This window comes from Palaemon carinicauda, chromosome 19 (assembly GCF_036898095.1).
Source record: "Palaemon carinicauda isolate YSFRI2023 chromosome 19, ASM3689809v2, whole genome shotgun sequence".
Taxonomy (NCBI): domain Eukaryota; kingdom Metazoa; phylum Arthropoda; class Malacostraca; order Decapoda; family Palaemonidae; genus Palaemon; species Palaemon carinicauda.
This window is the reverse complement of record NC_090743.1, coordinates 45,066,129-45,210,307: the sequence shown is the minus strand read 5'-3', so window position 1 is coordinate 45,210,307 and position 144,179 is coordinate 45,066,129. Positions and strand designations below refer to the sequence as shown.

Here is a 144,179-nt window from a genome sequence, read left to right as displayed (position 1 = left end):
AACTCTATGAGAAAAATTTCCCTCATTATATGTGTGTATATATTATGTACATATATATTTATTTATTTTTTTTTTCTTTTCTCCTATGGCTTGGATGTTTTCACATCCATTGTAGCCCCGGCGGGGATGTTCATACATCCTTTATTGCTGCCTGCTTTGATGAGTGGGAGGAGGTGTCACGGTTGGGAGGTGTTTGCATTCAAAGCTATATATGAGAGTATTGGATGATTTCAGCCATCCCGAAGATGGTTTGGACCTTTTTGGCGGAACTATTCTCAAGTGTTGGGTCTTCGGAATCCAGGGGGATCCAATGCTTGGGGTAGGACTCTCGGCTTTTGGCCGGAAGCCCGTCATTATAGATATGGGGAGGATGATTCCATAATTTCTTGGTCTCAGTCCTAACAGGCGGGTTCAGCTTACACCTGTGCCTCTATATCTGTTTTGATGCTATCCTTCGGTTAGGGTATGGAGTGGACCATCTGGGAAGTATACTCTCATTGTGCCGATAGTAGAGAGTGCAAATTTCCTTTCCGACGCGTGATGGCCTAACATTCTCGAGCAGGTACATCAAACTAACTCTTTTCCCTCTCTTTACTATAATGGATTCTTTAAGGAACGAACCCCCATCCCCTGGATACGCTGACTCTCCCCCGGCACTGTTGACGACCTCTGCTAATGTGATAAGGGATAGCTCTGTTGATGACCTCGGAACGGGAAAGGACCATTCTACTGATATTTCTAAATCGAGTAATTTGGGTAACACGAGGAAACTTCGAATCCTCCATGTTACACAAATTTCAATAGAAACAAATTATGATGATCTATGTAAAGCATTTGAATGCTATGGATGCATAAAAGAAATAAGGATGAAACTTGAAGCTGAAACTTGGGATTCATGGATATCTTATAGTAGTTATGACGAAGCATTTAGTGCAATAAGTAATTTGAATAATATTAAAATTAATAACTTGAATGTCGCGGCTGCTCTCTGCGATAAGGTACCAAAAGATTTAGATGTGTACAGGCCTGCTGATTGGTTGGAAAAAGGCGCAGATGTAGTCATGCCCTCCCAGAGAAATCCAAAACCACCGATGTGGCTTATAGCTGAATCAAAGGGGGTTACAGGGAATTATTTTAAAATATGCAAATTGATTCAGAAAAAAGTAGGAACTATTGCACCAGGCGATATATCTCGTTTCGGAAAAAATAGTTTCCTTATCCATGCCAAATCCAGTACACAGTCGGTAATATTGTCCAATATGAAAATAAATAATGATGACATTAAGTTAGATGTCAAACCCCACCTAAATTTTAGCTACGGAAGGGGCGTAGTTTTTAACAGAGACCTATATGATTTTACAGAGGAGGAGATACTGGCCATGTGTCCATTAAATGTTTGGAAAGTTCATAAAGTCCCAGGTACATCAATGATAATCCTTACGTTCCAGGATGCTGATGTACCTTTTCATATTATTATCGAGAACGAAAGGATTAAAGTAAGACCCTTCAAGCAGAAGCCATTGCAATGCTTTAATTGTTTTAAATTTGGGCACCCGTCCAAAGTTTGCAAAAATGAGAAGATGTGTGGTATTTGCTCCAAATCTTACCATGGAGAGTGTGCGCTTGGAGCCAGGTGTTTAAATTGCAGCTCGAATCACAAATCCACAGACAAGATTTGCGAGCTATATAAGTTGGAGGAAGCTGCCCTCAACAAATCAAACTTAGAACACATAAGTGTGACCCATGCCAAAAGACTATTAAATAAATCAAATACATATGCTAAGGCATTAAAATCAAACCAACCTAGCACTGCCAATAGCTCAAAAAAAAGTATACTATCTGACAAAATGTCAAATAACGAGGTAACCTTATCACCTCCTGAGGCTTTACCACGGTGTATTAACACTAGGTCATTGCCCATTGCTGTACAGCCTTCAGCCGCCATTACAAAAAGTAATACAAACCTCTCTCAGGCCATGTCCTTGCCTGATCTGATGGAGGTTCCACTTAAGACTAACTTACCTGATGCACCTGTTGTGGGAAAGGTGCAAAAACCTCGAATCCCACCATCTATTAATCGCAAAAGAGAGAGACCTCCATCTCTCTCTCCACCTTCCATTAGAAACGTTAAGGTTATGACATCAAATAAATTTGATGTTTTGTCTGTTGATGTTTCTAATGAACCAGAAGATGGACTGAATAAATCAGAAATTCAAGTTGAGGTCCACCATCCACCTCAACAAATAGATAAAAAGAATACAAAGAAAATCACCAACGTTAAACCCAACATAACAAGACCACCTCTGAAGAAACCTACTGGTAATAATGTTACATTAAAAACTGCTAATGGGAAGACCTCATCCAAGATGTCTTCCAGAAATAATCCATAGTTTTCTCCTCCATTTTGCAATGGAACTGTCAGGGTTTGAGGGCGAAATATGAAGAACTTAAGCTCCTAATTCATGAGCATTCCCCCATAATTGTATGTCTACAGGAAAGTATGCTTGATTCTAACACTCCTAGTCCTCGAGAGTATGTTAGCTATAGAACACCATATAATCAACAAGCAGGGAGCCATGGCGGAAGTCTCATGTACATTCGTCGAGATGTTCCCCAAATACCCATGTCTATACGTACAACCCTGCAGGCAGTTGTTGTACAAATTGATATAGGGAGAAAATATACAATATGCTCTCTGTACTTACCTCCAAATGATAATATTTTATATGATGATTTAGCAGAGGTCATTCAACAACTCCCTCAACCTTTTCTCTTACTGGGAGATATGAATGGTAGACATCCTTTATGGGGTGATGTTTTGGCCAACACAAGGGGCAATATTATCTCATCAATTGTGGAGAATGAGGATGTGGGACTCCTTAATACAGGAGAGCCCACACACTTCCATGTTCAGACAGGTACTTTGTCATGCATTGACCTTTCAATTGCAAGCTCTAACTGCCTTCTTGATTTTGATTGGAGGACATTAGATGATTGGCATACTAGTGATCATGCACCAATCATTATAAACACCAACAAGGGTCCGCCTTTGCAAAGATCGCCACGTTGGAATCTAGACAAGGCAGACTGGGTTAAATTTTCTGACCTAAGTGAAATCGAAGGGAGAGCAGAACAGTTTGAAAGTGTTGATGATGCCATAGACCTACTGAATGGAACTCTTCATACAGCAGGAGTCAATTCAATTCCCAAAACAACAGGGTTATTCAAACGACGACCAGTCCCGTGGTGGTCTTCAGAACTAACTGCACTCCACAGAGCCACAAGAAGATCTCTAACACGATTGCGTAGACGCAGAACTGATGAGAATTTAATAATGTACAAGAAATGTAGAGCACAGTTCCGTCGTGCCATGAAAGAAGCAAGGCGCCAGTCATGGATGTCTTTTGTTTCCTCTATTAACTGTAGAACACCACCATCTTCTGTGTGGAGGAAAGTAAAAAAGATAGCTGGCAAATTCACCCCCAACCCACCACCAGTGTTGAAGGTGAATGGCCAGTATGTAACTGAAGCAAATGAAGTTAGCAATGCCCTGGCTAATCATTTTTCGAATGTATTCAGCAAGTGTGAAGGAGCCCCTGGTCACCAGTATAGGAGCACTGAAGAAAAGAAAATTTTAAATTTTGCAACAAGAAGGGAAGAGTCGTATAATTCTCCTTTCACTGAAAGAGAATTTGATTCCGCACTTGCTCATTGCAACGATACAGCCCCTGGACCCGATGGAATTCCATATGCAATGATTAAACATGTACATTCTAATACAAAGCTATTTATTTTAAGCATTATTAATAGAATATGGCATGATCATAGTTACCCAAGTGTTTGGGAACTAGCCATTATTTTAGCCTTTTTAAAACCCGGTAAAGACAAGTTTTTAGCAGCAAACTATCGTCCTATTGCATTGACATCTTGTTTATGTAAAATCATGGAGAAGATGGTCAATGCAAGGCTGATATGGTACCTTGAAAAGAAAGGTATTTTATCACCGATTCAATGTGGATTCCGAAAAATGCACTCAACGACTGATGTGTTGATACGACTTGAGTCTTCTATTTGTGAAGCCTTTGCTTCCAAACAGCACCATGTTACAGTATTTTTTGACCTTGAAAAGGCATATGATACCACATGGAGATATGGTATTCTTAAAACCATTCATGAATTGGGATTGAGAGGAGAGCTGCCACTATTTATTCAGGCATTTCTTTCACGTAGAGTTTTTCAAGTGAGAGTGGGGGAAACTCTATCAGAGAGTAAGTGCCAGGAAGAAGGAGTTCCTCAGGGTAGTGTGCTGAGTGTAACCCTTTTTGCACTAGCAATTAATGGGATATCCTCAGCCATTCCCCAGGATGTTCTCTCAACACTATTTGTGGATGATCTCTCAATATCATTTGCTGGCACTAGAATGGCAATGGTTGAGAGAAAAATCCAACTCTCTATTGATAAAATTATCCAGTGGGCTGACATGAATGGATTTAAGTTCTCGACAAGTAAAACTACCATTGTCCATTTTTGTCGTATCCGGGGAGTACATCCAGACCCGGATATATACATTAAAGGTCAACGGATACCATGTGTATCGGAAACCAAATTTTTAGGTTTGATATTTGACTGTAGACTTACATGGGTTTCTCACCTAAAAGCGCTAAAAGCTAAATGTGTTGAAGCTCTGAATATCTTAAAAGTATTGTCCCATACATCATGGGGGGCAGACCGCAATACTATTTTAAAATTATACAAGGCCTTGATTTTTTCCAAAATTAGTTATGGTTGTGAGGTATATTCTTCAGCCACCCTAAGCCGGTTAAAAATATTAGACTCGATACATCATGCAGGTATTAGATTATCTACTGGAGCTTTTAAAACCTCGCCTATCCCAAGTCTCCTTGTTGATGCTGGAGAGTTACCTCTAGACCTTTACCGAGTGTCTTCCATTCTTCGGTATTGGTTTAGATTGCAAAGACTCCCTAGCTCTCTAGCCTTCCAGACTGCAAGCCTTGTAAGACACGCATCATACTTTGAGTTGCACCCAAAATCTCCTCAACCTTATGGCTTTCGGGTGAAACGATTTTTAAATAGTCTGGATATAATTAGAAATAAGGTACTTCCATTCAAGGTATCATCAACGCCTCCATGGAAATTACCTGACATATCTTTTTGTAAATACTTTATTGGAGTTAAGAAGAATATGACTGACTTAGAATCCAGGTCTCTTTTTATGGAACATGTCGAAGAACATAGGGGATCGACTTTTATATATACTGATGGCTCCAAATCTGATGCTGGCGTTGGATTTGGAGTACATAGTAATGATTTTAATTGTAGAGGTGCACTTCCTCTAACAGCTTCCATATTTACTGCCGAACTGTATGGCATATTAACCGCTATTGAGAAAATAGCTTTGGAAAAGGAGGGTAATTTTACAATTTTTAGTGATGCAAGGAGTGTTCTTCAAGCTTTAGAAGTTTTTAATTCTAGTAACCCTCTAGTTTTAAAGATTTTAGAATAGCTTTTTATTATTGGACGGAAAGGTATAACTGTTCGATTTTGTTGGGTTCCAGCACATGTAGGTGTGTCTGGGAATGAGAAGGCAGATTTACTGGCGAAGAATGCGGCATCCGAGTTGCTACCAAGGAGGTATCCCATTCCATGTAACGATCTCCTACCTTACATCAAGAAATTGGTTTGTGATAAATGGCAACAGCACTGGGACAGTCAAGACGGCAATAAAATGAGGGAAGTAACAAATATCATATCACCTTGGAGGTATAACATGATTCCCCGAAAATGGGAGACGACTCTTTGTCGTCTCCGTATTGGTCACACACGGTTGACACACGAGTTTCTGCTGAAGGGCCAACACCAACCGTATTGCGAGGACTGCTTAGTACCTTTAACAGTGAGGCATTTGTTGACCGAATGCCCTAATTTTACTAACTTAAGAAATAGATATCTGTTTGAGGCTCGAGGTGAGGATGGCAGGTTTATCCTTGCCAAGATTCTTGGACATGATGTGTCTTACTATGCGAGCGGAATTTTTAGATTTATTTCAGAAGCAGGTCTTCTGAAAACTATTTAACTATTTTAATGACTTCTTAATTTTTATGGTTTTAATCGAATTCTCTTTTAATTTTCATATACAGTAAATGGTATCGGCGTCAATGACCTTAGATGTCAGGATGCCAGAAAACTTTCAATCAATCAATCAATCAATCACGCATGCGCTTTGCAGAGTTTTCACAAAATTGTATTTACAGTGAATAATGACTTGAATATAGATGTTTTACCTCAAATCTAGGCCAGTGGTCATCAAAATTACTTCGTGTGGCCAATTTGTCTAATTCTGGAATGGGATTTTGCCGCCATTTTAAAAAAATTTGGCGGCCATCTTGAAAAGTGGAAAAATTGAGTGGCTCACAGTTTTATTTCTTTAAGAACATCACGAGGAAGCTTTGTGCAAAGTTTTATACTTGTATCGTAAAATGAACTATTTTGTCAGGTATCCGTTCCACTACTAATCTTTTTCTAAAGTTGGTTTTGAGGGCAAGCAGTGTAGAAAATGTTGACTCACTCATATGTGGTTTGAGATAGAATCAGGACTTATACAAACACAACACACTAATATATAACATCTCAGAGTTATACACTATTTTTAAAAGAATATATTTTCATTTTTTTCCAAGTTACATTTTTCCCAATGTAGAAAATTGTAAAGACAAACACATCAATTTTCTGCACTGAAAAAGAAATATTTTGAGATCATGAAAATGTGATTTCTCCTCTGCTGACTGCAAATGCGAACGTTTCCTAAATGGTAATTGAACGCTAAGAGCAGCGGTTTCCTGCTCTCCATTTCGTGAAGCGATGTCTTCATGAACGTTGCAATACGATACCTTTGGCCCTTTAGGAATTCCAAACCCATTACAACAAATTATTCTGGGTTTATGGTATCGTATGCTCTCTCTCTCTCTCTCTCTCTCTCTCTCTCTCTCTCTCTCTCTCTCTCTCTCTCTCTCTCTCTCTCTCAACATCATTGTATTTTGATCATATTTTCGATCTTACTTCTCATAAAACCTTCAGATTTATTGGGCAAATATTACCTCTCTCTCTCTCCCCCCCCCCTCTCTCTCTCTCTCTCTCTCTCTCTCTCTCTCTCTCTCTCTCTCTCTCTCTCTCTCTCATCATATTTTCGATCTTATTTCATAAAACCTTCAGACCTCTCTCTCTCTCTCTCTCTCTCTCTCTCTCCTCTCTCTCTCTCTCTCTCTCTCTCTCTCTTAACATCGTCTTATTTTGATCACTTTTTCAATCGTAAATTCTTATAAAACCTTTAGATTCATCAGCCAAATAGCACTGTGCCTCCAAAATCTTTTCCTACACATAAACCTACACCTTTCTTAGGCCACAGAAAGACACAAACATGAATCTTCTTCTTCTTCTTCTTCTTCTTCTTCTTCTTCTTCTTCTTCTTCTTCTTCTTCTTCTTCTTCTTCTATTAACGAGTTTTTTCCTATTTTGTGTGAGCTAAGCACAGGTGCCTTCTTTTTGAATGACTTTGTTTCAGCTTTGGGGTAGACCGTAGTCTCGATTGGCTGCCCTGCCTAACAACGCTTAAGACCCCGGTAGCGTATATTCATGTGTTGTTCTAGTCACCAGCGTCTTTCCTCTAAACAGCGAGGAGTCTTGGCGCGGTTAGGTAGACAGTTCGAGACTTGTAAGGTGTCCGTTAGGTTTTTAGAAGGTGTTGGAGTGGATTTGTTTGTGTTTATTAGTCTGTAACACAAATATTAAACTAAATTTGATACTGAATATTTCCAGGTTATGTCTACGGATGTCTCAACAACGTTTCTTGTCCAGGAAAAAAACAACCACTTTACGTAGAAAAAGACTAAAAATACACCTCAGAAAAAGCCAGAATAAATGAAAATCGCAACTTCTTCTTCTGGGCACTCGTGCAGGAGGTCAGTGCTTGGAGTTGCCCTTTTGTTTTAGTGATTAAACATTATTACCTTCACCAACTTCGTTGCGAAGGTTATATTTTGATAACGTGTATTTATTTGTACGTCAATCTGTGTGTTTGTGATTCGCATGACTCAAAAAATATTTGACCGAATCCTATGCAATTTGATGGGATGATTGGCTATGACCCAAGGACATTTTGATTAGATTTTGGGAGTGATTGGGTCAAAAGTCAAGGTCACGGAAAGGTAAAAAAACATCATATATATCATGGCCAATTTTTATCGGATTTGCATGGAACTATTGCCAAAATATGCATAATTTAATTGCCAATCTCATGGTACACAACACGATATATCAGAGGTGTATATTTGTTTGTATGTAAGTCTGTGTTTGTGATTCGCATAACTTATAAACTATTTGGTCGAATCTCTTGTAATTTGGTGGGATGATTGGGCATGATCCTAAGACAATTTCAGTAGATTTTGTGAATGATTGGGTCAAAAGTCAAGGTCAAGGTCACGAAAAATGTCAAAAACATCTTTTTGCCATATCGTGCCCAGTTTCTATCTGATTTCCATGAAACCAGTACCAAAATGTGCATGATTCGATTGCCTATCTTGTGATATACAACATGATATAGGTGAAGGTATGCGCTCAGTCTAGTAAGTGCCCGTTCTAACAAGAGGAGTTCATATCTACTTAAATAAAATCACCTGGAATTGAATTATTAACTGCATTTTCTATTATTTAGTTTTAAAGTATTCTCTGATGTATAGCACTCATTTTCTTTTATCATAGCTCTTTTAAAATGCAGTAATTTCCTTCACCATCATCATCTCCTCCTACGCCTATTGACGCAAAGGGCCTCGGTTAGATTTGGCCAGTCGTCTCAATGACTAACTAAATCCATAGAGGATTCATTGGCTAGATGCATCAAAAGATAGCCAGTTCCTTTTGATGAGCAGGGCCTATCTAACTAAGGCAAGAGACCAACAAAGATTGCTAAGATATACCGCCTAGCACGGTATTTTTCTTCATAAAATAGTAAAAAAAATCCTTGATATATATTGCCAGTAAAAATAATCGGTGTTAGTTCTACTATAAGACATCCTTTAGATACTTTTTTAAATTTGATTTTTTTTTAAATTACCTTTAAACTATGATATGAAACCACTATAACAATGCCTAGAGAGAAATCCTTGGAACAAAGATTCACCATTAAATAGTGTCCTTGATAGAAGCATAATTCATATCTCATTTTACCTCATTTTCATTTCTGAAATCTATTTTTAAAAATGAATTATTGACCTCAAAGTTAGAATCGTAATTGCGAAAACTCTATCGTTCTACGAATAATGGTTCTCACATTTAGTAATGCTTCTCATATCCGGATTCGGTAATGCATTTGGCGTTGGGAAATGTCAAAGGAAATGATAGCGGGAGCATTTTGGTAAAAGACAAAAAAATAAATAAAAAGAAAAAAAAAAAGATTTCGTACCAAGCTCATATGGGTAAGTGCATTAAGCTCTAACCTTTCTTTTAATCATACCTAGGTTTTTAATGTAATTGGTAGAATATTGTAGCCTCATAAGCAAAAGTGAGAGGCAGTGGTATACACTATTATTATTATTATTATTATTATTATTATTATTATTATTATTATTATTATTATTATTATTATTATTATTATTATTAGCTAAGCTACCACCCTTATTTAAAAAGCAGGATGCTATAAGACCAAAGGTTCTAGTAGCGAAAAGTAGCCCAGTATGGACAGGAAATAAGGAAATAAATAAACCATATATGAGAGCTAATGAATAATTAATATAAAATATTATAAGACCGGTAATAGTAGTAATAGAGTAATATTAGTATGAAATAATGTTAACGATAATCTAATGAATAGTTCACACCCGAGTGAAATCATTTTGAGATATTTCTAAATATTTATCAAAACAGATGAAACAACTGGGACACTCAGTAGAGCACAGACCTCCGCCACGGCAGCTTATTTCTCGACCTTTTGCTTGGCGTTGACCTTGACCTTTGACCTTAACATGTATTAATTGGCGTAGATTCTCATACTCTCAAGTATAAACCAAGTTTGAAGTCTCTGTAACAACGTTGTCCAAACTTGTGGTTGATTATGTCAATTGGACATTTTGCTTGACCGGGACCTTGGTCTTTGACCTTGACCTTCCAAAATTAGAAAAATTCCAGCATTTTACATAACAGCTAATCCCTGCAAGTTTTATTACTCTACGATTAAAATTGTGGCCAGGAAGCTATTCATAAACAAACACACACACACAAACAAACATACAAACTGGGGGTAAAATATAACCTACCAAATTCGTTGTTGGAGGTAAATAGAGGCAGGAACAACTTTTGACATTCTTAGTTGTAGATTTCCATATATATTTTCTCATGAGCATATTTTCTGTTGACTAATCCAGAAAAATATTTCTATTTATGCACTAGTCATAAAAATGTTCTTTCGGTCCTTTTTAAGCATGAAAATCAAAATGTTTTATATAGATTTTTTTTTTTCAAAAGAAATTGGGAAAAAAGTTTAAGATAGATTTTTTCAATAGAAATTCTATTTCATACCATTCTAGTAGTAAAATTTTGTGGATAACGAATATAAGAAGAATAAAAACTCTATGCATAACTAGTCTAATTTACCTCCACCAACGAAGTTGGAAGGAGGTTATGTTTTCACCCCTGTTTGTGTGTGTGTCTGTTTGTTTGTTTATTTGTTTGTTTGTTTGTGAACAGCTTCCTGGCCACGCTTTCAATCGTAGATTAAAGAAACTTGCAGGTACTAAATGTTATTTAATAAGCTGAAATTGATTAAATATTGGAAGGTCAAGGTCAAAGGTTAAGTTCACAGTCAAGAAAATTTCCAATTCACGTAATCGGCCATAAGTTTGGACATCGTTGTCACAGACTTCAAATTTGGTTCATATATGAGTGTAGGAAAATCCACGCCAATTAATACATGTCAAAGGTTAAGGTCAAAGTCGAGCAAAAGGTCGAGAAATAAGCTGACGTGGTGGAGGTCTGCGCTCTACTGACTGTCGCTCTACTGACAGTCGCTCTAGTTAAAATTGAAATGGGTAAATAGTAGTATGTTGTCATTTAAGATATATGAAGGTATGGTGAATATATGATTGAATAATTCTCAGTTTATAACAACGTCAAATATGCTTGTGTGTTTCTACTAGAAACGTACCTGTCTGGCGATGTGCCGTACTTGGATTCGAGTCCCGCTTAAGCTCGATAGCTTTTTGTAGTGTGTGCAATCTCACCATCATTGTAAGCTAAGGATGGGGTGTTTGGGGGGGAACCTGTAGGTCTACCTGCTGAGACATCAGCAGCCATTGTTTGGCCCTCCCCAGTCTTACCTTGTGTAGAGGTGTTTTGGCGCTGATCATATGTATATATATAATTTATATGGTTATTTTGCGGGTGTGAACGTGTGTTTTAATGCTCTGTATCGAAACTGGCTTTAAACGGAATCATTGTGTATCTCGTTGTTTATACTATGAAAAATCTCTTTGTGGGTGTTTGCTAATATTGATATTAGTGAAATATAGTGTTAAAAATCAGTGGTTTCCTTGTATGTGAGGTCTGTAGCGAAAGGCCTGACCCAGCATTTTTGTGTTGGGGCAGGGCTACTTGAAAAGTCATTGAAAAATGACTCAATATGCCCTTCTCTAGAAAACGAAAAGAAAAACTTAATCCCGTGAATGATTTCGATCTATTTGTGACTGAAATCGACACGGTACTCCAAGGAAAAGAGGAAAATATAATGGCAGCAGCTAATGAAGAATGTGATGACGGAGGCAATCATGGCATGTGTGGGCACTGTGAGTCCTACGTCGCTGATGGGATACAATGCGATGAATGCCGAAGATGGTACCATGATGAAGAAGCTTGCTCTAATTTAAGGGATGGCACAAGTATTCTTTAACAAAGCAGGAACATCATTTATAAATGTCCAAGATGTGTCGAGACTGCAAATCCCATTGGTTCAGGGGTCAGGCAATCATGGGAAAACATGATGAGACTAAGCATCAACATAGAAGAGATGAAAGTAAATGTACAACAACAGATGTCTGGTTTTATGGATATGATAACTGCTCAATACATTAATATGCGTCAAGAAATTGTTGAGCTGGAAGAGAAACTTATGGAATACGAACAAGAGAATGTGACCAAGACCACATATGCAAGTAAGTTGAAATCAAGAAACACTTTGGTTATAAAATCTACGGAGGAAAATACGAAGGCTTCAGAGATCAAGAATACTATCATGAAGAAGATAACCACGAATGTCGAACAGGTCAAAACCTCTAGACACGGCCACTTGGTAGTTAATTTTGCGGATAAAGCCGGGTTAGAAAAGGCTAAAAATGACTTTGAAGAGGTCAAGAATGACATTAAGGTAGAAGTAGATAAAAAGGATCTACTTAAACCGAAGATCAAGGTCTGCAATATTGATGAAAATGAAGATGATATAATTGCCAGTATAATGGAGAAGAATGAATGGTTGAATGATATATGTGAAAATGAAAAGGACTTTAAATTGATCAGGAAGTTTAAATCAAGACAAAGCGGTAAATTACATGTCATTGTAAAGTGTAGTCCAACTATCAGGAAAGTCTTCTGTAAAAGGGATGACAGAGTATATACCACGCATGGAGGATGCTGCAAAATTTATGATTCCTACAATGTAGTTCAGTGTTATAAATGCCTGGAATTTGGTCATACTGCCGAAAATTGTAGCAAGACTCAGGTATGTGCCAAGTGAAGCCAGGATCATCGAACCACGGATTGTACTGTAAATACGTTAAAGTGTCATAACTGCACAGTGAGGAATTACGACGATACGAATCATAAGATATATGATGATAACTGTAAAGTATACAAGGAGGAGCTTACCAGGATAAAAAATAGAACCGATCATGGAGTCTAGCCCATTGGTTAAGTGTGGTCTGATAAATATTCAATCGGTGGGGAATAAAACCATAAAGATTAGAAATCTTATTAACGAAATGGAATTAGATTTATGCTTATTAACGAAAACTTGGTTGCAGGGAAATATTAGTGATAACTCAAAGATTCAGGAGATGACGCCGTGTACTCACGATTTCTACCACGTACCAAGAAAGGACAAAACTGGAGGAGGAGTGGGTGTCTTTGTGTCGAAAACCTTCGCTAGGGTTTCTATCATGAATGAAATAGTATTTGAAACGTTTGAATATATCTATTTAAAACTGACAAGAAACAATAAGGTATTGAATATAATATCATTATAAAGGCCAACAGGGAGTAATATGAGAAAATTCATTGAAGAATTTAGTATTCTTGTGGGTGTGGTGGACGATATTAAAAATACATTAATTGGTGGTGACTTTAATTGTTGGGTAGATGATGAAAACGATTATAAGACTAAAGAACTCAAGGAAGTATTTGAGATGTTTAATTTAATAAACAGTGTTTCGGTATCAACGTCAGTAGGTGGTCATACACTCGACTTGGTCATATGTGGAAAAGACTCAGACCTAATAAAAAACCTTGAAGTGGAACCAGACTTTGAGATCTCAAAAACACATAAACTCATCACTGTTGATGTTAATATAAATTGCACCAGAGTATTGAAAAAATGGATCAGATATAGGGAATGGGAAAATTTTGATGCTGAGAATTTTATTGAAGCTAGTGTAGCGCAAATGTCTTGTGAGAACATACAATGTGAACATATGGTAGACAGAGAATGTGTTGGGTGTTATACCAAGAAATACAACGACAATTTTGGAAAAATGTACGATACCATGTGTCCCATAAAGAACAAACAAATAGTTGTATGCGAAAATATTAGATGGCATAATAGTGAGCTATTAAAGGCAAAAAGACACAGACGTAAGATGGAAGGTAGATGGAAAAGAGCCAAATCTTCACAAGCCAGAAATCTATATAATAAGGCCAGAAATGACTATAACATCCTGTTAGAAAAAACAAAAAGAAAATTCTACAACGGCGAATGTAAAAAAACCAATAACATGAAGGACTTTCACAAAAACCTTGATGATTTGATGGGATTAAAGAAAAAATATGTCTTGCCTGACAATGTTTGTGCAGAGAGATTTGCTATATTCTTCAATGAAAAAATTGATAAAATCTATAGAGGTTTCCCCCAAAATCACTTGGAAGGACAGTCAGCTATGCCAGTGAAGGAGGGAAAGAAGTTAATAAAATTTAAGGAAATAAATATGTGCTACTTGTTAAAGGTTATGAGAGAGATGAAGAATACATATTGTGGAAACGACCCTTTCCCAAACAGTTCAATAAGTGAAGCTCCAACCAAGCAAGTTGTATATAATATTTACCTGAACATAATTAACCTAAGTGTATCACAATCCTGTTTTCCTAGCTGTGAAAAAACTGCGTTGATCAAACCAATTTACAAAGGAAAAGGTGATGTAAACGAGCTAAATTCATATAGGCCCATTTCAAATTTATCCTACATGTCAAAGCTTATTGAAAAAGTCACAAGTGAGCAATTCTGGGCGCATATTGATGAGTTAGAGGTATTCCCGGAAAATCAATTGGCCTACAGAGCTAATCATTCTCCAGAAACTACCTTATGCTCAATAATGAATGATATGATAGGTCTTCTTGATGAGGGAAAGTGTGGAATTTTGATTATGTTAGATCTTAGTGCTGCTTTTGTCACTGTTGTGCACGAGTACTTACTTGACGACTTAAAGTCTATTGGAGTGACTGAGGAAGCACTGAAATTTTTGCGAAGTTACTTAGAGAATAGGAAGACTATCGTAGAAGTTTCTGGAAACCGATCCAATGAGAGAATTCTTATGAAGGGTGTACCACAGGGTAGTATTCTGGGCCTTATCTTGTTTAACATATATACTATCGAGCTATCACACATCTTGAAAAAACAAAAAGTGGGCTTTAAACTATATGCAGATGATACTCAGTTTTACCTCTCAATTTCAACAACACAAGATACCGAGAAGAAAATTGATGAGATAATGACTGAAATAAAAACATGGATGCAGAGGAAAAAGCTCAAATTAAATGATGATAACACAGAATGTATGTTTTTTGGCACAAAGGTGGCTTTGAAGAATTACCAGTTAATTCAAAGTATAAAAATTGGTGATGCTGATGTTGGGATTGTGCCTGTTGTGAAAAATTTGGGTGTACTGATAGATTGTAATTTGTCAATGAGGGACCAAATTGTGAACACAGTGAAAGTGTGTAACTATCACCTGAGAAACAGCATTTATTAGAAAATATTTAACAGAGGGGAGTACAAAAATTTTAGTGATGAGTCATGTAATATCAAGGCTTGATTATTGCAATTTTCTGTACTACAAATTGCCCAATACACTACTAAGAATGCTCCAAAATGTGCAAAACCGGGCGGCTAGACTGATAAAAGGCATTAAACTAAGGGAGAGAATAACTCCTGCATTGATCGATCTACATTGGTCACCTGTTAAGGCTAGAATTGAATTTAAAATTTGCTTGTTGACTCACAAAGCACTTACAAGTGATAAGCCTAAATATCTTCGTGATTGCTTGGTCCCCTACCCTGAAGCTACCAGCGCCACTGTAAGAGTTAGACATGCTGATGACCCGCATAGACTATTCGAAATTAGTGTGAATCATGCAATAGAAGGAAGAACGTTCAGTTATGCTGCACCGAGACTCTTTAACGACCTTCCACTTGATGTCAAGAAAAGCAATAATGTGGCAGCTTTCAAGAAAAACCTGAAGACTTATCTTTTTAGAAAGTGTTATAATAGTGACCTGAAAACTATTAAGCCTGAATACAAATGCTAGCAAAATAACTGATAACGATACAGAGCAAAATATTAACTGGAAAGAAATTATTTTTTCACACACCAAGGCCCGCCTGAACAGACCTTTAGTGTCTGATGGAGGGCGAGAAATAAACCCGTAAAATTAAAGTAAAGTATAATCAGTGTGTAGGGCATTTTCACTGTCCCTTGCCCCTGCCCCTCATAAGAGACCTTCATACCTTTAATCTAAGATATGATTATTTCAATGCTTGAATCACGCTGAGTTTTTCTATGAGAGAGAGAGAGAGAGAGAGAGAGAGAGAGAGAGAGAGAGAGAGAGAGAGAGAGAGAGAGATCGGTTTTCACTAACAAATACGGGTTGAAATAAACTCATATCGGATTGTTTAGATCCTGTTAGCAGCATATGTAATAGACAGTTATTAAGATAGTTTGTCAAAAATCTGTTGTTCGTTACTTCTGTAAACAAGTAAATGTTTTATATTCGTTATTCGCCACTTTCTCATATAGTTTATTTGTATCCTTATTTCTTTTTCTCACTAGACTGTTTTTTCCCTATTGGATCCTCTGGGCTTAAAGAATCCTGCTTTTCCAACTGGCGTTGTAGCTTAGCTAATAATAATAATAATAATAATAATAATAATAATAATAATAATCCATCTATCTATTTATCTATCTACCAAGGAACTTTTATTTTTGAGGGGTAGTTGGCGTTTAAAATAAAAAAAGAACAAAAGGGGACTTCTATTCTCTTCGCTCCTCCCAGCCTGACGAGGAGTTCAGCCGAGTTTGGTTGGTACTGCTAGGGTGCCACAGACCAGCCTCTCCCGTTCTCCACCACAGATGAAACTTTACAATAATAATAATAATGATAATAATAATAGTATTATTATTATTATTATTATTATTATTATTATTATTATTATTATTATTATTATTATTATCAATATCAATAATAATAATAATAATAATAATAATAATAATAATAATAATAATAATAATAATAACGATTAAAAAAAAAATTGTATGAAAACACCCTCTCCATTACTTAACCTTCCCACCTGTTGCCATGCGTGAACTAATTATGCTTGAGAACGAAAACAAAAAGAATACCTATATTAGATTATTTTACCTAATAACCCTACAATATGTTTTAGCAAATTGAACCTTAAGGCGATAATTATTCTGCTTAGCTAATCTATTACGTTCAATTTACTAGAGAAAGTGTTCCTAAATATCCGAAATCTGTTTTCATAGTCTTGCAAAGCTTATGATTTGAAACTCTTAAGGAAATGGGATTATTCAAGACCCCTCATTTTGTTGTTTTCATGTAAGCGTGTTAATCATATCGTTGTTAGATAAGAAAGTTAAGAATTTCTCGTAAAAAAAACGGTAAAAATCCTAGAATGTTCCCTGGCATTTACCGTTTTAAAAAAACGGACATATAGACGTAAAGGAGTGATATTTTGGTCACCAGCCCGTAAAAGTTAATAACGAAGAATGGTAAAATTACGGTCGCATGTATTTTACCGAAATACGGCTGAGAACAGAATATATTTACGCTTGAAATTATGTTTTTTTTTTTTTTTTTTTTTTTTTTTTTTTTTTTTTTTTTTTAAACCATGTAGTTCATACTACATGTGCATAATTAACAAAGTTAATTTTCATATTTCCCCCTGTTGTATTTTAAGCGCTTAGCCTCTGTAAATACAGTGATTTTGTAACGAGGATACAAGGAAGTGTGAGGGAGCGAGTAAGCTTCCGTGGGAGTAATTTGAGGATTATCATATATTTTCTCTCACGTTTCTATCTTGGTAGAAATACATGTTAATCATAAATGTTGTGATGTTTTGGAATCTTAATAATAGCCTGTATAATTACACCATAAGAGTTTTTTTTTTATATAGAACAAAGAGTTTATTCAATAAATTGTTTCTGCAAAATGTTACAAATCGGAATATATATATATATATATATATATATATATATATATATATATATATATATATAATATATATATATATATATATATATATCTTATTAAGTGGGATAATTTCAAATTTCAATTTGTTTAACATTAGCTCAGCTATTGACGTTGCTACTTTTTTTAATATCTGATAAAAATGCACATAAAATATCATAGGATTATTCAGAGCCGTGGGATTACTAAACTAAAGGGTAATCATGAAATTTAATGTTGTTAATGATCTTAAGATATAATATATTCATTATTACTGACTTCTCAGATAGTTTATCTATTTCCTTATTTCCTTTTCTCACTGGGCTATTTATCCCTGTTGGAGCCCTTGGGCTTGTAGCATCCTGCTTTTCCAACTAGGGTAGTAACTTAGCTATGATAATAATAATAATAATAATAATAATAATAATAATAATAATAATAATAATAATATTAATAATAATAATAATAATAACCTTGTCTCCTATCCTCACTGGGCAATTTTCCCTGTTGGAGCCCTTCGGATTGTCATATTCTGCTTTTCCAAATAGGGTGGTAACTTAGCTAATAATAATAATAATAATAATAATAATAATAATAATAATAATAATAATAATAATACTGTTTATCGGTATGTAATACCGGCATGAGATTTGCTACCAACTCCAACGAAGTTGTAAGGAGGTTATGTTTTCGCCCCTGTTTGTGTGTTTGTTTGTGTGTGTGTGTTTGTTTATGAACAGCTTCCTGGCCCCAATTTTAATCGTAGAGTAATGAAACTTGCAGAGATTAACTGTTATGAAAAAGGCTTGAAATGATTAAAATTTGGAAGGTCAAGGTCATGGTCAAGTAAAATGTCCAGTTCACGTAATCAGCCATAAGTTTGGACATCGTTGTCATAAAGACTTCAAACTTGGTTCATATTTGAGTGTATGAAAATCCGCACCAATTAATACATGTTAAGTTCAAAGGTAAAGTCAAGGTCGAGCAAAAGGTCAAGAAATAAACTTTCGAGGCGGAGGTCTGCACTGTACTGTGTGCCCCTCTAGTTGAATATATTCACTTGTACCTTGATAGGGAGAACAAAATTTAAATGCAATGACCATTTCTTCAAGCCTTACTTATCTGTGTAAAATGTATTTTCCCCTTAAAGGTCGCTCATGAATGGCTGAGGAAAGGGACAGTGATATTGCCTATCAAGCAGGGCAATGCCCTAGAGACTGGCCTTGTATACATATGATGAGCCCCCAAGCCCCCTCTCCATCTAAGCTAGGACCAAGGAGGGCCAGGCAATGGTTGCGAATAACTTAGCAGATAAACCTGTATGCTCCCACAAACTCCGAAATCTTAGCTCACAAGGATGGTGAGATTTCAGCGACCAAAGGAACTAACGAATTTGAGCGGGGATCGAACCGCAGTCTGGCGTTCACCAGTCAAGGACGTTACTGCATTGGCCACAACAACCCTAAATGTTCTTTTAATTAAGGGGTCATTAGCTAATTATCTTCGTCATGATCCATCTAAGAGAAGCCATTGGCTGCCAATTATGGTAAAATTGCCCTCTATTATTTCTGTCATTTCTTCTCTTTTCAAATTACACTTAATTGCAATTCTTGATTATATCTTAGGGCACATTTCATGTTTTTTATCTTCTTATTTTTCGTTCAGTTATCAAGAATCTAAACGGGTGGTTTAAGATGTGGAAATTAAATCTATAAGATGAATATAAATAAATGTAGTTAAAAAGTTTCCAACAACCTTGATCAATGTTCTAAAAGTTTTTATTATTATTATTATTATTATTATTATTATTATTATTGTTATTATTATTATTGTTATTATTATTATTATTATTATTATTATTATTATTATTATTATTATTATTAACTAAGTTACAACCTTAGCTAGAAAGCAGGAAGCTACAACCCAAAGGTCTCCAACAGGGAAGAATAGCCTAGTGAGCAAAGAAATCAATGAGTTATTATTATTATTATTATTATTATTATTATTATTATTATTATTATTATTATTATTATTATTATTATTACGAGCTAAGCTACAACCCGAGTTGGAAAAGCAGGATGCCTCAATCCCAGGTCTCCAACTGAGAAAAAATAGCTCTGTGAGGAAAAGGAAACAAGGTTATTATTATTATTATTATTATTATTATTATTATTATTATTATTATCATTATTATTATTTATTATTATTATTATTATTGTTGTTGTTGTTACGAGCTAAGCCACAACCTTAGTTACAAAGCAGGATGCTACAATCCAGAGGTCTCCAACAGCGAAAAATATCCCAATGAAATGAATAAACTACACGAGAAGTAACGAACAACGATCATAAGATATTTTAAGATCTGTAACAACGTTTAAATAAGTCTAATCACATTTACGCTATGAGAGAGAGAGAGAGAGAGAGAGGAGAGAGAGAGAGAGGGGGGGGTATACCTACAGAAATAAGAGAGAGAGAGAGAGAGAGAGAGAGAGAGAGAGAGAGTTAAGTGTATACAAACAAAAATAATAATGAGAGAGAGGGACACAGAGAGAGAATCAAGTGTATACAAACAGAAACAATAAGGAGAGAGAGAGAGAGAGAGAGAGAGAGAGAGAGAGAGAGAGGGGGGTATACCTACAGAAATAGAAGGGAAGGATAGTGAGAGAGAGAGAGAGAGAGAGAGAGAGTGTGTCAAGGGTATACAAACAGAGAGAGATAGAGAGAGGGAGAGAGAGAGAGAATCAAGGGTATACAAACAAGTAGAAGGGAAGGGAGAGAGAGAGAGAGAGAGAGAGAGAGAGAGAGAATCAAGGGGTATACAAACAAATAGAAGAGAGAGAGAGAGAGAGAGAGAGAGAATCAAGGGTATACAAACAGAAATAGGAGAGAGAGAGAGAGAGAGAGAGAGAGAGAGAGAGAGCCTTACCTTACCTTACCTTATTGCCTTATTTTTTTGTTTGGGTTCCCCCAGGTCCCTCAGTGTGAGGCACCTCGTATATCCACCAGAGAGTTGCTAATACATCTTCCGGTGTATTTTGCATCTTCCAGTCTTGGAAGAGAGAGAAAGAGAGAGAGTGAGATAATCAGCCTGTTCTACGTATGAAAACATTTGCTACGAGTATACCAAGAGAAGGATGGCATTGAGTGTAGGAGCGTGCCTCTTCCAGGACAGATTCAGAAATCTGAGACAAGTCACTTAGGCACGGAGGAGGAGTCCTTTAGGAGGAATAAGATGATGAGGGAATCATTATGGGATAAGAAGGTGAGAGGGCTTTCTGCTAATGGGCTGTCGGAAGGGGGGAGGGGTGGGGATTAGTGGATGGGAGAGGGGGAGAATTTAGTGGATAGAAGCGTGAAAAAAATCACAGGATACAAGAGTGAAAGCAAATAGATAAGAGTGTGAGTAATCTATTGGATAGAAGGAAAGGTAAGAAAGACTCTCTCTCTCTCTCTCTCTCTCTCTCTCTCTCTTTCCTGCTTCTGTTTGTATACTCTCTCTCTCTCTCTTTCTCTCTCTCTCTCCCTTCCCTTCTATTTCTGTTGTATACCCTTGATTCTCTCTCTCTCTATTTCTGTTTGTATACCCTTGACTCTCTCTCTCTCTCTCTCTCTCTCTCTCTCTCTCACTATCCTTCCCTTCTATTTCTGTAGGTATAACCTCTCTCTCTCCCTCTCTCTCTCTCTCTCTCTCTCTCTCTCTATCCCATCCTAACCTTCTATTTTTGTCTGTATTCTCTCTCTCTCTCTCTCTCTCTCTCTCTCTATATATATATATATATATATCCTTCCCTTGTATCCTCTTGATTCACCATTGATTCTCTCTCTCTCTCTCTCTCTCTCTCTCCCTTTTATTCTCTTGGTACACCATTGATTCTCTCTCTCTCTCTCTCTCTCTCTCTCTCACTATCCTTCCCTTCTATTTCTGTAGGTATACCTCTCTCTCTCCCCTCTCTCTCTCTCTCACTCTCTCTCTCTATCCCATCCTAACCTTCTATTTTTGTCTGTATTCTCTCTCTCTCTCTCTCTCTCTCTCTCTCTCTTTATATATATATATATATATATATCCTTCCCTTGTATCCTCTTGATTCACCATTGATTCCCTCTCTCTCTCTCTCTCTCTCTCTCTCCCTTTTATTCTCTTGATTCACCATTGATTCTCTCTCTCTCTCTCTCTCTCTCTCTCCCTTTTATTCTCTTGGTACACCATTGATTCTCTCTCTCTCTCTCTCTCTCTCTCTCTCTCCTTCCGTTCTATAATTTGTTGGTATACCATTGACACTCTTTCTCTCTCTCTCACTCTCTCTCTCTCTCTCTCTCTCTCTCTCTCTCTCTCCTTCCGTTCTATTTCTGTTGGATTCCTTTGATTCTCTCTCTCTCTCTCTCTCTCTCTCTCTCTCTCTCCTTCCGTTCTATTTCTGTTGGATCCTTTGATTCTCTCTCTCTCTCTCTCTTTTAATACCCTTCCATTCCATTGATGTTTGTATACACTTGATTCTCTCTCTCTCTCTCCTCTCTCTCTCTCTCTATCCTTCCCTTCTATTCTCTTGGTACACCATTGATTCTCTCTCTCTCTCTCTCTCTCTCTCTCTCTCTCCTTCCGTTCTATTTTCTGTTGGGATTCCATTGATGCTCTCTCTCTCTCTCTCTCTCTCTCTCTCTCTTCCGTTCTATTTATGTTGGTATACCATTGACTCTCTCTCCCCTCTCTCTCTCTCTCTCTCTCTCTCTCTCTGGCATCATAGCTCAAACAGTAGTGTTCCCAACTCCCTCCTGAAGAAATTGCGTTCGATCCCAGATTTAAAAGAAGAAGGAGTAAAAAGTCACTTGTGCAAGAAACGTGGGATATAATACGGCAAATGAAAGAAGATATCCTTCAAACCTTGATAATAAAAGTCCTTTTCTTCCTTACTCATTACGACGCCGAAGGACTTCTTCTGGAAGCAATTAGCAGCAGAAATAATCTGTAGAGAGAGAGAGAGAGAGAGAGGAGAGAGAGAGAGAGAGAGAATAGCTGAAAGAAAAGACATTATCCAAATTGGACGAAGAGTTAGTGTCTGGATAAAAATTTAATTATATTTATTTATATATATATATATATATATATGTATATATATATATATATATATGTATATATATATGTATATATATATATATATATATATGTATATATATATATAGGTGTGTATATATATATATATATATATTCTCTACATATGAAATATGTGTGTATGTGTAGTGCATACACACTCTCACACACACACACACACACATATATATATATATATATATATAGTATACATTTCTATATCTATAATATATACATATATATATATATATATATATTGTGACGCTGAACAGCAACCACTCTGAAAACAACAATCTCCCAGAAATTGCCCATACTGCCATGTTATAGTTAGGCAAGGGGGAAGGGGTGGGAAGGGTGAATGTGCCTGGGTATGTATGTGTGTGCATATCTGTATAAATAGTTAGACATCATTTTTTGACTGGTCGCATATGCTAGATATATAGATTTAGTGATGTATACGAAATATTTTGAATATGCCTTGATGAAAATGTTGCAAGAAATTAAAGAAAAAGGTGAGAATTTATGTATATATGTAGATATGAAAACGTTTAAATGTTTATAGAGGCAATGCTTTTTCCTTTTCTTGAAAGGTCAAAGTTTACGTCGGTCAAATGTATATACTTAGTAACCAACGAATCGTGTCGACACGAGAATAGTTACCTCCGCCAACGAAGTTGGAAGGAAATTCTAATCGTAGAGTAATGAAGCTTGCAAGGCTTATCTGTTATATAAAAAGCTGGAAATGATAATATTTTTGAAGGTTAGAGTCAAAGGTCAAGGTCACGGTCAAGCAAAATGTCCAGTTCACGTAATCAGCCATAGGTTTGGACATCATCGTCACAGAGACTTCAAACTAGGTTAATTTTTGAGTGTATGAAAATCCATGACAATTAATACATGTTAAGGTCAAAAGTCAAGGTCAAGGTTGAGCAAAAGGTCGAGAAATAAGCTGTGTCGGCGGAGGTCTACGCTCCACAGAGTGCCCCTCTAGTTACAGACTGTTTCAGGTTACTGAAGACAAAATGTAACTCTACTGTATGCTCTAGAGTTTTCAAATATAACGGTTCCAAAGTCTACTGTATATAACAAGCTCCAACTAGATGTCCGAAAGACTGAAGATATTAAGACTTTCAAGAAAAAACTGAAAACTTTTGGATTTGATAATTACCGTGAAATCCGCTGTTTTATACTCTAAATACCTAAGATTGTATACGAAAAATAGATCTTGTAGGTCCTGTGTGTAGAGAATCCATGTGTAATAGAACTAGGAAAACGGCCCTTAAAGTTATGAAGCTCTTTTTAACAATTTCTCGTTTGGCACTATTTCACATCCTGTCTTCTCCCAAATGACAATATCCTACAGACTTGATATAAAACAACAGCTTTGATGTAGTACCTCTCTCTCTCTCTCTCTCTCTCTCTCTCTCTCTCTCTCTCTCGTCTACAGAAACCAACAACTACTGTGTTTAGAATTTTGTAGTGGTTGAAATTCGAAACTTTTCCTAGTACTTTGGTTAAGGATTTAAAAAAAGGCATAAATTAAAACGTTTTATCTCTCCATCTCGTAAAATTTATTAGATAAAATTTCTATCAACCCTTTGACTATCCTACAGACAAGTTCGTGCGTGCTACTCTACTTACGCAACAACAAACCACCCTACTTCATATAAAGTAATATTTCCCTACCCTACGGCATAGGTTTTTCCTTCCCCTCACCACAAGTCTTGGGACACGTCTACATAAAATTGCAGTAGGAAGCAATTAAGGAAATTTATCATTTTTCGCTTTCCATGATTTATGACGTCGGAAAGAGGTCAGGAAAACTCGACGCTCTCTAAGATATCGTGAAGGGTTTTCGATGTCAGCAAGTCATTGGCGAGGCAATATTGGAGACATTTGTCATTTCAGATTTATAACTTTCTCTCTGTTTTAGGGTATTTTTTCTTGTGATATTTGTTTCACAAGACACAATCTTATGATATATCGGCGGATACATATACAGTATATACATGTAAATATCCGCATATACAACAACAACAACAACAACAGTAACAAAAACAAACGCAAACGTTTCTAGTCCAAAGCAGGACAAAGACCACCGACATGTCCTTATTCATGTCTGGCGTTTGGCCAGTTTTTATCGCCCCACTGGCCAGCTGCGGATTGGTATTGGTGGAAGTCTTTTTTCATGATCGATCAGTGCAAACCAACCAGTATGGTTGGCCCTGACTAGTACAGCTTTGTTGATCATGGTGATACGTAAACACTCTCACCACATTAAGGTACCCTCACTCAGAAAGGTATATATATATATATATATATACATATATATATGTATATATATATATATATATATATATTTATATATATATATATATATATATTTATATATACATATATAACTATATATATATATATATATATATATGTATATATACTCAGAAAGTGTTGTATATAAATATATGTATATGTACATATATATATATATATATATACTGTATATATACATACATATATATATATATATATATATTGTATATATATATGTATATACATATATATACATATATATATATGTATATATATATATATATATATATTGTATATATATGAATATACATATATATATATATATACAATATATATATATATATATATATATCTATGTATATATACATATATATATATAAATATACATATATATATATATATATATGTATGTGTGTGTGTGTGTGTGTGTATATATATATATATATATATATTGTATATATATGTATATATATAAATATATATATACAGTATATATATACATATATATATATATATATATATTCGAATTATTTCCCCCAGTTTGATAAGTTTCCTTCCGCCACGGAATCCCATCACACTCCCATTAGCCTTTCCTCGTGGACATTGCAACAATACGTAAATACCTTTGCAACCAGTAGCTGGTAACTCATTTAATATGCATGAAATTCAACCACTGGAAAATGTTGAAAGTTATTTGGATGGTGAGTATTTCCGTTTTCATTCGATGTTAAATTATCTTACGGGGAAATATATCTGCAGAATTGAGGGTAGAATTTAAGGCGGTTCTTATGGGAGAGGGAAAAGAGAATAAGTTTTTGCTGAAATTAGAATATCAGGAAAATATGATGAAAAGAGATGCAGATGATATGTATTTAATTTCATTTTTTACTTCCATCATGATCTATTCCTTCGTTCCTTCTTGGGTGAATAATAATAATAATAATAATAATAATAATAATAATAATAATAATAATAATATAATAATAATAATAATAATAATAACGATGATTATTATTATTATTATTATTATTATTATTATTATTATTATTATTATTATTATTATTATTATTATTATTATTACTAGCTATGCTACGACCCCGTATGGAAAATCAGTACACTATAAACCCAATCATTATTATTATTATTATTATTATTATTATTATTATTATTATTATTATTATTATTATTATTATTATCATTATTATTATTATTATTATTATTACTATTACAAGCTAGTTGGATTATATAACCCCAAGGACTCTAACAGGGAAAAATAGCCCATTGAAGACATGAAACAAGAAAATAAATAAAATGCAAGAAAAATATTAAATGTAGTTACAATATATAAAAAAAACATAACCTAATGGAAGGAGAATTAGTAATAACTGGAGGATCACTCAGCAGAGCGCAGACCTCCGCCGCGGCAGCTTATTTCTCGACCTTTTGCTCGAAATTTACCTTGACCTTTGAGCTTAACGTGTATCAATTGGCATGGATTTTCATACAGTCAAATGTGAACGAAGTTTGAAGTCTCGGTGAGAACGATGTCCAAAATTGTGGCCGATTGCGTGAATTGGACATTTTGCTGGACCTTGACATTGCCCTTTGACCTTGACCTTCGAAATTTTAATAATTTCCAGTTTTTTTTTTTTTTTTTACAAAACAGTTAATCATTGCAAGTTTCATTACTGTACGATTAAAATTGCGGCCAGGAAGCTGTTCACAAACAAACACACAAACACAAGCAGGGAGTAAAACATAACCTCCTTCGAACTTCGTTGGCCGACGTAATTAGATAGGACCCATTAAAGATAAAAAAAAGTAGATTTTTTTATGGTAACATCTTAAGTCATAGACGAGTTAAGCATCCGTCTCTTTCAAGACTTTTAACGTTAAGAAAAACTCGTAAAAAAAAAATTTAGATTCAGATTTTTTTTTTTTTTTTTGAGAAGTTGATCATCAAGAAAGACATCGGAAAGGAAAAGTTTTATAAAGATCTCTTTTTACGTCCTTTTTTTTACTCAAATGTTCTACTTTAGTAGAAAAGTTTTAGTATTTCGGTACTTTTATTTTTTTCTGAAATGACCATACCACACACACTCTCTCTCTCTCTCTCTCTCTCTCTCTCTCTCTCTCTCTCTCTCTCTCTCTCATAATTCAACTATGAATCCAGTGGATTAATTTACTTCAAATTTCCTAGATTAGACTCCTTCCAACATTACGTACAGTAAAATCTTTTTTAAATTATACAGTCTAGATTCCTTAATAAATTACCTAGAGTAAAGTCCTTCCTACATTACCTAGATTAGAGTCCTTCCTACATTACCGACAGTAGATTCCTTAATAAATTACCTAGAGTAGAGTCCTTCCTATATTACTTACAGAAGAGTCCTATATATATGGTCAGTCTCTAGTACATTGTCCAAAATAAGATCAGTGTTGTTATAATTTTAGGTCTTGCCATAGCCTCTGTACCAGGGTCTTCCACTATCATGGGTTAGAGCCCTTAAACGGCTTGTAACATCATTTTTTCCAGCTAGGGTTGTAACTTAGCTAATAATAATAATAATAATAATAATAATAATAATAATAATAATAATATAATAATAATAATAATAATAATAATAATAATAATAATAATTAGAGAGACACTCAATAGAGCACAGACCTCAGCTACGGTAGCTTATTTCTCGACCTTTTGCTTGACCTTGACATTGACCTTTGACCTTAACATGTATTAATTGGCGTGGATTTTCATACACTCAGATATGAACCAAGTTTGAAGTCTCTGTGACAACGATGTCCAAACTTAGGGCTGATTACATGAATTGGGCATTTTTCTTGACTGTGACCTTGACCTTCAAAAATTGAATCATTTCCAACTTTTTACATACCAGTTAATCCTTGCAAATTTCATTACTCTAGGATTAAAATTATGGCCTGGAAGCTGTTCACAAACAAACACACAAACAAAGGGTAAAACATAACCTCCATCCCACATCGTTGGCAGAGGTAGTGAAAGTAGGGCATTGCCCTTGTCCCTTGCCTCAGCCATTCATGCCTGACCTTTAAAACGAGAAAAGAAATATTTTGCTTTAAGTGACAGCTATATTTCTCGTTACGAAAATCAAGAGCCAAACACTCAAAACCTTCGATAGGTGAATAATTCATGTATTATTATTATTATTATTATTATTATTATTATTATTATTATTATTATTATTATTATTAGTACAAGCTAAGCCACAACCCTAGATGGAAAAGGAAGATGCTATAATCTCAAGGACCCCCAAACAGGGAAAAATAGCTCACTGAGGAAAGGGAACAAGTAAATAAATAAACTACAATAGAAGTAATAAACGGATATTTCAAGAACAGTAACAACATTAAATTAGATCTTTTATACATAAACTATGAAAACTTAAAAAAAAAAAAAAAAACAAGAGGAAGGGAAATAAGATAAAACAGGATTGTGTGCTTGAGTACACCTTGAAGAAAGAGAACTCTAATCCAAGACAGTGGACGACCATGGAACAAAGGCTATGGCACCACCCAAGACTAAAGAACAGTGTTTTGATTTTGCAATGTTCAACTTCTTGTCCTTGCTGAAGGCAATACTTTTATTATTGAGGGAAGAACTGAAGTTCACGAAAATAACGCTAATCAGTGTTCCAGATGTGTTAAGGAGAAGAAGAAAATTGCCTCCAGAGATAGAAAAAGAAATAAAAATAAAATGCTCTTTCTTCTTTCCTCATTAAGGCGATGAAGGAGTTCTACTGGATGAAATGAACACCGGGATGGAATGTGTTATTGTCTGAGAGAGAGAGAGAGAGAGAGAGAGAGAGAGAGAGAGAGAGAGAGCTTATTTGAAATAGACATTCTCGAGCTGATATTGCAACATAAATTATATTTTCTTATTAATCACAAGGAGTTTCAAGATAATCTTTGATTGTTTACATGAAAGAAACTACGAAGCCTTTCATAACTTTTGCTTAATTTCATAATTCTTCGCTCTTCTGTTTATATTATACTTGTGTACGCAATCCGTCAAAAATGACGGTGAAACATTTAGATAGATATGCACACACACGGATTCAACCCTTCCTAACCCCTCCCCCTTCCTCTACTGCAACACTGTAGTTCTGCCAATTTGTGGGAGATTGTGTTTTCGGAGTTTTGCTGTTCAGCGTGACTGGAAAGAACGAAATATATATATAATATATATTTATACTGTATATATATGTGTGCATATATACATATACATATATATATATATATATATACAATATATGTGTATATGTATATATATATATATATATATTTATATATATACAATATATATATATATATATATATATATTTATATATATACAATATTTATATATATATATATATATATATTTATATTTATATATATACAATATATATATATATATTATATATTTATATATATACAATATATATATATATATATATATACATATATTTATATATATACAATATATATATATATATATATATTTATATATATACAATATATATATATATATATATATACAATATATATATATATATATATATATGAATGATTTATTTTAATGTTACTATTCTTAAAATATTTAATTTTAATTTTTAATTACTTCTTATATCATTCCCTCACTGGGCTATTTTCCCCGTTTAAGCCCAGAGGCTTATAGCATCCTGCTTTTCCAACTAGGGTTGTAGCTTGGTTGTTAATAATAATGATAATAATAATAATAATAATATAACTTCATGTATCAGACATAATCTTAACCCAATATAAGTAAGCATCTTTCCATCTTTTGCCAACAACAGAGGGGAATATCTTAATGTGGTGAAAGGGTTTGCGTATCACCACGATCAGCAAAGTTGTACTAGTCACGGCCACCCATAATAGGATGGTTTCGCTGTGAGCGATCAGATGAAAATCTCCCACTATCACCAATCCGCACTGCCCAGCCACCGTCCTGATGGAATGGCCAAACCACAGTCATGAATAAGGACTAGCCTGAGGCCTCTTTTAGGTAGCAGGTTGGCCAGGGCACCATCCAACCGTTGAGATACTACCACTAGAGAGTTTTAGGGTCCTTTGACTGGCCAGACCTTACTATATTGGACTTTTCTCTCTGGTTACAGTTCACTTTCCCTTTGCATACACATACACCGAATACTCTGGCCTATTCTTTACATATTCTCCTCTGTCCTCATACATTTGACAACACTGAGATTACCAAACAATTCTTCTTCATCTAAGGGGTTAACTGCTGCATTGTAATTGTTCAGTGGCTACTTTCCTCTTGGTAAGGGTATAAGAGTGTTACGATCTTAAAATCGTTACAGGTTCTTTTAATAATCAAAATAAATGTTTTCAACAACAACTGATTAAAATATGGGAAATTAATAGAAAAAGAAACTCAGGAAAAAACACAAAACGTTTATTCACAAACTTATATAAAGAAAACCAACGTTACTAATTCGTTTACTTTAACTGACAAATCAAATCAATCAAACATCAATAGAAAAGGGGAACAGTCAATAAGGTAAAAATACCTAAGGAATAGTTTGCTGCAGCAGCTGAGACGATACTGGTACGGAGACTTCGGGCTTGAGAACGTTGCAGAAGGGTGGCTGAAGTTCGGATGAAACTGGCACGATGACCGGATTCGAAGACGTCACAGAAAGGGTGGCATTAAGATGGGACATCAGAAGTCTTCTCCAAGAATTCGATGTTAGTGCTGAACTAAGGAAGGCTGCAGGCAGTGTTGGCTACTTCTCGTCACTAGCAGAGAGGGCTGGCTGCTTCAATTTTTCTCTTCCTCTCAGCCATAACAGGATTTTAGAGATAGGCTTTTGTTGTCTGAATGGAAGGTTAGAATCTGGCTCTATCAGACTTCTGGTCTTCTCTGTTTCTTATCTCGTTAGGACTTGGATCTCATCTGCTTCGGACATAGTTCCTCTCTTGTCTTATGTCCTGTCCTATCTCCCTTGAACAATCTCTTCTTGAAGCTTATATACCCATTTATAGGCGGAGTTAATTACAGTGGCCAGTGGTCATCTCCATAGAAGGTGTTCTTTTTAACAATTCTGCACCTCGATTGGCTTCCTCAAAAACGCCCACTTCAACCACGCCATGGAAGCTTCTAGAAGAAATTTCTGATGCAATCTGGATCAGGTGTTAAGTCGTAACAGCAGGGCAGCACGTGTCCTTCCATGATGATATATTTCATAAACACGGGTTTCCTTCAGGCTCGGTTTTTCAAAATATGCTGACTCCACTAATTAAGGCGATGACATCTTGGTCAAAACAGGACAGGACCCTTAACAGGGCAGGCGCTCTCGTCGAGGCTCGGTTTACTTTCAAAATGCTGACGACGTTGAAGTGATGACAGGTTTGACCAAACAATACGGTAGTCAGATCTCGTCTCGCCTCGCTGCTCACACTTTGGGAATAGATATTTTTGTCTTTTATTATATCATTTTAAAGGTATTGTATCTGCCCATGACAAAGAGACTCTTTAGCTATGGCAAGCAGCTCCTCTAGGAGAAGGACCCTCAAATTAAACCATTGTTCTTTAGCCTTGGGTAGTGCCATAGCCTCTGTACCATGGTCTTTCAGTTTCGTAGGTTAGACTTTTACTTGCTTGAGGGAAAACTTAGGCACACTATTCTATTTAATTTCTCTTCTCGTTTTGTTAGTTTTGTTATGGTTTATGTAGGAAATATATTTTAATGTTGTTACTGCTCGTAAAATATTATATTTGTCCTTTTTCCTTTCCTCACTGACCTATTTTCCCTGTTAGGGCCTCTGGGCTTATAGAATGATGCTTTTCCAGCTAGGGTTGTAGCTTTGCAAGTAATAATAATAATAATAATAATAATAATAATAGTAATAATAATAATAATAATAATAATGGACGGCTGCATTTGTTATTATTATTATTATTGTTATTAATATTATTTTTATTATTATTAATATTATTATTATTATTATTATTATTATTATTATTATTATTATTATTATTATTATAAGCTAGGATATAACAATAATTGGAAAAGCAAAATGCCATAAGCCCAAGGGCTCCAACAAGGACAAATAGTCCAATGAGAAAAGGAAGCAAGTATATAGAAAACTACAAGAGAAGTAATAAACAATGAAATAAAATATGCTAACAACAGTAACAGCATTGAACTATAAAACTTAAAAAAAAAAGAAAAAAAAAACAGCAGAGACACGAATAAGATGAAACAGCGTGCCTGAGTGTACCCTCAAGCAAGAGAACTCTAACCCAAGACAGTGGAAAACCATGGTACAGAGGTTATGGCACTACCCATGACTAGAGAGCTGCTTACTATAGCTAAAGAGTCTCTTCTACCCTTAACAAGAGATAAGTTGTTGTTGCTTGTTGTTGAGGCGATAAGAATTGTCACTGGAATAAATACAGATGTCTTGTGCACCGATATTAGACCGGACCTAAAGGGGCACTCTGTAGAGCGCTGACCTCCTCTGCGGCAGCTTATTTCTCGACCTTTTGCTCGACCTCCACCTTAACCTTTGCTAATTGGCGTGGATTTTCATACACTCAAATATAAACCAAGTTTAAAGTCTCTGTGACAACGATGTCCAAACTTATGACTGATTATGTGAATTGGACATTTTTCTTGACGGTGACCTTGACCTTTGACAGTGTCCTTCCAAAAGTTGATGATTTACAGATTTTTACATAGCAGTTAATCCCTGCAAGTTTCTTTGCTTTACGATTAAAATTGTGGCCCGGAAGCTGTTCACAAACAAACACCCACACAAACAGGGGCTAAAACATAACCTTCCAACTTCGTTGGCGTAGGTAATGAAGAGGAATGACATGCCTTAGCCGACCGAAGAACTCTCACAGTTGTGTCCGGAATTTATACCTCCTTTACCCTTTCTGAGAGAGAATGGAAGTAATGAGAATACTAATTGAGTAATGTGATATACGTGACTGGCAAACTATAATGCTGACTATAGAGAGGAAGAGCATTATGTACTCTAAAGGACTTGGGAACTAATAGTTGGGAACCGTTGATGGTGATGACAGAAGAATGTCGAAAACGACGCCATATTTATTACCTCCGCCAACGAAGTTGGCAAGAGGCTTTGTTTTACCACCTGTTTGTTTGTGAACAGCTTACTTGCCATAATTTTCATCGTAGAATAATGAAACTTGCAAGAATTAACTGTTATGTAAAAAGCTGGAAATGATTAAATTTTGGAAGGTTAAGGTCAAAGGTCAAGGTCACGTTCAAGTGTTCATGTGTTTATTTGTGTGTGTTTGTTTGTAAACAGCTTCCGGACCACAATTTTAATCGTAGATTAATGAAACTTGCAGGGATTAACTGTTATGTAAAAAGTTGAAAATTATTAAATTTTAGAAGGTCAAGGTCACAGTTAAGCAAGAGGTCGAGAAATATGCTACTGCGGTGGAGGTCTGCGCTTTACTGAGTGCTCCTCTAGTAATTATCATTATTACCTCCGCCAACGAAGTTCGAAGGAGGTTATGTTTTACACCCTGTTTGTTTGTGTGTTTGTTAGTGAACAGCTTCCTGACCACAATTTTAACCGTAGAATAATGAAACTTACAGGGATTAGTTTTTATGTAAAAAGCTGGAAATTATTTAATTTTGGAAGGTCAAGGTCACGGTCAAGCAAAAGGTCGAGAAATATGCTGCCGCGGCGGAGGTCTGTGCTCTACTAAGTGCTCCTCTAGTTTTTTTTTTTTTTTCATGTTGTGCAGGGTGACACTAATTTCTCGTTATAGTTAGTTTTTATGTGAAAGAGCTATTTTAATGATATAACTGTTCTTAGACTATTTCATATTAAATGTTCATTAACTTCTCTTGTAGTTTGTTTATTCCTTTCTTAACTTCATTTCCATACTGGGCTATTTTCCCTTTTAGGAACCCTTGGGCTTATCTGCTTTTCCGAGTAGGGTTGTAGCTTAGCTAATAATAATGCTGTTTGTTTATTCCTTTCTTAACTTCCTTTCCTTAATGGGCTATTTTTCGTTGTTGGAGCCCTGCGGCTTATAGCTTCCTGCTTATCTTACTGGGGTTGTAGCTTAGATAATAATAATAATAATAATAATAATAATAATAATAATAATAATAATAATAATAATAATAATAATATAGATTATCAGTCTTGCTAGAATATTAATAAGAATTAAAAATGGTGTTTGTAATTACTTTTGAAGCTTCGTTTGAGTTACAACGTAAAAAAATTCACAAAAACAAAAATTAGGAATGTAGAAAATTTTTATAGTTTCTTGTATATGGATTTTTTTCTCAAGATAAATAATCAGTTTACATACGAAGTAAAAGGATGCCAAGTACCATTTAATGTAAGATTTAAAGTTTTCAAGTACTGTCCTAAAATGTTTGTCTCAAATCAACAAATACTATAAGGCAAAGGATTTTAGTGACCTTTTGGAAATGTCCTTAAAAGAGGCAAGACTTACTACTCTCTCTCTCTCTCTCTCTCTCTCTCTCTCTCTCTCTCCTCTCTCCTCTTCTCTCTCTCTCTCTCTCTCTCTCTCTCGTAACTTCCAGTTAAGAAATTCTAGAGGTCTGGAAACCCAATTTTACAAACACGCGAAATACTTTTTCTCATTTATGATGTTATCTCTCTCTCTCTCTCTCTCTCTCTCTCTCTCTCTCTCTCAGAGTGAAGAAGTGGAAAATTGCAATCTTCGATCACTTCCAGTTAAGAAATCCTGGAGTTTCGGAAGTACTTATATTTCATTATTGAACCATAGACATTAAACAAGTGATTATCGTTGTTTATATGGTACAGGTTAGTTCTGTTAATAACAATCACTGAATCTGAGAGAGAGAGAGAGAGAGGAGAGAGAGAGAGAGAGAGAGAGAGAGAGTTACAAAGGAGTTAATCGGATTTTGGATGTCTCAAAGACTTTTTAGTCCATCCGCGGAGACTATTTGCTCTTGGGTAAAGCGATTACTTTAAAAATTTAGATTTTTTATAATCTTGTCTAACTTATTCTTGAACTCGTTTACCGTGTTACTGTTTACTACATCCGCTGGAGGTTTATTATTATTATTATTATTATAAGGTGGGTTAGAGAGAGAGAGAGAGAGAGAGAGAGAGAGAGAGAGAGAGAGAGAGAGAACCCTGTTGCAATCTGTCAAGACGAGAACTAACGTTTCAAAACGTTCCCGATGATTTATGATTATAGAATTGACTCGATCAGAAAACTTTTTCCATTATTGTACAAATGGCGCCTTCCAACTGTAAGGCTTTGGGTGCTCGTTAGTCGCAACATATGCAGGATTATGCAACGGACTTTCTCGAAGTTTAAAGAGCATTGATTTTGACACAGTCGGTTGGAAGTTGACGTATTTGCAACGCTGGATTTGGACTATTATTATTATTATATTATTATTATTATTATTATTATTATTATTATTATTATTATTATTATTATTAGCTAAGCTACAATCCTACTTAGAAATGCAAGGAGCTATAAGCGCAGGGGCCCAACTATTATTATTATTATTATTATTATTATTAATATTATTATTATTATTACTTAAGTTACAATTCTAGTTGGAAAAGCAGGATGCTATAAGCCCAAAGGCCAAAACAAGGAAAATAGCCCAGTGAGGAAAGGAAATAAGGAGAAAATTAAACTACAAGGAAAGCAATGAACAATTCAAATAAAATATTTTAAGAACAGTAACATGAAAATAGATCTTTCATATATAATAAATAAACTATAAAAAGAGACCTATGTCAGCCTGTTCAACATAAAAACATTCGATGTATGTTTGAACTCTTGAAGTTCCACCGATTCAAATACCCGATTAGGACGATCATTCCACAACTTGGTCACTGCTGGAATTCCTTAAGGAGATTCATTTAAACTACTCCAAGTATTTTGTAATATTCTAATCAGGTCAAAAATAATACTTTATTAATGAATGGAAGATATTTTCAATTATCGCAAGATGTATGTTGAAATTAATACCATGATGGATGGTAAACTATAATTGTTTATTAATATAAGCAAAATAGCTTATGATAATCTGCCAATATGTCTTCTTTGCATAATCCTAAATCAAACATTAAAGGCTTTAAAGGCTGCTCATGAATGGCAGAGGCAAGGGACAGTGACATTGCCCTAGCAAGCAGAACAATGCCCCGGAGACTGACCATATACACATATGATCAGCGCCCAAGCCCCCTCTCCACATAAGCTAGGACCAAGTAGGGCCAGGCAATGGTTGCTGATGACTCAACAGGTAGACCTATAAGCTCCCACAAACCCCGCATGATGAATAAGGCAGCGACCGGTATGTTGGTTTCTTCTCCTGAGCCACTCGTTGTTAGAGTGAATGGCTCGATATTGCAGATCCTAAATAGTTCGCAACACTGCAGATAAATGCCAAACTCGCTGCCAAATTTATTTTGCTTGATATAAATTCTCCGCAGCACAATTGAGACCAAGACCAGCATTCCTGACTGTTAACTTTTTGATTGGATTATACATGGAGGATTGAACGTGCTCTCTCTCTCTCTCTCCTCTCTCTCTCTCTCTCTCTCTTCAATTTTTAAATTTTTTAGCATTTGCTCAAATTATATCCAAGAGTAAAACCTCTCTCTCTCTCTCTCTCTCTCTCTCTCTCTCTCTCTCTCTCAATTTTTAGATATTTTAGCATTTGCTCAAATTAAATCCAACAGTAAAACTGATCTCTCTCTCTCTCTCTCTCTCTCTCTCTCTCTCTCTCTCTCCCTCTCTCTCTCTCTCTCTAAGAGCATTTAGACACAGATAATATTCAAGAAGTAACTCAGTAAGACAAAGAGTAAAAAAAATCTCTTGGATCCACATTTTACCTTTTGAGAAAATATTTCCAAGTTTCTTCGCTCCTCTGAACGATCTTAAAAGGCGAACCTGAGCGATCATAAATGCAATAATAACTCTTGGTTTCGCTTCGCCTGTTTAAACTTAACTGTTCCAGGGAAACTTCTTTAATTCCTTAATGTTTTGCGAAGGAAAATTCCTCTCGTCTGAACCGAGTTGTTGAAGCTGGTAGCGTGAAGAGATAATTCCTTGCATTACGAGAATTATGTCTTTGCCGCAGAAATTTATAGGAATTTATTCGGTACATAACTTCAATTATAGTCTTTTAAAAACGTGAACAGAAATCCGTTACTGCTCTATAGTTTCGAAGTATAAATTCACTAGAAATTACATGTATCAAAAGAGAATATTTGAACTAAGGTTTCTGTATGATGATGATGATGATGATGATTATCATTATTATTATTATTTTTGTTGTTGTTGTTATTATTATTATTATTATTATTATTATTATCATCATCATCATTATTATTATCATTATTATCATTATCATTATTATTTTTTTTTTTGGGGGGGGGAGTAGACCCTCTTTTAAGCAGATTTTATTGAAGGTGATTGCTGCCTCAGTGGCGTCAATTTTGTATTTAACTTTTTCTATTGTCATTATCTTTTTCTCTTCATTGCTACAATCTGCCAGTAACTGGGAAAGGGATATATTATCATTAGGAAGGCGATGAAGACCATATCATTCACAATTTATCTTTAATATATCACAACACAATATAATAGTACAGATAATACGTACAAAGTACGAAACACTATCACAATGTTAGTGTGCACAAAGTAATGGTCACTAATGTAAAAAAAATTATAAATTACGTGGAGTTAAGTATAATACATCCTTCGACTCAACCGGTTTCGAGCAGGGAGAAGGTTTTCTGCTCATTGTCAAGAGTGAACTGAAACGCAGGTGTCATCGATGTAGTGTATTACAGCCGCAGGGGTTGTTGTGAGGGCTTATATACGGAGTCCTGCTTCGTTCGTAGTGTATTAAAGCCAACACTTCTTGTTGGCACGAGCCTTTCCCTTGGTTGGCCGGGAGGTAACTTGCAAATTGTAAGGTTGTTGATAATTTAAAATGGAAATTTGAAAAGTGCTCAGTAGTAGAGATAGCTGTAAACAGGGTAAGGATGACGGTGGTATTAAAAGAGGGCCATCATGTCACGGATAGTGGTAGTTAGCGGAAAGTTTTTAGTAGTAGAGTAAGTACAGAAGAGGGGATGAGATGATTTGATGAGTTTTCTGGGGTCATTACCTTGGTGGAGGTAGTCTTGTAAGCAATCGTCTGTGTGTGTCTATGTTTTCAACAATTGCTTTCCCCAGTGTGGCCGCTGCCTGCCAGGCCTGTGCTGAGTTGGTGTTTATTTGTAGGTCACCTCTCAGCTGAGTTGTTTAGGAGTCATGCTTCAACATTCCATCCTTATTGGTCAAGGACCGCCCGATGGCGGAGATCATTAATCCTGGTGAGGTAGTGGCCTTTGGCTAGCCGGCGTGTTTGGTGGGATTAGTGGCTCTGGTTCTTTCTGGAGATAATCCATGTTTTGATCTTGGGCTATATCAGTCCTGTCATTGTTGTATTGCCTGGATTATTGTTTGTGGTGGACCTTATACATGTTGGCATTAAGGTCCCTTCTTGTGTGGTGTTGAGGTTAGGTCTTTGTTGTTGAATGAAAAGAGATCCCATTATCCTGAGACGTCTGCTGTCAGGGACATGGCTAATGATGGTTACATTTTTCACTATAAGCTCCCTTGTTATCTTGAAATTATGTTTTTGAAGGTAATGCATTTTTATTGCACCATGTTGCACGTGGCAAGATAATCTCTTAGATAGACACATCGTCGTCATCCCGATGTAGGTGCCAGGACAATGGACATTCCTGGACAGGGCATTTATATCGGTACACTATGTTGGTCTTCAAATCATCTTGCATGGCAGGGGCAGGGTTGTTTTTCATTATCAGGTCTCGTGTTTTTTGCCGATTTGTAATAAATTATGAGGTTGATTTCGGTATCCTCTGCCGTGGCAAAAACGTTGTTTTTTGGGCTCAAGCCATGTCGTCCTGATGGAAGTTCCTATAGGGTAGCTTCCTTGGGTATATTACAACTACGGCGATATTCCCAGAGAATTTACCTTAAGGTACTCAGAATTCTAACTCCTGGAGCGAATATCCCTAATAAAAGAACCAGGGATATCGCGAAATATCAGAGGACGTATTCTTGACACGCCACATGGCAATCTGCACCCCGAACAGAGATAACACTTCGAAGGGTTCAATTGGCAAGAAAACGAAAACGAGAAAGAAAAAGGAGAGCCGCTCGCAAGGCTCTCTCTTCTCCCGTTTCGTAAGCGTGCATTGCGCCGCTCACGGCGCCATCTGTATTCCTTTTTGCGTAGCTTAACAACTCGGTGTTTTTTCCTGTGTTTCTCGCAAATTCTTGGATTTAATCAAGTTATTATGCTTTCTCCAACTTTGTCTGCCTCTGATAAGTTGAGTATTATTTCTTTTATGTATAAATGTAGGCTCTTGGTAATTTTTAAAGTGATTAATAGTAATAATCTTTGTTACAAGAGCTGTTGCCTACCGGAGGCGTCCTGGACGCTGTCGCTCACTAGGTATGAGTTTTAGTTAGCCAGAGTGACGTTCCCGGCTGTTTTGCTTTAATAATTTTAGCTGTTTAGCATTACATAGGATTTCCTTTGACGATGCTTTTAGTATTTTTTGTCTTGGCGAAGTATTCGCCAATTCTGGCCTACGCTAGACCGTGTAGCCTAGTCGTTTGGTCCTAGTACTTTCCTGCATGATATTTGGATTTCCGAGTGTTTTGAAATTTTATTGAAGCTTTAGGCAGTTTTATACATTTAAGATTATATTGATTTTTTCCAAGATAGTATACGAGTGAGTTTCGGTGATTTAGGTAATTGATTCTCTTGGCGCCTAGGCTAAGTTGCCTATGGGGCCTTAGTATACTTTCTCATACTCCCCGGTTGCTCTCTTTTCTTCGGAGAAGGTGTGCAGTCCCTTTCCCTCTGTTTAAGCCTTGGGCTTAACCCTAGTGGTTTATCTGAATTAATTTTCGATACAACTATATTAGGGTGTTACTGTTCCTTCCTGTTCCAGTAAGTCTGGCTTCAGAGAGGGGGCAGAACATCAGAGTTCTTAGTCTGAGTCTGTTTCTGTCGGGCTTGGGGTTGAGACTCCCTCGCTAGACTGACACAGACATAGGAGGCTTAGCCTCCTTAGGTCACTTTCGAAGGTTTCTGTACGAGATGATTCCTTCTTCTTGTGATCTAGCAGACTAGTCCTTTGTTGCTGTTCTCGGTGGCGAGGATACGATCCTTTCTCTGGGAATAGCAACACCTTCCTTGCTTTAGTTCCGTGGGGGTTGGCAAGTATTGCTGGCCTCCCTCCTCGGATCTCCCTTAGGCTAAGATGAGTTTTCTTGGCTGCGGGTGATTCATTACTAAAGCAAGGTTGGTAGGACCCTCTTCGTCCCTTCCCCCTCTTTTCTCTGTAATGGCCTAGCCGTTACAGTACTGTCCGTCATTCTACATCTGTACCTAGCATATGTTAGGATGTGGAGTTGACTCAGTCCCTTGCCGGCCGGCAAAGGTCTTCTGCTTTGAGTGCTGCCCGGACCTCCCTTGGTCCCTCATCCATGTTTGTCTGCAGAGCCAGATGGCATTGGTCAGGAAGCCTGAATTAGATTCTCCTCTTCCTTATGAGCACTCTTTCGGGTTGCCGGGCTTTGAGGTAGTACAGTCTCTTATCCCGGCATCCATTCTGTTTTCTTCTAGTGTTGTACCCTAGCCGGCTGCCGGCCTAAGTGGCTGGCAGCCGGCCTAAGTGGCTGGCAGCCGGCCTAAGTGGCTGGCAGCCGGCCTAAGTGGCTGGCAGCCGGGCAGGTAGTTGCCGGCTGGCAGTTACTGCCGGCCGGCACATGCATTTGAACCAGCGTTCTGCCGCCTTATAGCTCTTAAGTAGTATACTTTAGAGCTAGTTATGGTGAGTGCCGGCCGGCACTTTCTATACTGTACCAGTATTCTTCAGTATAGTATATACTGTAGGGAGAAAACTATAGTATAGTATTGTTACAACACTGTGTTTTCTAACATTTTTGTGTTGTCTTGCACAGCCCTTTGGTGTTGTCTTATAGATAAAGAAAGTGAGTTCTTTCTTGTCTACTATCCGGTATTTTAAAATCATCCCTTAGGTGTGAGCTACACCTGTTTCCTCTGGAAATTTTTCATTGGTTGCTCTAGGACAGATTAACCATACGATTTTATTATCTGGAAGGTTGCAACAATTTACTGTGCGGGAAACACAAGTGTGTGTCTTTCCTTTCTGTTTTGTTATGCTAAACTGGGCATATCCAGTGATATGTAGTTCACTTGATACTCATGGAAATTTCTTCTCTTTTCAGGAGGACCATCCGAAGTGCGGAAGTGTTTTCTGCAACGTCCGCAGCAAGAACTTCTGCAGACATGAGTTATGTAGGAGGCACGCAGCATGCGCTGTCTCCAAGGGTGATCTCCGGTATTGGGACCCTCAGGTATGTACCGTGTGCACTAACCTCGTTGCTGAGGCTTTTGATTCCCCTAGGACGGCGGAGTCAAGGGATATGGCAAGGGAGAAGCTTCGTACCTGGGTTAGGGGTTTCCAGAAGAACACCTCTGGACCTTATCTTCCAAGTGAGAAGATGAGGGCTTACCTTTTCCCCAGGGCATCAGCTGATGCAGTGATTCCCCAGCCTCAAGAGGAGATCCCCCTAGTTCAGATCCCGGTGGATGCTGAAGTCGCGGTCGCCTTGCAGGACATCCAGTTGGACGACAGGATGTCGGACGTGTCCAAGCGTCTGGAGGAGGACCTCCTGGTAGAAGGCCAGGATGAAGATCAGGCTCCAGACATTGTAGAGGAAGAGGTCGACGAGGTGTCGGCTGCTCCGGTTCAGGTCCCTGAACCTATTCCCTCAACATCGTCCCCTCTCCCAGTAGAGCTGGGACAGGCCCTCTCCTCCATCGTTGGAATGATCCAACAGATGCAGAAGGAGAATAATGAGAAGGCGGCTGCAATGGAACTGCAGATGCAGAAGCTTGCAGCATCACGTGGGCCCCAGAAGAGGCTCAACGTGAAAGACCTTCTCTTGTGCTCAGATGCTAACCCGTGGAGATATGCTGAGCACATGCCGATGACGGTCAAAAAGATCGTCATGTCGGATAAGTTCGGCTCAGTTCCCCTAGAGGAGGTGGAATTCTGGCCCAGCAAAGGGTCGTATCCGGACTGTTATGTCCGGTTGAGGAAGGAACCAGCTTCAAAGGAGGAGACAGAGCCGAAGGAGGTCATAGTGATGGACCATGCTAAGGCTCAAGCTTTGCTTTCATCCTCGATGAAAGAGAGGGGCTTCACGAACTCAAAGGTGTCTGCATTGAGTAAGAAGCACCCTTCCTTTGTGTCCTCTCCTGCCAGAGCCTTCCCCTTTTTGCAGAAAGGGTTTGCGGCTGTGTTAAAAGCAGTCGAGGCTGGCAAGCCATGCCCCTCATTGGAGGAGTGTAAACCCTTGTCGCTGGCCCTACCTATGGACCACAAGGACTGGAAGGACGTCCATCTTACCTTCTCAGTCGGGAAGTTGGAGGCTGATATTGCCGGACGTCAGTTCGGTGAGAACCTCCCTAAGCTGTCTGACTTTCTTTTGCGGAGGGAGCTCGAGACGAAAGAAAGACTGGCTGCCTCAATGTCTCTTCAGACCACTCTTGAGACGATGGCAAGTGACCCCAAGGTCCATGAGATGTTCATGGTAGTGGCCAAGACTCATCTGGCCACAGTGACGAAGGATCTTTACAGCTTCGTCAGGGCGAGGAGAGCTTGTAGGGAGTTTGTGTTCGCCTCGGCTGCGGTGAAGCACGAGCCAAGGAAACTAATCTCCTCCAACATTTGGGGCAAAGACCTTTTCCCTAGCGAATCGGTCAAGGAGGTTGTTGATAAGGCTGCCACGGAGAATAGAAACCTTCTCCAGAAGTGGGGCCTGTCTATCAAGAGAAAGTCTTCCCCGGATGAGGGTCCCCAACCAAAGAGGAAGACTAAGAGGACTAGGCTACCCTCTCGGCCAGCCAAGCCATTTAGACAGCAACAGCAACAGCAATTGCCTATGCCTTCAGTGCCCCAGATGGTGGCACAAACCCCGACCACATTCCAGTGGGTACCCCAAGCCGTGTCGACACAGTCCCCGGCATTCAACCCAACGTTCGAAGGGCAGTCAACTTCCTTTCGAGCAAAGCCTAGAGGAGCAGCCAGAGTCTCGTCTAGGCGCCCCTCAAGGGGAAGGGGATTCAGGGGTGGTCGCGGTCAGGGAGGCAAGACCTCAGGACAGCAGTCGAAGTGAGATGATACCGGTAGGAGGGAGACTTCAGAATTTTCGGGATCGGTGGACCTTCGATCCCTGGGCCCACAGCCTACTCAAGAATGGACTGGGCTGGAGCTGGTACAGCACTCCATCCCCGTGCCCTTGGTTTTTCCAACACTCCACCCCCGTTCTGGAGGAGTACATCCAAGAACTGTTGGAGAAAAAAGTGATCCGAAGGGTAAAATCCATCAAATTCCAAGGGAGGCTGTTTTGTGTTCCCAAGAAGGACTCGGAAAAACTCAGAGTCATTCTGGACTTGTCGCCACTCAACAAGTTCATAGTGAACTGCAAGTTCAAGATGCTAACACTGCAACACATAAGGACCTTACTGCCCAAGAGGGCATTTACCGTCTCCATAGATTTATCAGACGCCTATTGGCACGTTCCAATCAATCGCCGACTCTCCCCCTACCTAGGGTTCAAGCTACAACGAAGACTATACGCCTTCAGAGCCATGCCATTCGGGCTAAATATAGCCCCAAGGATCTTCACGAAGCTTGCGAGCGTAGCTCTCAAACAATTACGCCTAAAGGGAATTGAGGTAGTAGCCTACCTGGACGACTGGCTGGTGTGGGCAGCATCCAAGACAGAATGCTTGCAAGCTTCCCTGCAGGTGATCCGGTTCCTAGAGTATCTAGGCTTCAAGATCAACAAAAAAAAGTCTCGACTTTCTCCATCTCAAAAGTTCCAGTGGTTGGGAATCCACTGGGACCTAGTGTCACACCAATTCTCCATCCCATCGAAGAAGAGGAAGGAGATAGCTGGTTCTGTCAAGAGACTTCTGGATTCTGAAAGGATATCAAGACGCGAACAGGAGAGAGTGCTGGGTTCTCTCCAGTTTGCTTTGGTAACAGACCCGGTGCTAAGAGCACAGCTAAAGGATGCAACCGGAGTTTGGAGAAGTTATGCATCAAACGCGCGAAGAGATCTGAGAAGACCAGTTCCGCTTCGTCTACGTACCCTTCTCAGGCCTTGGTCCCAAGCCAGACAACTAAAGAAGTCGGTACTTCTTCAGCCACCTCCCCCCTCGTTGACTATTCACACAGACGCCTCGAAGGAGGGGTGGGGAGGTCATTCTCATCGGATGAAGGCCCAAGGGACTTGGTCCAATCTATTCAAGACATTTCACATAAACTTTCTGGAAGCTATGGCAGTGCTCCTTACCTTGAAGAAAGTCTCCCCGCGTCGCTCGATCCACATAAGGTTGGTGCTGGACAGCGAGGTGATTGTGAGATGCTTGAATCGACAGGGATCAAGGTCTCCACGTCTCAACCAGGTGATGTTGGCCATCTTTCGACTGGCGGAAAAGAAGAAGTGGTACCTGTCGGCAGTTCACCTTCAAGGAGTCCGCAATGTGACAGCGGACGCTCTATCCAGGTTCACACCGATAGTCGGAATGGTCCCTAGACGCAGGATCGTTCTCCTCATCTTGAGTCAAGTCCCAGAACTGCAGATAGACCTCTTTGCGACGAAAGACAACAAGAAGTTGCCCCTGTACGTGTCCCCGTACGAGGACCCCTTGGCGGAAGCAGCGGACGCGATGTCCCTCGACTGGAACAGATGGTCCAGGATTTATCTGTTCCCTCCTCACAACCTTCTGTTGAGGGTCCTCAACAAACTGAGATCCTTCAAGGGAGTAGCGGCAATAGTGGCCCACAAGTGGCCGAACAGCGTGTGGTTCCCTCTGGCATTGGAACTACGGCTGAAGTTTCTACTGCTACCAGATCCAGTTCTGACCCAGCGAGTCCAGAAGTCGACTGTCTGCGCTTCATTACAGAAAACCCGGACCCTGCAGCTCATGATTTTCTCTCCCTAGCGGTGAGAAAGCGTTTCGGGATTTCGAAAGACAGCATAAACTTCCTAGAGGAATATAAGTGCAAATCTACTAGAAGGCAATATGAGTCATCTTGGAGAAAATGGGTGGCCTTTGTCAAGGCGAAGAATCCGCAGGAGATCTCGACGGACTTCTGCTTATTTTTCTTCATCCACCTCCATGGTCAAGGGTTGGCAGCTAACACGATTTCAACGTGTAAGTCTGCTTTGACAAGACCCATTCTATATGCCTTCCAGGTCGACCTCGCTAACGAGATCTTTAATAAAGTTCCGAAAGCCTGCGCTAGGCTCAGACCTTCAGCACCTCCAAAGCCCATTTCATGGTCTTTAGATAAAGTTCTTCATTTCGCTTCACTGTTGAACAATGAGGAGTGTGCGTTAAATGATTTGACCCAAAAAGTTATTTTCCTATTTGCACTCGCGTCCGGGGCCAGGGTTAGTGAGATTGTAGCCCTCTCGAGAGAGGAAGGTCGTGTTCAGTTCTTGGATGGGGGAGAGCTGAACCTGTTTCCGGATCCTACGTTTCTCGCCAAGAACGAGTTACCCACCAACAGGTGGGGTCCCTGGAGAATCTGCCCTCTGAAAGAAGATGCATCTCTATATCCAGTAGAATGCCTAGAGGTCTATCTTCGTAGAACTTCAGGCTTCAAGGGTGGTCAACTATTCGGGGGAGAAACATCAGGCTCAAATTTATCTCTGAAACAACTCAGGGCGAAAATCACATATTTTATTCGCAGAGCGGATCCTGACAGTACACCCGCAGGTCACGATCCGAGGAAAGTTGCCTCATCCTTAAATTTCTTTAATTGTATGGATTTTGAACATCTTCGTTCATACACTGGCTGGAAGTCTTCCAGAGTGTTCTTTCGTCACTATGCGAAGCAAGTGGAGCAACTAAAGAGGTCTGTGGTAGCAGAGGGTTGCGTCGTTAACCCTGCTGTTTAACTCTGCGAGGAACAGTGGATTTAATTGGGACGATTAATTCCAGGTTGAGAGTGTAGTTACATACTGTGCTACAAACTAAGTGTTAGGGCACCGGGTTACCCACGTTGACTGTTCCACTTTCAAAGGTGAACCTAGCATAAGTGCAGACATGTGTGCCGAGCGTTTCTAATGCTAATGTGACTGATTAGTAATACAGACTTTTATAAATTTGATACCTCGGTATGTTAAAAGTGGCGCTAATGTTTTTCGTTCAGATAAACAAGTTTCTGTTTACTATCATGCTTATGCTTAAATTTTTGGTTATCCTCCTCTTATATATATATATAATTGTTGTTAACCTGTTTATTTATTGACTGTCAATAAACTTGGTCTTGCGAACCTTGTCTCCCCTTCACCTGTGTCAGTTTATTGATAATAATTGAGCATTCTTTCTATGTATATTTATCTGGGATAATTCTAATAGATTGTTCCTTGATGCAAGCTATTTTGCATTGGTTTATGCTTTCCTTTAGCGGGAGGACTCCATCCCCTAAGGGGATGGTGGCGGATATGCAAGTTTCCTCCTACTCGGATATAAACCTTTGTCCAATACAGTATTGAACGGAGAACTGGTCGATATTTCATATTGACGCCGTGGTTCTTTACAAACTATGCTTTACATAATATAGGGTGAGACCACTATATTGGCTTGCCTGTTATTCATACATAGGTATATGTACTCTTCGAGACTTTTCCAGAGTCTAGTAGGACTCTTCCCTGTAGGGGGCAGGAAGCACTAACATGGTTTATGGTTAGTTGAAAAGATGTATAACGGTAACATCTTAGGTCTCTAGGTCTAGTCGACCGGGGAAATACCTCCGGGGAGTACGGCACGTTCTGAGAATCCACAGATACAGTAATGCTCTGGTCTACTTCCATCAAGACGACATGGCTTGAGCCCAAAAGACGGATTTTGAGCGAAGCGAAAAATCTATTTTTGTGTGAGATGGCCATGTCGTCCTGATGGACCCGCCCTTCCCTTTCTATGAAAGGGCTGTAGGTCCCCTCCCTACATACAGTATCTGTTGCACCTCGTGTATCGCTACAAGGAATACAGATGGCGCCGTGAGCGGCACAATGCACGCTTACGAAACGGGAGAAGAGAGAGCCCTGCGAGCGGCTCTCCTTTCTCTTTCTCGTTTTCGTTTTCTTGCCAATTGACCCCTTCGAAGTGTTATCTCTGTTCGGGGTGCAGATTTCCATGTGGCGTGTCAAGAATACGTCCTCTGATATTTCGCGATATCCCTGGTTCTTTTATTAGGGATATTCACTCCAGGAGTTAGAATTCTGGGTACCTTAAGGTAAATTCTCTGGGAATATCGCCGTAGTTGTAATATACCCAAGGAACTTCCATCAGGACGACATGGCCATCTCACCCAAAAATAGATTTTTCGCTTCGCTCAAAATCCGTTTTTTTTTTTATTATATTTTTCATAGTCTTTTCTTCTTCTTTGCAGTTTGAGCTCATAAGGCCTTTATAATATAGCTTTATTTTGACTGGCGTGTTGGTATTATCAGGGCCTTCATTCTGGTACCATTTTTCGATTTCTTTCTTGATCTGCCGATAAATGTCTTTATTCGTGAAGCCATTATTCACCAGAATTTTAATAATTCTGTCGAGTTCCTCGTGGGTGCCTCTCTACGAAGAACAGTGAGAAATAGCTCTCCGAACAAAAGTCTTAATGGTGGCAGTTTTGTACCGACTAGGGCACTCGTTGTCACCATTCAGACATATGCCAAGATTTGTTTATTATTATTATTATTATTATTATTATTATTATTATTATTATTATTATTATTATTATTATTATTATTACTTGGGCTCCTCAAGGCACTAAAAGAGTTAGAAAACCCAGGCCTTCATGGCTGAGGACTTTGAAGCGTGAAGTGAGAGATGCTTAATAGAGAAGTACGGAATTAAAAGCTCAAGATAGAGACGAGTGGCGAAATCTAATTGAGACCCATTGCGTGAATAGGTGTAGGAGGAGATGATGATGATTATTATTATTATTATTATTATTATTATCATTATTATTATTATTATTATTATTATTATTAACTGGGCTCCACAAGGCACTAGAAGAGTTAGAAAACCCAGGCATACATGGCTGAGAACTATGAAGCGTGAATTAGAAGATGATGAATGGAGAAGTATTGAATGAAAAGCTCAAGATAGAGACAACTACTGAAATCTAACAGAGGCTATTTTGCGTCAATGGGCGTAGATGATGAGATAGAGATAGAGATAGAGATAGAGAAAGAGATTGATTTTAAGTTTTATGACATCTTTAAGAGAGAGAGAGAGTTCTACTTTGGATAGTTAGTATTTTTTGTCGAATCCATTTCAAATTGTTGAAAATAAAACACTGATTACTCATATAACCAGCTGAGACAGCTTACCTCTACACCCAGAATGAGAGAGAGAGAGAGAGAGAGAGAGAGAGAGAGAGAGAGAGAGAGAGAGAGAGAGAGAGAGAGAGAGAGAGAGAGTATATTTCATCATATCTATAAGAGCACAAACATTTTGAATAATAAAAAAGTCCGCTTCAACGACAAACAGGAATTGACTGCCAATTTCATCTCGCGGAACGATCAAGTAGACTTGAAAGCTTGTTAAACTTTCCTCGTCCACTTGAGGAGAAAGTCTCAGGAAGTCCTGCAGTCCTGCATCGGGAGGTTTATAACTATATCATAAATTTGTGAAGAGTGACGCTCGGCTGAACTCAATCAAGAGACAAGAAAACGTTCGGTACGTTTTTCTGAATCAAGTGACAACGTACCTAGCATAAAAGTCCTCTTTCTTTTGTTTCTTAACTAATCAATCTTTTTATTTGCATGTTATCTTTTTTATTTGTGGAAGAAGAGGCATAATGATAACAATGAATTATGGGGATATCACTGCTTGATAGTTTGGAAAATGTTGAAATAAGAATAATGGCAGGCGTAGTGAAGATAACAGAGGTGATAAAAGTGTCACGACAGAGATGATGTGGGCTCGTGTTGAGGATGGATGGTTGGGAGGGAGTGAGGAAGACTTAAGAGGAAGCTGTTAGGAGAGAAGATCGAGAGGTAGGCAGAGAATTAGATGGTGAGATAAGGTGAATGATGATATAGAGAGAAGAGGTTTCGTGGAAGAGGGTGCTTTTGATAGAAGACATTGGAGAGGGAGCATCAGGCAACCCATCCCTTTAATGTAAGGATAACGGTGGGACATCAGAAAATAAAACTAACCTCAATAGCTTCTGATAGAAGGTTGTTGTTGACAGTGTTGACAAACAGTGAAACAAGACATCCTATAAATATTCATTTATAATAGTAAAGCCCAAATGCAGAAGTAATATCATCTCTGCAATCCAAGCAGAAGAAAATCTCTTGTATACGAGTACCCCTGGGTTACCCCAAAATTACCAAATATTTAGAAAAGCATTGTGTGTCCGACTGTATTCCAGAGTATTAAAATCTTCATTTGCATAGAGACTGCATTTAATTAGATTTTCCTCAGAGTGATAGTGTCATAAAAGCTTAGAGGATCTTTAGATTTCCTACGCGAGTACTTATGAAAGCAATTAGCGCAACGTTACTTTAAACTTTTCGAGAAGTAAATGCTGCTTTCAACGAGGACCTTGCACAACTCTTGTGTTTTAATTTCCTCCTCAGGGCGTCTGAGATTCAGAAGGGGAAAATGCTATTCCCGAGAGGCGTGAGAATGGGATTGAACATTATAAAATATATAGTAGCAAGTAGAAAATACTTGCATGTATCTATTATTTTTTACCTCCGCCAACGAAGTTGGAAGGAGGTTATGTTTTCACTCCTGTTTGTAGGTGTGTTTGTTTGATAACAGCTGCTTGGCCTTAATTTTAATTGTAGAATAATGAAACCTGCAGGGATTAAATGTTATGTAAAAAGCTGGAAATGATTAAATTTTGGAAGGTAAAGGTCACGGTCAAGCAGAGACTTCAAACTTGGTTCATGTTTGAGTGTATGAAAATCCACGCCAATTTATACATATTAATGTCAAAGGTCAAGGTCAAAGTCGAGCAAAAGGTCGAGAGTTAAGCTGCCGCGGTAGAGGTGTGCGCTCTACTGCGTGCCCTTCTAGTTTTGTACTTGTATTGGTATATGTTAAGTAACTAGTATGGCCACTGCGTTACTACACTAAAACTACTGTGACTGCAACTTCTAAGCTATAACTTACACTACGGCTACTGTAATTCAATCAGTTTAAATACTTCAGGTACCGGGTCTACCTGCTGATTCATCAGCAGCATTTGCACGGCCCTCCCTGGTCCTGGCTTGGGTGGAGAGGGGACTTAGGTTCTGATAATATGTATATGTGATCAATCTCTTGGGCATTGTCCTGTTTGTTAGGGCAATGACACCGTCCCTTGCCTCTGCCATTCATGAGCGGCCTCTAAGTATATAATAACCCTGAGCTATTTCAGATTTTGTCAAAAAATGGAACTTGATTAAATAATATATAGCATAAAAGGATATCACAAGTAAATCTTACTTCAACTCGTTCATGTTTAAGGTTTAAAGGCCACTCACTAATTGCAGAGGCAAGGGACAGTGACATTGCCCTACGTAGCAGGACAATGCCCTGGAGATTGACCATACATCAGCACCCAAGCCCCCTCTCCATCCAAGCTAGGATCATGGAGAACCAGGCAATGGCTGCTAATGACTCAGCAGGTGGACCTATAGGCTCCCCCAAACGCCTCATCAATATCTCACTAGGAGGGTCTCTGGGCTCCCCCCCCCCCCACATACTTACCTCACAAGGATGGTCTGTAGGCTCCCCCAATCCCCCACCCCACACACTTAGCTCAGAAGGATGGCGAGGTTGCAGACACTAAAGAGACTATCGAGTTTGAGCCGGACTCGAACCACAATCCGGCGAACTCCAGGCAGGGACATTTCCAATAAGCCATCACAACCCTAATCTTAGTGGAATCTTAATAAATAAATATTAAATTTGTTACTGATCATCTTCCTAAACGCACAAATCATATCAGATATCTATAAAACTAAGATTTTCAGAAACGTTCATGAATTTCACCAAGATTTCGTCGACATACATCCGGAACACAAAGGAACAGCCGAGCGTAAGGTATTGGTATCTGAAGACTGACAACAGCAGCGGCCTACGAATCAGAGTTTCCTAATGGATTTGGACTAAAGCAAAGCCACTGAGAATTCCTCTCGTGTTTGCTTCCTTTGGGTCTGTTTTGGGAACTGAAATATAAACAAACCTTTTGTTGTGTTGCCTGTTTTATTCAAAAGTTAATTTGTTTATTCACTTAAAATGCGTATTTATTTTGCTTTTCATTTTTTTCTGAATTATTATTATTATTATTATTATTATTATTATTATTATTATTATTATTATTATTATTATTATTATTATTGAAAAAGCAGGATGTTATAAGCTAAGGGCTCCAACAGGGAAAAATAACCCGGTGAAGAAAGGAAATAAAGAAATAAATAAAAAAAAAAAAAAAAAAAAAAAAACGAGGAGAAAATATGAAAACTAGAATGGGCACTCGGTAGAATGCATACCATCGCCAACGCTACATAAAAAGGTAGGAAATTGAAATATGCACATTTTAGCATAGTTTCATGCAAATCGCATAAAAACTGACCACAATATAGCAAAAAGACATTTTTGCTACATTGACCTTGAATTTGACCTTTGAATCAATCTTCCCAAAAATCTAACCAAATGTCCTTGAACCATGGCTAATCACTCCACCAAATTTCATAAGATTTGGTCAAGTAGTTTTTAAGTTATACGAATCACAAACACACAGACAGACATACAAAATACACGCCTATCAAAACGTAACTTTTGCAACGAAGTTGCCGAAGATAATCAGGTCATTGAACGTAATCGAAACACCTGAACAGACACGAACGAACACTCGAGCGTACACACACATACACACACACAGACACCACCAAATTTCATGATATTCGGTCGAGTAGTTTTGAGTTATATGAATCTCAAACACACATATACCAAATACACGCCTATCAAAACATAATTTTTGAAACGAAGTTGGCGAAGGTTATCAGTTCATTGAACATAATCGAAACATCTGTACAGACACAAACGAACACTCGAGTGTACATAAGCACAGACACACATCAGACGCAGACTCCACCCTCCCTGATTTGAGGTGACGCGAAGCTCCAGACAATGGAGAACAGAATCCCAACAAGAGACGTGGAAGTGGCCCGCTAATTTCCATCTCCAAGAGCAATGCTTTCAAGACAGATTCCGCTGGACGTGTGTTCGGGGCTTCGACACATTTCGAAACCACCGAATGTGGAATTCGAGGTTTGTTGAGTTATGTGGCGTGACGAGCGATTCGAATTTCGAATTACTCAGTGTGGATGAGTTAAATTTGGGTATTTTGAAATTAAAAAGAGGATTTTATGGGTAAAGAGGTTCTCTCCTCTTTCATCTCTCCTCTTGATTTCTGTCTTCTCAATAACAGTATTTTCTAAGCAGCCTGTTATTGCTCGATTTTTGTCTTATAGGTATTCATATATCCATATTTCTTTCGAAAACAATGATATTCTTTATGAAATTAGGAGATCGTTGTTATATAGAGAGGACATGCAAGGAGAGACCAAGTTTGCTGTTATTATTCTTAATATCATCGTTGTTGTTATGCTTATCATTATTATTACTATAATGTCCATTATCATTTTTTTCTATAAAGCTCTTTTTGTCCACAGAGCTAATCTGATCACATTTTTCTTTAACTTTTATTATTTTGTACTAAACTTATATTTTTTTTTTTTTTCAGCCAACCTCTATCGCTATAATAACTCAAAATTAAATACTTCAATAATTCTGAAGCATCAATCCGAGTGACAACTTTCTAGTAAGTCAACACCACATCTACAATTAATCCAGACTATTGGGTACCGAAATCCAAAATTATATGCGTTGTATATTTTGAAAAATAACAGGAGCTTTCGCACTTTTTTCAAAGGGCCTCTTCAGCTGAAGATGTACTTTGAAAAAAAGTGCGAAAGCTCTTGCTATTTTTAAATATACAGCGCATATAATTCAGGTTTTTAATACCCAAGATCAACGGACAATGCATGGTGTTTTATTCAAGTAGTCCTGACTCTTATAACATTACATTTATTTTTCAAAAGGGACTCACTGTAGTATTAGCATAACTGTGATAGGTAAATGATACTTCATGTGACCTATCATTACTACTGTTACTCCTATAATTTTTCATGGTGTACAGAAGATATATTATGTAATGATGATTAATCGTCTGGTGTCATGTTTTGATAATTTATCGTCTGATGTCGTCTTTGAGTCTTGCTTTGTATTTACGTTAATATTTACCAACATCTTCACCTATATCCCATCGCATGGACTCCAGGCACTGTGAGAATTTTTTCAGAAATTTATGAAGCATTATTATCTGCGCATCACAAGCAATAATATAATAGCTGCTCTACTAGAATGTACATTTATGTATCCAGGAACTATATATTGTCCCAAAATCTACTGATCCCAAACACCGTAATATAGTATTATTATTATTATTATTATTATTATTATTATTATTATTATTATTATTATTATTATTATTATTATTATTATTATCATCAATTGCTAAGTTACAACTCTAGTTGGAAAATCAGGATGCTATAAGCCCAAGGGATCCAGCAGGGAAAAAATAGCTCAGTGAGGAAAGGAAATAAGGAAATAAATAAACTACAAGCAAAGCAACCAGCAATTAGAATAAGATATATCAGGAACAGTAGCATTAATATATATCTTTTATATATAAATTATAGAAACTTTTAAAAAAGAAGAGGAAAGGAAAATAGACCAGTGAGGGAAGGAAAAAAGGAAAAATATCTTAGGAGTAACAACATTAAAATAAATATCCAATAATAATAATAATAATAATAATAATAATAATAATAATAATAATAATAATAATAATAATAATAATAATAATAATAATATTGGCCTGGCTGTCTAAGTAGATAGAAATTTAGATAAATTGCGAGAGATTTCAAGTGTCCATGATGTCTATTCTTGTAGGAAATTTACATATTTGAGTCGGAAGGTTCATTGTGGCAAGTTATTAGTAAAAGAACGACACTTGACAGCCAATATCTCGGGTTCCTTTATCCCTGCTGGCTATGAAATAATGTGCCTGACTTCATCATACGATTGGTGAGTACAAACTTACAGTATTATCTACAAACCTTTATATATCAGTTATAATAGTTTTGAGTTTATTTTATTCAACATATGTTTTTGGGAATGTTTTCTTTTCTCTTAATGGGATTTGAATTTATTGTGCTGTGTATAAAAAAAAATCAACTGTGGAAGAATCCCAGTATCTTTTTTTTACATCTATAAGATAAATTAAAATAAAATTGATGATTAGAAGCGACTAAAACTCAATTTGAATTAATTTACAATTTATTGAATTATTTTGTCCTTATGTTACTTTCTTCATTTTGTATTAAATTTTAAATTTTGAATATATATATATATATATATATATATATATATATATATATATATATATATATATATATGTGTGTGTGTGTGAAGAATGGCTGCAGAGTAATAGTATAGAGAAGTATGAAAAATATAGAGAGAAAAAGGTGGAAGTAAAGCGCAAGGTACGTGAGGCAAAGAGGGCAGCTGACCTGAGGTGGGGCCAGGGACTGGGTCAGTCATATGAAGAGAATAAGAAGAAGTTTTGGAAAGAAGTGAAGAGAGTAAGGAAGGCTGGCGCAAGAATTGAAGAGACAGTGAAAGATGGAAATGGAAGGTTGTTAAAAGGAGAGGAGGCAAGGAAAAGGTGGGCGGAATATTTTCAAAGTTTGCTGAATGTTGAGGATAATAGGGAGGCAGATATAATTGCTGTTCCAGGTGTTGAGGTGCCAGTGATGGGAGATGAGAATGAGAGAGAGATTACAATAGAGGAATTGAGGAGATCATCTGGTATGGATGGTGTGAAAGCTGAGATGTTGAAGGAAGGGGGTGTGACTGTACTTGAATGGTTGGTGAGATTGTTTAATATGTGTTTTGTGTTGTCAATGGTACCAGTAGATTGGGTTTGTGCGTGTATTGTACCACTATATAAGGGTAAGGGAGATGTGCATGAGTGTTGTAATTCAAGAGGTATTAGTTTGTTGAGTGTAGTTGGAAAAGTGTATGGTAGAGTACTGATTAATAGGATTAAGAATAAAACAGAGAATGCAATTTTGGAAGTACAGGGTGGTTTTAGAAGAGGTAGGGGTTGTATGAATCAGATTTTTACAGTTAGGCAGATATGCGAGAAATATTTAGCAAAAGGTAAGGAGGTGTATGTTGCGTTTATGGATCTGGAGAAAGCATATGATAGAGTTGATAGGGAAGCAATGTGGAATGTGATGAGGTTATATGGAGTTGGTGGAAGGTTGTTGCAAGCAGTGAAAAGTTTCTACAAAGGCAGTAAAGCATGTGTTAGAATAGGAAATTAAGTGAGTGATTGGTTTCCTGTGAGAGTGGGGCTGAGACTGGGATGTGTGATGTCGCCGTGGTTGTTTAACTTATATGTTGATGGAGTGGTGAGAGAGGTGAATGCTCGAGTGCTTGGACGAGGATTAAAACTGGTAGACGAAAATGATCATGAATGGAAGGTAAATCAGTTGTTGTTTGCGGATGATACTGTACTGGTAGCAGACACAGAAGAGAAGCTTGACTGACTAGTGACAGAATTTGGAAGGGTGTGTGAGAGAAGGAAGTTGAGAGTTAATGTGGGTAAGAGTAAGGTTATGAGATGTACGAGAAGGGAAGGTGGGGCAAGGTTGACTGTCATGTTGAATGGAGAGTTACTTGATGAGGTGGATCAGTTTAAGTACTTGGGGTCTGTTGTTGCAGCAAATGGTGGAGTGGAAGCAGATGTACGTCAGAGAGTGAATGAAGGATGCAAAGTGTTGGGGGCAGTTAAGGGAGTAGTAAAAAATAGAGGGTTGGGCATGAATGTAAAGAGAGTTCTATATGAGAAAGTGATTGTACCAACAGTGATGTATGGATCGGAGTTGTGGGGAATGAAAGTGATTGAGAGACAGAAATTGAATGTGTTTGAGATGAAGTGTCTAAGGAGTATGGCTGGTGTATCTCGAGTAGATAGGGTTAGGAACGAAGTGGTGAGGGTGAGAACGGGTGTAAGAAATGAGTTAGCGGCTAGAGTGGATATGAATGTGTTGAGGTGGTTTGGCCATGTTGAGAGAATGGAAAATGGCTGTCTGCTAAAGAAGGTGATGAATGCAAGAGTTGATGGGAGAAGAACACGAGGAAGGCCAAGGTTTGGGTGGATGGATGGTGTGAAGAAAGCTCTGGGTGGTAGGAGGATAGATGTGAGAGAGGCAAGAGAGCGTGCTAGAAATAGGAATGAATGGCGAGCGATTGTGACGCAGTTCCGCTAGGCCCTGCTGCTTCCTCCGGTGCCTTAGATGACCGCGGAGGTAGCAGCAGTATGGGATTCAGCATTATGAAGCTTCATCTGTGGTGGAATTGTGGGAGGTTGTCTGTGGCACCCTAGCAGTACCAGCTGAACTCGGCTGAGTCCCTGGTTAGGCTGGAGGAACGTAGAGTGTAGTCCCCTTTTTGTTTTGTTTCTTTGTTGATGTCGGATACCCCCCAAAATTGGGGGAAGTGCCTTGGTATATGTATGTATGATATATATATATATATATATATATATATATATATATATATATATATATATATATATATATATATATATATATATATATATATATATATATATATATATATATATATATATATATATATATATATATATATATATATATATATATATATATATATATATATATATATATATATATATATATATATATATATATATATATGTATATATATATATATGTATATATATATATATATATATATATATATATATATATATATATATATATATATATATATATATATATGTATATATATATATGTATATGTATATGTATATATATATATATATATATATATATATATATATATATATATATATATATGTATATATATATATATATATATATATATATGTATATATATATATATATATATATATATATATGTATATATATATATATATATATATATATATATATATATATATATATATGTATATATATATATATATATATATATATATATATATATATATATATATATATATATATATATATATATATATATATATATATGTATATATGTATATATATATATATATATATATATATATATATATATATATATATATATATATATATATATATATGTATATATGTATATATATATATATATATATATATATATATATATATATATATATATATATATATATATATATATATATATATACATATATATGTGTGTGTGTTTTGTCGTTAATTAATAAAAAAGATTCAAATATCTTCAAGAAAAAAAAAGTTGAAAATTCCTTTTATGTGGGTGATAATTTAGGCTAGTCTACCATTCAAGCTGGTTTTCTTTTAGAAAATAGTTTACGATTTTCTATTTTCAAATAACATAGACTAATCTAATTATAACAAGACACCTTTTGGGCGCGTTTATCTTTAATAATATTGAAGTTCCCTAACTTTAAGTTCTAATTTGAGTACAGAAATTATCCATATTGAATATATATTACTTTGGGGAATTATGGATATTAAAATATCTAGGTAAAAGTCAACTTCTATCTTTCCATGCACCAGAGTAATCGCAACTCATTAACGGTCTTTAAACTTTAAACTAACTTATTTAGAAAGACCTCACTGAACAGTCAAATTTGTGTCATCTGCAGGGAAAAATATATAAAGGACAATAAAAAAGCTTAAAATTACTTACTTCTTTAAATAAGTGTTTAATGAATGTCTTGCAGCTGTGTCAAAGAAGTGTTTGAAGACCTCTATCAAAACCAACATTTCTAAGGCATCTCTTAACTAGTTTTAAATAGCAGCTTTTGAAACTTCTTCTTCTTCTTCTTCTTCTTCTTCTTCTTCTTCTTCTTCTTCTTCTTCTTCTTCTTCTTCTTCTTCTTCTTCTTCTTCTATTTTTAGTAGGATATCTGGCTCAACCTTTGGAGCTAATGCACTGCCCTTTTTTTAGTAGGAGATCTGGCTCAGTCTTTGGAGCCAATGCACTCCCCTGTAAATGTGATACACCATTCAACATTACAGCAGATTTACACGGTCGAACGGTTCGTCAAACGCGGTTCGACAAACAAGTGTGTGGAGAATTTTTATCTGAATGGTTGAGTGGGAACTTAGTCCAGGAAAGTCTCCCTACGGCAATTACCCAAAGCTCAACAGGGGAGGATAATGAGCACTTACTCTCGGGACACAAACGCCCTGCTAATACTTTACTGCCATAGTTCACTAACCTTTCACTCTTAAATACAAAAGGAGGCAATTTTACTGTCCAGAGGCCGGAGAACTCCACACGTTAATTTGGAAATAATTTATGGCCTACTCTAGCTTTGTCAGGGCTAGAGTCATCTCACTCTAAGGCTCTGTTTCGACTCCGTCCCAGTGACCCCAGTGAAATGCTGTACAGGTATCTTACGTTAATGCAATTAGAGACAATAAAAAAAAGGGGGAACAGTGGAGTATAAAAGTATAAAGTAAAGTTAAATGGGGATCTTCACCTTCAAAGCACTAAGTAAAAGAGCGTACACTCGCTGATACCAACTTACCTCTGTCTAGAGTGGGTTACTCTCAACACCTTGGGTACTTCTGACCCGTCCCATAGTATAAGTGGGTAAAATTCATGTAATGTGGGTTAAGGATACCAAAATGTGTAATCTATTCCAAATGATTTATTACATAAAAAAGGGATGGAAATAACTCGATGATTTTAACACAACAAAATTAAAAATTGGAAAAAATATCAGTAACTCAATTATAAGTTTTACATGTGATAAAATGAATAAGTGAATTTACAACACAAAAACTTGAAAACGTTAAACGGAATTAACTTGTGGATTAAACCTCAAACAGAATAAATAAGAGTAAAAAAATTCTGATCAACAATTTGTGCGGTAGGATGCTGTGAGGTCCCAACATGTGGTCAGTGACCTCAAGCAATTACCAAGATCAAAAAAAATATGAATACATTAATTTCCATGCACGCAGCCCGAAAGATGTAATGCCAAAATAATACCTAAACTTAACTTATGAGAAATTGAAACTTATCTTAAGGGGGAATGGCCATTAATTGAACTCACAAGATTTTTTTTTTCTGTTGTGGGCGCCCGTGTCCTAAATGTGGCGGTCTTCAGTTTGCTCACTAGGCCTACAGCACTTAATTTGCAGAGTCAACGGCCACTCCAAGTTCTCCAACTAGCCCCCAAGACTGGAACCGATGTGCTGTAGAATTAGCAGCTATGCACTAACACTGGTCATCTGCTTGACCTCTACGTATTCTTGGTTAGTTATTGTGTAAGGGGACAGGCTAGTGATGGAGAGTGGGAGCACGAGGTTGACATTGGAGCCTAACTGGGCAGCTCCGTTTCGTACCGTGGCCTGTATGTTTGTGAGGTCGAGTTCAGGTCAGCTGCGTCCTCCTTCCTTCCCAAAAAAAAGCGTATCTTGGTGCGTAGGTCTACAGTCTTGAGGTGCCAACTCTCATTTAGGACAGGCTCAAAAACCTTGTGCCTTGTGAATTTCAAGCAACACACTTATTTAGAATACAAGGAGAAATCTTGCAACTCCAGGGGGCAAAGATGATCCTAATTCTAAACATCTGGCATACAGAATAAAAAATGAAACTAAAAGGTAATTTAGCAAGTCGGGCTTACGTGTGTGGACAACCATACCTCCTAGACTAGCAGACTTGAGTTGTAATTAAGAGATTTAAAATACTGTACCTAAATACTTACGGTAGAATAATGTATACAAACAACACAAAAGTATTAATCTTGGGACACTCGCTTAAGAAAGACACATTACTCACATTTTTCCCTGCCGTGACGTCACAAACAATAACAAAGTCTACATATGAACTATGAAGAAGAAGAGTAGTGAAGAAAATTCTTCACAAAGTGTTTGAAGTGATGTTCGAATGTGTGAACGGGTGTATTTGGTTGTCGAACACGTTCGTGGAACAGTTCGAAGAAAGTCTGTTCTCGCCTGACTTTTGTGGGCGGGGCTTCATTGTCCACAAACCTTGAATGGATTTGTGACTGACTCCACCTCTTCGAACCGTTCGACCGTGTGAACTCAGCTCTAGAACTAATCAATGCAATTTATACTTTTTATACAAACAATATCCATGCTCCCCCTTCCATTGATATTGTTTATATGTTGTACTTTACTTTGAGGGGTCTTTGTTTGGTCCTGTACAGCAGGGAAACCCTACTTTCTACAGGACCTCCACGGTCGTTTTATGATGTTCATTCGGGAGCATTTAACATTTCACAATGCGTATTGTTCGCTACTCTCTGAAAAAAACAAAGTTTTCAGTTTCCCCTTGAAAGCCCCCAAAAAGTGTATGTATCTCACAAACCTTTAAAAATTCTACATTATTTTATATTTAAAACATTCCGCCTGTGGCTGGAAACGTTTTTCCAAATAGCTGGACTGAAGGGCTTTTCAAAAGACATGACAACCACTCTCTCTGTTAGAGAAAAACGTATGGTTTTCTTTGGTTGATTGCCTTAAACAGAGCGAATAGCTACCCTCATGAAGCAACCATCGATTATATATCTATTAGATATCAAATGCTATTTATGCAAATGTCTGTTGAAGCCTTTTATAATCCAAATAGTCTGTCGTGACATTAAATATTTCCTTGACAAAATGCAAGAATAGTGATGGAACCGCAAGAGTATGGTGGAGGTCTCTGATTGGCTAAAGTAAATTTTCTACCAAGGGGCCCACTTTAGGGGGATTTTTCCAGAGATAGGGAATATTTTGCGGTTTGGGTCTTAGACCCTGGACAGCTGATCAATATCCATTATCTCGGAATTATTTGGTAAATCTAATATTAGCAGACTAAAATCACTTTTGTTCCTCAGTAACAATAATTTTATAGACAGGTAGCTAGCTCACTAAAATCACCTTTGTTCTTTAGTAACAATGATTTTATATATAGGTAAACATTCAAACTCAGAAATTTGGTTTCAATATGTAAAATCAACAAGGGAAAATTTTGATTTATAATAATATTTAATTACTGTGAATTGCTTGTATATTGTTATGCTTCGCTTGTTATAAGAAAATATGATTATAATTTTGTGAATATGTCTTTCAGAGCACACATAGGAATGAAAACACACGTAAGCTCTGATAATTGTGTTTAAAAACTAAATGTTAATGTTCTTGGTATCATAATGGAATTTATCAAATGTAGATACATTTAATATTAAAGTTATAGAAGATGCAACTGTATGATAAATAAGTATTTGATTAGATTGCGTTAAATATTAGGAAAAATAACTTGCGATTTAGGGGAAATGCTAGGGGCCGTCTATATTATGTTAAAAATATTATTAAAAATGAAATGTTAACGTTTGTGGTATCATAAAGAAATTTATCAAAAGTAAATACATTTTATATTAAAGTTATATTCGATGCAACAGTATGATAGATAAGGATTTGATTCAATTGCGATGAATACTTGGAGAAATAACACCAGATTTAGGGAAATTCTAGAGGCCGTCTATATTTTGTTAAAAATCAAAATGTTAATGTTTGTTGTATCGTAAAGGAATTTATCAAAAGTAAATGCATTTTGTATTAAATTTATAGAAGAAGCAACAGTATTTCGAATAAGTATTTGAATAAATTTCGTTGAATACTAGGAGAAATAACTTCTGATTTAGGGGAAATTCTAGGGGTCGTCTAGGGATGTATTTTTCTGCCTGGAATGATCCATTCTAATCAGGACTCGGTGAGAGATGGACGATGCATTTTTAACTAGTGATTTTGTAAGAAATGGAGGTAAGAACATACTTTTTAGGTTGATTTTTTTGACGCTTTAGCAAAAATGTATTACTTTCAACGCTTGAAATTTGAATAACTAACGATTTTCATACAAAAGACCTAAATTCTTTAGAGATTTTCGGTGAGTGATGTAAGAGGTGGTTTTAACTAGTGCTTGTGTAAAAAATGGAGGTAAGAACATATTTTGTCAGGTTGAGTTTTGTGACGTTTTGGTGAATTTTTATTGCTCTCAAAGCAGGAAATTTGAATAACCACCGATTTTCTTACAAAGACTTAAATTCGCGAAGTATTTTTATATTGATGTTTGACAAAATTGTTTTTCAGCCCGTGAAATGTTCCAAATTTGTGAATAGTTATATGTTTTTTGGATGTTTTATGGAATTTTTACTCCTTTCAACGCTAGAAATTTGAATAACCAACGATTTTCTTACGAAAGACTTAAATTTTCCAAGGATTTTCGGTGAAAGATAGACGAGGTTGTTTTAAACCAGTGCTTTTTTAAAAAATGATACTTGTGTAATTTTATCGAATTTTTACTCCTTTTAACGGTAAAAATTTGAATAACCAACGATTTTCTTACAAAAGACTTAAATTCGCGAAGGATTATTTCTTATTGATGTTAGACAAAACCGATTTTATGCATGCGTTATTTACCAAATGTGTGAATAGTTTTGTGACGGTTTATCGAATTTTTATTAGTTTTAACGCTAAGAAGCTTGACATTTTTTTTTCTTTATTCCAAAATCGAATTTATGCACGTGTTATGTACCAAATTTGTGGATAATTGTTATTTTGCGACGTTTTATCGAAATTTTAATAGGATCCATGAATTTTACGTGATAGGTGTAGGAGTTATTTTGACATAGGGTGTAAATGTACACAAAATAGTTCATTAGTTGACATGTAAAGACAGTTAGTGAAATTCTTTAACATACGCATCATACTGTTGAAATATTTCGTAGAAAATCGTAAAATTCTTTGAATAAATGTTGTCAAATATTTACCGTTTAAAAAAATGGATATATTGACGTAAAGGTGGGATATTGTGGTCACCAAACCGTAAAAGATTACAACAAAGTAGGGTAAAAATTACAGTCGCCTGTATTTCACTCAAATACGGCTGAGAACATTACTTTTTAAGGAGAATTTCCTATTACAATTAGGATTTTTTAACAGTTTAGGAGAGTTATTTTGACAAAGGGTGTACATAAACACAAAGTAATAAATTAGTTGACATGCAGACAGTTTGCGAATTCTTTAACATACACAGCATAAACATATATTTGTTCCTCCCTTGTGCTTTCCTAGTGTTTTAGTGCTTTTCCTTTGTGGCTTGCTTGTGTCTACGGCCCTTTGTGTTGCATTATGGAACACGTTCGCCGTTGTCCTGGGCCTAGGGCCGGTAGATCATGCGGGGCTTTTTCTGTCTAAGCCCGATGTTGACCCGCATACGTTGTGTACCTCGTGTAGGGGTAAAGCTTGTTCGCCGTCGGATAAGTGTTCCGAATGTGCCGACTGGCCCGAGGTCCAGTGGATAAAATTCCGTACAAAAAAGAAGAAGACATCGAAGAAGTCCCCTAGGAAGACTGGCGTTTCTTCCCCTGCGACTTCAGCAGGAGAAGGGTCAGGTAGGGTACATCCGCCTTCCCCTACCCAAAGTAAGGGGCGAGGTAAGTCCAGGGAGAACTAGCAGTTGGCTCCTCTTTCCCAAGAGAGGGAATTTATGGGCGGTCCTTCGTTGGCCAAGGCAATTCAGGCGACCGTAAGTGAGTGTAGTGGGGGTCCGGGGGACGTGGCTCTCTCTCATAAGGGCCACGTCTCGTCGGGGGACCCCATGTGGTCTAATAGTGTCCCTTTTTCTTCGTCAGGTTCCTGGGTGGAAGTTCCAGGGGCATCAGCTACGGGTGGTGGCGTCGGCAGAGAGGAGTCCCCGCAAGAAGATCCATTGGCTTGGGACGTGCCGAGGACTCCGATGAGGTCCCCACTGGACATGGAGGAAGGCCTTGGCGAGGCCTTCCCCGGTTTGGCGGGCCCGTCGGGATGGTTGCCGCCGAAGACTTCGCTACAGGAGAGTATCCCCATTCCTTCTCCGTCAGGGGTACGGCGTAGCCCCAAGAAAACGCAGTCACGTGCTAGGTCCCGATACGGGGGTCAGTCTTTCTCGTCAGGACGTGATTTCGGATTCGTCAAGCAGTGAACGGAGGAGACGACAGAGGAGGAAACGAGATCAGTCGGTGCGGAGGAACTCCCCTTTGCGGTCTCCCACAAGATCTCGGGACAGGGTAAGTTCCAGTTCCCCTCCTCCCAAAAGCAGGAGAACAACCCCCCCAGTAGGGACGTGGAAACGAGGTCGGTCTGTGCGGAGGAACTCCCCTTCGCGGTCTCCCACAGGATCTCGGGACAGGATGAGTCCCCGTTCCCCTACACCCAAAAGCAGGAGACCAGTCTCTCCGAAAGGGACGTGGGTGTTCGTCCCAGGGAACAACTTTAAAGACTTTTCCAAGCCTATTGGTTCGACACATGAGCGGGCAGGGAATCACCAGATGAGCGAAGGGCTACATCTTGCAGGCCTAAGACCCGTCCTGGAGACGTTTATCCCGCCCAGGGGGCCGTCGTTTAGGCCGGGCAGCCTCGACAGGTCTCCCCATCGAGCCCCCAGAAGGGGAAGGACACCTCCGTCGAACTATCTCACGGAGGACACCGTTTCACCGAAAAAGGCCACGAAGAGGAGAGAGACGGCGAACGTCGAAGGTAAAGGGAACCGTGGACCCCGCCATCACGGCAGAGACCGAGATCACGATTCGCCCCATCGGAAGGAGGGGAGGGCGAGTTGGCGGTGACGGAGGACTCAGCGTACAGGAGAGTCCTGCCTTAATTAGGGGTTATAACAACCTTATAGAACCCGCCACTCAAGAGGAAGAACCCTGGACTTCAGGCCTGAACAAGTTCATAGCTGTCCCCGCCCAGAAAAAGTTCTCTCTCTCTCTTCCCGAGGCCAGTAACGTGGGGATTGGAAAGACTCACATTGATAAGGTCATATCCCGCAATAGCGACTCCTGCAGGGGTCACAGCTCACCAAGCTCCTACAGGGTTTGAAGTCGCAAACGAAATACTACTCTTTAGAAAATAGGCCGACCGGTGCGTGCAAGACCGAGGAAACCATAGACATCCTGTGCCAGGGCATCTCCAACGGGAGGGCATCGGCAGCATCTACCTTCTTCTCCCCTTCCGAGTCGGCAATGATGGAGGAGATGTCCAAGGACTTAGTTAATGTGGCCTCCTGGCTGGATTGGTGGGCCACCACCCTAGTAGGCACCCAGATTCCTACAGACTCCATGGAACCTGCAAAACGGGAGGCTCTGATTGAGTTGCTGGGGTCAGGTAGCCGCGCCCTTAAATTCCTGACCTTTCAGTGTTTGGCTCTCTCCGCAAACTGGATTCTCCGGAGAAGAGACGCCCTAGTCAAGAACCTTCCCATTAAGATTCCTGACAGGGAAGCGAAAGCCTTGAAGACCTGCTCCGTCTGGGGGGAGCAGCTTATTCCGACGAAGAAGGCGGAAGAGGTCGTGGAGAAGTTGGCCAAAAAGAGGGAGCTACCTACCCTGAAGCCACAGACGGCACGCAGCCCCATCATCAGGAGGCCAGTGACAGAAGCACCCATGGCCGCGCGTACCACACCAACTCAAGGAAGGAGGGAACCCTCGTCAGGACAGTGGTCTTCCTCTGTGGTTCCCCCCCCCCCAAGAGGTTCATCTTCTAACCCCCCAATGTATGTATAGGTCTTCTTTCTACTCCTCCAGGAGGGGAAGAACAGGCCGTTCCTCCCGTAGGAGATAAGATGGGAGGCCCCCCTCCCCTGCCCAAGCCTCAGGTAGGGGGATGCCTCAGACTCACTTGGCAAGCATGGAAGCTCCACGGAGCAGATCCGTGTACAGTAACAGTACTAAAGGAGGGCTACAGGATCCCCTTCATGGAAGAGACACCCCCCCCCCTAGTTCCAGCAACGCAGGCAGACTGGTTGGTGCCCAAGGACCTGGCGAAGAGGGCAGCGTTGGACGAAGAAGTCAAGACGTTGCTGCAGAAGGGAGCTTTAGAAACAGTGACATTCCCGGGTCCGGGGTTCTACAGCCGCCTGTTCCTAGTGGAAAAAGCGACAGGAGGGTGGAGACCTGTAATAGACCTGTCAGCCCTCAACAGGTTTCTCAGGAAAGTGACCTTCAAAATGGACACTCCAAGAACGGTCATGGCATCCTTGAGAGAGGGCGACTTTGATTTCTATAGACCTCAAGGACGCCTACTTCCAAGTGCCCATTCATCCGTCGAGCAGGAAGTTTCTCCGGGTCAAGTGGGGTACCCAGGTGTTACAATTCAAGGCCCTATGCTTCGGTCTTTCAACAGCCCCCCAGGTATTCACGAGGGTCTTTACGACGGTCTCCATATGGGCCCACGAACGGGGCATTCGACTCATCAGATACCTGGACGACTGGTTACTCCTTTCATCCTCAAAGGAAGACTTGAAACAACAGGGTGAAGATCTTCTTCAATTGTGCAAGACCCTGGGCATCGTGGTCAACTTGGAGAAATCACAGCTAACCCCATCCAACAGGAGGACGTACCTGGGAATGGTCCTGGATTCGTTACAGGTCAAGGCATTCCCAACCACGGAAAGGCTGGACAACCTGGATCGAGTGCTCCGGCCCTTCCTTCTGGGTCGCCCCAGAAGAGCGCAGGATTGGCAAAGGTTGGTAGGGCACCTGGTGTCCCTAGAGAAGCTGGTACCTCACGGGAGACAGAACTTAAGGGTGGTTCAATGGAACCTGAAAGAACATTGGAACCAGAAAAGTTCCCCGGACATTGTGGTTCCTCTCCTTCAGGAGTCCAGGAAGGCCTTGGAATGGTGGCAGGATCGGTCGAACACCCTAAGGGGGATGCCACTGTCCTCCCAACCTCCGGAGGTCCTTCTCTTCACGGACGCATCGAAGGACGGGTGGGGAGCCCATCTCCGGGAAAAGACAGCAAAGGGGGCGTGGTCAGAGGGGGAGAAATCCCTACACATAAATATCCTGGAAATGAGAGCGGTCCAAGAAGCCTGCAACCACTTCGAGGAGGACATGAGAGGGCATTCGGTGGCCCTAATGTCAGACAATGCAATGGTGGTGGCTTACGTGAAGAAGGAGGGGGGACTGAGATCAAAAGAGTTGTGCGAACTAGCCCTTCAAATCCTAAAATGGGCGGAACAGAAGGACGTCATCCTGACGGCAAGGTTCATTCCAGGGAAGAACAACGTCCTAGCAGACGGCCTCAGCAGAGTGGGGCAAGTGGTAGCAACAGAATGGTCCCTACACCCACAAGTGGCAAGCTACATTATACAGATGTGGGGATCTCCGGTAATGGATCTGTTTGCAACAAGGTTGAACGCGCAACTCCCCGTATTTTGTTCTCCCGTCCCAGATCCGAAGGCGGCAATGGAAGACGCCTTTCAGCACAAGTGGGACGGACTGGACGTGTACGCCTTCCCCCCCTTCTCCCTGATAAGGCAGGTCCTCAACAGAGTAAGGGCAGCAACCAACCTAAGGATGACTTTGGTAGCGCCTTGGTGGCCGGAGAGAGAATGGTTCGCGGACCTAAGGAACCTCACCGTCCTACCTCCTTGGCCTCTACCCGACAGGTCAGACCTATGAAAACAGCCACACTTTCAGCGGTTTCACAGAAACCCGCAAGCCCTTCGTCTTCACGCCTGGAGATTATCCAGCGGCTCCTGAAGAAGCAAGGGTACTCCGGCAACACAGCCAGGAGGATGTCGCTATACCTGAGGAAATCATCCACAGCCGTCTACCAGTCTAAGTGGGCGGTATTCGTGAATTGGTGCAGGGACAAGAAGATAGAGCCCTTGGAAGCGTCAGTGCCCATGATAGCCGACTTCATGGTTTATCTCAGGGACAAGTTAGACATGTCAGTTCCAGCGATCAAGGGAGTTCGGGCGGCTCTGGGTCAAGTCTTTCTTCTCAAGGGCATAGATCTCGGCTCCTCCAGGCATATCTCCATGCTTATCAGAGCGTTCGAACAATCATGCCCCCCTTCCGCCCCTAGAATCCCGAGTTGGGACTTAGCGCGAGTCCTAGATATGTAACGGAAACCACCATTCGAGCCCTTAAAGGACATTGATGACAAGAATCTCACGCTCAAGGCGGTCTTCTTGCTAGCATTAGCCTTGGCTAAGAGGGTGGGCGAGCTACACGGACTGTCATTCGAGGTGGAACACACTAGGGGATGGAAGGAAGTAACCTTTAAGTTTGTCACATCCTTCGTCGCCAAGACGCAGAACCCCTCGGTGTGGGATCCGAGGTTTGAGAGCTTTTCGATTCCGGCAATCCCGAATAAAGCAAACCCGGAGGACCTAAAATTATGCCCGGTCAGGATTATTAGGAAATACCTTAAGAGAACGGCAAACCTCCGCCCGTCTATCAAGAATCTCTTCGTCTCATGGGGAAAAATAAAGAAAAACATATCCAAAAATACGGTTTCGTTCTGGCTCAGGAAAGTGATCACGCAAGCCTACTTAAAACAAGGTCTTCCTACACCGGGGAAACCCAGAGCTCACGATGTTCGGGGCATTAGCACCTCTCTAACATTCGAAAAGAACATGTCAGTAGCGCAGGTTCTTCGAGCGGGAACTTGGTCCAACCAGTCGACCTTCGCCGCACATTATCTCAAGGACTGTACGAGAAAGTCCCTAGACGGGTTCTCTATCGGGCCGGTCATCTCAGCCCTGCATTCGGTTTGACGGCTCAAGCCCCAGGCTCAATCGCGAAACATAAAGTATCTAGACACAAGGAGCCGAGTTCTATTTTCCCCCCTTTTCTAACTTTCTCGTACCGTCAGTCGTCATCAAGAAATATCGCTCATTACACAAGACGAAAATTCGCCATATCAAGCACAACGAAGATATTGCAGAAGGGTAAGTGTTATATCACACTTAATGAGTCTTTTACGTGGTTTTCCCTACTGTCCATCGGGGTCAGGGCTTAAGGGCACTCCCCCCTCCTAAGGTGTAAGTCTGCTAGAAAGTGTTTTGAGGTAAGTCTCTGTGTCGGAACAAATCACAAATTTTAAGTAATTTGTATTTTTCCTAACAATACTTACCGAAGAAACACTTTCGGTTTAGGGCCCCCCCAACCGTCCCCGCAGTGCCCCACTGACCTCGTGGTATTGTTCATTACATAAAACTTACTGGCGAGGGCTTCTCAAAGACGCGCGACCTTCTCGGGCAATGCCCCCAGGTCATGTTATTTCCCGTTATTCAGGACAGTATAGAACATGGAAGTAGGGGGAAACTACGTAAAAATCTGGTCGTCGGAGAGGAGTTACCAGTAATCTCCTAGAAAGTGTTTCTTCGGTAAGTATTGTTAGGAAAAATACAAATTACTTAAAATTTGTGATATATATATATATATATATATATATATATATATATATATATATATCGTGAATTCTTCAACATACACAGCATATATACATGTTTATATATATATATATATATATATATATATATATATATATATATATATATATATATATATATATATATATATATATATATATGTGTGTGTGTGTGGTTGCATACATACGAGTACTTATAAATCACTAATTTACTTTACTTGCATCAAGGGCTGTTTTCCTTGTCCTATCACACATGGGAACCCTGTTCATTACAGAACCAACAATAGTTTTCGTATACCGTATATTCTTAGGTATTTTCCTATATTCAGTCCCTGATAAGTAATCTGTACACAATTATTTGTTTAAACTATTTTCCCATGGTCTTACAACTATATTTCTTTTATTGACAAATTATACAGAGGTTAAACTTTACAATCAGTTCATATTATTTACGTTTCTATGCTGAAGTTTATTGTACAAACCTCATATCTTTCAAATGCAAGGTTGCAAAGACAAATTTCAAAAAGAAATTTTCCGAAAAATGTTTTACTTTTATTACCATATGATTTTATCAGCATAATATCGTATTATAAAAAAATCAACTCATTTCAAATTCAACAATTTTCCTTTCATATTCAATTAACGCTAATTGTACCCAACCCAAACTCCACTTACACAATCAACAATTAACATCACAGCTGTATTTCATTCTTTTTCTGTGTATCCTTTGAAATCTATCTTTAAAACTTTTAAATGGTAGCCATAGGAAATTCTGCATTCGTGCGGTTTTGTATTTTTTTTTAAATAAAGGAATTAAAAATTCTTTCTTTGGTGTCTACAACCTAGTTTAGTCAGTATGATCTGCCACGCCCAGCAGTTCCTCCCATTCTCTCTCTCTCTCTCTCTCTCTCTCTCTCTCTCTCTCTCTCTCTCTCTCTCTCTCTCTCTCTCTCTCTCTCTCTCTCTCTCTGATGTTTTGAATAATCAAAGCATGCCCTATTTCCCTGTTTTTATTTTAGTTATTTAGCAATTATCGTATTAGTAAACTAGTAAGTCTCATGGGTGTCTTAACAGAATTACTACTTGTATCGGAACTGTTTGATTTCGTTGCCCTTGCAACATTACTTACTTTAATTTAAGGGCTGCTTTTCAGATCTAATATAGCAGGGGAACCCTACTCTCTACAGGACCATCACAAGTCATATTATCATGGGCAGTAACGTGGGATTGGAAAGACTCACATTGATAAGGTCATATCCCGCAATAGCGACTCCTGCAGGGGTCACAGCTCACCAAGCTCCTACAGGGTTTGAAGTCGCAAACGAAATACTACTCTTTAGAAAATAGGCCGACCGGTGCGTGCAAGACCGAGGAAACCATAGACATCCTGTGCCAGGGCATCTCCAACGGGAGGGCATCGGCAGCATCTACCTTCTTCTCCCCTTCCGAGTCGGCAATGATGGAGGAGATGTCCAAGGACTTAGTTAATGTGGCCTCCTGGCTGGATTGGTGGGCCACCACCCTAGTAGGCACCCAGATTCCTACAGACTCATGGAACCTGCAAAACGGGAGGCTCTGATTGAGTTGCTGGGGTCAGGTAGCCGCGCCCTTAAATTCCTGACCTTTAAGTCTTTGGCTCTCTCCGCAAACTGGATTCTCCGGAGAAGAGACGCCCTAGTCAAGAACCTTCCCATTAAGATTCCTGACAGGGAAGCGAAAGCCTTGAAGACCTGCTCCGTCTGGGGGGAGCAGCTTATTCCGACGAAGAAGGCGGAAGAGGTCGTGGAGAAGTTGGCCAAAAAGAGGGAGCTACCTACCCTGAAGCCACAGACGGCACGCAGCCCCATCATCAGGAGGCCAGTGACAGAAGCACCCATGGCTGCGCGTACCACACCAACTCAAGGAAGGAGGGAACCCTCGTCAGGACAGTGGTCTTCCTCTGTGGTTCCCCCCCCCCCCCCCAAGAGGTTCATCTTCTAACCCCCCAACGTATAGGTCTTCTTTCTACTCCTCCAGGAGGGGAAGAACAGGCCGTTCCTCCCGTAGGAGATAAGATGGGAGGCCCCCCTCCCCTGCCCAAGCCTCAGGTAGGGGGATGCCTCAGACTCACTTGGCAAGCATGGAAGCTCCACGGAGCAGATCCGTGTACAGTAACAGTACTAAAGGAGGGCTACAAGATCCCCTTCATGGAAGAGACACCCCCCCCCCCCTAGTTCCAGCAACGCAGGCAGACTGGTTGGTGCCCAAGGACCTGGCGAAGAGGGCAGCGTTGGACGAAGAAGTCAAGACGTTGCTGCAGAAGGGAGCTTTAGAAACAGTGACATTCCCGGGTCCGGGGTTCTACAGCCGCCTGTTCCTAGTGGAAAAAGCGACAGGAGGGTGGAGACCTGTAATAGACCTGTCAGCCCTCAACAGGTTTCTCAGGAAAGTGACCTTCAAAATGGACACTCCAAGAACGGTCATGGCATCCTTGAGAGAGGGCGACTTTGATTTCTATAGACCTCAAGGACGCCTACTTCCAAGTGCCCATTCATCCGTCGAGCAGGAAGTTTCTCCGGGTCAAGTGGGGTACCCAGGTGTTACAATTCAAGGCCCTATGCTTCGGTCTTTCAACAGCCCCCCAGGTATTCATGAGGGTCTTTACGACGGTCTCCATATGGGCCCACGAACGGGGCATTCGACTCATCAGATACCTGGACGACTGGTTACTCCTTTCATCCTCAAAGGAAGACTTGAAACAACAGGGTGAAGATCTTCTTCAATTGTGCAAGACCCTGGGCATCGTGGTCAACTTGGAGAAATCACAGCTAACCCCATCCAACAGGAGGACGTACCTGGGAATGGTCCTGGATTCGTTACAGGTCAAGGCATTCCCAACCACGGAAAGGCTGGACAACCTGGATCGAGTGCTCCGGCCCTTCCTTCTGGGTCGCCCCAGAAGAGCGCAGGATTGGCAAACGTTTTTCTTTTAGTTTTTTTAAGAAAATAGTTTTGGGATAACCTTTATTGATACGATATATTTAGTTTTTAACTACACATTTTTCCCTATATCATCAGCGAATAGGCATAATCACCCCATTAGGTAATCACCAAAGACTACATACCCTTCAGTATATAGCCTTTGGTAATCACTCTTACCATTAGTTGGTGGGGGAGGGGGTGGGGCCTCGGTCCTTGTCTGTTTTCCACCAGTCAGGCAATAGTGGTTCTCGGTAGATTTCCTTTTCGCTACGAGGCCGGACCACTCGTTCTAAGTGAATTGAAAATAATAATACACTTTTTAATGAGAAACTTGAAGCCTTTTACACACACACACACACACACATATATATATATATATATATATATATATATATATAAATATATATATATATATATATATATATATATATATATATATATATATATATATATATATATATATATATATATATATATATATATATATATATATACATGTACTGTATATATAATTTAAAAAGTTAAATTACATTATTTACAGTATACATTACATTTTTCACATGAACCATCCAAACCAATTTGCAAATCTTTTTAATTTTTAAATAATCAAAAACAATTTATATTCTTTTTGTGAACATTTTATTCATTGTTACTTTATAGATATTTTTGATAGCTACCTATCATAATGAAATTTACTTTTTAGAAAGACATCTGTTTCCTCTTGTGTATAACGTTTCTTCTTAAGGCTTATTTATGAAAAATACATCAGTCTTCGTTAAACATGAAGGTAATAAGTTAATACTGTAAGCATGTATTAGATTTTCTGTTAAGAAGTGATGATCAGTATAATGAGGAATGATTGCATAATTCGTCAATGCTGTCTTTAATACTTTGTGGACGAACTTGAATTACAGGTGTGACTATACACACTATATGCAATACATTTAATTTAACTACCTTAGGTTTTTGTCAATTTTGAGGTTGTGGCAAGGAGGTTAATTAACCTCTTAGGGTTGTGATAAATGGTAGTGTTTATAAAAAAAAAAACTTTTAGTACTTGATGTAAGGTTATTTTCTAGGTAAGGAAATATGCTCTTTTATTTGATCTGCAATAATTAACCATAAAAATATTTTGTCTATACTAAGGGTAGTTATAAAGGATCAGTGCTTCTGATGTTTTAAACTTAAAATACTTAGTTCAGATTATTATTATTATTATTATTATTATTATTATTATTATTATTATTATTATTATTATTAGCTAAGCTACAACCCTAGTTGGAAAAGCAAGATGCTATAAGCTCAAGGGCTCCAACAGGGAAAAATAGCTTAGTGATGAAAAGGAAACAAAGAAATAAATAAGCAGTATGCGAAATAATAAACAATTAAAATGAAATATTTTAAAAACAGTAAAATCAAAAGATATTTCGTATATAAACTTGTTCAACATAAAAACATTGGCTGCCAGTTTGAGCTTTTAAATAATTATAATGTAATTATAATGAGACGTACAAAATTGACAGGGTATGCAGACTGGGTTACTTATTATTGAATGTTCACATTTGACAATTTGGTACAAAACTATTCAAAACTGTGCGTATCTAAGTATCGGTTCCACAGTTGTGGAATGTAGCCTGTGACCTCACACAAGTGGCAATCTTTATTTGAAATTACTATTTAGGAACCGAATTCTAAAGTACGTCGTTTTTAAATCAAGCTTGTGTTTCTAGGTACCATGGGAAGTCTTGGATGTGATGCTCATCTGGCAAATAACCATGACTTTCTAAAAAGTCATAGTAAAAAATTATGTTTCAAGTAATACTTTCTTTCCTGGTTTAGAATCTGGCTATTGCTAATACCTTCTCGTACATAATCACAAGAAAGTGATATTTCTAATGTGATGAGAAGGGCTCTTTTTATGTGTAGGTATTATTATTATTATTATTATTATTATTATTATTATTATTATTATTATTATTATTATTATATGGGGGATAGATTACAATCCAATGACATGCATAGGTGTTGACACGAGAATTGTTACAGATGGTTTCAAATTATTGGAAGCTAGGTATATGTCTTACTGTAGGCTCCAGAACCTTTAAATATGCGACCCGATTCTATACAATAAGCTCTCACGAGACATCCAAATCGTTGAAGATATTAAGGCTTTCAAGAGGAAAATGAAGGCTTTCTTATTGAACTAGTAATTCGATAGTGACGATTTGACATTAAGCGTGCCATACACGATGGGAAATGTTAAATGCTCCCGAATGAGCATGTTAAAATGACCGCAGAGGTTCCCCTGCTATACACGACCGGATAAGAAGCCCTGAAATTAAAGTAAAGTATGTCATGAACTCGACTAAATATCGAGGCCGAAATGTCAGTAGGTATAATACTTATCTAGATATCACTAAGGTATCTTATTTTCCTTTCCTACTACCGGAAACTCCGGTTTTATTTTCATTTAGTTTTAGTTGTTCGTCATCCATTCCCTAACACTAATAAGAACGTGTTTTTAAATCTCGGCTGTATCATCGGTGTCATTTATGGAGAGTAAAATTTTGTATCATCCATGTAAAGCTTGGTCTTACTCTATACTCTTAATAGATCTATAGTGTAGGTACATGATAGTATTCAAATTGGGTCTAGAACACTTCCCTGTTGTAACTCATTACCTCCGCCAACGAAGTTGGAAGGAGTTTTTTTTTTGTGTTTTTTACCCTTGTTTGTGCGTTTGTTTGTGAACAACATCCTTGGAAGGCCAAGGTCTCAAAGGTCAAGGTCATGGTCAAGCAAATGTCCGATTCATGTAATCCGACATAAGTCAGGACATCGTTGTCGCAGAGACTTCAAACTTGGTTAATATTTGAGTTGTATGAAAATGCACATCAGTTAATACATGTTGAGTCGAAGCTCATGGTCAAGGTTGAGCAAAAGGTCGAGAAATAAGCTGAGTAACAATCTGGTTGCTTAATGGTTCATATGATGAGTAAGAATCTCCAATTCGTACACAATAGAGAATAGTTACAGGGCATCATCGCCACATGCGCTAGCTGTACAGCCTGTACAACATTTACAGAAGCCTCAATTCACTGGCAGTTCTTTCTTCAGAAAGCCTCTACTCGAATTGTCAATGAATAAAGAGGTTTCTTTGAATGCACTTTACTGCAACGTAGGATGTGAATACTGAAGCACAGATTTCAGAATGGAATAGTTACAGATGGTTTCAAAGTGTTGGAGCCAAGATTTATATCTACTGTAGATTTTACAGCTTATGAACCCAAGATTATATACGATGCTCAGTTTTCAAAGATGCCCTATTCTAATACACACACACACACACGCACACGTATATATATATATATATATATATATATATATATATATATATATATATATATATATATATATATATATATATATTTATATATATTTATATATAATTATATATATATATATATATATATATATATATATAATTATATATATAATTATATATATATATATATATATATATATATATATATATATATATATATATATACATATATATATATATATATATATATATATATATATATATATATATATATATATATATATATGTATATATATATATGTATATATATATATGTATATATATATATATATATATATATATATATATATATATATACATATACATATATATATATATATATATATATATATATATATATATATATATATATATGTATATATATATATGTATATATATATGTATATATATATATATATATATATATATATATATATATATATATATATATATATATATATATATATATATATATATATATATATATTTAAATATTGTCATTGAACATTGAAAGAGGTGTTTTAGAAAACTCGATTTTGTATGAACATTTATGAAGTAACGTTAGAATATATACAAACAGATAAAACAAAACACAAAATAAATGTTGACATCTGATTTTTTCTAAACTAAGAACTTGAAGGTCGTGGCAGGTTCTCATTCATACTTGAGAAGCTCTCATGATCACAAGAACTGAAAAGGAAAAGCGCAATAGCACAGAGTGAACAGCGGTCGAGCAGACGTCCGTTTCCAGTTAGTTGCAGGCTCCAATGCACCTACCCAATGCAAGTGGAAACAGAGGCAACCATACATTGTTGCCAGACCAACAGAATTTCTTTGATTCTAGTCATAGCAAAACAGCAATAGACTGTAACCGGTATAAATGACAAGGGTTTGTATTTGCGAAGGAACAAATGGAGCTTCTAGAAAAATAATTTTTGAAGGGCTCCAATTTAATCAATTAATCCCGTTAGACATTCGAAAGAATGAAGAAACTGAAGACTTTCTTATTTTTAAGTTCTTAAATGAGGTGGAATATATATATAAAGAAAAAAAAAACTTTTGTACGTTCTTGAATACGAAACTTATATACGACAAGCTGATCTTGTAGGTCTTGTAATGAGTATGATTTCTTCGTGTGATAGGACCAGGAAACAGCTCTCAAAGCAGAGTAAGTGGCAAAGTAATCTCATTTAGATACTCAAAAAGTTTCACCTTCAATACCCTCTCCTTTTATTAATGTGTTCTTTCTTGTCCATTTTGTATAAGGTAAGAACGGTTGACTTCTTTTTGTAGGACTTTTATTTGGCGTTGGGTTAGACCGTAGTCCCGATTGGCTGCCCTACCTGACATCCGCTTACACCCCGGTAGCTTATGTTCATGTGTTGTACCAGTCACCAGTTTCAATACCAGTGGATCGCAAATCATTGAGTAGTGACTTATTCATAACAGTCAAAAGCAGTACTGAGATCAAGTAGAATAAGATTGGCTCATTTTGCCCTCCTCGATCATTTCCAGCAAATCAGATTTACAATAGTGTATTTAGTTTTCTCCGTTGAATATGATTATATGTACGCTGACTGGTTATCCAGCATTGTTTCAAGTTCAAAAGTTAAAACTGCAGCAAATATTTTTATGTTGAACAACTGATATATGTCGTCTTATAGATTGTTGTAACTTTAAATTTTTTTTTACTTTCATTGTTCATTACTTCTCATATCGTTTATTTCCTTATTTCCTTTCCTCACTGGACTATTTTTCCCTGTTGGAGACCTTTGGCTTATAGCATCCTTCTTTTGCAACTAGGGGTGTAGCTTAGCTAATAATAATAATAATAATAATAATAATAATAATAATAATAATAATAATAATAATAACAATTTAAAATATATGAAATATCTGTTTTAATGTTGTTACTTTTAAAATATTTCATTTTAATTGTTCATTACTTCTCATATCGTTTATTTACTCATTTCCTTTCTTCATTGGACTATTTTCCCGGTTGGAGACCTTGGGCTTATAGCATCTTGCTTTTGCAACTATGGGTGTAGCTTAGCTAGAAATAATAATAATAATAATAATAATAATGATAATGATAATAATAATAATAATGAAAATAATAATAATAATAATAATAATAATAATAATAGTTTATTTAAAGTTATTTATTCTAGAATATTTTATTCTAATTGTTCATTACTTCTCATCGTTTATTTCCTCATTTCCTTTCCTCACTGGTCTATTTTTCCCGTTTGGAGACCTTGGGCTTATAGCATCCTGCTTTTGCAACTAGGGTTGTTGCTTAGCTAGTGATAATAATAATAATAATAATAATAATAATAATAATAATAATAATAATAATAATAATATCCCATCAAGATATTTCGAAGCAAATCATATTCAGTTACTCTTCCAGATATTTTCGAGTTTTGAATGTATTTGAAAGTTTCTCAGTCGGATTTTTAAGTTAAAGTAAAACAGAGATTTGCTTTGCTTTGCTGAAGAACGTACTCGTTAAATAAGAGGTAATATGTTTGTAAAGTAGGCATTAACACTTATTACACAATTCTCTCTCTCCCTCTCTCTCTCTCTCTCTCTCTCTCTCTCTCTCTCTCTGGGTTCATCCTGTGACACAGTACTCCTCTCTCTGTGTAGTGTAGAGACGCAGCTGATACAACAGATCATTTGTTTAGCTGTAGAAAACTAAGGACATTAAATTCGTCAGCCAAAGAAGTTGTCTTATATATTAGACAAGCTGTGGAAGTTAAAATTGTAAATATGCAATCCATGCTGTATATGGACTGAGTAACTAATGATATTGAAATTGTTTACAGGTTCAGACTCGTGTTGTGGATTGAGGAACGAGGAACATGGAACCTGGTTGATGCAGTAGTAGTAAGTGGGGGGAAATGGATTTTGAACTGTATTTGTTTTCTGTTTTTTTTTTTTTTTTTTTTTTTTCCAATTCTGATAATAAGTTACTAAAGCTGTAACAAATCTCTCTCTCTCTCTCTCTCTCTCTCTCTCTCTCTCTCTCTCTCTCTCTCTCTCTCTCTCTCTCTCTCTCTCTCTCTCTATAAACTTGCTAGAATATTGATTAATTTCCTTTTTCACAGGTTGAACATGTCAAGAAAGTGAGATTCTTCCCATACGGTCGCTCAAGAGCAGATTTAAATAGGACAATTCCCTAGAGCTTGGTAATGGCTGCTGATGACTCAGCTGATAGACCTATAGGCTCCAACATAACCTTAGCTCACAAGGATGGTGAGGTTGCAGCGACCAAAGAAACTGACGAGTTTGAGAGGGACTCGAACCCCAGTCTGGCGTTCACCAATAAGGGACGTTATTACACCGGCCACCACAAACCTCTTGGAGGTTAATGTAGGTCAACTAAGGTAATTAGAGGTTAGTGGTTAAATAGATTAAGATATTGGCGTGTATGTGTGTGTGTGTGTGTGTTTTTTTTTTTTTTTTTTTTTTTTTTTTTTTTTTTTTTTTTTTTTTTTGAGAATGTGTAAGAACATCAAATTCAAAAAGCTTTGTTTTGTAAGTTATTGAAGCATTGTCAATGACTTTTCAACAATGAATTTTATCATGTTTAGTGAAATTCTTCTTGATTGTCCCAATGTACATAAGGCTTGTCTTATAATTTAGCATTCCATATGTATGCCCCATAAAAGTGCCTACTTTATTTCTGTATTGCGGTCCTCTATTTCTACTAATAGAATGCTCTCAATTATGTGTCAAAATTAAATACTGTTCCACCGTCATCCGGGCTTTTATAAGTTTACTTAATTTCTCACTCCGTTCTCAATAAGTACCTCTCAAAACATCCATAGCGTTGTTTAACTTCATCAGAGCTTTAGTCACTTTTATCCTTTAATAATTAACCTGTCAATAAGTGCTTCCTGCAACATACACATGATCTCTTGCTTACGTTGATAACCTTCATTCAGGCTTTTGTCACTTTTCTACTTTATAACTACCATGTCAATAAGTACTTCCCATAGAATGCAGATGGCCCCTTACTTACGTTGTTTAATTTCACCCAGCTTTTGTCACTTAATCACTTTATAAATACCCTTTCAATAAGTAATTCCCACAGAAAGCATATTGCCCCTTACTTTCGTAGTTTAATTTCACCCAGCTTTTGTCACTTATACGGTTTATAAATACCCTTTCAATAAGTACTTCACTCATAATGCAGATGGTCCCTTACTTACGTTGTTTAATTTCACCCAGCTTTTGTCACCTTTTTCCCTTTATAATTACCCTTTCAATAAGTACTCCCCACAGAATGCAGATGGCCCCTCACTTATGGTGTTTAATTTCACACAGCTTTTGTCACGTTTTTTCACTTTATAATTACCTTTTCAAAAAGTACTTCCCACAGAATGAAGATGGCCGTTTACTTACGTTGTTTAATTTCACACAGCTTTTGTAACTTTTTTTCACTTTATAATTACCTTTTCAAAAAGTACTTCCCACAGAATGCAGAGGGCCCCTCACTTATGGTGTTTAATTTCACACAGCTTTTGTCACTTTTTTCACTTTAAATTACCTTTTCAAAAAGTACTTCACTCAGAATGCAGATGGCCCCTCACTTACGTTGTTTAATTTCACACAGCTTTTGCCACTTTTTCACTTTATAATTACCTTTTCAAAAAGTACTTCCCACAGAGTGCAGATGACCCCGTACTTACGTTGTTTAATTTCACCCAGCTTTTGTCACTTTTTCACTTTATAATTACCCTTTCAATAAGTACTTCCCACAGAATGCAGATGGCCCCTTACTTACGTTGTTTAATTTCACCCAGCTTTTGTCACTTTTTCACTTTATAATTACCCTTTCAATAAGTACTTCCCACAGAAGGCAGAGGGCCCCTCACTTATGGTGTTTAATTTCACACAGCTTTTGTCACTTTTTCACTTTATAATTACCCTTTCAATAAGTACTTCCCACAGAAGGCAGAGGGCCCCTCACTTATGGTGTTTAATTTCACACAGCTTTTGTCACTTTTTTCACTTTATAATTACCTTTTCAATAAATACTTCCCACAGAATGCAGATGGCCCCTCACTTACGTTGTTTAATTTCACATAGCTTTTGTCACTTTTTTCACTTTATAATTACTCTTTCAATAAGTACTTCCCAAGAATGCAGATGGCCCCTTACTTACGTTGTTTAATTTCACACAGCTTTTGTCACTTTTTCACTTTATAATTACCTTTTCAAAAAGTACTTCCCACAGAATGCAGATGGCCCCGTACTTACGTTGTTTAATTTCACCCAGCTATTGTCACTTTTTCACTTTATAATTACCCTTTCAATAAGTACTTCCCACAGAATGCAGATGGCCCCTTACTTACGTTGTTTAATTTCACACAGCTTTTGTCACTTTTTCACTTTATAATTACCCTTTCAATAAGTACTTCCCACAGAATGCAGATGGCCCCTTACTTACGTTGTTTAATTTCACCCAGCTTTTGTCACTTTTTCACTTTATAATTACCCTTTCAATAAGTACTTCCCACAGAAGGCAGAGGGCCCCTCACTTATGGTGTTTAATTTCACACAGCTTTTGTCACTTTTTTCACTTTATAATTACCTTTTCAATAAATACTTCCCACAGAATGCAGATGGCCCCTCACTTACGTTGTTTAATTTCACATAGCTTTTGTCACTTTTTTCACTTTATAATTACTCTTTCAATAAGTACTTCCCAAGAATGCAGATGGCCCCTTACTTACGTTGTTTAATTTCACACAGCTTTTGTCACTTTTTCACTTTATAATTACCTTTTCAAAAAGTACTTCCCACAGAATGCAGATGGCCCCGTACTTACGTTGTTTAATTTCACCCAGCTTTTGTCACTTTTTCACTTTATAATTACCCTTTCAATAAGTACTTCCCACAGAAGGCAGAGGGCCCCTCACTTATGGTGTTTAATTTCACACAGCTTTTGTCACTTTTTCACTTTATAATTACCTTTTCAAAAAGTACTTCCCACAGAATGCAGATGGCCCCTCACTTATATTGTTTAATTTCACCCAGCTTTTGTCACTTTTTCACTTTATAATTACCCTTTCAATAAGTACTTCCCACAGAAGGCAGAGGGCCCCTCACTTATGGTGTTTAATTTCACACAGCTTTTGTCACTTTTTTCACTTTATAATTTCCTTTTCAAAAAGTACTTCACTCAGAATGCAGATGGCCCCTCACTTACGTTGTTTAATTTCACACAGATTTTGTCACTTTTTTCACTTTATAATTGCCCTTTCAATAAGTACTTCCCACAGAATGCAGATGGCCCCTTACTTACGTTGTTTAATTTCACCCAGCTTTTGTCACTTTTTCACTTTATAATTACCCTTTCAATAAGTACTTCCCACAGAAGGCAGAGGGCCCCTCACTTATGGTGTTTAATTTCACACAGCTTTTGTCACTTTTTTCACATTATAATTACCTTTTCAATAAGTACTTCCCACAGAATGCAGATGGCCCCTCACTTACGTTGTTTAATTTCACATAGCTTTTGTCACTTTTTTCACTTTATAATTACCCTTTCAATAAGTACTCCCCACAGAATGCAGATGGCCCCTTACTCACGTTGTTTAATTTCACACAGCTTTTGTCACTTTTTCACTTTATAATTACCCTTTCAATAAGTACTCCCCACAGAATGCAGATGGCCCCTTACTTACGTTGTTTAATTTCACACAGCTTTTGTCACTTTTTCACTTTATAATTACCCTTTCAATAAGTACTCCCCACAGAATGCAGATGGCCCCTTACTCACGTTGTTTAATTTCACACAGCTTTTGTCACTTTTTCACTTTATAATTACCCTTTCAATAAGTACTCCCCACAGAATGCAGATGGCCCCTTACTCACGTTGTTTAATTTCACACAGCTTTTGTCACTTTTTCACTTTATAATTACCCTTTCAATAAGTACTCCCCACAGAATGCAGATGGCCCCTTACTTACGTTGTTTAATTTCACCCAGCTTTTGTCACCTTTTCACTTTATAATTACCCTTTCTATAAGTACTTCCCACAGAATGCAGATGGCCCCTTACTTACGTTGTTTAATTTCACACAGCTTTTGTCACTTTTTCACTTTATAATTACCCTTTCAATAAGTACTCCCCACAGAATGCAGATGGCCCCTTACTTACGTTGTTTAATTTCACCCAGCTTTTGTCACCTTTTCACTTTATAATTACCCTTTCAATAAGTACTTCCCACAGAATGCAGATGGCCCCTTACTTACGTTGTTTAATTTCACACAGCTTTTGTCACTTTTTCACTTTATAATTACCCTTTCAATACGTACTTCCCACAGAATGCAGAGAGCCCCTCACTTATGGTGTTTAATTTCACACAGCTTTTGTCACTTTTTTCACTTTAAATTACCTTTTCAAAAAGTACTTCATTCAGAATGCAGATGGCCCCTCACTTACGTTGTTTAATTTCACACAGCTTTTGTCACTTTTTCACTTTATAATTACCTTTTCAAAAAGTACTTCCCACAGAATGCAGATGGCCCCGTACTTACGTTGTTTAATTTCACCCAGCTTTTGTCACTTTTTCACTTTATAATTACCCTTTCAATAAGTACTTCCCACAGAATGCAGATGGCCCCTTACTTACGTTGTTTAATTTCACCCAGCTTTTGTCACTTTTTCACTTTATAATTACCCTTTCAATAAGTACTTCCCACAGAAGGCAGAGGGCCCCTCACTTATGGTGTTTAATTTCACACAGCTTTTGTCACTTTTTTCACTTTATAATTACCTTTTCAATAAGTACTTCCCACAGAATGCAGATGGCCCCTCACTTACGTTGTTTAATTTCACATAGCTTTTGTCACTTTTTTCACTTTATAATTACTCTTTCAATAAGTACTTCCCAAGAATGCAGATGGCCCCTTACTTACGTTGTTTAATTTCACACAGCTTTTGTCACTTTTTCACTTTATAATTACCTTTTCAAAAAGTACTTCCCACAGAATGCAGATGGCCCCGTACTTACGTTGTTTAATTTCACCCAGCTATTGTCACTTTTTCACTTTATAATTACCCTTTCAATAAGTACTTCCCACAGAAGGCAGAGGGCCCCTCACTTATGGTGTTTAATTTCACACAGCTTTTGTCACTTTTTCACTTTATAATTACCTTTTCAAAAAGTACTTCCCACAGAATGCAGATGGCCCCTCACTTATATTGTTTAATTTCACCCAGCTTTTGTCACTTTTTCACTTTATAATTACCCTTTCAATAAGTACTTCCCACAGAAGGCAGAGGGCCCCTCACTTATGGTGTTTAATTTCACACAGCTTTTGTCACTTTTTTCACTTTATAATTTCCTTTTCAAAAAGTACTTCACTCAGAATGCAGATGGCCCCTCACTTACGTTGTTTAATTTCACACAGATTTTGTCACTTTTTTCACTTTATAATTGCCCTTTCAATAAGTACTTCCCACAGAATGCAGATGGCCCCTTACTTACGTTGTTTAATTTCACCCAGCTTTTGTCACTTTTTCACTTTATAATTACCCTTTCAATAAGTACTTCCCACAGAAGGCAGAGGGCCCCTCACTTATGGTGTTTAATTTCACACAGCTTTTGTCACTTTTTTCACTTTATAATTACCTTTTCAATAAGTACTTCCCACAGAATGCAGATGGCCCCTCACTTACGTTGTTTAATTTCACATAGCTTTTGTCACTTTTTTCACTTTATAATTACTCTTTCAATAAGTACTTCCCAAGAATGCAGATGGCCCCTTACTTACGTTGTTTAATTTCACACAGCTTTTGTCACTTTTTCACTTTATAATTACCCTTTCAATAAGTACTCCCCACAGAATGCAGATGGCCCCTTACTCACGTTTTTTAATTTCACACAGCTTTTGTCACTTTTTCACTTTATAATTACCCTTTCAATAAGTACTCCCCACAGAATGCAGATGGCCCCTTACTCACGTTGTTTAATTTCACACAGCTTTTATCACTTTTTCACTTTATAATTACCCTTTCAATAAGTACTCCCCACAGAATGCAGATGGCCCCTTACTTACGTTGTTTAATTTCACACAGCTTTTGTCACTTTTTCACTATAATTACCCTTTCAATAAGTACTCCCCACAGAATGCAGATGGCCCCTTACTTACGTTGTTTAATTTCACCCAGCTTTTGTCACTTTTTCACTTTATAATTACCCTTTCAATAAGTACTCCCCACAGAATGCAGATGGCCCCTTACTCACGTTGTTTAATTTCACACAGCTTTTATCACTTTTTCACTTTATAATTACCCTTTCAATAAGTACTCCCCACAGAATGCAGATGGCCCCTTACTCACGTTGTTTAATTTCACACAGCTTTTGTCACTTTTTCACTTTATAATTACCCTTTCAATAAGTACTCCCCACAGAATGCAGATGGCCCCTTACTTACGTTGTTTAATTTCACCCAGCTTTTGTCACCTTTTCACTTTATAATTACCCTTTCAATAAGTACTTCCCACAGAATGCAGATGGCCCCTTACTTACGTTGTTTAATTTCACACAGCTTTTGTCACCTTTTCACTTTATAATTACCCTTTCAATAAGTACTTCCCACAGAATGCAGATGGCCCCTTACTTACGTTGTTTAATTTCACACAGCTTTTGTCACCTTTTCACTTTATAATTACCCTTTCAATAAGTACTTCCCACAGAATGCAGATGGCCCCTTACTTACGTTGTTTAATTTCACATAGCTTTTGTCACTTTTTTACTTTATAATTACCCTTTCAATACGTACTTCCCACAGAATGCAGATGGCCCCTTACTTACGTTGTTTAATTTCAACCAGCTTTTGTCACCTTTTCACTTCGTAATTACCCTTTCAATAAGTACTTCCCACAGAATGCAGATGGCCCCTTACTTACGTTGTTTAATTTCACACAGCTTTTGTCACTTTTTCACTTTATAATTACCCTTTCAATAAGTACTCCTCACAGAATGCAGATGGCCCCTTACTTACGTTGTTTAATTTCACACAGCTTTTGTCACTTTTTCACTTTATAATTACCCTTTCAATAAGAACTTCCCTCAGAATGCAGATGGCCCCTTACTTACGTTGTTTAATTTCACCCAGCTTTTGTCACTTAATCACTTTATAAATAACCTATCAATAAGTAATTCCTACAGAAAGCAGATGGACCCTTACTTACATTGTTTAATTTTACACAGCTTTTGTTACTTTTTTCACTTTTTTCACTTTATAAATACCCTTATAATAAGTATTTCACACTGAAAGCAGATGACCCCTTACTTTTGTTGTTTAATTTTACACAGCTTTTGTCACTTTTTTCACTTAATAAATACCCTTATAATAAGTATTTCACACTGAAAGCAGATGGCCCCTTACTTACGTTGTTTAATTTCACCCAGCTTTTGTCACTTTTTTTCACTTTGTAAATACCCATATAATAAGTATTTCACACAGGAAGCAGATGGTCCCTTACTTACGTTATTTAATTTCACCCAGCTTTGTCACTTTTTTCACTTTATAACTATCCTGTCAATACGTTCTACCCACAGAATCCAGATGGCCCCTTGCTTAAGCTGTTTAATTTCACCCAGCTTTTTTTCAGTCATTTTCACTTTATAACTGCATTGACAAAAAGTACTTCCCACAGATTGCAGATGGCCCCTTACTTACGTTGTTTAATTTCACCCAGCTTTTGTCATTTTTTCACTTTATAACTTCCCAGTCAATAAGTACTTCCCACAGAATGCAGATGGTCCCTTACGTCGTTTATTTTCACCCAGCTTTTGTAATTATTTTCACTTTATAACTACCTTGACCAAAAGTACTTCCTACAGAATGCCGATGATTCCTTGCTTACATTGTTTAATTTCACCCAGTTTGTCACTTTTTTATCTTAATATCTTACCAGTGAATAAGTACTTCTCACACAATGCAGATGGCCTCTTTACTTACATTGTTTGATTTCACACAGATTTTGTCACTTTTTTTTCATTTTATAAATACCCTTTCAATAAGTACTTCACACAGAATGCAGATGGCCCCTTACTTACGTTGTTCAATTTCACCCAGCTTTTATTACTTTTTCACTTTATAAATACCCGGGCAATAAATACTTCCCACAAAATGTAGATGGCCCCATAATTAGGATGTTTAATTTCACCCACCTTTAATCACTTTTTTTTTTCACTTTATATCTACCCTGTCAATGAGTACTTCCCACAGAATGCAGGTCGCCCCTTACTTACGTTGTTTAATTTCATCCAGCTTTTTTCACTTTTTTCATTCTATAAATACCCTGTCATTAGATAATTCCCAAGAATGCAGATGGCCCCTTATTTGTCATCCTGACCACGAGCCTCAAAGTGTTAGTTTCTTATTTTTAAGTGTACGTCTCCTTATCTTCCTATATTTCTATATTTCATTACTCTATGCACTAAACATTGCACTTTATCTGTTACTCTATACTAGGTTTATTATCACACTTCTCACTGTACTGTATTTCTTGGTATTTTAACTTTGACTTTTAGTGTCATAGCATTTCTTACTAAATGTTTCTTTCATCTTTTTTTCTTATAACTAATATTGCTGATTAATATGTCTTCGTTGTGAAGAGTGAACTTTTTCAAAATTTGTTTTCACCGGCAATTACTCATTGCAGTTTAACCTTCCTCCATTCTGTGTGAATATATCAAAGATAGATGAGTCACTTTTTAACATTTGCTCCTTTTGATAGATTTCTTGTATCGAAGGTTCCCTGCTAAGATAAGTACATTTTAGGTTCTACTGTACTGAGCTGAGCCTGCACACCATTAATGAAGCACATCTATATAGCCACATCCAAGCTGTATTCTTAAAGATTTAAAATCAATCTATCTGCATCATCAATTTGGTCTCTGCACTGTGGTAATTACTCTTATCATCCACCTATTTAATTTTTGCCAAGTCCTTCGTTGAAACCTACCTTTAAGTCTCACACCTGCTGTAATATATAAAAAATTGGGTGCGCTCTCTCTCTCTCTCTCTCTCTCTCTCTCTCTCTCTCTCTCTCTCTCTCTCTCTCTCTCTCTCTCTCTCTCTCATAGGCTAAGCAGTAACACGGTTAACAAATTCAAGAATAAGTAAGACAAAATCATAAAAAACAATCTAAACGTTTAAACGAATTCGCTCTAACCGAGAGCAAATGTAGCGTCTCCGGATGGACTAAGTCTTAGAGGCATCAAAAATTCTTGTAACTCCTTGTAACACACACACACACTCTCTCTCTCTCTCTCTCTCTCTCTCTCTCTCTCTCTCTCTCTCTCTCTCTCTCTGCGGTACATATAAGCCTTTACTATAAGTACAGCATAAGATAAAAAAAAAAAAAAACTATTGGAAGGTGCTAATAGAGAAGAGGGAGGTGGATGATCCTATGTGGTTGATGACAAAGGAAAAATGTTAAAAGAATAAAAGCAACGAAACAAATCTTTAAAAACGTAAAACATGAATATTAACATGTGTTATAGGAAGTGCACATTTATAAATATTACAATTTGAAATATTTATATACCATAGTATATTTACATGAATAATTTTTTTTACATAACATATACTGTATTTATAATTGCACATTTTACTATTCATCTAGAAATATTTTTAAACAAAAACATATCGACTTCAGAATACTTTTATAACAAAGTTTTAATTCTTATTTTATTCACATTAAAAATATTTATAATTTTACTTCAGAATACTTTTATAACAAAGTTTTAATTCTTATTTTATTCACATTAAAAATATTTATAATTTTACTTTTATATATTTAAGTAACTGCCAGTTCTCCACTCTGATTAGAGACATCATCTGGTACACTTGATATTATGTACTAAGCTGGTCCTCCACTCCCATCTTTAGTGTAGTATCGAAAGAGCCACTTTCCCAACTTTAATATTAGGATCTTATTCAGTTCCACTAGTCTCGTTTCCTCTATTAGAGCTGTTGCCTCCATTATATGATAGCATATCTCCATTGCCATGTTAGCAAAGGACTAGTCTGATCCTTGAGAAACCCTAGCTGCTTCTGCCCCATCGTTATCCCTACATTAAGGGGTCGGTTGCCTGATGCGCTATCTCCAATGCCTTCGATCAAAGGCATCCTCTTCGCCAAACCTCTTCTCTCCATATCAACTTTCACCTTATCTCGCTATCTAATTATCAGCCTCACTCTTGATCTTCTCCTCCTTACAGGTTCCTCCCAAGCCCTCCTCATTCCCTCCCCACCATCCATCCTTAACACGTGTCCTCGCCATCTCAGTCGAGAGACCCTAACATACGGTATTTCTGAAATTCCTTAGATAAAATTGCTACCATCTCCACTGTCATTCCGTTTAAGAAATATCTCTAAATTCTACAAGCAAATGATATAAAATATCCTGTTTCCAGAAGTTTTCCTACAATTTCCACCCTAAATTGTTGCATTTTGAGCTCGACCCCTGGATACCATTTATTACCCCTTTTAATTTACTATGCACATCTACTTGTTTCTCTTTTCCATTCTAATCAATACCTCTGGGACCCTTGTTTGCCATTGAGACTATCCTTAGAACCTCCCACTTCTTGAATTCAGAGGCTCCCTTCTCTGGTTATGCTTTCTCTCTTTTCCTGCGTGTGTTTTTATTGATACTTTTGTTATTACTCTTTCATGAATATTTGATTTTTTTCCCATGCTTTACTAATATACTTCTCCACTTCTCTATCAATTATCAAATCAGCTCTTCAAATGAGCTGCTTTAACATTGTATTTATAAAACGATGAGAAGTACAGATACTATTGAGAAAATTCTTACAATCTCAAAACTGTCTTCCTACCAACATTCCTTTTGTGAGAGTGGGATTTGTATCACTAATTCTGATAACCTTCCTTAATGTTTTTTCTCCTAACTCTTCTGAGACGCATTTGTGATGAGTGGCTGTACTGGATTGCCTCCTTTCTAAGATATTTTTTTTTTAATCTCTGGTATTCTTTCAATTGTTTTCCCCCAAAGACAACAGATATGTTTCCCTCTTCTAAGAACTCGTACTGGTATTCTTTCAATTGTATTGTCCCAAAGACAACAGATATGTTTTCATCTTCCAAGAACTGATACTGATATTCTTTGAATTGTTTTCCCAAAAGACAACACACATGTTTCCGTCTTCCAAGCACTAATATTGGTAGTCTTCCAATTGTTTTGCACCAAAAACAACAGACATGTTTCCCTCTTCTAAGAACTCGTACTGGTATTCTTTCAATTGTATTGTCCCAAAGACAACAGATATGCTTTCATCTTCTAAGAACTGATACTGATTTTCTTTGAATTGTTTTCCCCAAAGACAACACACATGTTTCCCTCTAACAAGAACTGATACTGATAGTCTTTGAATTGTTTTCCCCAAAGACAACAGAAATGTTTCCCTCTTCCAAGAACTAATACTGGTATTCTTTCAATTGTTTTACCCCAAAGATAACAGATATGTTTCCCTCTTCTAAGAACTGATACTGGTATTCTTTCAATTGTTTTGCCGCAAAGACAACCGATGTGTTTCTCTCTTCAAAGAACTCATACTGGTATCCTTTCAATTGTTTTGTCCCAAAGACAACAGACATGTTTCCTTCTTTCAAGAACTGATACTGGTTTTCTTCCATTATTTTTTGTCCCAAAGAAAACAGATATGCTTCCCTCTTCTAAGAACTCATATTGGTATTTTTTCAATTTTTTTTTACTCCAAAGACAACATACATGTTTCCTTCTTCCAAGAACTGATACTAGTATTCTTTCAATTGTTTTGCCCCAAAGACGACAGATATGTTTCCCTCTTTAAAGAACTCATACTGTTATTCTTTGTTGTTTTGTCCAAAAGGCAACAGACATGTTTCCCTGTTCCAAGAACTGATACTGATATTCTTTCAATTGTTTTGCCCCAGAGACAACAAATATGTTTCCCTCTTCTAAGAACTCATATTGGTATATTTTCAATTGTTTTTCCCCAAAGACAACAGACATGTTTTCCTCTTCCAAGAACTGATACTGATATTCTTTGAATTGTTTTCCCCAAAGACAACATATATGTTTTCCTCTTCCAAGAACTGATACTGGTATTCTTTCAATTGTTTTTCCCCAAAGACAACATATGTTTCCCTCATCTAAGAACTGATACTAGTATTCTTTCAATTGTTTTGCCCCAAAGACAATAGATGTTTTCTTCTTCAAAGATCTCATACTGTTATTCTTTGTTGTTTTGTCCCAAAGACAACAGACATGTTTCCCTCTTCCAAGAACTGATACTGGTATTCTTTCAACTGTTTTGCCGCAAAGACAACAGATATGTTTCTCTCTTCTAAGAACTCTTACTGGTATTTTTTCAATTGTATCGACCCAAAGACAACATATGTTTCCCTCTTCTAAGAACTCATACTGGTATTCTTTTAATTGTTTTCCCCAAAGACAACAGATATGTTTCCCTCTTCAAAGAACTGACATACCAAAAGTAAAGAATCATTTGTCCTCCTAATAGATTGCCTACTATGCTTAATGACATTATATACATGCACTAGACATTAAATTTGGTACATAGTTCTGTACTTAGCTGAGTCTCCACAAATTTAATGCAGCACATGCATATTGATACATTTTTTCTTTATATTCAGTAACGACTTGTATTATTGCATACATTATCTATCTTTTCATCATCCACTTTTCTTTACAATTTTTTTAAATCAATGTCTATCCTTTGCTTTGTTATTTAGTTTGCATTTATCTTTCCAGTCTATATTTATTCCTTATACCCTTATTTCCTTCCTTATTCCTTGTCTACTCAAAGTTTACACTTTCAGAAGGCTAAAATCACTGCCAGACCTTTGCTCATGCTGCATCTATAATATTCATGTTTCCTGAATGCACAAATCTCTGGGTACACACTCTCTAGATATCAGATTTTCAAGTAGTTTAAGCCATCAACCATATGGATATATGTGATGGACAAATTGGATGTACAGCTAAATATATTTCTATCCAATTTTAAAAAGCGTCTTGACTTTTTCATATGATTTTAGACAAAACAAAATCAAGCTATATCAATGTAACGGTTGATACTACATGAACATTATAGGAATCAAAATGTGCGCAATTTTTTTCCTGTTACTTTTTTTTTTTTTTTTTTAGTTTAAGTTGCTGAATCATTTCACTTGTGTTTATTGTAGAGTTTATGCATGTAAAAGACATTCATTTGATTGACTTTTGTAAAAGTTTCTGTTTGGAAAAATACCTCAGTGAGGAATTGAAATAAGAAAATAAACAAACTATGGGGGATGTTATGAACAATCAAAATAACATGTTTTTAGAAAATTTTCAGCATTAATGCTTAATTTATTGAGGGACGAAATAGAAGTCTGATTAGTCAAAGTCATAACCAAACAGTTGTACATCTTTCTTTTTCCATTAGATAAATCCATATGATTGAAAGTTTGAACTGCTTGAAATCCAATAAGGCATTTAGTTTCTCCATCGGGTAATAATGATTAGTCTGGGTCATGGTCTATTACTATGATAAGAAAGAACAAATTTCAGGCTCTTGGTAGATACAAATATATCTTGAATTATTTCTAAACTACTGACAGCTCCACTATGACTTTGGAATGTTCAAGTGAGTTCTTTTTATACCATAACAACTATTTTCATTAAATTCATGTTAAAGTACTCCGCCACAGGCTTTACAAATTTCATGTATATTGTTACCCTTCACTAGGCGCTTTTTATTTTATGTGGTGTTAAATATCTCTCTTAATTTTAATGTATGTTTTGTTAATTATGAGTATGGTATAGGTGGTGACTGCTTTCATGGTGGTTTTCTATATAAAGAGACTATATTTCAGCATGTCATTCGTATCCCCACTTTATTAGGGAGTGAAAATTACTGTAGCACGAGAAATTTACATTTTCCCTAATATTGTAGCCTCCCTGTCAATTTCATTTACTATTTATCGTCCATAATTATATAACTTGCCAATGCATATATTTCAGCATGTCATTCGTATCCCCACTTTATTAGGGAGTGAAAATTACTGTAGCACAAGAAATTTACATTTTCCCTAATATTGTAGCCTCCCTGTCAATTTCATTTACTATTTATCGTCCATAATTATATAACTTGCCAATGCACTATTTACCAGGGTATACTACAAGGTTTGACACCCCTTAAGCCAGCATATTTTTATTCCAGTTTGACATCAGTATTTTGGAGCAACCTGCTATTTTTAAAAATTCATCAATATGTTCCATGCATAACCCACTTTCTATACATATTCCAGCCAGATGTAGAAAACGGCGGGGTACATAAAGGAATGAAGCAAACTACTGCTACGTTCCGGCCGGTCGAGGAGGAGGTTCTGTAGGGAGAGGGGGGTGGCAGCCTATGAAAACGTATTCTTTATGTATGGAAACTATCCCAAAACTGGAAATATATAAAATACATGGCAACCTTTAGCTTCCATACTCATTTCTTGACAGTATTGGCATCCATATTTTGTATTAATTATCAATGTTTGAAATGAATATCATTAATATTTTCCGGCAAATTTTGGTTAAATAAAATTTTACCATATATTTTAGTAATTTTATTTACTTGTAATATTATTTTATACATATTGGACCGATTTTCTAGCAACAACCGCCACAAAAAAAAAAAAAAAAAAAAAAAAAAAAAAAAATTCAAATTATTATTCGTATATTATGTGTCCAGACAAAACGTTTATTTAGCCCTGGATTACCGGCTTCTGTATTGTTTTCTTGGGCGTCGGCGATCCTCTTGTTCTGTGTATTGTTTTCTTGGGCGTCGGCGATCCTCTTGTTCTATCTGCCATCGTTTGATGTTATGGTACAACACTGATTACCTGCAAAACAAGAAAATCACAATTAGTGATGCAAATATTTAGTATGATTACCTGCAAAACAAGAAAATCACAATTAGTGATGCAAATATTTAGTAATATTATTTTATACATATTGGACCGATTTTCTAGCAACAACCGCCACAAAAAAAAAAAAAAAAAAAAAAAAAAAAAAAAAAAATTCAAATTATTATTCGTATATTATGTGTCCAGACAAAACGTTTATTTAGCCCTGGATTACCGGCTTCTGTATTGTTTTCTTGGGCGTCGGCGATCCTCTTGTTCTGTGTATTGTTTTCTTGGGCGTCGGCGATCCTCTTGTTCTATCTGCCATCGTTTGATGTTATGGTACAACACTGATTACCTGCAAAACAAGAAAATCACAATTAGTGATGCAAATATTTAAAAATTCGGATACAAATTCAAATATATTTCAGCCTCCATATGAAAATTTTATAAGGCAACAAAAACAAGTCAGTCATTTTATAAGGCAACAGTTTTATAAGGCATATAAGGCAACAAAAACAAGTCAGTAGCTATAGTTTTCATACGACTCAAGACGAGGCTGGGAAATCTATAGTTTTCATACGACTCAAGAAGACAAGGCTGGGAAATCTAAATGGATAAGACTCCAGAATACAAAAGAGGCTGGGAAAACTGTTTTATGACGAGAATGAAAACAAAAGAAGCAAGGAAAACCTAATTATTACGCCTCTTGAACAAAAAATGGGCCGGTAACAGTAAATATATTCATGACTACAGAATAGAAAAACTAATATTTATAACTCGAGAATACAAGAGAGACTAGGAAAACTATTTATGCCTCGAGAATTCAAAACAAGCTGGGGGGAAAACAGAGAGAAAAAGGCAAGACAAAAACAACTGTCAGTCATAAAAAATAATTGAAAAAGGACATAAAATCAGATTTGAACATCAGATTTGAAATAAACTTAAAGTAGATGTGTATAAAAAGTGAAAAAAAGTGGTATTGCAAAGAATCAAAAGGAATTTCTCAAATGCCCGAGGTACAAATATCAGAAAAAAGTATATGTAAGGTTATATGAATACTGTATGTTAAGAGAGAAAAAGAGAGAGAGACTTTAAACCATACCGTGATACGAGAGAGGGAGAAAGAGGGGGAACAAAAAGGTAGGTAGGCAAAGAAAGTCAGGGAGATAAATAGGCAGATATCACATTAAAAGACATAACAGGGAAGAAAGGTTATTTCCTGCAAGTTTTATTACTCTACGATTAAAATTGTGGCCAGGAAGCTGATCACAAATAAAAACAAGAATCACAAACAGGGCCGAAAATACAAACTAATTCCAACTTCGTTGGCATAGTAATACGACTGTGCAATCTTTTAAAACTAGCATTTAAGCATAGAAATTGTTTGAGTTTTTATAATCAACCTGAATAAATCGCGTGCACTATTTTGTTTAACATTTTGACATATGAAAATTGGATACTTTCTGCCACTCAGATGAATTTCGTTCAATTATTCTTGCATGTTAAAGATTTTTCAGAAAAAAATTTGAACTTCTACATAGTATTAAATTGGAATCAAATGCCAAGACCACTTGTATACAAATTACCTTAATATTAAAAAAAAAAAAAAAACAATCAACTATACTTGGTTTTGTATTGAGTATTGCAATATTAAGATAATGCCCTAAATGTAATAGAAGTTGGGTGGATAGGACATGCTAATATCATCTGTTACTTCAGCTGAGCACTGACTAATGAAGGTTGCAGTACGAAGCATCATATATATTCAAAAGTTTATATTAATTATTATTATTATCATTATCATTATTATTATTATTAGCTAAGCCACAATCTTAGTTGGAAGAGCAGGATGCTAGAAGCTCAAGGGCTCTAACAGGGAAAAATAGCCCAGTGAGGAGAGGCAATAAGGAAAGCTACAAGCCTAGTTGGAAGAGCAGGATGCTTTAAGCTCAAGGGCTCCAACAGGCTAAAAATAGTCCAGAGAGGCGAGGAAATAACGATATAAACAGCAAGGTAAGTAACAATTAAAATTAATCTACCAATGGGTAACCCTACATCTTTGGTAAAAAGTGATGGTAACGGTGGGGAAGATCTTAAACTACTATCCACTTCAGTAACTAATTGTTTAGTGTTGCGGTATTTGTACTGATGATCTGGTACTGGCAGACTTCAGTTTCGTAATAATATCAAGAGGACATTCAGCGTACACTTTCTTACCGTTTATTCAGCAGTAACAGATCCCATTCTGAGATTGTCAGTGATCCATACACATTGAATGTTGTCTGTAGATTTGACTAGATCGTTCATAGCAGCCAGGCCTGTAAAACAACAGGTTATTAGTACAGAGTAAAATTAACCCTATCCCTAAAAGAGGGATTATATTTTATTTGTATTTGGATGCTAATAAGGTAGATAAATATTTATAAAATACAGAATGTCCTCAACTAACAAACATTCCGCATGCAAAACATTCGGATACAAACAAATCCAACTGAAAATAAAGCAAAACAACATTTCTAATAACCTGATATCTATTTCATATGAAACCTGACTATTTATTGACTTTTGTAGCTGGAAATCATAGGCATGAAATTCAGGTTAGGGCTACCCTAGGCTAAAATATAAAAAAAAAAGAAATCGACTTACAAACTTCTTGGAACCAATTAAGTTTATAAGTTGAGAGAACCTTCTGCACCAAATTAATTTTTTTTCATAGACATTTTGAAATTCAGTAAGCCCAGTATCAGACAAAGATTTTGGTAATCATTAATGATTTGAGTTTGGAAAAATAGTTGCCTATTGTGAAACTGGTAAAAGTGTTGGGTGTACAGTACTTGTGTAAAGAAAAGGGAGCAGAATTGGATAAACTAAAAAAGAAAGGACTAAATTACGGAACTGATCTTTGCTAACATACTGCGTATGTATGAGGGGATAGGCTTTAAGGATGTTCTTACAACAGTCAAGTTGACTATGGGTACCCCTTCACCAGTAGGGTTTGTGGTGTCTGAATGAGAAACAGTAATAATATCTTAGGATAAAAAATTAATTTGTTCTGCTGTGGCTTTCGTAACATGATTTTTGCGTATAATGAATTACAGACAAATATATTTGAACCATTCAATATACCTAACCCAGCAGAGCAAACTTTATTTCGTATCTTGAGAATATTTTTTTCGAAATACGAGGTGAAAAAATCTTTGTATGTCGTTTTGTACGACGATTTTTTTTATAATACAGAAATTTTCTTTTCCTGAGGTATTATTGTACTGGAATTCTCTACTGGTAAAACAGCAACAGATCTAATAGACTTAAGTTGTTGCAAACGTGACCAAAATTGCATCCATGTACTAGATGTGCAACAGGATATTGACTCAAGTCAAATTGCTCAGCTCAAAACAATCCGTAAGTTGATGTAACAAAATAGGGCATATAGAAAGACTCAAATTCTAGCTGTTTACACTAATCTTTTGGCCCTGACAAAACATAGGAATCAAATGCTGTACGGTCTACATTGCCATTCTTGATATGTTTTATTTTATGCTTAAATTATGATACATTATTATAATTACTAAAATAATTCATCAATGATTAGTTACTTTTTTATCCATTGTAGTCATAACACGATAATTACAGGGTAGTTGCATTTGGCGTATAGATTATCATTTCAATTACAATAGGTCATAGCCTTTCTTACCCACCTAAGCTTCCAGAAAAGGGTACTTCGCTACTGCTTCCTAAAGTTTGAGCACTGACCATGACCCAGTAGTCAGCAGTGGATAAAGTTTATCATTGTACTTCATAAGATTTTCTTCGGTCTGATACAAACTAATATTTGATATCTGTGAAACCCAAAGACCCGAAGACTGGAATGTTAGAATGTTTTATAATATTAAATCGATAATTATAATGATTGAATAACTGCGTTATCTCTATTACATGCCTTAGTTCACGGTGAACTTATATGTTAAAGGATTTGTTTGTGTTGACAAAGGAAACTATTTAGCCATCTAATTGCAATTTGAATATATGCATAATCGCATCATTGCGAAATCAAAAATATTTATCCAGACTATACAATAAGCCAAAGTCTTGGAATAAGCTCCCACTAGACATCCGAAAGACTGAAGATATTATGGCTTTCAAGAGGAAACTGAAGACTTTCTGGCTTTTAGGTGTTTCGAAAATGTAGATTCAACAATAAACAAGCAATATGCCGAGTGAAATTCTGAATGCCTTGGAATATATACTTTAAGATTAGTTATGAAAAGTCTTAAGAGTTGGGTTTCCCCCGCAGTATAGGACCAGACAAGCTGCCGTTAAATAGATTAGCCGAGTTACACACACACACACATACATCACACAAACACTATGGATACTAGAGGGGCACCCAGTAGAGTAGACCTCCGCCGCAGCAGCTTATTTCTCGACCTTTGACCTTAATATGTATTAATTGGTGTGGATTTTCATACACATGAATATGAACGTGAATTGGACGTTTTGCTTGACTGTGACCTTGACCTGCCAAAATTTAATAATTCCCATTCTTTTACATAAGTTTCATTACTATACGGATAAAATTGTAGCCAGAGATCTGTTCATAAACAAACAAAAACACACAAACACTAAAACAGGGGCGAAAACATATCCTCTTCCCAAATTAGTTGGCGGAGGTAACAAGCTTATTGTAACTATAAAGAGACTTCAAACTTACTTTTACTTGATTTAAGAGCCGCTTTCCTGGTCCTACGACAATGCAAGACCTAAAGTTATGTTTGTCGTATGAATTCTATGGTCATTTAGAGTATTCTGCGCTAATTGTTAAAATCCACATAATCAGAGAACTTGAAAAGAAAAAAAAATTCAAGTTTCTTCTTGAAAGCACTGATATCTTCAGTTCCTTGGATGAAAAGGACGCAATGCTCCTGCTGCCCTTAATTTCTCCAGCACGTTCCTGAACCAACATACCGCTTACAGTCGAAAACCTTTGAAATTTGTCAAGCCAGCCATACAACTCTTAAATACAGTTACTATTAAGTGTTTGAATAATGAAGGAAACCTAAAGAATATTATAATGTTTGTAGTGACAAATCCATCTCTAACGATCATTGTAGTGACATGTAGAGGAGAGGGTCGGAGAGGGGGGGGGGGGGGGGTCTTAAAAACGAGCCCCTCCCTCCTTGTAAAGTACACTGGCTACACCACCCGTGGAAAGGTCAACAAACAATCAGAACTAAATTCGAAGGAAATTTATCTTAAAACTTGAGGGACACTCAGTAGAGCGCAGACCTCAGCCGCGGCAGCATATTTCTCGACCTTTTGCTCGACGTTAACCTTAACCTTTGACCTTAACATGTAATAATTGGCGAGGATTTTCATACACTCAAATATGAATCAAGTTTGAAGTCTGTGATAACGATGTACAAACTTATAGCTGATTACGAGAATTGGACATTTGCTTGACCGTGACCTTGACCTTCCTTAATTTAATTATTTCTAGCTTCTCGCTTTAGAGTTAATCCTTGCAAGTTTTATTACTCTACTATTAAAATTGTTGCCAGGAAGCTGTTCGCAAACAAACATACAAACAAACATACACACAAACAAACGCACAAACAGGGGTAAAACATAACCCACTTCCAACTTCGGTGGCGGCTGTTACGATTTATCTACTACCAACATTTAGAATTAGATGATAATGCTAAGCTATCTAAATTGTAAAAAGAATAAATGAATACAGAAGTGTAATCAAAGCCCAATTTTAAAACCAACGAGCTGAATTATTTCCAGGTAGTCAAACTGTATACGGTTATTTATATCAGAGTCTACGCTATGATCAATGCGGTAAAAAAAAATAATATAGCAATAAAACCATGATAATTGCTAAGTTGGTAATTCATTTAAGATAGGTGTTTTGACGAAAAAATTATAAAAATCAAAATTACGTGTTTTAATTGCAGTTCTTAAAAGTGCCACAGATGTGTAATTGACCCCTGCTAAATGTGTACGTCATTTCATAAAGATTGAAGATATTAAGGTTTACAAAGAAGAATATGATGATTTTCTTGTTTTCTAAGTCCTTCGATATGCAGATTTGACAATGGATGTGCAATATGCGGTGTGAAATGCTGAATGCCTTGGAATGTATACGATAAACTGAACGGGAAGGTCCTGTAGAGAGTAGGGTTCCCTTGCAATATACTTCACTTTACGGGCTGCTTCTCTGGTCCTATACATATGGGGAACCCTACTCTCTACAGGACTTCCACAGTCATTATATCATGTACGTTCGAAAGCATTCAACATTTCACACCACATATTGATTGTCTATTGTCAAATCAACACTATCAGAGCAAGAGTGTTTTCAGTTTCTTCTTGAACGCCTCCATATCTTCAGTCTTTCGAATGTCTAGTGGGAACTGATTGTTTAGTCTCGGGGCCGCATATTTAAAGGCGTTGGAACCTACAATAGGCGTATACATCTATGTTTCAAGAATTTGAAAACATCTGTAACTATTCTTATGTCAACACGATTTGTTAGCTGCACAATACGTAGCAATTCTAAGATATTTTTTACATTCGGTTCTGATAGCTTGATGTGTTATTGTACTGTACATATTTTAAACTCAATTCTCGCTTAAATAGCAGCCAGTGCAAATTAGTATAGTAGTGATCATTTCTCGGGGTAGGACCCCTTAAATCAGTCTTGCTCCTCTGTTTATGATGTTTTATATTTTCTTACGGTGCATTTTTGGTAAGGATGGAATTACAGTAGTCAATCCTTGTAATAGCAGTTTATCACAAGTTTCTTTACAGAATGTTCCTCTAGGTAATTTTTTATTAAAAAAAATGTTTTTAAGATGGTAACCAGCAGTTTTTACTACATTATAGTGCCAGAAAAGCGACCCTTAAAGTGAGCAAGTAAATTACGGTATCCATTAACTCTCGAGGCACTAACTATGTACTGTGTATGGTGTTAACAAGAGGACCTTTGTAAGAGCCAGTACCAATTCCGTAATTCCTCTGTCCAGCTATCATCTACGATCAAAATACGAGCATACTGAGTTACATAAAAACTATTAGCTATAAAATACGTCTACTGTGAATGGCACATTTTGCAGACCACCGAGAAAAGATCACTCCTATACTAATTGATTTACACCAGTTGTCTATTAAAGCGAGAATTTGGTTTGAAATATGCACATGCTGGCTTATATAAAAACAAGTATTTATAAAATACGTGTACTATAAGTAGCACATTTTTTAAGACTACCGAAAAAGGTTCACTCTTATACTAATTTATTTACACTGGCTGCCTATTGAAGCGATAATCGAGTTTAAAATATGAACAATAACCCATCAAGTTATCAGAACCCGACGTCCAAAATATCCAAGAGAATTGCTGCAAATGGTGCAGCTAACAAATCGTGTTGACACGAGAATAGTTACTGATAGCTTAAAATTTTTGGAACCTAGATACATTTGTACTGTAGGCTCTAAAGCCTTTAGATATGCGGCCCCCAGACTATACAATAAGCTCTCACTAGACATACAGAAGACTGAAGATATTAAGGCTTTCAAGAGGAAACGGAAGACTTTCTTTATTTCTCAAAGTACTTTGATGGTGTTGATTTGACAATAAACGAGCAATGCGCGGTGTGAAATGTCGAATGCTTTCGAACACACATGATAAAATGACTGGGTAGGTCCTGTAGAGAGTAGGGTTTCCTTGTATATGGCCAGAAAAGCTCAGCCCTTGAAGATGGCGTTGAGGATCATGAAGTGTGATTCATAGAATCACCTAACTTGGTTCTATTCATTTCAACCACTTTTCTATTGTAGCCCAAGGGCTACAGCAGGGAAAATAGCCCAGTGATGAAAGGAAATAAATAAATATGAGAAGTAATGAACAATCAAAATAAAATATTTTAAAAACAGTGAAAACATTAAAATAGTTATATTATATAATTATAGATTATAAAAAGACTTATGTCACCCTGTTCAATAAAAACATTTGCTGCAAGTTTGAGCTTTTGAAGTTCTACCCATTCAAATAACCGATTAGGAAGATCATTCCACGGACTACCTTTAAGCTGTGCTCTGTTTAATGTACAGTATATCATGGAAATGGGTGGCGATTACATCCAGGAGTAATTAGACCAGGAAATTATATCACGGCATAAAAACACGACCAAACTCTGGGACAGGGAGAACAACATCGTTGGATATTTGAACCTTCAAAACTCTTCGTCAAAATTCTGTGACCCAAACTTGTCCATATTGAAAAAATTTGCCACGGCGCCTTGCAAAAAATTCAAATTGATGTTTTCTTTTATGGATCGCTGCTATCTGTTTGGGCATGCTCTTTGCACTCCACAAGAGAGATTAGTCCACCAAACTTTTAACTGGGCTCCACTAGGTACTTGAAGAGTTAGAAGACCAAGGCCTACGTGGCTGAGGACCATGCAGCATGAAATAGATGATGATGAAGGGGGAAGTACTGATTTAAAAGCTCAAGATAGAGACAACTGGCGAAATCTAACCAAGGCCCTTTGCGTCAATAGGCGTAGGAGGAGATGATGATGATGATGACGATGATCTGTCTAGATTACGCGGTTAAGTATACTCGTAATATCTTTCAAGTAATTGATTTATATGTTATGTATACACACCCATCACTTACACTGGGATATCATAACTGTTTTGTTTGATAAATACGATAAAAAGATGACATATGGAAGTTCTGATAAAGCCAACTCTTCTTATAGCCTCTAACGTATTCCTATGAATATGTTACTTAACATTGCAAATCAAAGACATTCTTACCATTTCAAGTTAGCATAATGAATAAATTTTAAATATCAGCCGATTATAGATGATAACTGGAGGGGCACTCAGTATAGCGCAGAGTTCCTCCGCGGCAGCTTATTTCTCAACCTTTTGCTCGACCTTGACCTTTACCTTGATCTTTGACCTTAACATATATTAATTGGTGTGGATTTGCATACACTCATATATGGACCAAGTTTGAAGTCTCAGTGACAACGATGTCTAAACTTATGGCTGATTACGTGAATTCGAAGTTTTGTTTGACCGTGAACTTGACCTTCCAAAATTTAATAATTTCGAGCTTTTAACATAACAGTTAATCCATGCAAGTTTCATTACTCAACGATTAAAATTGTGGCTAGGAAGCTGTTCACAAACAAAAACACAAACAAACAAGGGGTAAAACATAACGTCCTTCTAACTTCGTTGGTGGAGGTAATAACCTTTTTAGGTAAGTGTCTTTCTAGTTTAACGGTTCGCTTCGGTACTAAATGAGCACTAACCCATTATTCAGTCATTCTTTACTTCAGAAATAGAAGTTATCTATAACAGGATAAACTTGTTGGCATGACAAAACTGATACTTTTAGCAAAGTAATATTGATAAGACATGAAGGGGTCAATGAACCGTATGGAGAGAGAGAGAGAGAGAGAGAGAGAGAGAGAGAGAGAGAGAGAGAGAGAGAGAGGAGAGAGAGAGAGAGAGAGAGAGAGAGTGTATTACAGGGATGTTGAATCTCTTAAAAAGACTTTTTAGTCCACCCGCAAACTCCATTTGCTCCTGTAGAGAGAGAGAGAGAGAGAGAGAGAGAGAGAGAGAGAGAGAGAGAGAGAGAGAGAGAGAGAGAGAGAGAGTGAGAGTGTGTATTACAGGGATGTTGAATCTCTTAAAAAGACTTTTTAGTCCACCCGCAAACTCCATTTGCTCCTGTAGAGAGAGAGAGAGAGAGAGAGAGAGAGAGAGAGAGAGAGAGAGAGAGAGAGAGAGAGTTATAAGGTACGAAGGGGATAAGAAGTGTGAAATGGGCCACTGAACTATATTGCTTTAGGTACTATACGAGCGAGTCATCCTTTTGGGCTCATCGCGCTCGTCACAATTCACCCCGGCCAGTCAAAACAAAACACATCTCACTGGGCAGTTACCTACTTACAAACAAATCCTTGCTTACAACCAAGACCATATTGGCATTGTTTACAACGATAGCAGTCACTTAAATGACAATGTCAAAAAACGTTTGTTACGGATGCCTAGAAACCAAAAGAAAAACAAAAGGCAATGGTATTAGGTATTTTAAGTTTCTTAGAAACAAAATTTATTGTGATAAGTGGATGAACGTGTGTTGTCGATCTGATGAAATCAATCCAAAACATGCAGTGGTGTGTTCAGCTTATTTCACATCTGAAGATTACATTGATATGAAATCAAGGTTGCTGACTAATGAGAACCCTAAAAATATGATGTTATAGAAGAGAAACGCTGTCCCATCTTTATATATACCAAAAGGTGAGTTAATTCCATATAATGTAAGTGACTGAAATCCCAACTAAGAAACATTGCATTGCCTTCGAAATTTATGTTGTTATATTCTATTAAAAGAGCTCATTCTATACAAGATTTCAGTTATTTTTCAAAGCATATGAGCACATTCTCTTAGAATAACCTGGCGATTCAATTGAAAATTCGAGAACGAATTACATCATACGTGCATTTGCGTTTGTGTTATGAGTTGTCGTCATATATTTTGTCAAAAGGTAAATCTCATACTCTCTCTATTTGATCTTGTTCCAGAGAGAACACAGATGGAATCATCAATGGCAAGAGGAGAAACTTATCCAGAGACAAATATTGCAAGAGGTATTCAGCAATGAAGAACTGTGTAATGCAGAGCAAAATAGTGCCAGTGAAAGCACTGTAGAGGAAAATGGAAACTTTGATGAACCATGTGTGATAGAAAATTTTATTGAGGAAGAGTGAAAAAATTAAGTGCAACAATTAAGGGAACAATAAAAACAACTTAAAGAAAATAATTCATCATTAAAGGAAGAAAATGCAAGGTTAAAGGAATATATAATTTCTTTAAATGAAAATGTTATGCAAATTATCAGAAACTTGGTGATTAAAAGAAAATATTCTATACCTATTATTTAGTAAAACTCAAATAAAAGCAATTATATCAAAGAAAAAGGTTATCGAATGGGGCAGCGAAAACATTGCATCAGCTTTAACTCTAAGAAGCCTAAGTTCCAAATGTTGTAAGTATCTGAGACTTAAGAAAGGGTTTCCAATGCCTTGTGATAATGTATTAAAAGCACTTGTGCAAGTGTTTTAAGGTATTTGGGATGTAGAGGTCTGTTGGAATGCAAAAACTGGCAAGCTACCTCTGATTTCACCTCAGTGGTAAACGACTGGTTTGATATAATGAAATCAAACATCATGTATGGCGATATACCACCTAGACATGTCTTTGGGATTAACAAAGAATTTCAAGTAAATACTTTCGAAAAGGTCATAAAGGTAATGACTTCTTTAAAAGTAAAATCACAAAAACAAGATGTACAAATTTCAAAAAGGCAGTATTCTTTCTAGTAAGTCTGTTATTGGTCTCTCTAATATGGTTAAAGACGTCTTTAATGAAGATGTCATCCTAATGCAAAGGTTAAATGAAGACTGTTTAGAGCATCTGTTCGGTTGCATAAGGCAAATGAAGGGCACATACGATCACCCTAATGCCGTTGAATTTAAGTTTAAGCTTAGGTCATTGATTCTCGGTAAAGATGTTAAAATAATTAGTGAAAAGACGAACATCATTGCAAAAACTGAAAATTATATGTTGACAAATGAGTCTGCATGCAATTCAAAATATAGTGAAGATGGAGAATTAGGATTAGAAATATATTTGACTAGCTCATTGTCTAAAGATTTAGATTTTGAATGCCCCACAGAAGATATAGATAATTAAATTCTTGACAAAGAAAACAAAAAACGGCTGCCACTGTAATTGAAGATGAAGCTCCTAAATATATTGGAGGTTACATTGTAAAAATGTTTTCTACAAAATATCCACATTTAGGAAGAATGATGAAAGTGTAAATATACAAATGAATCGTGGATTGGGATGGTAAACAGAGGTGAGTTGCATATGCCATCAGATGAATTTTCTTTTAGAAGGGAAATCATGAGGAAAAACTCTGGTTGCTGAATTGCAACGATCAGGAGTAAAGGTCCCGGAAGACATTACTGATTATTTTACAAAGATATCGGTATATATTTGACTAAGGCACTTAAATAATGATATTAAAATGAAGAAAAAGGAAGACAAATAGAAAATGATCGGGGAGAGGCAAGAAAAAAGTTAAAAGTTAAATATTTGGATATGTAAATACTTTATACATTTCAAGACCCTATCAAGGCAATTGTAAAATGGATAAAGGTTATTATTGTTGGTATTTAAGTGTATAAAAATTATTTTCATTAATAAAGTTACAACTACAACCGTGCTTCTTTCAATAGTCGCTAATCAATTCACACTGCCGTAATAAGTCTACAGTAATATTATTTTATCCACAAAATTGTTTTGGAATTCTCGGAATTTTCTGATAACAGGAGAATCAAATTAAGTAGTCATGAGCAAGAATTATTCAGAGAAATAACAATAATGCCTTAATATACAAGGCCATGACCACGATCACAATCCTCTCTCTGACGTCACAGTCAGAGAGAGGATCGAAAATGACAGTTCTGGCAGACTGACCTTTTTGTCATAAGGTTGGAGCCCGGGTACTTGGGTTGGCAGCTCGTAACAATACGTAGTGAATCGTTTGTAGGTTCGTTAGTTTTAGTGCAGGCCACAGGTTCTTGCCCAAGGCAGGCCGGCCTGTATCTAGGATAAAATTTGAAAGACAAAATAACTTGACGTATTTACTCATAAAGGCCATTGCCTGGCCCTCATTTGTCCTAGCTTTGGGTTGAAATGGGACTTGGGCGCTGATGATATGTATATATGGTCAGTCTCTTGGGCATTGTCCTGCTTGATAGGATAATGGCAATGTCAATTGCCTCTGCCATTCACGAGCGGCCTTCAAACCTTTAAACTAACTTATCTTATCCACCACCTCTTTGCAGTGTCGTCCGCACGAGCTTAATTCTGTTTTGCCTTTATCTTTTTAATTTTTTTTGACACTTTAGCCATCTAGTACATGCAGCAATGGGCTTCAACGAGGCCCGAGAATTAGCAGAGTAAGCATTAAATCGATTTTATTTATATTTATTTATCTTTACGAAGGCGACGTGAAGTGCCATTTAGTATATGAGAAAGCTAAGAGCTTCGAGGGTTGATTGTACAGAAGGCCCCCGACTTACGAATAATTCGGGGATACAAACAAATACAACTAAAAATAACAACGATAAGATAAACACTATATTAAAACAATATTACATCATTTAATACACTACGCAAAACAACATTTGTTAATAACTTTAAATCTATTTCATATGAAACTCCACTATTTGTTGACTTTTGTAGCTGGAAATCATAGGCAAGGAATTCAAGTTAGGCCTACCCAGTACCCACTTAGTGGGTCCTGGGCCTACCCTAGGCCAAAAATTAACAAAATTCCACTTATAGACAGCTTATTGGAATCAATTAAGTTTGTAGGTTGAAGACCTTCTCTATAGGAGGGTTTTCAACTTCCCAAGGTACATTGAATAGTTTTCTTGTCACTAACGTTGTTGCCGATTACATAGATAAACTTAAAGAGCTAAAATTCCATAACCGACAAAATGCAGAAATCTAAAAAAATAGGAGGCAGGTTTTTCGAGAGTTATAAGCAATTTATTTTCAGTTCTGAAGACTAAATCTCTCTTGAAAATTAATTATCTAGTTTTTGAAAAGTCAAAAGCTATTATAAAAGCTTCTGCACAAGCCAGATAACGTGATATATCCATTAGCAATAGACTACTTGTTGCTAATCTATTACTACCATAAATTATTCGCGTTTACAAGGTCAAGTTTAGCTTAGTTGCATTTAATTGAAAGCTCGTATGAAATTTGCCATGCGTACTTAAACTAAAGGGGCACTTAGTAGAGCGCAGACCTCCGCCGCAACAGCTTATTTCTCGACCTTGACCTTAACATGTATTGGAACTTCATACATACAGACATGAACCAAGTTTGAATTCTCTCTGATAACGATGTCCAAACTTATGGCTGATTGCGTGAATTGTACATTTTGCTTGGCCGTAACCTTGACCTTTGACCTTAAAAAAATTTAATAATTTCCAGCTTTTTCCATAAAAGCTAATCCCTGCAAGTTTCATACTCTATAAAAATTGTAACCAGGAAACTGTTCATAAACACACAAACGGGGTAAAACATAACCTCCTTCAAACCTCGTTGCCGAAGGTGATAAGCAACATCTCGTATATGTTTACAGACGTGCTTTTTATTCCATTAAAGTACACAACATGACATACATTGTTCACGAAGTGAAGCTTCCAGTCCATAACTGTAGAAATTCGAAACCTTGAAAGATAATATCGACAGAAGAGTCCTATCTCAGTTTGTTACCGAAAATGTCGTCCTTCATAATATTAACTTTAAACAATTCTCTTTACGTATTTTATTTTGATTAGCCACAATAGCTTATTTAAAGGTCGATAATAATCAAATGGAAAATTTAAAAAAAAAAATTGCAAAATCGCTATGTTAAGCTGTTTCAACTTTTACGAAAGATGTTTTGAGAGAGAGAGAGAGAGAGAGAGAGAGAGAGAGAGAGAGAGAGAGAGAGAGAGAGAGAGAGACTATACAACAAGCGCCCACTAGCCATCCAAAAGAATAAAGGTAATAAGGCTTTCAAGAGAAAACTGAAGACTTTCTTGTTTTCTAAGTGTCTCGATAATATGGACTAACAATTACCGATGCATACCTAAGAATGAATACGATAAACTGATATTGTAGGTCCTCTAAGGCATAGGGTTTCTATGTGAAATCACCAGAAAAAATCTTTAAGTAAGTGAGTGAGTGAGTGAGTGAGTGAGTGAGTGAGTGAGTGAGTGAGTGAGTGAGTGAGTATCCCTATCTTTTGAAACGAAAAAAAAATTTTGGATATATCAAATATAATTTTGGATATATCAAATATAATTTTGGATATATCAAATATAATTTTGGATATATCAAATATAATTTTGGATATATCAAATATAATTTTGGATATATCAAATATAATTTTGGATATATCAAATATAATTTTGGATATATCAAATATAAAGAACTTTTATGAATGAATAACAATCAATTCACGTCCTAAACTAATAAGACATTTTACGCACAAGAATGCCAAGAGACTATCTACTCTTAAAATAAATTTAATTAACCTTGCAGGGTAACATTCTTCGCAAAGAATCAAGTATTTCTTTTTTCCAAGTCCCTCAAATCAATCGTGAGGTTGAATAAGGAATAAGAAGTAAAGTATTTTCTGAATGAATAGCAAGAGACGAATTTCGGCTATCTAGCCTTTCTATGATATGATGATTTAATATCATCATTAGAATAGATAAATCCATTTGATACTTTTATGTATTTTTGGGGACGGCTGGTAATCAATGGATAATTGCTTGCTTAACAATCGTCAAGAATTCTTAAGGTACCGAAATTATTATAATAACTGTGATTATGATGTTCATCTTAACTAATTGCACCGTATTTGCAACTAACTAATTGCACAGTATTTGCAACTAATTGCACAGTATTTGGAACTAAGTAATTGCAGCGTATTTGGAACTTAACTAATAGCACCGTATTTGCTACTACAATTGCACCGTATTTGGAACTAATTGCATAGTATTTGGAACTAATTGCAACTTATTTACAACTAATTGACCGTATTTGAAACTAATTGCACCGTATTTGATACTAATTGCAACTTATTTGCAACTAATTGCACCGTATTTGAAACTAATTTCATTGTACTTGGAACTAAGTGCATCGTATCTGGAACTAATTGCACCGTATATGCAACTAATTGCACCGTATTTGCAACTAACTAATTGCATCGTATTTGGAACTTTAACTAATTGCATAGTATTTGCAACTTTAACTAATTGCATAGTATTTGCAACTTTAACTAATTGCATCGTATTTGGAACTAACTAATTGCATCGTATTTGGAACTAACTAATTGCATCGTATTTGGAACTAACTAATTGCATCGTATTTGGAACTTGAACTAATTGCATCGTATTTGGAACTTGAACTAATTGCACCGTATTTGGAAGTAACTAATTGCATCGTATTTGTAACTAACTAATTGCACCGTATTGGCAAATTTAATTACACCGCATTTGGAACTAATTGCATCGTATTTGCAACTTTAACTAATTGCATCATATTAGGAACTTTAAACAAACTGCAAAAATAGTTATTTTATCAAAGTACAAGAAATATTGTCCGCACCGAAAAATGGTTAATGGCCGTCACCAGCTTCGATATATAGCCCCTTTCGATATCTATATGTATAATTATCAGCTCTATAACGCTTTAACAAAAAACGACGGATATTCGAACATCACGTTTTACGGAAAATAAAAATAAAATCAAGAAAACCCCTTTTTTTTTTCTTACCGGAAATGGTCTCCAAACACAAGAGCTTTTCAAAACTACAACCTTCTTGGAGTGTAGCTGACTGACACTTCCACCTAGTCAGTCGGGAAAATTGCCACAGCCAATCAGAGGCCTCCACCATACCTGGCCTTCGCTCATTGGTTAAAATCTTCATGTTTTTAAAAGTCGATGTCTAGTTGGGCTATAACAGTTCAAAAGACCTGTCTAAAGGGATAATTCAGTTTATACAGTAAATGTATGAATAACGCGTTTAAAGAATTGTGTATATTAAGTAAATATTCCCTTTTTCAACTTCTTATTCAAAGAAATTAACAAATGACTCGGTGAATTCTATAACAAATAGGTTACACTTAACTAATTTGTTGAACTGACTCCGGATTATTCTTATGTACCTGCCTAAGTTTGGATTGAATCAGCATCTGAATATTCTGGAGAGAGAGAGAGAGAGAGAGAGAGAGAGAGAGAGAGAGAGAGAGAGAGAGAGAGAGAGAGAGAGAGAGAGAGAGAGAGAGAGAGAGAGAGAGAGAGAGTGTTTTAAACTACAGAAACAGAAGCCGTTAAATCTGGTAGAAAAAAAATTCGATTTTAAAGTACTTTATACGTACGAACGCAATTTTTTTTTAATGGCCAATAGTCACAAAACATCCAGGTTCGTACAAAGTCAAAGTTTTTAGTACAATTGCTCAACAATACTTGACGTTTGATGTTACGATGCATTAAGTAAAAACTTACATATATAATGCATTACGTATCTAATTTATTTTACAACAGCAACAAATACAGCCATTTCGAGTCCACTTCAGGGCAAAGGCCTCAGACATGTCTTTATTCATGTCTGTGGTTTGGTCTCTCTTCATCACCAAGCTGGGCTGTGCGGATTGGTGATGGTGGGAGATTTTTTATCACTCAGCGAACCAACCTAGTATATGTGACCCTGACTAGAAGAGCTTTGCTAATAATGACGATACACAAACCCTTTCACCACGTTAAGGTAATGTAAATAATCAATCTGTTGGTGATAAAACTAATCAAATTCGAGAATTGATAGAAGAAATATCTCAACATGTTAGGATTATCTGAAACAAGGTTAAATGACTTCAACAAGGCTAAGATTGCTTTAATACCCCCTGCCCCCGCCTTACAAGCATTCTTTCATCTCCCGGGAGAGGGCAAAGTTGTGGGGGGGGGGGGGGGCGGCAGTTGGACTTTCTAAATGATACTGGAATGTTGATTAAAATTGATAAATGAAAAATATTAGCATTATCTGAAATATGGTTAAATGTCTTCAACAAGGCTAAGATTGCTTTAATAACCCCCCCCCCTCCCCACACACACACACATTTTCTTTCATAGTCCGAGACAGGTCAAAGTTGTAGAGGAGGGGGGTTAGTTGGAATTTTTAAGTGCTTCGAGAATGTTGATTGGAATTGATAAATGACGTCAACAAGGCTAACATTGCTTAAATAACTCCCTTCACACATGCATTCTTTCATATTCCGAAAGGGGGCAATGCTGGAGGAGAGGGGGGGGGGGGCGCAGTTGGGCTTTATAAGAGCTTCGACAATGTTGATTTGACAAACAGATTATGCAGTTTAATATTCAAAACACCTAAAATGTATACCACAAGGTAATCTTTTAGATCCTGCAGTAAGGTTCTCCTGCAATGTATTATGCTAGTGTGTGTGGACGTGTTGTGTTGAGCTCTGCTATTCATGCCCTGAGTCATGTTTTAGCTTTGTGTTTCTCGCCTAGAATATCAATGAAAAGATATTAGTTAGTCTTATGGAGAAACATAAGTGATAAGAAACAGTACACTATGTCTGCTTCTAACTATATCTGCTTCAAATGTAATGAAACGGATGGAGATCGGAAAAAAATGGATAGCATGTGAATGCAAAAGATTCTACCATAAGAGATCTGTGCATATAGTGACAGCCATTAGTGAGATTACCTAGATTGGTTATGCCCTCACTGCGTACGTGATGCCAGACAAAACAATTTAGTAATATCAAAATTAAAGGAAGATGTAAACGTGAGAGAACTGGCCCTGAACGAACAAGATGCGAAAATAGATGACTTGGAAAACAAACTTGCGGACCTTGGCGCAGACGCAGCAAATTCCACTCAGATCACCGACCTCATTGAAAAAGTCAACATTCTTGCCACGAATATGGAATCAATTAAAGCAACACTTCAAACATTGATAGACCCAAAACCGGAGAAACCGACATTTACTGACAAAGTTAAGGAAAAAATCTGTTGATAATAAAATCAACAAATACAACAACTAAAATTACTGAAAGAAAACGTGAGGTTGAACAAGCACTTAAAGACATTCCTATACTTAACGCCAGGTCAACTACGAATGGAAATGTTGTTGTAAACTTTGCAAACAATATGATCACAGAAGAGACGGCAAACAAAATTCAGACATTGGTGGCTGACACTGAAACGAGAAAAATCGCAAAACTGAAACCCAAAATAAAGATATGAAATGTATACAATGATGATGATGATGTAGTAAATGCTTTTATTCAAAGAAATCACTGCCTGGACCAAATCCAAAATATAGAAGATAAGTGTAGTCCTGAAGAAAAAGGCATCGGAGGGGGTTGGGGGAACCACCCACCATGTGCTGAAATGTGATCCTGAAGTTCGGAGGGCTATTTATGATGATTGAGACAAAGTTTCGTTACGATGGGGTATATATGTAATATTTAGAATAGTAATATTACATGTTTAAAACAAATGACGTAATATGTCATGTTGGTTGGAAGAGCTGGCCGTGAGATTTGCTATGGTCAACTCAAATTGTGTACAGGATGTAAGATGCTAAGTTGTCATTCTTTCTTAGTGTCAACACATTATCTCTTCGTGTGAAAGTTTGTGACGTCACCGGATGCAGGTGTCTTCCGATTCCGTCACTTATCCAAATTAAAGCAAGTGTACGATTTTTGGGATATCAGTAATTTGTTCAGTTCATATCAAAACTTCACCAGAATTGGTCATGTGGACCAACACAGCTTCCTCCAGTGATGGAGATGTTTAACTCAGTTGTTATTCACAATAAAACTTAAAAACTACTAAAATGTGTTCAGTAAACCATTCAAATACATTTGAAAACAACTCATACTCAAATGTGTGCTTAAGACAGTAGCACACCAATAAATGGTGGCAGCGATTAAACTCAAAGACAGCGGTTAAACTCTAAGAATTAGAGAAATATCTTCAAGACTTCAAAATAAATAGCTGTAAAACCAGAGATATATCTTCAAGACTTCAACATAAAAGCTGTGAAACCAGAGAATGATCTTCAAGACTTCAAAATAAAACTATCTACAAGAATCTACAATTTTGACTAAGTCCAACGAAAATGCTAACACCAACATATGTTAGTATACAAATAGAATCTTCAATCAACATCCTAGGAAACCCAAGGACTGGCATTCAACTATTGCAAAACATATCCAGGAAGACCTACATTCTACAAGAAACTAGAACGAGACATCGTTAACAAAACATCAAGAGAGAGAGAGAGAGAGACGACTCGACTTCATATATAAGCTAAGTACAGAGATTTTGTATTCATTTCAGTTTGTGCAGTGAAGTGTAGTTATCACAAGTCGTTAGTCAATTATTACTGGGGTGAGTGAATTCCTAAACTTTGTTATAAGAAACTCCGAATTCTCATTTAGAATTTTTCTTTCTTTGTGCTAATTCCTTTTTCTTTCATAAACTCTTGGGGGGAAATGTATTGGGATTAGTAACATTGTTGGGGGAATTTTATTATACATATGCGTTTACGCAGTGGGCGTCTGTACTCATGTAGATATTTTGATAGGATTGAAAGGGGTCAAAGAGATAGAAAAAAAAAGAATACAGCAGTCATGGCTCCTCCTGTCAGCCCTACCCCTGGACCTAGTGGTGTAGGCCAGGCTAATCCTCCTCCAATTGTGACGCTTGTAAATGCCAGGTCAGCAATCCTTCCTTTTCAAGGCCGTGTCAACGGGTTCTTGCCACAAAATGTGGAGTCATGGATTTCATCCGTTGATGCCCATTTAAATGCCAAACAAATCGTAGATCCTTTTGTATAATTACAAGAAGCTAAAAGTTTTATAGATTTTTCTAAGGGGGATGCGAGTACGTATTTAAGAGGTGTTTCATTTCAGGAAGCAGTTACTTGGGATGATTTCAAAGTTAGGTTACGCGCGATCTATGGGGGTGAGGAAGCTTTGGATGTAGTGTTAACGTTACGAAATACACTTAATCAAGCCACTATGAATCGGCTTAATGTTGTTGAGAGAGCAGCTCTCATAGCTGATAGGCTTAACGAATATCAGGACATTTTAGGTAATTCCACTTGGGTTACTAACGATAATATCTCCGTGAAAGATTTTTTACGATTAATGTATTTAACTTGCATGACACTTATGTTGCCTGAAGCTTTAGTGCGGTGCTTTGATAAGAAGTTAATGCCTGCAAGTACGGAATTGGATGTCTATAAACAGATAAAGAAGCACATGTCCAAGTGTCCAGATCTCGATCCCGTGTTAACTCAAGTTTTTGCTAAGAATGAAACAAAACCACAAACAGTGAACGTAATTAATAATCCAGTAGCGGGAGTGACGTGTTACAACTGCAAACGTCAAGGTCACATAAGCGCAGACTGTAGAACGAAATTTTGTTCAGTTCACAACACAGGATCACATTCTTATAGTCAATGTTACGCGCGTAAGACACAACAATATCCTAGAAATACACAGTCAATTCCACAGTCAGTTCCATATGGAAATAAAAAGAAAAATCCTCATTTTAACAATAAGAAGAAACAACAAAATGTCAATGCAGTTCAGAGTCCGAAACAAACAAACACTTCTTCAAATATCGCTGAGCCTGGGCCGTCAAACCAGACCTCGCAAAGTCAGCCTAATTTTCAGAATGTGCAGAGCAAAGCAAATACCACATAGTTAACTCTAGAGGGGAAGAGAGTGATGTTGGGTCAAGGTCATTTATGTCAACATCAATAGTATTGAATAATCAATTTAATGTTTTATCAGATAATTGTGAGACAATAGATTTTCCTATGAAACACACGGCCGAATTAAGTAAAACAGTGCATGCTCCCGTAGATTTGCAACGAATTCATACAATAATAAGCCAAAATGAGTTACGGCCAACCTTATATGCTGTAAATTTAGAACACAAATCCTTTACGTTATTTTTTGACTCTGGTAGTCCACGTAATATTATGGATTTGAAGACGCATCATTTGTTGTTTTCGAACTTTCCGATTGAAAAATCATTAATCAGACTTTCAGGTATAGGAAATAATGAATTAAACGTCATAGGCATAACTCATATTCAGTTCAGAGTCGGTAATCGCACGTTTGCCGATACATTTGTTGTTGTGAAAAACATTAATATGTATCCAGCTGTAATTATAGGATACCCATCTATGGGAAATCAAAACATTATCTTAGCTCCTGCAAAGCACGGCGTGTATATCAAAGGGAAATTCTATAAGTCTTCTAATACTTTAAAGTCAGTTTTGGATAAAAAGGAGACGACAAATGTAACCGTAACGTACGTTGAAGAACCAATAACTTGTCTCACTAATAAAGAAATAATGTACGCGACCCAGCAGAATTCTCGTTCACCCGTAATATCATCTTGCACGCAATATATCGAACCAAACATACCTTCGAATTTAATAGTGCAAATAAAGAAAACACTACCGGGATCTGAAATATTAATCCTTTCCGATACTTTGAAAACCAACGGATTGTCTGTCACACAAGCTATTTATACAGTAGGCTCACATCAGCAATGTAATATCGAAGTCTGTAATCATTTAAATAACACTTTAGTAATTCACAAAAATCAACATATCTTGGATGTAGAAGTTTATAAACATCGTATTCTTACCGTTGCTGAAATCAATCACTCTCAATCAGTTGCGGATGAATCCCTTTTACGATCTATTAAAAATAAAATCAGTAAGGACATTCAAGACGAAGAAATTCAGCAGAAAATTTTTGAACTTTTAAATAAATATACAGATGTCTTTTCCACTACGGATGGATCCTTAGGAAAAACAGATGTGATCGAGCATCAAATAAGGTTAAAAGACAAACAGAAAATTATATATGTACCCTCGTACAGACTCCCTATGAAATTCCAGAATGAAATAAATGATGAAGTAGGTAAAATGTTAGAGGAAGGAGTCATTAGAAAATCAAATAGCCCTTATAATTTTCCTTTAATAGTTGTACCGAAAAAAGATCGAACATGGCGTATCTGCGTCGACTTTCGTCGTCTAAACGAGGAAACGATCCCTGATCGATTCCCAGTGCCATGTACTGACGATATTTTGTCTTTGTTAGGTCAGAATAAATATTTTACCAGTTTGGACTTACTTAAAGGCTTTCACCAGATATCATTAGAAGAAGATAGTATCCCATACACAGCCTTCAGCACAGCCAGGGGACATTATGAATTTTTACGGATGCCTTTTGGTTTACGTTGTGCTCCTATAACATTTACAAGAATGATTAACATAGTGTTTGGAGACTTGTTAGGGGATATATTGCATGCCTATATGGATGATCTTGTAATCTTTTCCAACACCTTAGAGGAACATCTACGTAAGTTAGAACTAGTACTACAGAGATTAAGACAACATAACTTAAGGGTAAAGATTAGTAAGTGTGAATTTTTCAAAACAGAATTAATATATTTGGGTTTCATGGTGTCAAGCCAAGGTCTTAAAGTAGTCCATGATAAGGTGTCGGCTATACGTAATTTTCCCATACCTACTAATGTCAAGGGAATACAGCAATTTCTGGGTTGTAGTGGATATTACAGGCGTTTTATACGCAACCATTCAATAATAGCCGCTCCTTTAACTGATCTTACGAAGAAGGGCGTAGATTTCATATGGTCTGAGCAACATCAACAGGCGTTTAATACTTTGAAAGATGAACTGTGTAGTTCTCCTATCTTAAAATTTCCTGACTTCGGTAAGGAATTCTTCATTGCAACAGACGCCTCAGACTTAGGAGTAGGAGGGGTATTGCTTCAGCAATATGATAAACAGTTTTTCCCGATAGCTTTCTATTCTCGAAAATTGAGAACTTCCGAAAGTAAGTATGCAGTAATAGACAAGGAAGGACTAGCTATTGTTAATTCGCTAGTGCATTTTAAGTTCATAATTTACGGTTATCCCGTTAAGGTTCTTACTGACCATAAACCACTAACAGAGTTCTTTAAAGGCTTCAATCACAGCCCTAAACGAACTCGGTGGCATTTAATCATTCAAGATTTTGGCGCAAGAATCGGGTATTTACCTGGGAAAGCAAATATCATTGCGGATGCATTATCACGCAACCCCGTGTCATCTTGTACGGAGTCTTTAGCTGAATTAATAGATATATCAACATCCATGCCTATTGTAAAAACAATATCTGAACAAGAAGATTTAGGCTGGAGTGCTGAATTGTTACAGACTGAGCAAAGAAAAGATCAGAAAATAGAAACAATTATAAATGCTTTGAAAGGCAATCATAAAGAAAAAGAATATATAAAGTATAAGCAGCAGAATTATGTAATCAAAGATAATATTCTGTGTAGGACTGTGACAAGGAAAACCCGCAATACACCACATGTAACTAACGACCAGGTAGTAGTACCAAACTCACTTGTTTCCACTGTCCTGAATTGGTTGCATTCAAATCCATTACATGGACACCCTGGGTTCTCATTAATGTCACAGAAAGCCAAATCATTGTTTTATTGGCATACAATGCTTACAGATATAAAAAGACACATAGCTAATTGTCGCACATGTCAGGAAAACAAAGGGCATACGAAAACACCTGTTAGCTTAGGAGCTTATCCTGTTCCCAATCAACCCTTTGAAAGAATACATTTAGATTTGTTAACAGGATTTTACGAGTCAGACAGAGGAAATAAGCACCTCTTAGTGATTATAGATGCTTTAACTCGATATACAGAACTAATAGCGCTTAAAACTAAATATATATATTAAATTTATTTGAGAGATTTTGTCTACTTGCATCCAAAGGTATGATAATGTATGTGCATTCTTGCTATGCAATTTGCAAGTTAGAAAATATTTCCTTTGTTCATATCGCACTCACCAAAGGTGATTAGTTCACCTAACATTTAACTGGATTCTAAAAGCTACTAGAATAGTTGGAAGACCCAGGCCTACATGGCTGAGGACTATGAAGCGTGAAGTCGTTGATGATGAATGGAGAATTATTGATTTAAAAGCTCAAGATAGAGACGACCGGCAAAATCTAACCGAGGCCATTTGCGTCAATAGGCATATGATGATGATAAAGTTCATATCGAAATCAATAATAATCTGCGTAGGCCTATTCATAACATGAGCAATTTAAGTATCACCTACGTTCTGTGATTAAATTTTTTAAGTGCCAAAATATAGGCTTACAAAATTTACACACTTCCAACGTTACTACGATCCATAGAAAACAATTACACTTTTGTAGGGCGAAAATGTACACAATTTACACATACAATATATGTTTTAACATAAGTAGTTTGACATGTTGAAAAAAAATAAATAAACTCATTCGAAACTTTATATGACCAACGATAAAAAATGGTATAAATTTAGATTAAAATCTAGCGAGCCTACATGAAAATATAACGTTCTAATTTTACAGTTTGAAAGATTTTCCTTATATATATTTATTGCAAAACTGGTGATTAAAGGCTATGTACCTATTGAAAAAAAAACTGTAAACATTTGAGATAGGCCTATAGAGGATTATAGTAACAACGGTCATTAAAGATATATGGAGACTGTTAAGAACTCAAATCACACTGAAAAATGTTTTCGTAAATGATAACGAATGAAAACACGCAAAGACAATCTTAAATGGTGACATTTCATATATCTTGGACACGAAAACTTTTCGAAAATACACAGTCGAATGTTTTAAAGTCACCTACTGATTATTCGAACTTGACTTTTAAATTATAAATATATCCATGAGAATGTATGAACACCAAACTTTATAATAGCCAGTAATTACCTTAAATGTTTCTTCTTTAGAGAGGCTCTAGTTATAAGACACGTCTTCTCTAAATGGCGTCTATGGCCTCAATGATTTTACAGTAGATCAAGCAAAGAAGTCCTTCAACCAATCAGAGACCTCCACGACACCTAGCAATTCCATCACCTCTTTCCATTGGTGCTTTCTGATACTAGCTTCATAAAATGCTTTCTAATTGGTAGTTTTGACTCAAAGATTTAAAGCGGGGTTTACATGGGCGAACAGATCGTCGAGCCTGGTTAGACAACCCTGTGTTTGAATTGATGTTCGAGCGTGTAAACGGGCTATTTGGTTGTCGAGCGCGCTCGTCGAACGGCTCGATGAAAGTCAGGCTCATCTTGACTTTTGTGGGCGGAGTTACATTGTTTGACGAACGGTGTGAACGTGTGAACGGGTGTCGAGCATCGAACCTCAGTTGTTATTCAAACCTGCTACAGGAAACATCAAAGAAATGAATAATGGTTGCCATTAATGAAAGCAAGAATGAGAAGGAAGTCGTACTCCATTTCATACATGCATATCGGGCTCATCCAGCTTTATGGAAAGTTAAATCAAAAGATCATTAAGTGACCTTCCTGTTGCTAAATAGCGTAAAGTGACACTCAGTCTTTCATGTGGAGTTAGGGCCTTCTTCATAGTTGTATCTTCATAAGTAATGAAAGGTCTGACACGATTCAGTAGATCAATGTACGTGTCTTCATCCATACGCAAATAATTGCGCCAGTCATCTGGCTCTAACTTTAAAGCAACAAGCAAGTTAGTGTGTGAAAATTTCTCTCTTTTTAGTAGCCAATCCTTCATCCACTTTGATTTTCTTTCCTTCTTAGTGCCACTGCTAAAGCAATGGCTATCAAATTCTCCTGGTCGAGACACATGTTGACGTTGTTTTAGCACGAGGCACACTGGGGTTCGATGTACTGTCTGAAAGCTCTTCGAGCCGTTCTACAAGTAGGTTCGACAACCAGGCTCGGCAAGCTGTTCGGCCGTGTAAACCCACCTTAAGAATACATTCGTATAATTGCAAATAAAGTGTGCAACTAACAGTTTTTACGTTACTAAGAGTTACTTTATGAACGCAACTGCTAAAGTTATTTTTATATTAGTTTATGCTTTATAAAGAAAAGAAAACGAAAGAGATATTATCCAAAGAAAATTATGCTTTACAAATGGTGGACTTCAATATATTATATGGCAACTCTATGATTATCACAAGATAAATTGATTTTATGGTTATTTTAGTAAATAATTTGTTGATATTAGAAATATTATCTATATATATTTATAAAGATTCTATATATGATTTGAATTAGATTACTATCGCAATAAAGGTAATATATCGACATAAACATTGCCAGTAAATAATTCCAAATACTTGGATTGATTTTTTTTTTAATTCGAGTCAAATGGCATGGTGCCGCGGCTGGGAGGCCATTTAGAGCAAAGGTAAAGCTATGTAAGTTAACATAATATCTACTGTATTCAAACAGAGGCGTACTGTTAGCAACAACTCCTTAAGGAGAGTAATACTTCTAAGCACTTCCTGCCTTCGTATTAGCAAAGGAATAACTATTGACTGGCGAGTCATACGAAGGTTCTTTTCATATCAGAAATTATAACAATTTATGCATTATATTTTTATTATATCTATGACTTTAACTCATAACATTATTAGAGCCAACAATTATTCAGTCCTTATTACCGTTTATGATTAAGTCAGTCAAAGGTAGGAATTAATAGTCTGAATTCTTTAAACATTTTATTCAGATAAGTCTTGGCACACATACGAACATTGTAAAAATGGGTGTTTCAAAGCTTATAATTGTTTGATATTTCTATACGGTAGTGATTTATTAAGAATTTAAAAAAAAAAATTTCCAAAGGTTTCTACGATCATAACCTTGTTTAGTTACTAAAGAAAAAAGAAAAGAAAAAGTTTTAGGAGATTATGTAATGTGGACTAGCTTTTAAAATAATTTTTGATTTTAGCATAGTATGTATTTGATGGCTGATTTATTAAATATGGTTCAAACGATTTATAATTTATTATTAGTTGTAAAACATCCATTGTCACAATGTTTGCGTGTGTTTTCTGTACTAATCTGTAAACTATAGATGGTCATCTAATTCCGGTTTGTTTGAGCTATTTTCAAGAACCTATATTATAATTGAATTATGATTAATATATCCAATATGACTAATGAAGACAGTCTAATATCTCACATCATCTCTCATTAAGCACACAGCTTATCGTCCTTCTATGCAACACTTGGTCATTGCTGCATTTCATTATGTCGAGAAATAATTCCTGGTTGAAGAAAGCTCATCCTCTCTGCTTTTCTGCCGCTTCATAAACACCTAGTTTACTAAAATTAAGATTACTACACCAGCATCACAGCCTGTTTATATATGTGCAGTTGAAAACTCCATTAAAGCTCTCTTGTTCTCCAGACTGGCATGAAAAAGAGTATCTGTCTCCTATTTCCATACTTAATGACGTAGTCTATTTAAAGGGGTCTGGTTTCAGTGTGGTGCCAACCTACGGCAGTGGCCTCCCCAGTAAACAGCTTAAACTCTTGGTCCCCTGCTGGGATCAAACTGCTTCCATGCGAATGCTAGGCGAACTCGTTACCACTGTACTGGCCAGGAAGCTAGTACGTTAAGCTTTGGTTCAGGAACGGTTTACGGCTTTGTGTATGAACCACTTCCATTCTCACACGAACACCCTTTATAGTACTCGCAGCCTTATATAGAATCTTTAAGAATGCGTTCACAAGACTAAGATGGTGCCCGACAAGTAATCCTAGTTTCCAGACTATGAAGGTTGACAGGAATGACTATCAGTAGAGCAAACCAGAAATTAATCTGTCAATAGACTGCCATCAGCTCTGTAGTAGTTTAAGGCAGAGGGACAGGCCAATTTGAATGAAAACCAATCTACTTTAGTCCAATAATCAGTCGAACCTTTGAACTGCAAATGTCTGTTACCTGTTCCAGTCTACCAAGATATTGTCAGAATAGTAGATAAACTGGCACCAGTGCTGCACTTAATAACTGCAAGGGGTATTTGTGTTAGTTACAAACCCTGCAAGATGGCTACTAATCAGACCTTGGTAATGGTAGACTAAGAATACAGTAATATTTTTTTTAGAAATGGTATGGCCATTTATAAACTAAAGCCCCTTCCACATAAATGGCAAACGCACAATGAGCACACTTGCCAATTTTGTGATATGGATGGCGATCATGTGTAGATGACATCATAGACTAGGAAACCACGGACAAACCATTGAAGTGGCAGTGCTAATTGTTGAGGCCCTGGATGGGTGCCTGGCTAGGGAATAAGTTTTATGTCAATAGTGGCTGCCCTTGAGTCTGGCCAAAGTCATACGTTCGCCTGCTGTGCCTACTGCATGCCTTAGACAGTTTGATAAAATTACTTTCCTGTAGGTATTGGTTTTATCTGGTAACACTTTCGAAGAGAATCGTGGGCAAGCAAGTGTGGCTGAATTGTAGTTGCTCTTCGTGTTGGAGGGGGTTAAAAATCCAAATTTGGTGAAGCAAAAATTTTAGCCCTTTGTCATACAATGCGCAGGTCACTCATGAACTCATGCACCTACCCCTACGGATACTGCAGAGGTTCTTTGCCTATGGTATTCTCACTTCTGAATTAAAGTTCATTACTGCTCACCATGATGATCTGATAACTACAAATTAGACATTGCCTCGTCATATGGATGCACCGGAAGTTAGCAGTGCGTGAAGTAAATACTTCTAAAGGTCTGGCTGGTATCTCCTGCTATGAAAAATCTATAGCCTATACTTACAAATTCCACTTTTTACTTAAGGACGTACCTTCAGTGTTTCCTTTACGTTAGAACACTAACAGGTGCTTCAACGTTTATTGCAAAATATGCCCCATAGATACTAGAATACTTTGTAAAAACAATACTACTAGTTTTATATTACATTTTTAGTCTTTAAGAACCAATGTTTAGTAACTTCTTCCTATTGTAAGGGTATCCCTTAAATAATTCTAGATGGCCGTCGCGTTTAGCTCTATGCCCTTTTCTTCCAAAATCCCTTTAATTCAAGTTGTATATCAAAACTATACCTTTGAATCCGACAAATTTTTAAGAGTAACAATGTATCAAAGTATCTTAACTTTCATAACTATTTTCATACTTTCCAAAGATTTCTTCAGTCTGATCTTCCAGCAAAGAAACTATTCAGAGTTTAAAGGTTTGAAAGACTTAGCCTGTTTACAATATTTTACTGCAGACTCATTTTGTATCTTAGGATAAGAACTACTTAAATTCAAATTAACCAAAATTCCCTTCCTTCAATAGGAAGATTTCTCTTTTTCTCGCAAGGTATTTATTGCCATCACCTAAGACCTATGCGCTTTGCCAATCCTGTCTCCGAATTATAAGACTGAATACTATATCAGTAGCTTCTTTATACAGTTACACACTAGCACCTCTAAATACTTTAACATAAACCGAAACTTTCCAAGTTGCTTTTGCAAAGGCTCACAACCTACCAAATTTAAAGATATGTAAATACATACTATCAAGACCTTGAAAAACTCTCAAAGTTATCAAAGTCGGGTCATGGCTACCCACCAGTTCAAGCCCAGATTTTACGGGGAGCCAACAATCTTTCGAGAAGAGTTGTAAGTGTACAAATTAGGTAAAAGTACCAGAGATTTTTTTATAAAACTGAAAAAAATAAGCTCTATAATTCATCGTAAAAAGATTGAAGCTATATTTTGTAATACTGAAGCTTGCAAAATAAAAAAAAAATAAACTGTGCTTCAAACATTCAAGATTTCACACTTCAGCAATGATAAACTAAACAGCCAAAACACATTGAACTATTTGGATAAAGTTCTACAAACATTTATGACAAAACCCAAAGCAAAACAAAGTACTTTTTATATTCATACCTTACAAACAAAATACAAGGTCTTAATGAGAAAATTTTCTATATATCATTAAGACTAAATACTACTAAACTCAATGCTAAACCCGAAGCAAAAATTTTTAACTATTAGAAGTTTATTTAGAAGGTTGAAATTATCACGCTTAATATATTTACAACGCTTCATATACTTATACCTTAAAAAAAAAAAAAAAAAAAATCCGAGGACTTCAGGTTTTATAAAGTAAAAAACAATGTTCTTTATACCATTAAGACCAAATTTTACAGTGTATAACTAAAATTTGTGATAAGCAATTCTTACACTAGCTATGGAGATATTTATATTCAGAAATTTAAACCATAAAAGTACTCAAAATGCTTAAAATTGTATTAAAAGATACACCAATTATACAAACAGATTTGAATCATTAAAACCAATCCAAAATAGGCGTAGTGCGGAAGTACTGAAACGTTATATAATTTAAAGTATCTGGACAAAATTTAGATTTAAATTAATTAAATCAAAACCAGCTCTAAAATAAATAGGTTACAAAACTCTGGTCTTTTAAAAATTTGGCACCTTACAAAGAGTTTAATTGTACTATAAGAAATATGATACAAAATTATGGTCTTTCTATAGTTGACATAATGCAACAAATTTATTAGTACCACAAAAATATAATCCAAAACTGTGATCGTTAAAGTTAGGCACCTTGAAACAAATTTGTACTATTTAACTATGTCCAGTACAGAGGTAATTAGTTCTCCTTGTATTCGTATGGCAGCAGATATAGCAATACTAGGACAGTTTGTTTAGGCTGTTTACTGTTGAGGTGAAGAACAAAATTTACTCCAACCTTTATAGCCACAAGCATCAACACCCAGCTTAGCATAGCAGTTCAGTTGTTGAGCGGAGGGATTTGCCTTTCCATCGGCACCTCCTTGGTTTTCTTCTTTATTCTAATTCTTTTATTTGATATATTCGTTTCTTTTCTCTATAACTTCTTTCTTAAAAAGTACGTTTCCTATTATCTTCCTCTTTTCTTCTTCATACGCCTGTTGTAATTCCACTATTTTTCTTCTCTCGTCGCTGAGGTCTGGACAGTCAAGAATGAAATGAGCGAGGTCTTCAGTAACTGCCCCACATAGATTGCATTCTACCCTACCTCCTACTTCATGTCTTTTCCTATCATTTAATTTCAAACAGTTGGCCCTAGCTCCATACATAATAGAATCCGGTTTCTTATCATAAAACATTTCTTCTCCTATTTGACCTTTTTCTTGTTTGTATATTTCTAAACAATTTTTCTCTTATCTCATCCCTCCACTTTTTACCATCTACTTCTCTTATCTTGACCTTGAGCTCTTCTCTTCCCATTCTCCTAAAGGTTCTATCTTCCATTTCCATATCTTTCATCCACTTGTTATTTCATTTTCTTTTTCTTCCAGAATTTTCTTCAGCAAATCATTTCTCCCCTCCTCTATCCCTTTCATAATAAAACAGTGCTTCGCAGGTCCAGTAGGTCTCTTCCTAACTGTTTGCCGAGGTAGACTTTAAGCTGCTATATTGGGATGTTCGTCGTAAAAACCTAAAAGGTTCAGACTAGATGGCTCATTGTATTAAGAAAAACTTTGTCCAGCATTACACAATGATCCAGGATTTGTAGCTCTACTCCACACACCAGAAATCATCTGAAAGAAATTTTAAGTTTCAGTATTTGTGCCAAGAATGACTACAATGCCAACACAGCTTTAGAAACTAAAATGTGATAAAAGTTCATCAGTTATATAATTAGAAACTATGCATCTGGAGAGATTTTTTAAGTGTTGAGTGGGAGCTTTTTGCTCCAGGAAAGTCTCCCTTCGTCAGTTCCTAAAAGATCAACAAGGCTGGATAAGGAGCACTATCGCTCAGATCACAAACACCCTGTTTATAACTTTACTGACTTATTTCAGTAACCATCACTATTATATGCAAAAAAGGGGAATTGTACTCAGTCCAGAGGCCTAGAAACTCCACACGTGAAATAAAAGTAATTCGATGGCCTACTTTAGCATTGTCAGGCCTAAGGTCATCTAGACTCTTAGGCTTTGGTTCAGCTCCGTCCCAGGGACCCCAGTGAGATGCTGAACAGGAATCTTACGTTAAGTAATTATGGAGATAATGACAAAAATAGGAGCAGTGATGTAAAGTAAAGTAAATGATATGGATCTTTACCTTCGAAGCAGAGATATTCAATACTAGGTCACTCGCTAACACTTAATGTTACTTGCTCCTTTCAAAATATCTGGTATACTGTCCCGAGATTAAATATTCAGACAATCAAATGAAGGAGTAAAGATACGACAAGGTTTAATTAACCTTATCTTGCTTTATTGCACAAATTTACATGAAAAGTGGACATTGAACATCAATCAAACAAAATGTAAGAGAAAGAAATGCAATAAATATATGGTTGATTAGACTCGTGGTCTTCTGCAAGGATTAATAATTGAAAATGGGCCAGACACGTGGACCATGTTACCCAGAGTGTGCTAATCTCTATAGCAAAAATATGTAAAAACTGTACACAATCCCACCGTACACAGGCTGAAATATTAACAGCCAGCTAAACCTAAATTAAGTAAAAATTAATCCAAGCTAAAAATGGAGGAAAAACTAAGTTTCCATGTGTTTTTACCTGTGCTCCTTACAGCAGAAAGTCGTCCTCAAATTGCTGTTGACCGAATAGTTACAGTTAGCATAATGCACCCTTGACTGGTCCACCCCAAGAATCCTCAATTTTGGCAAATAGGAACTCCCAGACTCGTGTCCTTCCCTATCTAAAGCCCCAGGTCCTGGTGAGAGTTTTGAGAAAAAAAAAGGGGGGGGGGTGAACCAGAGGTGCACAGATTCATTGACCAGGTCGGTCAGCCAGTCACAGCAATAGCTTCCGAACAAATGGGGCGACGATTGGGTCATGCGGGTTCACCTGGCTTCCCCTTTCAAAACAGGCGAGCGTCGTGGTGCGCAGGTTAACCCAGTGGAGGTGTCATCTCGGGACTTTAGGACAGGGCAATATATTGCTGTAAGGAGGGCATAGGAGGCAGGATTTTGCACAAAATCCTTAGAGAAATCTTGCTGCTCTAAGGGAGTCTCCATATACAATAATCCTACCTATTCTGGCTTGCTAAAAATTAGGAGTTTAAATATGAAATTAGCAATGGGCTGGTACGATGGAGATACATCTTAAAATTAACAAACCTTAATTGGCATTGAGAAATAAAAGCTGCTTTCAAGTCAGCAGTACTAAAATTATATTCAAAACCAGATTAATAATTAATCTCGACGCACGTAGTTTGAGGAAAGAACCATCATACGCTGGCGCGTAAGGCTTTTTGCTGTGCGTATCTATGCTGTGACGTCATGAGCATGGGGTAGCCTATTGTCAACAGTTTAGTTTACTTAAAGTTCTCCCGATGTTTCGGTAAAGAAAACTTAATGTAGGAGAGAATGTTTAAGGGATAGCTACGGTATTAGGAGTGCGTAAAATACAAAAGGAGGAAGAAGAGTTTAGATAAATTCTTCACAGCATCAAAATAAATTTCGTATGAATAAAAACAAATGGCTAAACAACTTCAATAAAGTATTTTAACTAAATGGTACGAATAATAAATCTAATTATTAAACTAAAAATTAACCAAGTATGATAAGAACTTATGTCTTCAGAAGAAAGAAATTCTAATAGCTAAATTGAACTTCAATGCACTATGTAAAATTTAGACAAAAGTAAAGAATGAATGAAACTACAGTAGCCCACGTTGACCAGGATGAGAATTTTTAAAAACTTACCAATGGTTATGGAAAAAAAATTCCAAGATAGTTCTCAAACTTTCAAAATGTCCAAACGAGCGCCAAACAGAAGGACCACCATTGCCTGGGGGAATGGAAAAGTTTTAGGTTTCAGTAATTAAGAATTGTCAGATCTATCCAAGTTTCATTTTTCGTTCTATGAAAGTCGAAGGGAATATTTCTTTTCCGCTATCTTAAAACAGTGATACACACTGATGCAGAAATTTAGAGAAACTGGGCATTAAAAATACTAGATCCTGTAGAGTAGGGTTCCCAGCTGTGTAGGACTAGAAAAGCAGCCTTTTATAAGTAAGCAATATCAGTTTTATGTCTGCAGTTAGTATTACAATAAGTTTGAAACAAAAATAACTAGCTAAAACTTGTGGAAGGAGTTGATAGACTATTTGGTGTTACGCTTATGTGAGAGAGAGAGAGAGAGAGAGAGAGAGAGAGAGAGAGAGAGAGAGAGAGAGAGAGAGAGAGAGAGAGAGTACAATTTCATCCGGCTATGAAACTGAATTTAAAATTTTGAGTGCCAGAGCAAATGATATACAAGATTCGCCGGATTTCAGCTCTAATCACATTAGTTTAGCATAGCTATTAAATCTATGCTAATGCCTTAAAGTAAAACTTAAGACACCATAGCCTCTTTCATGTATAACCAGATCGGTGACAACCGAAATTCTTCTGATATTTATCTTAAAAGTTAGATGGCCCCAACAATATTTATACCAAATATTTACCTTAAACAAGCCAATAGTTATTTAGCTCAACTCAATAAGAGTATACTTTTACCTTGACTAATTTTCTTTAAAATCTAATGTATTTCTCCTTGGGTCATATCCCACTTGTCGAACGACACTCTACACTGCCCACGGAGTTGCAATGAAATTGGATAAGTAGTTTTTGCGTAATGATGTGCACAAATAATATATACCATTTCCCAAGCATTGCGGTAATATGAAAATTTCCGCTTGTTGAAAGTTAGATGATATCTGAGCAAAGATCTGGCTGGTTTTTCAGTCTTCTGAAAGAATTTTAAAGATTCTGTGAGCAAAGATCTGGCACTTCACTGTCTTGGGTTAGAGTTCTTGCTTGAGAGTACACTCAAGGACACTAATTCTATTTCATTTCTATTCCTCTTGTTTTGTTATAAGTTCATTATAGTTTATATAGGAAATAATTCTAATGTTACTGTTCTTTAAATATTTAATTTTTCCTTTCCTCACTGCTTTTCCCTGTTGGGCCTCCTAGGCTTATAGCCTCCTGCTTTTCCAACTAGGGTTGTAGCTTTAGTAATAATAATTTACTTTAACTGATTTAATTTATTCAAAGTAGGATTCATCCTCTAGTAAAGCCTAACACTACCAAATTTGGTCAGAATTAGTAGTGCGTGTAAAAAAAAAAAAAAAAAAAAAAAAGACACGTGAATTCGTACCCTTCGCACTAGCCATTTAGTAACAAGTAATTATTAGGTATGATTAGGCTTAAAACTTCACCTTTGAGTTTGAAAAACTTAAAAATTTTCAGCACGGGCACTAGATTTTAGTAATTTTAGGGTACTTCAACTTTCTAACTCATAATATCCTTAAAACATCACAAATCTCGTTGCCAACTCTATTTGCCAAAAAAATTTTAAGGGAATTTTAAGCATTACTAAAAACACAGTAAATTTGTAATAAAATTCAAAATAGTGCACAAGAAAATTAATTTCCCACGCATAGAAAACTTTGTAGCTACATTCTTTATATACCAAGATATATTCAATTTGTAGCTGTTCTTTATGCCAAGATATAGTTTGAAAAAAGAAAAGGAGTTGCATTCTTTATACCCAAGATATATTCACTTTGTAGCTGCATTCTTTATACCCAAGATGCATTCACTTTGTAGCTGCATTCTTCATACCCAAGATGCATTCACTTTGTAGCTGCATTCTTCATACCCAAGATATACTCACTTTGTAGCTGCATTCTTTATACCCAAGATATATTCACTTTGTAGCTACCTTCTATATAAGCAAGATATATTAACTTTGTAGCTGTATTCTTTATAACGAGGATACACTCACTATAACTACATTTTTTGTAGCTGCATTCTTCATACCCAAGATATATTCGCTTTGTAGCTGCATTCTTCATACCCAAGAGGCATTCGCTTTGCAGCTGCATTCTTCATACCCAAGAGGCATTCACTTTGTAGCTGCATTCTTCATACCCAAGATATACTCACTTTGTAGCTGCATTCTTTATACCCAAGATATATTCACTTTGTAGCTACCTTCTATATAAGCAAGATATATTAACTTTGTAGCTGTATTCTTTATAACGAGGATACACTCACTATAACTACATTTTTTGTAGCTGCATTCTTCATACCCAAGAGGCATTCGCTTTGTAGCTGCATTCTTCATACCCAAGAGGCATTCGCTTTGCAGCTGCATTCTTCATACCCAAGAGGCATTCGCTTTGCAGCTGCATTCTTCATACCCAAGAGGCATTCGCTTTGCAGCTGCATTCTTCATACCCAAGAGGCATTCGCTTTGCAGCTGCATTCTTCATACCCAAGAGGCATTCGCTTTGCAGCTGCATTCTTCATACCCAAGAGGCATTCGCTTTGCAGCTGCATTCTTCATACCCAAGAGGCATTCGCTTTGCAGCTGCATTCTTCATACCCAAGAGGCATTCGCTTTGCAGCTGCATTCTTCATACCCAAGAGGCATTCGCTTTGCAGCTGCATTCTTCATACCCAAGAGGCATTCGCTTTGCAGCTGCATTCTTCATACCCAAGAGGCATTCGCTTTGCAGCTGCATTCTTCATACCCAAGATACATTCCCTTTGTAGCTGCATTCTTCATACCCAAGATACATTCCCTTTGTAGCTGCATTCTTCATACACAAGATACATTCACTTTGTAACTGCATTCTTTGTACCTGAATTCTTTATACCCAAGATGCATTCACTTTATACTTGCATTTTTTATACCTAAGATGCATTCACTTTATAGCTGCATTCTTCATACCCAAGATACATTCCCTTTGTAGCTGCATTCTTCATACACAAGATACATTCACTTTGTAACTGCATTCTTTGTACCTGAATTCTTTATACCCAAGATGCATAAACTTTATACTTGCATTTTTTATACCTAAGATGCATTCACTTTGTAGCTGCATTCTCTATACCCGAAATACATTCACTTTGTAGCTGCATTCTTCATACCTAAGATGCATTCACTTTATAGCTGCATTCTTCATACCCAGGATGCATTCACTTTGTAGCTGCATTCTTCATACCCAAGATGCATTCACTTTGTAGCTGCATTCTGCATACCCAAGATGCAGTCACTTTGTAGCTGCATTCTTCATACCCAAGATGCAGTCACTTTGTAGCTGCATTCTTCATACCCAAGATGCATTCACTTTGTAGCTGCATTCTTCATACCCAAGATGCATTCACTTTGTAGCTGCATTCTTCATACCCGAAATACATTCACTTTGTAGCTGCATTCTTCATACCCAAGATGCATTAAATTTGTAGCTGCATTCTTCATACCCAAGATGCATTCACTTTGTAGCTGCATTCTTCATACCCATGATGCAGTCACTTTGTAGCTGCATTCTTCATACCCAAGATGCAGTCACTTTGTAGCTGCATTCTTCATACCCAAGATGCAGTCACTTTGTAGCTGCATTCTTCATACCCAAGATGCATTCACTTTGTAGCTGCATTCTTCATACCCGAAATACATTCACTTTGTAGCTGCATTCTTCATACCCAAGATGCATTATATTTGTAGCTGCATTCTTCATACCCAAGATGCATTCACTTTGTAGCTGCATTCTTCATACCCAAGATGCATTCACTTTGTAGCTGCATTCTTCACACCCAAAATACATTCACTTTGTTGCTGCATTCTTCATACCCAAGATGCATTCACTTTGTAGCTGCATTCTTCATACCCGAAATACATTCACTTTGTAGCTGCATTCTTCATACCCAAGATGCATTAAATTTGTAGCTGCATTCTTCATACCCAAGATGCATTGAATTTGTATCTGCATTCTTCATACCCAAGAGGCATTCACTTTGTAGCTGCATTCTTCATACCCAAGATACATTCACTTTGTAGCTGCATTCTTCATACCCGAAATACATTCACTTTGTAGCTGCATTCTTCATACCCAAGATGCATTCACTTTGTAGTTGCATTCTTCATACCCAAGATGCATTCACTTTGTAGCTGCATTCTTCATACCCAAGATATATTCACTTTGTAGCTGCATTCTTCATACCCAAGATATATTCACTTTGTAGCTGCATTCTTCATACCCAAGATGCATTAAATTTGTAGCTGCATTCTTCATACCCAAGATGCATTCACTTTGTAGCTGCATTCTTCATACCCAAGATGCATTCACTTTGTAGCTGCATTCTTCATACCCAAGATGCATTCACTTTGTAGCTGCATTCTTCATACCCAAGATACATTCACTTTGTAGCTGCATTCTTCATACCCAAGATACATTCACTTTGTAGCTGCATTCTTCATACCCGAAATACATTCACTTTGTAGCTGCATTCTTCATACCCAAGATGCATTAAATTTGTAGCTGCATTCTTCATACCCAAGATGCATTCACTTTGTAGCTGCATTCTTCATACCCAAGATACATTCACCTTGTAGCTGCATTCTTCACACCCAAAATACATTCACTTTGTTGCTGTATTCTTCATACCCAAGATGTATTCACTTTATACTTGCATTTTTTTATACCCAAGATGCATTCACTTCTTAGCTGCATTCTTCATACCCAAGATGCATTCATTTTGTAGCTGCATTCTTCACACCCAAAATACATTAGATGCATTCTTCATACCCAAGATGCATTCACTTTGTAGCTGCATTCTTCACACCCAAAATACATTCACTTTGTAGATGCATTCTTCATACCCAAGATGTATTCACTTTATACTTGCATTTTTTTATACCCAAGATGCATTCACTTCTTAGCTGCATTCTTCATACCCAAGATGCATTCATTTTGTAGCTGCATTCTTCACACCCAAAATACATTCACTTTGTAGATGCATTCTTCATACCCAAGATGTATTCAATTTGTAGCTGCATTCTTCATACCCGAAATACATTCACTTTGAAGCTGCATTCTTCATACCCAAGATGTATTCAATTTGTAGCTGCATTCTTCATACCCGAAATACATTCACTTTGTAGATGCATTCTTCATACCCGAAATACATTCACTTTGTAGATGCATTCTTCATACCCGAAATACATTCACTTTGTAGATGCATTCTTCATACCCGAAATACATTCACTTTGAAGCTGCATTCTTCATACCCAAGATGTATTCAATTTGTAGCTGCATTCTTCATACCCGAAATGCATTCACTTTGTAGATGCATTCTTCATACCCGAAATACATTCACTTTGTAGATGCATTCTTCATACCCAAAATACATTCACTTTGTAGATGCATTCTTCATACCCAAGATGTATTCAATTTGTAGCTGCATTCTTCATACCCGAAATGCATTCACTTTGTAGATGCATTCTTCATACCCGAAATACATTCACTTTGTAGATGCATTCTTCATACCCAAAATACATTCACTTTGTAGATGCATTCTTCATACCCAAGATGTATTCAATTTGTAGCTGCATTCTTCATACCCGAAATACATTCACTTTGTAGATGCATTCTTCATACCCGAAATACATTCACTTTGTAGATGCATTCTTCATACCCGAAATACATTCACTTTGAAGCTGCATTCTTCATACCCAAGATGTATTCAATTTGTAGCTGCATTCTTCATACCCGAAATACATTCACTTTTTGTAGATGCATTCTTCATACCCGAAATACATTCACTTTGTAGATGCATTCTTCATACCCAAAATACATTCACTTTGTAGATGCATTTTTCATACCCAAAATACATTCACTTTGTAGATGCATTTTTCATACCCAAGATGTATTCAATTTGTAGCTGCATTCTTCATACCCGAAATACATTCACTTTGTAGATGCATTCTTCATACCCGAAATACATTCACTTTGTAGATGCATTCTTCATACCCGAAATACAAAGTGAAATGTAGATGCATTCTTCATACCCGAAATACATTCACTTTGCAGTTGCATTCTTCATACCCAAGATGTATTCAATTTGTAGCTGCATTCTTCATACCCGAAATACATTCACTTTGTAGAAGCATTCTTCATACCCGAAATACATTCACTTTGTAGATGCATTCTTCATACCCGAAATACATTCACTTTGAAGCTGCATTCTTCATACCCGAAATACATTCACTTTGTAGATGCATTCTTCATACCCGAAATACATTCACTTTGAAGCTGCATTCTTCATACCCGAAATACATTCACTTTGAAGCTGCATTCTTCATACCCGAAATACATTCACTTTGTAGATGCATTCTTCATACCCGAAATACATTCACTTTGAAGCTGCATTCTTCATACCCGAAATACATTCACTTTGAAGCTGCATTCTTCATACCCGAAATACATTCACTTTGAAGCTGCATTTTTCATACCCAAGAGACTCAATTTGTAGCTGCATTCTCCATACACAAGATATATTCACTTTGTAGCTGCATTCTCTATAACCAAGATATATTAACTTTGTAGCTGGATTCTCCTTACCAGGAAACATTCACTTTGTAGCTGCATTCTCCTTACCAGGAGACACTCTTTGTAGCTGCATTCTTGATACCGAAGATAATTAACTTTGTGGCTGCATTCTCCATACCAAAAACACATTATCTTTGTTCCTGCATTTTCCACACCAAAGATACATTCACTTTGTGACTTCATTCTCCACACCCAAGATACCATTCACTTTGTTACAGCATTCTCCACACCCAAGATACATTAAATTTTTAGCTACATTCTCCTTACCAAAGATATATTAACTTTGTAGCTGCATTCTCCTTACCCAAGATACATTGACTTTTTAACTGCATTCTCCATACCCTGGATACATTCATTTTAGGCTGCATTCTCCATAACCAAGATACATAAACTTTGTAGCTGCATTCTTTATACCCAAGATACATTGAATTTTAAGAGGCAATCTTGATACCCAAGAAATTCACTTTGTAGCAGCATTTTCCATACCCAAGATATGTTAACTTTTTAGCTGCATTCTTCATACCAAAGTCACATTCACTTTGCAGTTGTATTTTCCATACCCAAGATACATTCACCTTGCAGCAGCATTCTCCATACCCAAAATAAATTCACTTTGTAGATGCATTCTCTATACCCAAGATACATTGAATTTTTAGCTGAATTCTCTTTAACCAAGATACATTCACTTTGTAGCTGCATTCTCCATACCAAAGATACATTCACTTTGTAGCTGGATTCTTTATACACAAGATACATTGACTTTTTAGCTGCCTTCTTCATACCCAAGATACATTGACTTTTTAACTGCATTCTTCATGCCAAAGATACATTCACTTTAGGCTGCATTCTCCATAACCAAGATACATTAACTTTGTAGCAGCAGCTGTATTCTTTATACCAAGATATATCCACTTAGCAGCTGAATTCTTTATACTAAGATATAATCACTTTGCAGCTGCATTCTTTATACCAACATACATTCACTTTGAAGGTGCATTCTTTATACCAACATAATTTCACTTTGTAACTGCATTCTTTATACTAACATATTAACTTTTCAGCTGTATTTTTGTAGCAAAGATACATTTATTTGGTAGCTGCATGCTTTATACCAATATATATTCAATTTGTAGCTGCATTTTTTATACCAAGATTTATTCACTTTGCAGAGGCATTCATCATACCAAGATATATTAACGTTGCAGCTGCATTTTTTATACCAAGATACATTCACTTTGCAGCGGCATTTTTTATACCAAGATACATTCACTTTGCAGCTGCATTCATTATACTAAGATACATTCACTTTGCAGCTGCATTCTTTATACTAAGATGCATTCACTTTGTAGCTGCATTCTTTATACTAAGATGCATTCACTTTGTAGCTGCATTCTTTATACCCAAGATACATTCACTTCGTAGCTGCATTTTATATATAGAAGATACATTTACTTTGTCGCTGCATTTTATGTATGCATGATTTATTTAAGTTTTAGCTGCATTTTATATACCCAATATTAATTTACTTTTTAGCCGCATTTTATATTCCCAAGATTCATTTACTTTGTTGCTGTATTTTTTATACCCAAGATACATTCACTTTATAGCTGCGTTCTTTATACCCGAGATTCAATAATTTCTCAGCTGCATTCCTTATACCCAATATACATTCACATTTATACCCAAGATACCTTCACTTTGTAGCTGCATTATCTATACAAAGATGGAACAGTTCCTCAAAGAAAACTCAAAACCTTAACTAGTGTTCCTCAAAACTTAAAACTTCTTTACGCATTAGTCTTCACAAGTTCAATTTTTGTTCAGTGCATTGAAGTAGTCATACTAGCCCAACTATAATTACCTATTAAATTAATTTCCACCGACAATTATGTAAATTTTAATACTGCATTGAATAGTGTCTATATTTACCTTATAGGATTAAAAAATTGCCATTAAAAACTATGTAAAATGAGATAGGTGTTCAAAATGAGCTAAATTTTAAGAATATTTTTTTTCATTGAATTTTTTTTTTTTTTTGGAAAAAATTCATCAAAATAAAGTCAATAGGACCAAAATTCAATAAAAATTATGTTATAGAAGAAACGGGTAATGGGTCAATCTTTAAAATAACAGGAAAACTGTATAACTAAAAGATTCTACAAGTCAGACTGAAGGTAAGAAAACCTATTAACTTTAAATATTTTGAATACGAGTAATATTTAAGTAATTCTTCGACAAACTATTCAACCAACCACAAGTAATTGTACATCTTTAAAAGCTGGACAAGAAAAAATTGCAATGGAAAAGGTCAGGCCACAAAAGTTTTACACTTAATGAGCCTCGTGACTTATATAAAGCAGATTATGCATCTAATAAAAATCAGCTTTTAACGACATTTACGAATTGAACAAAGTTTTAGTCATGAAAACATTTAGAATATAAGATTAAATAGGTATTAGAATAACAATGGGCAGCTGTTTTTGCCGAACGTGGCGACTGCAAATTTAAACAAGGAATTTAAACAAGGCACGTTCCGCAAGGTAGTAATTCTTACACTGTATTCAAGTCCTTGACACAGGCGAAGTTTTATGGATAAACCATCAATATAACTTTAAAAGGAATACTGAGACATAGCCTTGGCCACCTGATGATACCGCAAGTTAATATTTTATACGATGAAAAAATAAATATTCCGCTTGTTAATATTTTATACGATGAAAAAATAAAAATATTCCTTTAATTGAACTATTAAAAAAAATGCTTAAATACATAATGCATGAGAATAAATGAATTTACTCAAAATTATAATTATGAGAAAGGCATTTATTTTCACTTATAATTACGAGGATACCAACTAAAGTGCCAAAGCAAAATTTTGCACCGTTCAACATTATATCCCACCTTCCATAGAAACAGTTTCCATATCTGTAGCAGTAATAATCATCACATTTAATACCGTAAAGGTAATTCTAGTCCATGTTATCGTTTTGTTAAAAAACGATAACATCAAAACGCTTAAGAATTAACTATTAACAAAAGAAAACCATATTAGGCCTACTCATTAAATTTGAAGCGCACCCACAAATACTTTAAAAACAAAAGTCTCAAATAATTATTGTGTCTTCGCTTCAAGGCTGAAAAGATTCTCTCCCAGAAACTTTACATTTAAATCTGGATTAAACTTTTTTTCCTTGAAACTTTCACGTATTTGTCAATCGAGTTTTATAGTAATTGGGTAATAAAATTTAGGCCTAACTAAATGCGCAGAATAGAAACACTAGATCTTTATGATTTGCGCAATCTTAAAAGTTTAACCATCACAGAATAACAGTTATACACTAAAACTGGAATATTCACAACACATTACAATTTATAATATTTCATAAAAAAATTCGGTGTTTCGGTATGCGATCTCAAAGTCTAACTTTTGCTTTGGTATGCGATCTCACTTCAATTTATGGCGAAGCAAGAACCATTAGATTTTCTAAAAGAATATATATACCGGGAATGATTATCTGAAATAAAAATCATTTATGTTGGCGTGCCCAGCTCAACATACAGCTTGACAGTGCATTTGGAGTTTTGTTTTTATTTTTTCGCGAGAGAAGAGAGCGCACGGCGAAGCAAGATCCATTAGATTTTTTTATTGTTTTGCTTAAAAATTTTGAGATCGCGCACGAAAGTAAAAGAATAATGTCATAGATCATGCCACAAAGGAGATCTCACACGAAAAATGCACTAAAAATTTATAAAACTTCCTTTATTCAAAAATTTAACAGAATTAAAATTGTCCTTGGTGAAAAAAAAAAAAATTACTGTAATTGTTTACAACACCACGCTCTCCATTTACTCCAAAATAATGCAATCCTGCAGTTATCTTCTTGCACAGTAATTAGGTGGTTATTTAAATTCTGAGAAAGCAATAATTAGCAAGATATGTTGAGGAAGGGGGAAGGGGTTATAAAAAGAAAATAGCGCGGTTTCCTCGCTGAACGATGTGGAACTGACATGTCAACAAAGTCAACCAAAATATTAAGCGATTACTCAAAAGTGTCACTTTGTAAATTGCATATTTTATGAACACTTGAGTAATGAATCCATTTTTAACTAAGTATATTTTGAATATACAGTATATCAAATGTACGCTGGCATCACAAACTTCTTTTTATGTACGCTGGCATCACGAATTCAGTTTGGTTGACTATGTTGACAAGTCAGTTCTGAGTTGTTTAGTGAGGAAACAGTTATTTTCTTTTTATAACCCCTTCCCCCTTCCTCAACATATCTTGCTAATTATTGCTTTCCCAGAATTTAAATAACCTAATTACTGTGCAAGAAGATGAGAACTGCAGGATTGCATTATTTTGGAGTAACTGGAGAGCGTGGTGTTGTAAACAATTACCAAAGTTACTAGCAATAAAAGGCATGTCATTGAGGCAAGGAAGTATACGTAAAAATATTTTATAACTGAAGACCTGAATAACTACTGATAATTAAATCAAAAGACAAAAGAAATCCTAATTTAAAGAAAATCATCGTCAAACTATTCGACCGACCAAAGTAGTTAATAATCTTCATAAGGTGGACGAAGGAAAATTTCACAAGGAAAAGCTAGAGGGCATATTCTGCATTGTATGTGCCTTGCGACTTATATGCAAGTATATGAACCATTACGCCTATTTGCGAAAAGGCTCTTGCATAGACTGACCTAATCCACAGAGGATTAATTGGCTAGATTTATCAAAGGATATCTAGTTCCTTGTGATGTGCAGTGCCTACCTAAGGCAAATGACCACTGCCTGTCAATACTATTACAGTAAGAATTCATGAAGCAGAATATGTATCGCTAGTGATTATTCTTTTTTTTTTTTTATTAAAAAAGCAGTTACGATAATTAGTATTAAGTTATAGGATAAAGACTAATAAAACAAAAACAGAAGATTAAACAAAGTTACTAAAGTTTCCAGTAACTATTGACCTCTGCTCTGCTTAATGTGGGGATTGCGAATTTAAACCAGGCACGTGGCACGAGCTAGTAACCTTCACACCTTGCCCATTAAAGTCAGTCAGTCAAGCGAGGAAATATGGTTACATCATTGAAAACCATAAGAAAAAAAATCTTTTGAATTGACCTTGACCATCCAATGATACCGCAATTTTGTATCAATACTAAAGAGCAATGAAATATTGCACGTACATTACACTACAAATTAATGCTTATATATAAAAACCACAAAAAGGGATATGTACACCAATCCGAGAATAAAAGAAATTAATTTTGCTTTACACCGCTTCACATTGAAACATTAAATAACACCTTCCGTAAATAGATTCCATAAAACCATACTCAGGACAGCATTAATAAAGTTTAATACCGTACACAAATTCTAGTACACGTTAGCAATAGGCTAAAAAGTCTATAAAATAACTCCATAGCACTAAAATATCAATAAACAACATAATCAAACCTTAAGACCCAATAACATTAAACTCCACGTGCCTCCAATATCCTTCAAATGACCCGATTATAACCATGAAAATGCCTCCAATCTTTGCTTCAAAACTAACAAAACAAGGATGACAAAATACGAAACAGATATCTAGAACTGTTGCCTTCACTTTAGTATCTTTGATTTGACAAGTGTCGCCATCTATTTCCAAGTTTCAGAACCACTAGTCTTCCTGATAACTTACAGTTATTTTTCAGGAAACTGAATTAACAGCTTACATTCCTTTTAACTTACGATTATAAGAACGGTGGTTACACGCAATTATATTTATTATGTAGATTGGACTTATGATTCACACACTTATATAAATTTATAGCTGATGAACCTGAATTTTCATGAAATTAGAAATTTTTTGAAAACTTTTGATGTCATTTTCAAAAAAAATTGTTGATCAAGCCAAGTATTTCTATCGAATTAAAATTTCATGAAACCATAAAGAGAGAGAGAGAGAGAGAGAGAGAGAGAGAGAGAGAGAGAGAGAGAGAGAGAGAGAGAGAGAGAGAGATGAAAACGCCTCCCAAAAAGAAAAAAAAAAAGGTGCGTTAATATGCAAGACATTGTTCACTATATAAAATTTTTCTGCAAAGACAAACTTGGAATATGTATATATATATATATATATATATATATATATATATATATATATATATATATATATATATATATATATATATATATATATATATATATATATATATATATATATATATATATATATATATATATATTATGCGAGTCAACAGTTGAAAACAAACATGTACTGTATTTTATTGTAGTAACAACTAGCATATGAGTTTAACGTCACAGTTATGCTAAAATAAACAATAACCAAAGAAGGTAGTGGAGATTTAAGATGATAATAATAATAATAATAATAATAATAATAATAATAATAATAATAATAATAATAATAATAATAATAATAATAATAATTATTATTATTATTATTATTATTATTGTTATTATTATTATTGTTATTATTAGCTAAGCTATAACCCAAGTTTGAAAAGCAAGATACTATAAGCTCAAAAGATACAACAGGGAAAAATAGCCCAGTGAAGAAAGGGAATAAAGAAATAAATAAACGATATGGTAGATAATTAACAATTAAAATAAAATAATTTAAAAACAGTAACAACATCAAAACATATTGTTCATATATAAACTATAGAAAGACTTATTTCAGCCTGTTCAATATAAAAAAACATTTGCTGCAAGTTTGAACTTCATTCGTCTGTTAAAACATACTATGGATTTTCCCTACCTCTCTCTCTTCTCCAGTTCCTTCATTATCTTCTATTCCTCTTTGTCTTTCTCTTCCTCTTTGCCATTCTCTTCCTCTTATGTTTATCAATTTCCTCCTCCTCCTCCTTCTCCTCCAATTTATCCTCCTTCCTCTTACTTATCTTTTCTTTCTTGCAAAAACAAAATCTCTCTCTCTCTCTCTCTCTCTCTCTCTCTCTCTCTCTCTCTCTCTCTCTCTCATTCCTTAAATATCTTCTTGTCTTCTTCCCAATTCTTTCTCTCTCTCCTGTTTATAAATTTCCACCTCCTCCTCCTTCTCCGATTCCTCCTCCTTCCCTTTTCTTATTTTTTCACCCTTGCCAAAGCAAAATCTCGAAAGAAAAAATTAAAAACGGGACTTAGAAGGAAGGACACTTCAAAATATAAAAAGAAACCCCAAAGTGCTTTATTCCTATGCAAAAAAGATGAATAAAGGGAGATTAGAAATAGGCCTTCTAAGAATTGAAGGACGGCTAACGAATGAAAAAAAGGAAATATGCAACATATTAGCAGAAAAATATAAGAGTGAGTTCACGCCAAGAATTGCGAATGAGAATAATGAGACAGAAATGAGAGAAGAAAATGTTGAATATCTAACGGATATAGATATTAATGAAGCATATATTGTCAAGGCTATAAACGAAATTAAAAATGGATCAGCAGCCGGACCAGATGGAGTTCCAGCAATTTTGTTAAAAAAAAACTTCAAACACTATCGCGAAGCCGCTTGCAATACTGCTAAGACAAAGTGTAGATATGAGCGAGATATATGTTAAACATAAATTAGCTTATATAACCCCTATCTTCAAAAGTGGATCAAGACTAGAGGCAAGCAATTATAGACCTGTTAGTCTAACATCACATATTATGAAAGTGTATGAGAGGGTAATAAAAAAGAAAATAATGAACCATTTGGTTAAAAATAATTTGTTTAATATGGGTCAACACGGTTTCGTGCCTTGAAAAAGTACACAGACCCAACTGATAGCACACTATGAAAACATATACAAAAATATGATAAATGAAAAGGACACAGATGTGATCTATCTAGATTTTGCAAAATCCTTTGACAAGGTAGACCATAACATATTGGAGAAAAAAATGAGAAAGCATAATATTGTGGGAAAGATAGGAAAATGGGTAAAAGAATTCCTGCAAAACAGAACAGATAGTGGTTGCAAATGACGAGAAATCAGATGAAGCCCAGGTAATATCTGGTGTGCCACAAGGTACGGTATTAGCTGCACTTCTGTTTGTTATTATGATCTCAGACATAGACTGTGATGTTGAAAACTCTGTAGTGAGAAGTTTCGCCGATGACACAAGAATAAGTAGAGAAATTACTTGTGATGAAGATAGGAACTCACTACAAAGAGATCTAAACAAAATATATGAATGGGCGGAGATAAATAGGATGGTATTTAACTCCGATAAATTCGAATGAATAAATTATGGAAACAGAGAAGGAATGGTATATGCATACAAGGGACCTAATAATGAGACAATCACAAACAAGGAAGCAATTAAAGACCTTGGTGTAATGTTAAATAGGAATATGTTATGCAACGACCAAATAGCAACACTGTTGGCTAAATGTGAAGCAAAAATGGGAATGTTATTCAGACACTTTAAAACAAGAAAAGCTGAACACATGATTATGCTTTACAAAACTTATGTACGTAGTACACTCGAGTACTGCAATGTGATATGGTACCCACACTACCAAAAGGATATTGCGCAAATAGAGAGTGTACAAAGGCCCTATACTGCTAGAATAGAAGAATTTAAGGACCTTGACTACTGGGAAAGACTGCAATTTTTAAAACTATACAGTCTAGAAAGGAGAAGAGAACGCTACATGATAATACAAGCATGGAAGCAAATAGAAGGAATTACTGAAAACATCATGGAGCTAAAAATATCAGAAAGAGCAAGCCGAGGTAGATTAATAGTGCCAAAAAATATTCCAGGTAAACTAAAAAAGGCGCACAGGACATTAATCCACTACGCACCAGCATCAATAATGCAGCGACTATTTAATGTGCTGCCAGCTCATCTAAGAAACATATCAGGAGTGAGCGTAGATGTGTTTAAGAATAAGCTCGATAAATACCTAAGATGCATCCCAGACCATCCAAGACTTGAAGATGCAAAATACACCGGAAGATGCATTAGCAACTTTCTGGTGGATATACGAGGTGCCTCACACTGAGGGACCTGGGGGAACCCAAACAAAAAATAAGGCAATAAGGTAAGGTAAGGCTCTCTCTGTCTGTCTCTCTCTCTCTCTCTCTCTCTCTCTCTCTCTCTCTCTCTCTCTCTCTCTCTCTCTCA

General features: G+C 36.7%; 2 long non-coding RNA genes across 4 annotated transcripts; both read right to left on the bottom strand.

The window, feature by feature from the left end:
* Window positions 1–93,864: 93,864 nt before the first annotated feature.
* On the bottom strand, window positions 93,865–119,745 carry LOC137658236 (uncharacterized). 2 transcript variants are annotated; one of them, XR_011047286.1, is made up of 4 exons: window positions 119,599–119,745; window positions 96,289–96,389; window positions 94,304–94,426; window positions 93,865–94,065 (listed from the first exon to the last, which is right to left on the bottom strand). It is a non-coding gene; the product is annotated as an uncharacterized lncRNA (long non-coding RNA). The 2 variants fall into 2 exon arrangements; XR_011047287.1 differs by lacking the exon at window positions 119,599–119,745 and adding an exon at window positions 110,516–110,648.
* A 6,274-nt stretch (window positions 119,746–126,019) lies between these two features.
* On the bottom strand, window positions 126,020–140,600 carry LOC137658237 (uncharacterized). 2 transcript variants are annotated; one of them, XR_011047288.1, is made up of 3 exons: window positions 140,520–140,600; window positions 128,372–128,456; window positions 126,020–126,231 (listed from the first exon to the last, which is right to left on the bottom strand). It is a non-coding gene; the product is annotated as an uncharacterized lncRNA (long non-coding RNA). The 2 variants fall into 2 exon arrangements; XR_011047289.1 differs by lacking the exon at window positions 128,372–128,456 and having other exon boundaries at window positions 140,520–140,575.
* Window positions 140,601–144,179: the final 3,579 nt, after the last annotated feature.